This window comes from Mytilus californianus, unplaced genomic scaffold (assembly GCF_021869535.1).
Source record: "Mytilus californianus isolate M0D057914Y unplaced genomic scaffold, xbMytCali1.0.p SCAF_6, whole genome shotgun sequence".
Taxonomy (NCBI): domain Eukaryota; kingdom Metazoa; phylum Mollusca; class Bivalvia; order Mytilida; family Mytilidae; genus Mytilus; species Mytilus californianus.
This window is the reverse complement of record NW_026262712.1, coordinates 50,104,422-50,225,124: the sequence shown is the minus strand read 5'-3', so window position 1 is coordinate 50,225,124 and position 120,703 is coordinate 50,104,422. Positions and strand designations below refer to the sequence as shown.

The window sequence follows — 120,703 nt, the reverse complement described above, 5'->3', positions numbered from 1 at the left end:
GAAATGACGTAGAAATTAATTATACTTCATTCAAAAAAAGACATGACTGTGTTAATTTTATCTTATCGATTTTATGTACTATGAAAACTTTTAGTGTGTCTCTCAATCTAGGGATTAAAAATTATTAGTTACGCACGTTATTTCTTTTATATTGCTGGGGCTTAAAGAAAAGCAAATAATCTATACTCAATAACCCTTTCAGTTATGATTTGTCTTTGTCTCCTACGTCGTTCGGGTCAAGTAGGTTCACCCGAGCCGTGCACATTAAATCATATATACCGATTTGCTTGTTCAATAACTATAAAAAAAAAAGTACCCATTGGTTGTCCAATAATCATTTTTACCAAGATCATATTACAGTTTTTAATACAAGTTGCCCAGTTATTGATTTTTTTACAATTTGCTACTAATTCGATGTAGCACGACTTCACAATACAATTTTCACTACCATGAATTTTAAACCATAATTTGAGCATCCTAAAATTTCGCTTATATAACAATGGAAGACTTGGAACACCCCATACTTCACAACCATACATTAAAGTACTACATACATACGTCTCAAATAAACTAATAGAAGTAACAGCTAGTATTCAGGTATAAGAATGACGGCTTTTTCTTCATACTAACTTTCCTGCCTTGTTTAGCACAGTGTTTTTGAGTAAAACAAAATTTACAATTATAATGAAATAACGCACCAAGATAACAAAAATGATCAAAACTATGTAAAGTTTTACCATTATGAATCCATGTCTCATTAGCTCTGATTTTCCCACCTTTACGGAAAACTACCATGATCTTGATTTTCTTTGTGTTAACGGAAATACCCCCATTTCTCAGTATAAACAGATAAAGTATTTAACATATTTTGCAAGCCTTGGATTGATTCTGACATCAATATCATAGCATCAGCATACATTAATTAAAAAAAGTTTTATGTCCTGAAATTCAAGTGTACAGTCTCCATTAATTATGAATTAATTCTCGAGGTCAATCACATTAAATGAAAATACTATAGGTTATAGGACTTATCCTTTCATTAAGCCAAGATTATTTGAAAAATATTTAGAATTAAATCCATTGAATCTTATACAAGATCTTACATTGCTATACATAGATTTTAAAATTTTAAGCAATTTTCCTCCGATTCCTAATTTAGAAATGTGTGCCCAAACATAGACGATCAATTGAATCATTTTTTTTTTAATATGAGCAAAGCAACAATATAATATATTACCTTTACAGAAAGTATTGTGTATGACAGAATATATACTTAACAAAGCATCTACTGTACTGTAACCATTACGGAAACCAAATTGTTCATCAGATAAAATATCGTTCATTGATGAATTATCTACAAATTACTATTCAATATAGCAGTGAGTAGTCTACCTAAATTGCTGATAAGACTTATACCACGGTAATTTGATGGGTCGTTTACTTCCCCGGACTTAAATAAAGGCAATAGAATCGCATCAGACCAAGTGGTCGGAAGATATCCGGAGTTCAGAACAACATTGAAAATAGTACATATATAAGGCAGTACGACGTCCTGAAACTCAATGAAAAATTCATATAACAAACCATCAGGACCATGACTTTTCCCGTATTTTAATTCGTGAATAACTTTTTAAAGTGCCAGTCTTTTTAAGAATCAGGCAATTTAGAAAAATTTAAAAACATGGCCAAAAAACCCACCGACCTAACCATCCTATTTTGAAGTTACCCTCATCCTGAGTTAAACATGGTAGGTTTTTCGTTTCTACGTGTCTGGTAATTCGAGAAATCTCTAGATAACTTTTGGTTAGAATGATAGCAAACTTTAATTATGGAGTTAGCTCCCCTTAATTTTTATTTTTTAATGCATTTCAACCCAATTATAGCTTTAATTACCAGAACAGGAAAAGGAAACGAATGTTATTTTCGTGCTCCATTGTACATTTTACTATAAATTAATGTAAACTTGAGTGGGTTTTTATTTGTCATGTTTTCACCACTGCCTGATTCTTAGGCAGATTGGCACTTAATAAGCTCATCAATATTACACGTGCAGTTATGTAAAGCATATAGATGCAATTGTTGTTACAATTACTAATATTCTGATTAATTGTTATTTGCTTCACATCCAGTCGCAAATGTTTTATGTTTATTCAGAACGAAATTACAAAAAGAATTGAACCATTCGATCGGAATCGTCAGCAGAGAATGACAACAAATAATATCAATATTATATAATGAAATATGATACATGTAATTGAATTATGAATTGCGAATATAATCAGCTATATATACTTGAGGATGTTCGCTACTCTTGTTTTTTGACTTTTTGTCAGATTTTCGGATTCATTTATAGTTTTTGAAAGAAAAAAGGTGCCGAAACATTAGTGTTAAATTTATGAAAAAGCTAGAGAGAATCATTTCCCGCCAAATTTTCAATTGATTATACATAAAAAGAGGACACGGACCTTTCATCCTTGATTGTTTTTGCTGTTATGTTCCGTTATTTAAATACTATAAATGTATAACAGTCTTTAAAAAAACTTGTCATTTTGAAATAAAGGAGAGAAAATCCTTGAGTAATGGTCTTTGATGCTACAGATGTATAAACAGGAAATAATTGTACAAATACACAACAAAAAGTTATCCAATAAAGGTATTTGTCACATTTCAAAATAAAATGGTATTCATCTTTAGTTATATGCTTTATACACTGTGTCTATTAAAACTACCCCGGCAAAAATGTTTGGACTCAATGGAATCTAATACCCGGTACGGTGACGGACCATCAACAGACATAGAAAAGGTAGGATTTCTGTTTATTCATTTGTTGTTTTAATAATATTGAAGAATATACATACACATATAACTATTTTCGATTGTGAGATGTAATATTTTCTACTTCCGTTCTAGATGAATGGAGAAATAAGTAAAAAGGCACATCAAAATGGTGAATTGAGTGAACCTTACCTCGAATTTGTTTAATTTCTCTTTAAATTGTGCACATTGTACGGAAAGAAAGGTATGGAAAGAATGATATTAACACGGAGATTGCAAGACTATTCACTATGAGGACCTCAATATTTGTATTTCTATGCATGGAACGAAAGAAATGGGTCATGTCAAAATTGAAGGACCCGGTTTTGGCAATGTGTACGACCCGGTTTCGTTCTAAAATTTCACAAAACAGACCCGGTTTTGTCATAGAAAATAATGCATAATCGCATGACGTAGATTAAAATCTGGCGCTGAACAGGAGTTTGAAGGTTCGTTGGAAAACAATTTTTTTTCAGAGGAAACTTATAATCTATTTCAATCCGTAAACACCTAAATTCCTGATTTATTGGAACAAAAATAATTTTAATACTGCTTTGTATAATACCAATACTTAACGGGTAAATACAAAGAAATGAAGGTTTTGTAACGCAATTGATTATTTTTTTTTATCAATTATGTAAATTTAAGTGTTCAAACTTGGATAGTGTGCGGCCTTGGAAATTGAAGGACGCACATATGATATGTGATTTTGTGGGACAACAGGGTGGTTATCTTATAAATATTCTACTCTACCTAGAAGGGGGCAGTATGGTCGTTTGAAAATAAATATTCTGACCACTAAATGTTCATTATATAGCAAGAGAATAAGACAAATATATATGCATGCAGAATCGCCTTAGAAAATGAATTTCCATGTTGCGCAAAGGATCACAATAATAATGCGTTGAATATCTGTTTACACCTCCTTGTAACTATAATACCAAGTATAAATTAGTATGATAGTCTCAGGCCATCCAGAAATTGCAATAAATAAATGATTATTAAATTAATAATTTTATAAATGAACGGTTCTTTTTTGTCTGCATTGTGTCATGATTATCGTACATTGACCAATGTTCTACATTTTAGTGACGTTGGTCAAGTTTATAATTTTCAATATGGGCGGACCGAAGATTTTTGAAAGGGGCGTAATTCCATAAAACGGATTATATACCGCCGAGCGTAGCGATGGAAATTTGTTTTGGACGGTTTTATGCTGAAAAAATCATATACAATATTTGTGTTTGTATTTAGGAGCAATTAAATTAATAAATTTTGGATTTTATACTAATAAAATATCTTATCTTATCTTATCTTATATAAATCGTGAAAAAAAAACATGATATGATAATTATTTCTAGCCATCAAAAAAGGGGGAATACTCTACAACCCCTGATCCGCCACTGATATAATATAACTATATCGTATGCCATCATAAAATTTAATAAAAAAAAAACAGAGACATCCTCCAACTTTGAGTGCCAACCGCTGATTTACTATACAGGCTTTGAAATCAAATGAGTGAAGCCTTTTTCGGCTGATTTTTATAGTTTGTTCTTATGTTGTGCTGTTATACCACTTTTTTTAAGGGGGTGTTGGCGCTAACACGTTGACAAATATAATGCATATCCATATTAAAATGATCATAGAGCATGGCATGATAGAATAATTTTGATTCTAATAGGAAAGTACTTCGAAGCGGACCTAAAATACACGTTTTAAAGGCAACCATTTTGTTTGAGGTAGCCAAAACGTTCTAGAAAATCAACCGTTTCACGATAAAAAAATAATAAACAGATATATGTAAATTTACTTTCAGAATGATTTCATTTAATTTCATAACGAGCAACACCAACACGAATGTTCATTTCGATCTCCTGCGTAGTTAAAAATACAACTGGCGTTGCAATTTCAATTGTGACGTTAATCACGTGCATCCCATATTCTATTGGAATTAAAACATGGCTTTGGAAAGGAATAGAACATGGCTTTGTTTCCAAAGCGAAAGAATAACGTCATATTAGAATCACATTGAAAATACATAGTTGTGATATACATTTATTTCAAACGTTAGCTTGCAGTTTCCTTGGAATTTGAACTGTGAATTTGATATGAAAAACATGCTTTAAAAAGCCTACACAATTAAATATGCTTACCTGAAAATAGAGGGAAAATTGAAAATCCCACAGCTATGTTATGTGCGTGCTCAAGTGTTAAAAAAGCGCATTAGTACGAGTAAGACAGTATATACAAAGTACCAGAAAATTTAGCTGGGTTGTATGCATGATTAATTCGTGCAGAATAGTAAAGATTAAAGTCTTTTTCTGACTGTCCGTCAATGAATGAATGAATGAGTAAATGATAGTAAATATATTGTAAACATAACGTATAATAGAGTAAAACATACTAGCTTTTCTCTTTTGATAAATTGATATGGTAACACAATCATAACACATTTTCTTATTTTTACATCATTACATTACATACTAGTATAAAAAAACAAACAAACATCATAAGGAATAAATGTAAGTGCATGCTATAAAGTATGTATTTCAATTTAAACTTAGTTCGAAGATAAGTGCAATAAGGTATATATGTATAGTATTCGAAAAATGTCTACGCCCTATTTCGAAAAGTTCTCGTTTAAAATAAATTTTAACACGACAGGTTTGTATTACAATAACATCTATATGACTCATATATTGAATTTCTTCCGGCGGACAACATTCAGAGCCGTGTTAACGTTGCTTTTCATAAATTTGTGGTTTAAAAACTAATCAAAACCGGGTACTATACTGAGACAAAACCGGGTCTTTATGTAGTAAACAACATTGACAAAACCGGGGTCCTCCCATTTTGACATGACCCATTTCTTTCGTTCCATGCACAGAAATTCAAATATTGAGGTACTCATTGTGACTAGCCTTGCAATCTCCGTGTTAATATCTTTCTTTCCATACCTTTCTTTCCGTACAATGTGCACAATTTAAAGAGAAATTAAACAAATTCGCGACAAGGCTAATTCAATTCACAATTTTGATGTGTCTTTTTACTTTTTTCTCCATTAATCTAGAAGGGTTGTAGAAAATATTACATCTCACAATCGAAAAAAGTTATATGTGTATGTATATTCTTCGATATCATTAAAACAACAAATAAATAAACAGAAATCCTACCTTTTCTATGTCTGTTGATGGTCCGTCACCGTACTGGATATTAGATACTATTGAGTCCAAACATTTTTTGCCGGGGTAGTTTAGAGTGTTATAATAATTCGTAATTTTGATTGGTATACAACAATCGAGAGGCATTCCAATATTATATAGTATTTCCAAATAGGATGCAACATTTACGATTGCACGTGCTTCCCATGACAACGCACATATATATATATATATATATATAAGAACAAACGAAAAGATTGATATAACTCATAATTTTATGGTTGTGGCATCAAAATGTAATTAAAAGAACTGAATGCGTCTTTTTATAATCTTATAGGGTTGTAAACGCGTTGATTTTGAGCACATTCTTTTTGCATGAAGCGAATGTGCTTCCGTCAACGTTTTTACACCCCATTAAAATTAACAGACTGCTTAGTATCTGTCATCAACACATAATTCCTCAAAAGAAAAGAAACCAGAACAACCAAAGCCGAGGTTCCCAACATGGGACATGATCATTAAAAAGATACTAATCAAGCAGTCTATTCAATTTATTGCGAAATTGAACTTCTATAACATATTACATATGATTTTACTGTGTTGTCTGTATGTTTCCGCGTTAACGTTTGATTTTATTTTGTTGTTTGGATTGTTGTCTCATTAATGTCTACCTTACCTATTCCTTCACTGGTCTAATTTATTCTTTGTGGCATATTAAATGGATAGAGCACAGGGGTGACACAATTTTTCTGTACGAAGTTATATATAATCCATTTCATTTCAATTCAATTCAATTCAACACTTTATTGTCATATAGAACAACTTATATGCTATGTGACAAAATAAACAAAACATGGTACAACAAACATGTTTAAAAGAAGAAAGCATTATGAATATATAATTAAACAAACTTATTATTTTACATAGTACAAAAAAAAATTCAATGTTTTCTATAATAATATGGTTTATAATTCAATTATGATCACCCTACACCTGAGGCTACTAATATGACACTATGCTTTCTACCTAATATTGACATTGTTTTTCGTAATTAATGTTTAAAACCTCCCTTATTGTGTGGGGGCTATTACAGGAATACAAAAAGGACGTTAGATTTGGTTATTTGTAAAAATGAACTATACAAACTTATTCTTTGTTCACCCTGTGCTATAATCTGAAAAATGCACGTCTAATATTTGCATTAAGTGGGCGCACTCTTCGTCCCCCTGAATCCGCCACTGACCTTGCAATTAATACATAGTTGATCAACTATGTAGAAACTTCGTCGTTTAAAAATATGAAATAGAATGGGTTTCTCATGCCTTAATCTGTGAACATTTTATGATATTTTGTGTACAGTGTAAATCTTAAATCAGTGTTTCAAAGTCAAACAAGATTATTATTTTTTGTTAGTAATTTCTGCCAAAAAATAATTGTAATTTAGAATATCTAAATAATCGAAATCTGATTTTGATCACTTGTGTGGTCAATGGAATTTATTACGAATATTTAAATATTTATTCCTTTTTAGTGACTATTTTAAGATCGAATTTAATGAGGCTCATATTTAAGTATGGATTGTGCCAAAACAGAATTGAAAACTTTTTTTTCTGTTTACTTTGAACTAACAATTGCAATATAGGCAGATCTCTCTTCGATTAATCTTCATATGAGAATAGTCTAACTCTAGAAAATGTAAATTGATTTAAAAAGAAACAATCAAAGATTTTCAATTCATTTTTAGTGACTATTTGCGGATCGAATTTAATGAGGTTCATACATAAGTATGTGCTAAAACAGGAAAATAATAAAAGTTGCAGATCAATCAGACTTCCTTTACATGCGATGCGACATGCCTTAAAAATTAGTACAGTTGGTAAAAATTGTGGGAAAAGGGGGGGGTGGGGGGGTTTAAGATTGAAAAGTGAAACTTTTCTTTTCTGTTTCCTTTGCACTATGAATTTAGACACATCTCTCCTCGATTAATCTTCCTCTAGGCATATTTTTGAGGGAAAGAAAAGCAAATAATCTATACTCAATAACCCTTTCATTTATGATTCGTCATAAACCGATTTAAAAGTACCGTGGCATCAAAAATTTGGAAAGGTGGGTTATATGTCGATAAGACAGCAATCAAACGACAAAACAACCTAAGGACATCTAGAGGGCAACATATATCCTGTTTTCAACAATAGATAGGTGTCTACACAATATTCAAGTCGTCACGAATTTATATAAAAAATTTTAACAAATTTAACTGGACAATAAAAAAAAATCTGCCATTAAAACGCAATTCTCCAAAACATGTTACAATTTAGGAGGAAGCGTGCATATCAGAAAAGTTAATAATTCAAAAGTTATCAACCTTTTTATACTTAAAGGCGTATTTTCCCCTCTCTCTTCCCTGCAAAAGATCTTTCCCCGGATCCGTGGATTGAATATCGTGCGCATAGTTCCAAAATACGAGGCGGATTCCGGGGGACGAAGAGGACGCCCGCCCTTTGATTGGAAAATTTATCATATTTTAGCATTAAATCGTCAATGTTTTTTAGTCTCGCTACACTCGGTGGCATTTCTTCAAATTTATGGAATTACGCCCCTTTGAAAAATCCTGGATTCGCCCCTAAAGGTAAGTGTATTTTATGAGGTACTTAATGCACATCTTAGAAGTGCATTTTTCATATTATAGCACAGGGTGAACACAGAGATTTTGCTTATGTCATGTGTTAAGTTTGTATAGTTCAATTTTACAATTAACCAAACAACGGTTACATGTATATGACCAAGCTAAGCAATAGTTACATTTTACGCTTGAAACATCACGAAAGTGTAGAATCTATAAGTATTTTGTGTCAAAAGTAAAAAGTAAAGTAACAATTTTATTGACGAAAATGCATTCCTCTAATTTCTGGTAATTGGGTAGCGAAAATTCGTGAGTCTTCACACAATCTCTGTATTGAAACAGGTCGTTTTCATGGAATTAGTACATATAGTAGAATGTGCATTATGTATGATCTAAATGTTGTAGAGGATGAATTTCATTTTATTTTACTATGTCAAAAATATTCTGATAAGTTTATCAAGAAATATTATTGGTCTTTACCTTCAACTTATAAGTTAGTACAATTACTTTCTGTTGAAAACACGAGGAACTTTGTAATTTTGGAAAGTACTTGTTTTCTGCGTTTAAGTGCAGAAACAATATTTAAGACATATTTATATTATATGTATTTTGAAAATCACAAACTGTTTAACGTGTGACGGATATTTCTGACATTAATTATCTATGTTTTTGTTTTGTGAACGCTATACAACTTGCAAATTGTATATTAAAGCATGATACTATACTGACGAACTTTAATGTTCAAAGTAATAAAGATCAGTATAGAATTGAATTGACATTTAATATTTGTAAAGACCAAAAGTCCAATTAATTAGATATCGCTTTTTGGATAGAAAACAAACCGTTATACACATTGTCATTTCTAAATTGTAAACGATTTAACAGACGAAAACCCAGGAATACTTATTAATACCTTAAATGAATAGTTATAATAAACACAGCTTGTTGTGTGCTGTCATACAACTGTAATAAACAGTGGCAAAACAATCAAAGAATCAATCATAAAAAGTGTTAATTAAATGTAACAACAGTTCTCAGTATTATAAAACAATAACCAATAGATATATAGATATGATTTGACAACTAAATCTTGTATCGAAAATGTTAACTCCTATATAGACGTATGTCAAGTTATATCTTAAAACCCAAATGCAAATTGTAGGATATATGGATACTATATCTATGGTAAATACATCATGCCCTCACAATCAAAACTTGACAAATGGATCTGTTGGTTGTATGAGTGATTCGTTGTATGAAGATTACACAACTTATGATGAACATATTGCTGGTATTTATCTATGGAAAATCGTAGCACCGATCATGATTATCTTGGGAAATTTAGGAAGCATCTTGTGCATTATTGTTTTAAACCGAAAATCTATTCGACAGTATACTATTTCGGTATTTCTAACGGCGATGGCTGTTTCTGACACATTGGCACTGAACACTGGTCTTCTCAGAAATTGGATACTATATACATTTGATACAGATATACGACTATCATCAGATATACTTTGTCGATTCCATACGTGGCTATTATATTTAGCTCTTGCCTTTTCTGCTTGGATGTTAGTAGCCGTTACTATAGTACGTGCTGGATTGGTTTGTTTTCCTAACAGAATGAAGTTTTTATGCACCAAACAAAAAGCGCTGGTGACAATTATTATTGTGGCAGTCGTTCCTCAACTTCACAAACAATACATGATGGTCTTGAAGTATAGATTCTGCATACTGACGTTGTTTATCATCTTAACAACGTGTAATATTGTTCTTTCATTTGTCTTTGTTCTATTATTAATATTACTTTTACTGTTTGGTTTGTTTTCTGTGATATCCATTTGACGTGGCTAGGTACTTATACATCCCGTCAATGTGTTTGTATTATCTTTAATTTTTACTGGTGTGTTTTGTATATGCGACTTTTTGTGTTTCTGTGGTTCTTATAACGTGACTCTGTACTTTAAAAGATCCCGTCATTATGTTATTGTTCTATTATATGTCATTATGTTATTGTTCTATTATAAATTTGAAAATACTTTGAACGACAAACGACAAATTTATTTTACTCGCGTAGTGGTATTTACCATATGTGGATTCTTAAGGGTTCTGAAGAACTTCTGGACAATTATAAATCTCGGTCTATTTCTGAAATTAATTCTAACATAACTTTTGATTTTTTAACCCTGTATACCAACATTCCCCATGTGAAATTATAAAATTGTTTTGAATAGACATTGAATGACAAACTTTTTTCTTATGTGACGTTTACATTTTCTGACGTCAGACACGCGAAGCAATGAATGTGGGTCTTAATTTGATAGATGCTTTTGTGCTTTTTTTGTAAATAATTGTTTGTTTTGATATTGTAACACAGTGATGACTGCTGTACCCATATTTTGACTATTTTATTTATAATGTCTGTTTTGTTCACACATCGTTGTAAATATAACGAAATTTGATAAGACTGTCGTACAAGTGAGAGGTTTAGCGCTATAAAACCAGGTTCAATCCACCATTTTCTACATTTGAAAATGCCTGTACCAAGTCAGGAATATGACAGTTGTTGTCCATTCGTTTGATGTGTTTTGTCATTTGATTTTGCCATGTGATTAGGGACTTTTCGATTGAATTTTCCTCGGAGTTCAGTATTTTTGTGATTTTACTTTTGTCTTGTTCAAAACTTCCGATATTGTTTGGAATAGGTGATATAATTGAATACAACAATGGCGCAATGACAATTAAGCATTGTGTTTATTTGTCAAAGAAATATAAATTATTTATCAACAACATTGGATCTTGGCTGGATTTGGTCACATTTTGCGTCATACCTTCTGTTTTACTCCTTGTTGGCAATACAATTATCATATATAAAGTCATCAAGTCAAGGCAAAGGATTGGAGCAGCAAGACAATCGGTAAATGACTATCGACAACGAAACCTCGGAACGAAAATATCATCCATGACAACCATGCTTGTAGGGCTTAACATGGTATTCCTATTGTCATCAATACCTATCAGTGTGTATGTAATCGGATATAACCAATGGTACGAGGAAGGTGATACACGTGACCTAGCAATACTCAGTTTAATGTGGCCTATCACAAATATTCTCATGTATTCAAATAATACTTTTAACTTCGCTCTGTATGTTCTAAGTGGGAAACTTATCAGAAAAGAAACATTAAAACTATTGTGTTGTTCTAAGACAAATAATTGCGCAGACACAGAATTGGCGATTTGCCAACAAGAAACAAATGGTGTTCATATGACTCGACAGCATGGGATTCCAGCTAGCGAGATTGTACGACATCGTAGGATACAGAATGATAATATGACTCGACAAAATGTTACACGGATAAGTAGTATTACAATACGAAATTTGAGAAATTTGATACAGATAGGCGAAATAGTTCGACAACAACGGATTCAGATGATTGCAGAAATGTCTTGACAAAAAGTAAAACAGAATGTTTAAATGATCCGACAAGGGATACAGAGTAGCGAAGTGGGAAGACGACGTGGGAAACAGAAAAGCGAGATGATCTAGAAATAATGGACACAGTCTGGCGAAAATTGTATTTGATTATGAAATAGCAAACATTTTATGATATTAGTTCCAGGAAGTTTTAATTCGGCGCATTACGTTTAGGTGAAACATCGTAGAACTTTTATATAAATATTATGAATTCTGAAATATAAACCAAATAAATTCAAGTTTATTTTTTTAGCTGAAATGACAATGTGAAAATCGCTATTGAAGATGGAGATAAAATTCTCTGAAACAAAATTCTTTGATATTTGATGGATATACTTTCCGTGTGGATTTAGAGTAGAAAATGGCGACAATTCCTGGAAAAATACCAGTTTTTTGCGCAAACGTAATACCTGTCAAAATTCAAATTCGCGCAAACATAGGTCGCCCGTTTAATCCAGGTCCCTCAATCTTTCACAAGCTAATGGAAATTTACAATTTGATATGTATGTCACTTGATGATCACTTAGTCTATATTACTTCTCTAATATTATGCGATTCCTTCAAAACTACAGGGTATGATATACTGGCATCTTATTACAACTGGAAGCAATATGTATGGTATTGATGGAAACTTTACAAATTATGGTTAAAATAGAAAACAAAGTGTGTTTGTTTTAAATTTTAAAATTCGAATTCGAATAGACTATTTTCATATTACCGACTTTTGACTCCGGAGGTTATATTTTTTCGACAGGTTACCTTCTCTCTAGTAGGACATCCTGTACTCGGTCAACCAAGAGCAACGTAAAGAAGTAAAATCAAGCTTTTAATCGGTACATTTTTTGTAGGAAATAAACTGTTTTATGTTTTCATTATACGACAAAATAATCGGAAAACAGTAAACTTTCCGCCCAAAGTGCACAGATTTTATGTTTGATTTTACTTCTTTTGGTTGCTCTTATTTGACCGAGTACCAGGATGTCCAACCACAGATTAGGTAACCTGTCGAAAAATTATATAATCCGGAGTCAAAAGTAAAATCCTAATTATGGAGTTCATCAAGGCTCTATATTAGGTCCCCTCCTGTTCCTGGTGTGTTTATTGATATAACCGATGATTTAATAAGTCTAGCTAGATTGTTTTCTGTTGTAACGTCCCTTTCGTATTGCTGTAATAGCCCCTACACAATTAAGGATGTTTTAAACATTAATTTCGAAAAAAATGTCAACACGGTCCGAATATTGGTTAACAAATTTTAACCCTAATAAACCAAAGCTGTGATATTGATTTCTCTCACAAACACTAAGGAATTACTTTTGATATTGGTGGTAAATGCCATTTACAAATAGAAAAAAAAATCTCTGTGCAAGTACAAGACTAAATGTCCTAACAAAAATTAACATACGCGTTAAATTATTTAGTTTCGTATTCAATGGTGGAAGTTGGTTTTGGAGCTCTGTAAAAAAAAGTCAAAGTTTATTGTGGTGAAAGAGGACTTTATCGTCCAATAAGTAGTGGTTAAAAGCACTAGAACACTGTCCTTGTTTTATTTGCAAAAATTACCTCCACACAAAACTCTAATTAGTGTATTCAGCGATCGTCAACAGATTGACCACCGAGACGGTCCGCCGCCATCTTGGAAAAAAGGCCAATCCAAGTAAATATTTCTTTTCTACTGGAACCGACAACATATAGAATATTACAATATCTTTAAAACTTATAAAGAACATTTATCGTCATCCCCCAACCCCAGCCCCAACGTAATTAACAACTATTGTGTACATGTCTGAAAAGAAAATACGAGATTATTTGCAAACCCCAAGATCTGTAACAGTAGGGAAAAGGTACTTGAGACCTGTCATACTATCCGACAGCAAAGGGGTCTACCTAAAAGACCAAGTCCGTCATCCAGAGGACCGTCAAATTATCTGGTGGAACAAAAGAGGAACCAATATACAAAACTCCCTACACTGGCTGGAGAAAAACATCAAAAGCAAAATAAACGAATTAGGAAATATTCATCTCTATATTTGGCTCTGAACCTGTGACCTTACAACCAAGAATAAAGACCGCACAATATCCTTAGCCAGTCAACACCCAGATACTTCAAAAAATTTATTTGAAAATTTAAAGAAATTCAAACTACTGCTACAGCCATATCCTAATTCTAAAATAACTTTTATCGAAATTCCTCACTATTCTATAACTAAATGGAACAATCATAACAAGAAGTCACCATCCGAAGACCGAATCAACCAGGACCAAGAGCTACACCAACAAATTATAAATTTAAATTCACAAATACAGGAATTAAACTCTTCTCTTCATGAACGATCTCCCTTGCTCAACCTACATCTCAAAGCAAGCAAACAAGTAAAAAGGGGAAAGAACAAACCACGTAAACAGTATATCAATTACCAGCTCTACTTAGACGGTATACACCCTAAACCAATTTTGGCCAAAGCTTGGTTAGCAGAACTATCAACTCAAATCCGGGTAGACTGTTGGCACTAAACAACCAGAGAAAATTTGGTGTGGATCAGAAGGCATGGGATGACCAAGCCACGCTGTTGAAACACTAAATCTATCTGAACATTGTCAACAGACAGAAGTGAACCTAACAGTAACATTTATAGCCATGTCTTCCCTAGTACCAACAAATAAATCCCGTGCGAGATCTAGAACCGAGGTCAATGAAGAGACCCATGTGAAAAACTATACACTGAATATCACAAAAGCATTATACAAAAAGCTTGAAGCGACTAAAAGAAATCTTAGTGTAGAATATAAACATACAAAGGGTGGAATTGTATTAACAGCAGATGCAGTAACATTTGAATTACTTCGACTGGCAACTCTAAACTACTTTGAAACCTTCCTGAGATCAAAGGACAAGCAAATATAAGGAAGATAACTGATAAATCGCAAACTACAATAGTGCAGCATATAATCAAAGTTGCCCTGAACAGCAATAGCTACACAATTAACATATATAACACAACTAGTCGTCTTCTAATAAATGGAACTGATGCTAACCAATTTTTAGCCAACGATATCAACAACATACATGAGATTGTCCTCAAGGGCCTGCAAGAACAAGGTGTTAAAGGATTGAACACTGAAGAGTTAAACAGGCAACTAGGCAACCAACTACAAAATCTCCTGGGCAACAACGACCTTGCCAAAGGAAGTAGGATGAATGAACAACTAAATACAGATGGCAATGAAACTTGTACCAAATGTAACAAAAAGTGCAGAACTAGAAGCACTTACTGTGATACTGGAAATCACTGGGTATACTATAAATGCCAGAAACTAACACAACAAGAGATACAAGTAGCAGAAAACTCAAACGGCGAGGAGTACTATGAATGCAAGCTATGCTGTGAAGCAAAATCTAGCCTCCTAGCATTGAAGAGGTGCGCACTGAGTAACACCCATGCCCAGCAACTACTTGAAGAAGAAACCGAATTATTGAAAGTTTGCAACAAAGATGAAACATCAACAACCAGCCAACCAAAGGCGAATTGCGCAATATGTGACACTATGCTTACAGATCCAGCCTGGGACATATGCGAAGATTGCAACAACAAATGCCACATCAAATGTATGACCGAAATAAACGAAACATACATATGCATACCCTGTATTATACTTCAAGAAGAACTCAAGCTACAAGAAAACATCAACAAAGATCTAGCTATTGTAACCCCTCACATGAATATTGGGAGGGAAAGCCAAGAAACAACTGTGCTCAATGAAGAGTCAACACCACTAGCTGCCACAAAGCCAATACCTAAACCCAGAAAACCCAAAGTGAAACAACAAAACCTGGATGATCCAACACTACCTAAACTAAGTGAACTAAGAGCAAGAGAAATTAAAGTTAAAAAAGTAGAAGAGCAACTTAAAATTAAGGAAAAATCACTAAATGAGATACGAAATGAGAAAATATTGCTAGAATCAAGATGTCAACAGCTAGAAGCCAGGAATTTCGAATTAGAACAAACTGTTAAACTACTCAAAAGAAGAATTGAATCTGACAGCCACCTAGCTATGCCTGCTTCACCCAACACATGTGAAGCCCCAACCAGTAGTCAGGACGTCTATCATAAGATGAAACAAGAGCTTGATCAACAACTAGCAAATCTCCATACAAAATTATCAAACATTGTACTAGACGAAATGGATAGACAGCTCGACAAGATTAAGCTCTTTGATGGCAATCAGCAAGCAGCTACAGAATCACCAAAGACAGACAGTAGTAGGCAAACTGAAAAAAACTGTAAATCATACGCAGAAAGAAAATATAGCTCCAATAACACAAACCACAGTACAACACCTTACTGGGCAACCACTGAGCTACAAAAAATCAGCAGACCAGAATTTGCCAAAACAGAGAGATATGCATTACAATATCCCACCGCCAATGCAAATACCGACATATGCAGACAACAAGCCAAATATAGACTATCATACTGCTCACCATCAACATCTGTGGCCAAAGAATGCGTCATACCCTGCAACGCAAAATAAACAAGAGCTTAGTGGCAACAGAAATATTATACCAACTTCAGCACAACAGTCTTTTTTAGCACTACAAAGCCTCAACCTGAACCGTGTGTAACAGAAGAAACAGGCGTCGAAAAATCAGAGAGTTCTCAACTACAACTTGTCTCATTCAACTGTAAAAACATAAAAACGTGTGGACCAATAGTACATAAACTTTTACAAAGTAATGATATAATTCTCATTCAGGAGCATTGGCTGTTCCAAACACAGCTACATCTACTCGGTGAACTTAATGAACATATAAACTATATAGGCAAGGGGGTTGATATGAATGAGCCGCTATTACCAATATGTATGCCTCGAGGATACGGAGGAGTAGCCATACTATGGAAGAAAAAAGTTGATCACATGATAAAACCAATAGACCTAGGTTCAGAAAGAATACAGTGTATAGAAATCAAGGAAAACTCCAACTCCAATATACTCTTAACATCAGTATACCTACCAGCAAAAGGGAGTAAAAACCATCTATCAGAATACCAAGACGTAATTGATCAATTATATGAGCTCTACCAAAAATACAATGAAACCCATAAAATTATCATAGGAGGAGATACAAATGAGGATCTGAATGAACAAACAGGCACAAAACGTAATCTATATCTGCGAGACTTTATAAATGAATGCGGTTTAAAATGTGACAACAAGGCAAAAACTTTTGTTAATTCCATAGGACAAGAATCCTCAGAAATTGATTACTTTTTGCATAACCTAGCAGATCAAGACTTTCAAGCAAAACAAGTCCTGAACGAACTGATAGAAAATACGTCAGACCACCATCCTATCCGTATGAGCATCAAATTCAAGTACAAAAATGCAGAAGTTAATCATAAGCAAAACAACAGCAGGATAAAAAAGAAGGTCAACTGGGATAAGGTTGACAAAGAATGGTACTCTGCCCACATTGATACACATATTGACAGTCTCCAAATAAACGAAAATATGGAAGAAACAGCAGTAGAGGAAGCCATACTAAAATTGTGTGAACTACTTAGGGAAACAGCCGACCTCACCTCATCTTTAAAGGCAATATTCAATGCCAAACCAAAACTGAAAGTGTGGACACCAGAAATCCAAGTAGCACTAAAAACAGCGAGGAAAAAATATAAAGTATGGAAAAATCACGGGAAACCCAACAACAAAAATAATAAAATGCTTATGGAGAAGAAGCAATCTAAAAAGGACTTCAGACGTGCAGTACGAATTGAACTAGCTAAACAAAAAAACAAGGAGAAGGAAACTATCCTCGAAACAAGAACAAAAGATGCAAAAATGTTTCATAAATTGGTCCGTAACAACAGGAAAAAAGGAAATGATGCGATCATGGAACTAGAAGTCAATGGTGAAAAATATGTTGAGAACGATAATATTATCAATGGATTTCAAGAACATTTTAGCAGTCTGGCAACATTCAATGAGAAAACACGCATAGACAGCCTTTATCATAATTTAGTTGAACACGATATTCAATCAATAAACAAGCTTGTACAACAAAATAACATCAAAAACGTAACATCTGAAGAGATAACAAAAGCTATCCGTTCTATAAACAAAGGAAAATCGGCAGACTACCATGGTATAACAATAGAGCATATCATCCACGCAGGATCTGATACAGAGAAACTTCTTGTTCTGCTGGTACAATGCATATTCAAACATGGGATCATATCAGAAACACTCAAGATGGGCCTTTTAACACCAGTATTTAAAAACAAGGGAACAAGGCAGCAAGCTATCAACTACAGAGGGATTACTGTGTTGCCAGTCATAGGAAAGATTATCGAAACTATCATCAAAGAACGTACAAATGACCGTGTCCTAGAAACACAAAACAAAAAGCAAAGAGGTTTTACAGCAGGGTCATCGCCACTAAATTCAGCCTTACCAATAGAAGAAAGCTACAGAGAATCAAAAGACAACAATATAACTCTCTACCTTGTACTCCTAGATGCAAAAGCAGCGTTTGACACAGTAATACATAGCCACATGCTTCGAAGGGTATTCTTGGCAGGAATTGATGATGGACATTGGGGACTGATTAAAGACCTGCACGAAAACGCAAAAAGTGTAGTCAAATGGGAAGGAAATATCTCTCAACCATTTAAAGTTAACCAAGGAGTCAGACAAGGAGGTATACTCAGCACTAACCTGTATAAACTCTACATCAATCAACTTCTTAATATGTACGAAACAACTGGAGCTGGCTATAAAATAGGAAATATTAGTGTAAATAGTACAGCATGTGCAGACGATATCGCGCTTATCAGTCAAGACCCTGATCAAGCACAAATACTCATTAATATGGCTTATGACTATGCATATATGGAAGGCTACGAACTGCAACCAACAAAAAGTGTAGTCCTGAACATCTCCCATAAACAGCGAAAATAGGAGTCTAACAACCAGACCTTTAAAATGGGACCAAACGATATGCCATCAATTGAGAAAGCCACACATCTAGGAATCATTAGAACTATATCACTCAAGGGCAACATGATAGCAAATGTGGAAGAAAATATTAAAAAAGCAAGACGAAGTGCTTATAGCCTGCTTGGGGGAGGATTCCATGGCCACAACGGTCTTGACGTAGAGACAATGGTGCACCTGTACAAAATTTACATCTCTCCAGTACTACTATATGGATTAGAGCTAATACTACCAACAACAAGCTCACTAACTCTTCTTGAAAACTTCCAGAAGAAACTCCTAAAGCAAATACTTTCTCTACCAACCTGTGTAGCAGACATAACCGTTAACATCCTTACAGGAATACTACCTATTGAGGCACAAGTACACATCCGAGCATTAGGCCTATTTAACAACATCTGCAACCAGCCTGACGACAGTGTAGAAAAATAACTTGCAAAACGCCAACTTCTTATAAAAAACGATGGAAGTTCTAGCTGGTTCATTGCTATTAAGCATATGCTACGAAAGTATGACCTGCAGGAGGCAAGCTGGTATTTGAACAACCCAGTTAAGAAGACCATATGGACCTCAACTGTCAAGAAGACAATATACAATCACTGGAATAGATCAATAGTTCAGTTACAGCCATTATATAAAGGGCTCAATTTCTTAACAACTGAACATTTGAGAACCGGAAATATACACCCTCTACTCAAAATCAACTGCCACTCTACTATTGATACAGCAAGATTGCCAGTAGAATTAAAGCTGCTTACAGGCTCGTATATCCTTCAGAGCAAAAGGATCAGAATGTACAAAGATGAGACTGATCCGAAATGTCTGTTATGTGCAAAGGAAGAAGAAAATATAGAACACTTTATTTTGAAATGTGAAAGCTTGAGAATAGTGAGGAACACCATACTTCACGAAATAACTACAACGCTGAACGCAATGGGAATTCAATTTGATGAACTATCAACGAACGAAAAACTACAACATATTCTGGATTTAACGCCGGTAGCGAAAGCAAAGAAACTCTCTCCAGTCAGTGTAGTACAAATAGAAGGCCTTACTCGACGCCTGCTATATCAACTTCATATAGCCCGTTACAAGATGGTATGCGGATAGTAATAAATTTAGTGCGAGGTGACAATAAAATAAGCGATTCCGTTATCTCAACATCTATAAGGGCGTGGTTGGGGGAACCACATAAATTTCTGGAATCAAGTGAACTAAACTGTAAAATAAAGGATTTTACGCAAATTGTGTGGGGGTAGGACTTCAATGTAAATATGCGCACATCAGATATCGAATGGTGGAGGGAGTAACAGCACTGTATATAGATTGCACCCGAGCTGAGCATGTACATATAGTTAGATGTCCAATGGTGGAAGGAGAAGCAGCACTGTATATAAAGAGAGCACCTGTTCTACATATGAAAATATGGTTCCTCTACAAAGGGGGTTTAAAGATAAGTTAGATTACATTAGTTAAATAGAAATTATCTTGTTCGAATGAACTCGACATGTATTCGAATAAACATGGAATATGCATGTGAGTTATTGGATGGTTGTACTTGGCAAGATTCTGATCAACTAGAACAAATACTATTGGAAGCAGGAAGAATAATAGCTGGGTACCCAAGTATGCTAGTCGCGAAGGTATTTACTTCTAAAATGACCGGAAATAGTTGGCAGATAGATGACGGTATAGAAAGCTTTATATGTTCTTTATTTTATAGAATGTGACTGCCCCAGATTACCTTTGTGATTTAATGTCACCAATCGTTGGTCAGATATCTGATTATGATTTGCGAAATAGTAATCAATTATAGTTGATAATCATTAAGTATGTAGTACCCCACTATACATCATATAATAACAAAAAATAATTTTCCCTTTCTACAATGGAATCGCTTAAAACCCTGACATACGGATTTTCGAAATATAAATATATTAAAACGAAAGATGAAAACCAACACAGCCACCCTCCTATTTCATTTGGGGTGCAGTGGGAAATCTAGTAACAAAATATTACCTCCTCCTATAACTTGACACTGAAAACTAGATCTTTTAGCAAGGACGCTATCAATTATAAATTCACGGGAAAACGTTCTGGTAAATAATAAAAATAGATATAAGGGAGCTACCATTTGATTTTTATGGGGGGGCTTGGATGAAATTTGAAAAAAAATAGGCATGACAGGAGTTTTGAGTAAAAAAAAAGGCAGGATGAGACACTTGCAAAAAAAAAGTCAGGATGACAATTTAGGTAAAAAAAAGTCAGGATAAACTTTTAAAAAAAAATGCAGGACCGAAAAGAGTGAAAAATAAAAAGGCAGGACAGAGATTACAACTAAAAAAAAAATGCAGGACAAAATTTTTCATCCCAACCCCCCCCCCCCCAATAAAAATCAAATGGTAGCTCCCTAAGTTGAAATAAAAACAAAACTTCCATTTAATGTTATCATTACCCTCCTTAAATAGAAAACGGCGTGTACAGCAGACTAAATGAGCTTGGTGTAAAATTGGTTAAAAATGTTGCTATATGAATAAAACCTGCAGTACCATTTTCAATTTATTTTTCTACTAGCTGTATACCTCTCTAGAAAATGCTAATTATCAGTGTATATATGCAGCTTGATTAGAGATAGTCAGGGAAAAAATTCCAAAGGAATCGATTGATATGCAGCAAATAATGGCACTTTTGAAATTAAGTTAATAAGCAAATTCAAACGGACCTTATCCCGATGTAATCATTGAATGTGAATAGATCGAGAAGAACACAAATAAATGTACAAAAATTGAGACGACCTTTTCTTAAAATTGTAAAAGAAATAGTAAAAAGATGCCTACTTTATAGGAATGTTTATCTTTAATTTTTTAACCTGCGCAGACAGACTTTTATATTGTTATATTCATGAAAAGACAATATTTCTATATTGAATTTTCATGTGGCAAGATCAGACCAGTGTACTCGAAAGCGTAGAATGTGAAAAATTAGTATATTTTGGGAAATTGTAACATATGCTAAGGACTTTATGGAACACTCCAAAAATTGGTGACCGGCCCTTTGTACGAAGTGAGCTAATAATATTTGTAAAATGTTCTTGTTCTTGTATTCATCATTGGTCATTTGATTTGAGTTATGTACTTTTTCTGTAAAAGTAAGGTAAATGTTCTTTGGTTCGTTTGGAATTTCAACCAAAGATGAAGAACTGGATCTTCCATCACTGTATTGGATACCTAAACTACATAAATGTCCGTACAAACAACGTTATACTGCTGGGTCTTCCAAGTGCTCCACGAAACCTCTTTCTAAATTATTAACATCAATTTTATCAGCAATCAAAGCCGTGCTTCAAAGTTATTGTGAAACTATCTATTCTAGAGGTGGCGTGAATCAGATGTGGATACTAAAAAATTCCAAAGATCTTTTAGAGTACATACAATCTAAAACTCTTTCATCTTGCAATAGTATTAAAACATTTGACTTTTCTACACTTACACAAGTATTCCCAATTCCAAACTAAAAGACAAATTGAAAGAGTTGGTCCTGCTTTGTTTCATAAAAAAAAGGATGGCCAACGTAGATACAAGTATCCTGTCTTAGGGAGGGATAAATCCTACTTTGTAAAAAATCACTCTGATTCAAACAAAAAATTCTCTGAAACTGACGTTATCAAGATGCTTGATTTCTTGATTGACAACATATTTGTTACGTTTGGAGGACGTGTTTTTCAACAAACAATCGGCATTCCCATGGGAACCAACTGTGCCCCTCTTCTTGCTGACGTGTTTCTTTATTCATATGAGGCTGACTTCATACAGGAACTTCTTAGGAAGAAAGAAAAGAAGTTAGCAGTATCCTTTAATTTTACTTTCCGCTATATAGATGATGTTCTCTCACTAAATAATTCAAAATTTGGTGACTATGTTTAACGCATAAATCCCATCGAACTTGAGATAAAGGATACAACAGATACAGTTGGGTCTGCCTCATATCTTGACTTACATCTAGAGATTGACAGTGAGGGTCGGTTGAAAACAAAACTTTACGACAAAAGAGATGATTTCAGCTTCCCAATTGTGAACTTACCATTTCTATGTAGCAACATTCCAGCAGCGCCTGCATACGGAGTACATATCTCCCAGTTAATACGATATTCCAGGGCTTGTATTTCCCATCATTATTTCCTTGATAGACGGTTGCTGCTCACAAGGAAGCTATTAGACCAAGAGTTCCAGGTGAAGTTGAAATCATCCCTTCGTAAATTTTACTGACGCCATCACAAGTTTGTTGAGTGTTATGGAATATCCATTTCACAGATGATAGCGGGTATGTTCCAAATGTAGTAACTGCAATCCCGTCCCCTTTTCCCCGAAAGTGACCTACCGAATTAGACTTATTACTGGGTTTGTACTAACATGAGAAACACGACAGGTGCCACATGATCTGCTTACCCTTAGATCACCCCCAGTTTTTGGTGGCGTTCATGTTGCTCAGTCTAGTTTTCTATGTTGTGTTTTGTGTACTATTGTTTGTCTGTTGGTCTTTTCTTTTTTAGCCATGGCGTTGTCAGTTTATTTTCGACTTATGAGTTTGAATGTCCCTCTGGTATCTTCCGCCTCTCTTTTTCCTTGGTAGGCATCCATATAAAAATAAAAATAAGGAGATGTGGTATGATTGCCAATAAGACAACTATCCATCAAAGTTCAAATGAAGTGGATGTAAGCAAGTATAGGCAACCGTACTGCTTTTTACAATGAGAAAAACCCATACCCTATGGATACTATAAAAGGCCCGACATGAAAAATATGAAACAATTCAATTGAGATACCTAACAACCTAATTTATAACAAAACAATTTACGAAAAAACAAATATGACAGACATGAACCAACGACAACCACTGAACTACAGGCTCCTGACTTGGGACAGGCACATAAAGAATGAGGCGGGTTAAACTAGTTTGCCCCCCCTAACCTGGGACAGTGGTGTAACAGTACAACATAAGAACAAACTATAATTAACTGTTGACACAGAGATATGTCTCGCCTGTCGGCATAAAATTCAGAAAAAGACAATTCAATGAACATTAACATTGCTAATTAATTCAAAGTCGCCGGACCACAAACTAGTGGGCAGGGCCTCGAAATGGTCAACAAACTGAGATGTGAGGACAGTAATGTAACTTTATAGATAGTCATAATTTTCAATTGTAAGTAGTTTCTATCAAACTAACTAAAGCAGAAAACTAAACATTGAAAATTGCTAATTAATTCAAAGTCACTGGACCATGATTTAGGGGGGTAGGGCCTCAAAATAGTAATCTAACTGATATGTACTGATAGTAATGCAACTTCATACAAAATATCATTGATCTATCACAAGTAGTTCCTATCAAACTAACTTTAGCAGAAAACTTAACAACTGTTGACGCCATCGTCATCATCTCAGGAAAAGCAATCCCTATGTCTCGCTTACGGCGACTCTGGTCGCAGGCGAGACAAAAATCAGTTAAAAAAAGCTTAACTCATCAGACCAAATGTTTATTGGAGGTGTTTTTCCTTTTTAACATAAAATCAGAATAATTAGAATTATAATAAATTGCCAATTCTTCTTTATTTGCATTTATCATAGAAAATAAATGATATTTTTTATATTCAAGTTTCAAAAATGTCAAACATATAACTCATTAATCCATTAACTTATATTTATTTTCTGGATTGTTGTGGTTAATTGATACTAAGATCCAACTATATAGATGTTGCAACTGGTGCATAAAGTGCAATGTTTGAAATCGAAATTATGAATGGAAAAAACTTAGAAAAGAGTTCTGCCCACATGACAGTCAACACACGTATCTTGTTTTTTTCATATTTTTGCTAACATAAACATTGCTTCAAAACAATCCAAAGGAATTTTCAAATTGTACCTATTACAGCAGACATACTATGTACAGAAAAATTATGTAGAGGGCTTATTACATACCTTCTTTATTCATAACATACATACAACAGGTATTCAAAGGAAAATATCATTTAGCATACAAAATTAACATTTAAACATCAGATCATATTTAAACTTTATTTTTTAATATTGAAACAAACTATGAAAATTTCTTAAATGATCTTACATAAAAAATAGTTCCACCATAGATAATAGGTAGAAACAAAATAAATCTTTACACATTAAATATGGATACTATATAAGTTGAAATTCCTCAAGTACTGTGTATTTTTTGCACAGTTAGAATCTCCCAAGATTGTTCTGTTGACTCGAGAGGAAATAATGAATTTTCAAATTTTCATAAAAAATACCGTAAACTGTCTTATTCATAATTGGAAGATCACCTCAAAAGCACTTATTTATCATAAAAACTTCAGATTAATTACAGCAAAAACAATAATGAAAAACATTTAAACAGAAAATACTTTGTTAGCCTCTTTCTGACTTTTTACTCTTTGATCATAATGTATCATTTGTTTACAAAACAGGAAATGAGGCTGCTCCTTTATGAAGTTGTTTACTGACATTCAATATGATTCCAATAATCTAAACCATACATTATGCTGCCATTAAATCCAATACTCGTAAACTCAGATCAGACTATCAAATACATCAACTCGCTTTCGAGTCTCTATCTTTCATTGTTTTCCTCGCCATTTCCATTGCACCTTCATAAGTTTTATTTCCTCCAATAAATCCTGAAGCATGAACAAATATACAGCCTGGAATTCCACTCAGTTTTGAGAGGGCATCATCTCTTACACCTTGCCATTCTGATAAGAGTGATAACCTGAAATTTATAACAAAGATATTAAAAATTATTTGAATAATTTAATACTTACTAAAACAACTATTTCCATATTCAAATGCTGTGAGTTCATAATTATTGTTGAAATACTTCTTTTCATGGATTAAGTAGGTGTGAATGAACCATAACAATGCACAACGAGATACCAATTTTCTACAGACTGACAAAAAGGCAACGTCAGAATTTTTGATATAAAGGTCATCTAACGAAATCCAAACAATACCCTTTCTATTTTATTTTAATCAAATTTTGTTAGTAGGAATTAAGTTTTTGGTGGCTCACATCAGGATGAGAACATGCTGAAGTGATATGAACCCTATTTTGTACTAGACTGACATGCTGGGATAGTTCACAAAGTAACAGTTGGTAGGATGACATTTAACCCTATCCAGACACATTTTTCGAACACTTATGACCAGGACAATTGTTCTTAAAAACAAGAGTGGACACGCTGAAATGTCTCGCCTTCTTTACTAACCATTGATATTATGTTGATAGTCCTAAATGAAAGCTTTACTACAACTGTTACATAAACTTAACATGATCCAAGAAAATGAAGTCAAGGTCATATAAACCAAACGAGAAATACACATACACCTTACAATCATTCAATACACTAAATATAGTTGACCTATTGCTTATAGTTTCTAAGAAACAGACTTAACCAAGAAAACTAAACATTGACCAATGAATCTTGAAAATGAGGTCAAAGTCAGATGAACCATGCCAGGCAGACATGAACAGCTTACAATCCTTCCATACAACAAATATAGCTGACCTATTGCTTATAGTTTAAGAAAAACAGACTGAAACACATAAACTTAACACTGAGCAATGAACCGTGAAAATGAGGTCAAGGTCAAATAAAACCTGCGAGACTGACATGTACATCATAAAATATTTCCATACACCAAATATAGTTGACTTATTGCATATAGTATAAGAAAAAAGACCAAAACTCAAAAACTTAACTTTGACCACTGAACCATGAAAATGAGGTCAAAGTCAGATGACACCTGCCAGTTTGACATGTACACCTTACAATCATTCCATAAACCAAATATAGTAGACCTATTGCATAAAGTATAAGAAAAACGGACCAAAACACAAAAACTTAACTATAACCACTGAACCATGAAAATGAGGTCAAGGTCAGATGACACCTGCCAGCTAAACATGTACACCTTACAATCATTCCATACACCAAATATAGTAGACCTATTGCATACAGTATAAGAAAAACAGACCAAAACACAAAAACTTAACTATAACCACTGAACCATGAAAATGAGGTCAAGGTCAGATGACACCTGCCAGTTACACCTTACAGTCCTTCCATACACCGAATATACTAGACCTATTGCTTATAGTATCTGAGATATGGACTTGACCACCAAAACTTAACCTTGTTCACTGATCCATGAAATGAGGTCGAGGTCAAGTGAAAACTGTCTGACAGACATGAGGACCTTGCAAGGTACGCACATACTAAATATAGTTATGCTATTACTTATAATAAGAGCGAATTTAACATTACAAAAAATCTGAACTTTTTTTTCAAGTAGTCACTGAACCATGAAAATGAGGTCAAGGACATTGGACATGTGACTGACAGAAACTTCGTAACATGAGGCATCCATATACAAAGTATGAAGCATCCAGGTCTTCCACCTTCTAAAATATAAAGCTTTTAAGAAGTTAGCTAGTGCCGCCGCCGCCGTGTTAAAATTTCTCAAAAATTGTCTTTCAAGGGCATTAACTCCCTTATTAGATTTTCTGGATCCATTACAGTTTTCAAGATATTACACAATAACCAGTTGCATTTTACTCTTATGTTCTATTTTTAGCCTTGATTGTGAACGAGATATCTATCAACCAGAGGCCAAATGATAAGGATCTAACAACTGAAGGGCACTGTTAAGCCTTTCACAATGAACAAAACCCATACCATATAATAAGGTATAAAAGGCCCAAACATAACAAAATGTGAAACAATTCAAGAGAAGAGAAAGACCTGATTTAGACTAAAACAATAAACGAAAAAAAAAATAAGGCAGGAAGCAACAAACAACAACTACTGAATAACACAAGGCACCAGTCTAAGAGTACTTGTAGTTACTGAAATATAACATAACATTACTCTGACTAAACAATCTAATCTTTTTTAGGTTTAATCAATGTGACTGACAAAATATGTTTTGTTTATTAAAAATAAGATGTTTTGCAAACCTATTTTCAAACGAGCCAATCCTAACAGGAACACATTGAACTCTCCAGTTTCCATTACTATCTGCGTAAATGACAAATTTGATTGGCGGTGATATATTTTGTTCTTGTTCAATATCAAATAAGTGATCTCTCCAAGGACAGCCGCCTGATGACAACACCATAATCTCACCACTGGGATCTGTCTGAAATGCATAAAACATTATCAACAGCTGAAAGAAAGTTGGTTATCTCAAGTTTTTAAAATCATTTAAAAAAGTTCAAGATGATAAATAGTGTTAACCACATTGAAAAAAATTATAACCATATAAACATAGAAAACTTTATTTTGATTTGGCAAAGCATAAAACATACAAACATAAGCTCTGGTGAGCTTTTAAATATATATAAAAATGTATACAAAATAAATTAAAATAAAATGCTCTGCAGGGCGCAGCTTGATACGACCGCAGAGGTCGAACCCTGAGCAGTTGGGGCAAGTATGGACACAACATTCAAGCTTGATACAGCTCTGAATTTGGATTGTGATTAAATATTTGACACTGCATAGGTTTCTGACACAGAATGAATGTGGTCTAAGAACTTAAAAATTTTAAATTGGACATTCACCTATTATGGTCAATATCCAAAATCTAAATACATGGTTAGATTCAACATATCAAAGAACCCCAAGAATTCAATTTTTGATGAAATCAAACAAAGATTAATTTTGGACCCTTTTGACCTCAATGTGGACAAAGTTGATAACAGGGCCCAAAAATCAAAATCTAAATACATGGTTAGATTCAGCATATCAAAGAACCCCATTATTTTCAATTTTTGTTGAAATCAAACAAAGTTTAATTTTGGACCCCGATTTGGACCAACTTGAAAACTGGGCCCATAATCAAAAATCTAAATACATGTTTAGATTCAGAATATCAAAGAACCCTAAGAATTCAATTTTTGTTAAAATCAAACTAAGTTTAATTTTGGACCCTTTGGACCTTAATGTAGACCAATTTGAACACGGAACCAAAAATTAAGAATCTAAATACACGGTTAGATTCGGCATATCAAAGAACCCCAATAATTCAATTTTTGATGAAATCAAACAAAGTTTTATTTTGGACCCTTTGGACCTCAATGTGGACCAATTTAAAAACGGGGCCCAAAATCCAAAAACTTAATACACGGTTAGATTCAGCATATTAAAGAACCCCAAGAATTCAAGAATAAAACCCCATTGAAATTGGTCAAGAAATAAGCAATTTATACGAAGTATCTTCTTCTGCACAATACTGTGCAATTAAATATTTCTTGCTATTGCGCAATACTGTACAATTGACAATTTCTTGCTATTGCGCAATATTGTGCTATTGGATATTTCTTGCTATTGCGCAATACTGTGCAATTGAAGATTTCTTGCTATTGCGCAATACTGTGCAATTGAAGATTTCATGCTATTGTGCAATACTGTGCAATTGAAAATTTCTTGCTGTTGCACAATACTTATTATATAATAATTTAAACATCCTGTTAGGTGTGTATCTCCTACCATATCATTATTATTTGCTTTTAAATATAAATCAGAAATAACCAACTTAAAATGGAAAATTTTAAATGAAAAAAAAAAATGAAAAAAAGAAAAAAAATGAAAAAAAAAAAAAATCCCCCCCCAAAATTTTTTGAACCCCCTTATGATTCATCACCCCCAAACTCAATCCCAGCTTTCCCTTTGTGGTATGGTAACTTGCAGTACAATTTCAGAGAGATCCATACACTTGAACACAAGTTATTGTCTGGAAACTAGAAAAATGTGTTTTTTGGCCCCTTTTTGGCCCCAAATTCCTAAACATTTAGGGCAATTACCCCCAAACTGAAACCCAGCTTTCCCTTTGTGATATGGAACCTTGTAGTACAATTTCAGAAAGATCCATACACTTACACACAAGTTATTGTCCTGAAACTAGAAAAATGCTTGTTTTTTGCCCCTTTTTGGCCCCAAATTCCTAATATATTGAGGCAATTACCCCCATCATCAATCCCAGCCTTCCCTTTGTGGTATGGTACCTTGCAGTACAATTTCAGAGAGATCCATACACTTGAACACAAGTTATTGTCTGGAAACTAGAAAAAATGCTTATTTTTGGCCCCTTTTTGGCCCCTAATTCCTAACCATTTCGGGCAATTACCCCCAAACTCAATTCCAGCTTTCCCTTTGTGATATGGAACCTTGTAGTACAATTTCAGAAATATCCAAACACTTACACACAAGTTATTGTCATGAAACTAGAAAAATGCTTGTTTTTTGCCCCTTTTTTGGCCCCTAATTTCTAAAATTTTGAGACAATTACCCCCAAAATCAATTCCAGCCTTCCCTTTGTGATATGGAACCTTGTGGTACAATGTCAGAGAGATCCATACACTTACACACAAGTTATTGTCTGGAAGTTACAAAAATGCTTATTTTTGGCCCCTTTTTGGCCCCTAATTCCTTAACTGTTGGTACCATAACCCTAAAAATCAATCCCAACCTTCCTTTTGTGGTATTGAACCTCAGAGATCCATTCACTTAAACTAAAGTTATAGTGCGAAAACTAATGTGTCTTCGGACAACGACGCCGGACGATGACGCCAACGTCATACCAATATACGACCGCAAAAATTTTGCGGTTGTATAAAAAACATTATGCATCAGTGCACATACAGGGATCTCCCTGGCATTTTAGCTTGAATGGCTAAAAATGGATTTGTGGATTTTAGAGAAGCTAGAGACGCAATTTCCTGGGAGTTTTTTTATTATCTCAATACTTTTTAACAGTTAATTTTGTTTTTGAGGTTCATAAGTGTTTCTCGTTTTTTATATAGATTAGACCGTTGGTTTTCCTGTTTGAATAGTTTTACACTAGTAATTTTTGGGGCCCTTTATATCTTGCTGTTTGGTGTGAGCCAAGGCTCCATGTTGAAGGCCGTACTTTGACCTATAATGGTTTACTTTTACAAATTGTGACTTGGATGGAGAGTTGTCTCATTGGCACTCATACCACATCTTCCTATATCTATTTGCATATCCATTTATAAGTTTGAGTATTCACTATAATAATTATAGCTGACGTATTTTTTTAGATTATAAAACAAGTATTATATCTTTAATTTTGATGCTTCAGTAATTGTTCTGTAAATATTTTTTTCAAACACTCGTGACTGTATTCTGTCAAAAAGAAATTCAAGATTTCCTTAGATAAGAGTTTGTGGAAGAAGATAATTTCTTCTTATTGATTTGTTAGTTTCTTATAGCTCAAGGAGAAAAAATCAAAAAGTTAAGATGTAGAGGATAAATTAAATATCATAACAGTGTTAGCATGTTGTTTTGACATGATTTTAACACATTGATGGTCAAATGACATTCAAATCAAACGCTGCATTGATTTTGTCAAAATATTGTTCAGGATTCTTGTATTTCATTGTATTGCTGAAGAAAATCAAAGATATTACAAGTGACAAAATATACTGGAATGGCCAACAGAGACGTGTTTCGCTTCCCTACATGACAATAATCCCAAACATGACGACCATGTCGTAGTTTGTTTTGCTTAGACTGGGCACTCATTGTTACATAAGTAAGAGGCAAGTTTTAATTGATTGTGTCATTTCAACTCCTTTGGAAAATCAGAATGGGACATTTTAATAAATTTTGAGCCAATGGCGCAGGGCCCGGTCCCAAAGGGTTCTCTGACATATAAAACATACAACTGAATAAAACCAAGCAACAACCAAAAATTCAGATTTCTAGCAATCTTGTATAAAATTTTTTAAATTTATTAAAAAATCTAAATAGACAATTGACAATAAAATGCACCGCAGGGCGCAGCTTGATACGACCACAGAGGTCGAACCCTGAACAGTTGGGGCAAGTATGGACACAACCAATACACGGTCATATGTTCCGGACATTTGTATAATGTCCAGTAAAAGTCCGGCTGGGCAAAGCATGAAACGGTCATCTACTTTTTAGTTTATAAGGCTTTCTTAAAAGACGGTCATTTTAACATAATTCGCGATCTTTTTGACCCAACCTTTTGCCTTTAACAGCCACACATTTCCAGTCATAAAAGTGACATGATCATTAAGTACTATCAAAACAACCCCTACTTTAATACCTTCTCATTTTAATCAACTTAATTAGTTGTCGAACAGCTGAAATTTACCTGTTCAAGTGACAGGTAAACTATTTTGAACCGGACATTGATCGGTCTATTCAAAGTTATTTTCTTACATTTCAGCAGTTTGCATCTAATTAATTTAGTCAAAAAGATTTAAATTATCAGAAATACGTTCACAAATATGATTTGAAAAAAAAATTAAAAATGTGAAAATAAAAAATCGTCATAACCACATTGTTTGAACTAGTACACGTGTGCGCATGTGCGCAGGTGTGAAATTTAATTATGCATCCTAATTTCTTCAAAAAGTGCTTAAATTGTCATTGATACCTTTATCTCACATTTATTTCGAATATTTTCTTGAAGAAATAACGTAGAAAGAGCTACTCACACTCATTCATGCTTTGCAAATGTACACAGAATTTACGTCTCCGTCTCTGGTCCATGTTATACCATTGTCAAGATAACATCCGGAATAAGTTAAAAAAACGAAAGTAAAGTTTTTGACAATGTTATTTTGCACAAATAAAGAGTCTAAGGCAGATATAAGTACGCTGATGTTGCACACTTCGAATGATGCACTGCCAATTTAACAGTTTACGTCAGAACTTCGAATTTGAATCAAAGAAAGTTTAATATCGTTTTTTTTTAATGTCAATCATTGGGATGGCCAACTGTGCAACTGATTACCATAATTGCCTTTTGTTTATTTAGTCTTAAGGGATTAAAATCGGGATAATATATATAAAATGTCCGGCTGGCTAAAAATAATTTTGGAAGCCCTGGACACAACATTCAAGCTTGATACAGCTCTGAATTTGGATTGTGATTAAATATTTGACACAGCATAGGTTTCTGACACAGAATGAATGTGGTCTAAGAACTTAAAAATTTTAAATTGGACATTCACCTATTATGGTCCAATATCCAAAATCTAAATACATGGTTAGATTCAGCATATCAAAGAACCCCAAGAATTCAATTTTTGATGAAATCAAACAAAGTTTTATTTTGGACCCTTTTGACCTCAATGTGGACAAAGTTGATAACGGGGCCCAAAAATCAAAAATCTAAATACATGGTTAGATTCAGCATATCAAAGAACCCCATATATTCAATTTTTGTTGAAATCAAACAAAGTTTAATTTTGGACCCCGATTTGGACCAACTTGAAAACTGGGCCCATAATCAAAAATCTAAATACATGTTTAGATTCAGCATATCAAAGAACCCTAAGAATTCAATTTTTGTTAAAATCAAACTAAGTTTAATTTTGGACCCTTTGGACCTTAATGTAGACCAATTTGAAAACGGAACCAAAAATTAAGAATCTAAATACACGGTTAGATTCAGCATATCAAAGAACCCCAATAATTCAATTTTTGATGAAATCAAAAAAAGTTTAATTTTGGACCCTTTGGACCTCAATGTGGACCAATTTAAAAACGGGGCCCAAAATCCAAAAACTTAATACACGGTTAGATTCAGCATATTAAAGAACCCCAAGAATTCAAGAATAAAACCCCATTGAAATTGGTCAAGAAATAAGCAATTTATACGAAGTATCTTCTTTTGCACAATACTGTGCAGTTGAATATTTCTTGCTATTGCGCAATACTGCACAATTGACAATTTCTTGCTATTGCGCAATATTGTGCTATTGGATATTTCTTGCTATTGCGCAATACTGTGCTATTGGATATTTCTTGCTATTGCGCAATACTGTGCAATTGAAGATTTCTTGCTATTGTGCAATACCGTGCAATTGAAAATTTCTTGCTATTGCACAATACTTATTATATAATAATTTACACATCCTGTTTGGTGTGTATCTCCTACCATATCATTATTATTTGCTTTTAAATATAAATCAGAAATAACCAACTTAAAATGGAAAATTTTAAAAGAAAAAAAAAAGGAAAAAAAGAAAAAAAATGAAAAAAAAAAAAAAATCCCCCCCCCCCAAATTTTTTGAACCCCCTTATGATTCATCACCCCCAAACTCAATCCCAGCCTTCCCTTTGTGGTATGGTACCTTGCAGTACAATTTCAGAGAGATCCATACACTTGAACACAAGTTATTGTCTGGAAACTAGAAAAATGTGTTTTTTTGGCCCCTTTTTGGCCCCCAATTCCTAAACGTTTCTGGCAATTACCCCCAAACTCAATTCCAGCTTTCCCTTTGTGATATGGAACCTTGTAGTACAATTTCAGAAAGATCCATACACTTTCACACAAGTTATTGTCATGAAACTAGAAAAATGCTTGTTTTTTGCCCCTTTTTTTGGCCCCTAATTCCTAAAAGTTTGAGACAATTACCCCCAAAATCAATCCCAGCATTCACTGTGTGATATGGAACCTTGTGGTACAATTTCAGAGAGATCCATACACTTGAACACAAGTTATTGTCTGGAAACTAGAAAAATGCTTATTTTTGGCCCCTTATTCCTAAACGTTTCGGGCAATTACCCCCAAACTCAATTCCAGCTTTCCCTTTGTGATATGGAACCTTGTAGTACAATTTCAGAAAGATCCATACACTTTCACACAAGTTATTGTCATGAAACTAGAAAAATGCTTGTTTTTTGCCCCTTTTTTGGCCCCTAATTCCTAATATTTTGAGGCAATTACCCCAAAATCAATCCCAGCATTCCCTTTGTGATATGGAACCTTGTGGTACAATGTCAGAGAGATCCATACACTAACACAAAAGTTATGTCTGGAAGTTACAAAAATGCTTATTTTTGGCCCCTAATTCCTTAACTGTTGGTACCATAACCCCCAAAATCAATCCCAACCTTCCGTTTGTGGTATCGAACCTTATGGTAAAATTTCATAGAGATCCATTCACTTAAACTAAAGTTAGAGTGCGAAAACCAATGTGTCTTCGGACGACATAGGACGACGACGACAACGACGACGACCACGCCAACGTCATACCAATATTCGACTGCAAAAATTTTTGCGGTCGTATAAAAAACCATCAGCAGATCATGTGGCAAACGTCTCTATGGGTCACCTGACAGCATGTCACCAGTGGTAAAATATTATGTCTCCACCATACAACAGAGGGAAAATAATTTGCACAAAGCCCCTAATTTCAACAAAAATTCGTAAGGGTTCCGCGGAACCCAGTGTCTCGCCTACTTTTGCTGTTAGTCGCAGGCTCAACAAAAATGGGGGAAAAATTATTAAAAATTTTCCTCTAGATACTATCTTTTGATTGTAAGAAGTTCTGTTCAAGTTTGGTAAAAATCCAAGAAGGTTTATGAATCTAATAAATGTTTTAAAAACTTTAACTGCAGACTGTACATGCTGTACGTAATGTTAACTGGAATAAAACTAAGTCCATTTATTAGTAATATACGGAAAAACAGGAAATAAATTTTTACAAAATTTCCTTCTAGATACTAGCATTTGATCATAAACAAGCTTCTATCTAAGTGTGGTACAAATCCAGGATAGTTTAAGAAAGTTATTAAAATTTGAAAAACTTTAACCACAGAGTGAATGTTATGTTAACTGGCAGAAAAACTAAGTCCATATATGAGTAAAATACAGATAAACAGGATTTTCTTTTTTACAAAATTTTCTTCTGGATACTATCTTATGATTATAAACAAGCTTCTGTCTAAGTGTGGTACAAATCCAGGATAGTTTAAGAAAGTTATTAAAATTTGAAAAACTTTAACCACAGAGTGAATGTAATGTTAACTGGCAGAAAAACTAAGTCCATTTATGAGTAAAATACGGATAAATAGGATTTTTTTTTTTTACAAAATTTACTTCTAGATACTATCTGATGATCATAAACAAGCTTCTGTCCAAGTTTGGTTGAAATGCAGGATAGTTTTAAAAAGTTATTAAAATTTCAAAAACTTTAACCAGAGAGTGAATATTTGTGGACGCTGATGCCGACGGAATGTAGGATCACTATGTCTTGATTTTGCAACAAGAGTCGCCGGCTCGACAAAAATCAGCAGAGTGGAACCAAATGTATATTGATCTGTAACTGATCTCAGTAGAATCACATACTCAAAATCAGCACAATTTGTGAATGAATTTAGAAAAAAGTCTGTATAACTGTTTGTTGCTGAATGACGGAATGGTGGAATGACGGACAAGGGTGAAACTATATGGCCCGGACCTAAGTCAGTGGGGCCATAAACATTGACATTGAATTAAAGCTATCTGCATTTATTTTTCAAACATCAAATTTATGTTCTATGTCATAAATGTACGGTTGTTTGTTCAAAATGTTAGCTTTGCTTCTAGCATTTCTAACTATTCCTAAGTGTTTGGTACTATCATATTTAATGCATTTGTATTCCCAGCAACATCTTAATGGCTCCATATTTTTCAAAAACTTGCTTTTTTATTCTTTTAAAAATTAAAAAAAATCTATGGACATCACGTTCCTTCAAAATATTCATGTTACTCAAATGTTTTTAAATAATAAAATAAAAGAATTGACTAATCTTACTTTTCAATTGTGACCTAAATGTTGTTTTAATAATGAGTCAGTGGCAAACATCCTTGAATTGTGCTGACAAATATTTCATTAAGTACTTTAAAAAAATAATCACATGTGTTGAATATGAACTTACACTACAGTCAACCAGATATCTTGAATAATCTGATGATATCACTTTTAGTAGAAATAACTAATATTACAGATATAGTTTTTATATCAAAATTGTGCCAAATATATGGTATGAAATAATGCTCAAATGACTTTATGTAAAATCCGCTTTTTCCTTTTTTGGTTTTCTATTCATAGTTGAAGAACATATTTCCTAAACACTCAAAATAAAATATCAATGTTCTTTGTTATGAGTTTTCAAAGCCAAGTTAAAACATTGCTTCTAAATCAAATTACTGGTACCTCTTTTCTTTTCTCTATTGCATCAACAACCAACTGTCTAGCTGGTAACCAGGCTTTCTTGTAGTACATAACTCTGTCCATGAACTCATCTCCTACCACTCTCATTGCCTTCAGAAAACACACCTTAAGAAAGAAATTGTAAATAAATAAAAACACATAATATATGCACACATTGTTTTAAATCTTTAAGGTTGTAAGGGTCACTAGAACCTTTTGATGCTGCATTTTGGGAGTCAAATCTATTTTTAGGATTCACATTATTTTTAATGTTTTAACCTGTCCTATATCATGTATATTTAGGTTTTCTAGGCACAATGATATATATCTGTATAGTTTTTTTTTTTACAAATGTTGCATAGTTCCAAGATAAATGAAAACAATAATTTGATTTTCTTTGTATCATGTCTTTATGATAGTTGTTTTTGTGCCTTGTACCGATCTTTTGAGTTAAGCCAATTGCTACTGATTTTATAGTTTGTGCTGTTACAACACTGTCCTAGGTTAGAGGGAGGGTTAAGGGCTCACAAACATGTTAAAATTCACCACATTCTTTATGTGCCTGTCCCAAGTCAGGAGCCTGTAGTCCAGTGGTTGTTGTTGGTTCATGTTTCAATTTTTTTTTCCATAAATTGCTTTGTTATAAATGATGCCTCTGGTTGTCTCGTTGAATCGTTTCACATTTTCATGTTGGGGCCTTTTATAGCTGACTACACGGTATGGGTTTTTCTCATTGTTGCAGGCCGTACGGTTGCCTATAATTGCTAACTTCCACTTTATTTGAACTCTGGTGGATAGTTGTCTCATTGGCAATCATACCACATCTCATTTTTATATTCAAACTCAATACATGTGCATCTGGCTAAATATGCTGATCTGTCACCTTGTGAAAATTTCATTGTGTATATTTGTGTTTCTTTCATTGGTACAGTCGAACCTCGTTGTGTTGAACTCGGTTGCATCGAAAACTCGGATGAGTAGAAGTAATTTCCTGGTCCCAATAAACTTCCCTTTTGATCAATGCATTTCAACCTCTGATGAGTGGAACTTGGTTGATTCAAATTCTTGGTTAATTCGAATAAGTTGTATAGTCCAGTCAATGTAAAATCAATGTTAATTGACCCCAATGTCTCTAAGTTAGAAATTTTGAAAAATGCAGACAAAGATTAAAATTCAAAAATTGTTTTTCTTATCATTTTTATAAGTAGTTAAAGCTGTGTAAATATACTTGTTTGTTAAACAGTTAAAATGACATGTTTATGGTGACATGTAATTGATTCCTTTTTTGATTGTCCAAGCGGAACTTTAAGTGTACTGAACATATTGCAAATATATAAATTTTAAATGACCCGAGATTAAATAAAATTGTAATTTTGTAAATTTGTGAATGTTTTGTATCTGTACTTTTGTGTTTCATTATTATGATGGACCAAAACAAGAATGTGTCCATAGTACACGGATGCTCCACTCGCACTATCATTTTCTATGTTCAGTGGACAGTGAAATTGGGGTCAAAACTCTAATATGGCATTAAAATTAGAAAGATCATATCATAGGGAACATGTGTACTAAGTTTCAAGTTGATTGGACTTTAACTTCATCAAAAACTACCTTGACCAAAAACTTTAACCTGAAGTGACCAAAAACTTTAACCTGAAGCAGGACAGACGGACAAATGGATGGACGAACGGATGCACAGACCTAAAAACATAATGCCCCTAGGTGGGACATAAAAAATGGATCTTGAAAACATGGCAATCATAAATTGTCTTATCGAAAAAAGGCACACTGTTTAAAATATCTAGTATACACAAATCTCATACTGTATTTCAAACATTCTAAATTTCTGACGACACACTCGACCTAGGGAGAGTCTAACCTTAGATAAGTCAAATACTTTCATCTGGTCCTTTGGATTTTGACTTAACGAGGTTCGACTGTTTAAGATTTTTGTTTCTGAATCTTTATTAAAAAAAAAATTTGAAATGGTAAAATTTGCACTTAATACTTTTGCTCACGTTGTCCAAGATAAATCAGCTTTATTCGCTTTGCCATGCACAGTGAATGATATTTTTACAGCTGTCATTATTTTCATTGGTTTATGATTGCCTGTGACAACAGTTTTACTGAATTGGCCTTTTTGTTGGGTTATGTAGATTTCTGCTAGTAATCTTGTAATTATGTATGAGATCTTTCAAGTAAAGATTATGAACTGATTCAGTTCAGTAAAGAGTTTGTCTGGAAAATTGCACAAGAATTTTATTTGATTATGAATATGGTAACAGGGATCTCTGCTAAGAATATTCTTTTCTCATCAAAATGTATTACTACAGTGTCATGATGACCTTTTGGGATATATTTAAGGGGCAACAAGTATTTTTTATGTGTAACATATGCATAGAATTGTGTTTATGGAAATGTTGAAAAAAAAAATGAAACAAAACCTGTTTCATATGCATGGATAATATTAAAAGAGTGTCTTAACAAAATCTTTTGTCTGAAATTTATCCTAAAACAGGAATGAATTTCGTGAATCTGGCATAATATTTTTCAGTACAAAATGGCAATGTTATTGTAATTTTAACATATTTATTAGCATATTGAAGATGACCATATAAAGGATTACAATAGTCCATCTGTTTAAAAAATTCTTGCAATAACTCAAGTATGCATAAATGAAACCATACCGATATATTTTTTTATTAAAAAGACTACTTGTACCAAGTCAGGCTATATGAACCATGTTCAGTGCTGTCTTTGTTCAAATATAATTTTTGTCAGAGTCAAGTGATGGTGGTTGTTATGGCATGTTGTACTGTCTAATACTGTTGGTATATTGTTATCATTTATGTATTACTAAACCTAATGTTTGATGGCTTTGAATGATGCTGTATGAACAATTTAGTTCTTGACTTTATTGTAATCTGTTTTTTGATTGCTGAACTTTTGCCGTTGATACAATTACCTGATAAAGCTCAATCTAGTTAAGAAACATTTAAAGTTAAAATGTGTTCACATAAAATCTGTGATTTTTTAAACTACACCACTAAATAATGTATTTATTGTAATGTTATAAGTTTACCATTTCATCTGCATTTTCTTCATTCCAATTAGGATTGAGATTCCTTACTCTGTTGCTTAGTGTTGTTGTGATCTGATATCTAAAAGTATAACAACATATTAAATTAAAACCATACAGGTTAACCTGTTAAAGCTAAGAAGTGGGAGATCTCCTCTTTCCTAAAACCATACAGGTCAACCTGTTAAAGCTAAGAAGTGGGAGATCTCCTCTTTCCTAAAACCATACAGGTCAACCTGTTAAAGCTAAGAAGTGGGAAATCTCCTCTTTCCTAAAACCATACAGGTCAACCTGTTAAAGCTAAGAAGTGGGAGATCTCCTCTTTTCTAAAACCATACAGGTCAACTTTTTGAAACTAAGAAGTGTGAGATCTCCTCTTTTCTAAAACCATACAGGTTAACCTTTTGAAGCTAAGAAGTGTGAGATCTCCTCTTTTCTAAAACCATACAGGTCAACCTGTTAAAGCTAACAAGTGTGAGATCTCCTTTTTTCTAAAACCATACAGGTCAACCTGTTAAAGCTAAGAAGTGGGTGATCTCCTCTTTTCTAAAACCATACAGGTCAACCTTTTGAAGCTAAGAAGTGTGAGATCTCCTTTTTTCTGAAACCATACAGGTCAACCTTTTGAAACTTACAAGTGGCAGATCTCTTCTTTTCCAGCTTCACTAAAGGGGGGGGGGGGGTTTAAGTGTTGTGACCTTTTTGCATTACAAATTTTGTATTTAGATACAAAGTATTCAATCATTTCAATACAGACAGATATAAATTTATTATCTATACATGACCTTATTTAGTTAAAACAACATTATTAATGACCAGGGATTTCTTTTCACTCAAATATGCATTGTGTTTAACATAAAGTGAAAATAAGGCAATCAGAAATCTATCAAAACAACTCAAATGCTAAAAAGGTACAAAAATAGGTTGATTTTTGTTTTTTATCAAAGAGAAATATTTGACCTCCATTCCAGGTGTCAGGGTCAAAGGATTGGATGAGGGGTTTCACATTTTTAAAGGAAAAGGAGGGAGTCTCCCTCCTAGAACTGGTGGGTTGGCAGGTATGTTGAATCTTAAAAAAGTAACATCTTGAGCATGTTAAGCATACTTGCAATCCAAAACACCTCATAGCTCTCAGTGAAATCAGGTGCTCCGGAAAAGCTAGAATGAAAAGGTCTTTAGTCCTCCTTACCTAGGTTCACCATCAAACTGATTTACCCCATTGTCAATGGCATCAATTTCTTCAACAAAATGTTCATAAACTTTGTCAAAGATGGTCTCTGTTATTGGATCAGTCAGTCCCTTTTCTAAGATACTGGCTACAATGTCTTTCCCAAAGTGACAATACACAAGTCCAGCACTGCTCAACTTAGTTGTCCATTTCTTTGTTGGTAACAATGATTTCATAGTTTCTGTGAAAGTTCTGTAAAAAAGATAGGAAAATTTGTTTCTGGATCGAAGAAAACCCTTCGTACTTGAAATTCAAAGTCAGCAGTACCTGGTATATACAATTCTAATGCAGTTTGCTTGTAATCTCGATTTTGATAGGAAGATATCATATATTTTGAGGGAATAAAAGCCACAGTTTACCAATGTACATAACTAATGACTAACATGACTAAGGGAAGAGGCCATTCTTAATTCCAGAATTTATTGGTATGTGATTTCTTCAATACTAAACAAAATAATCAGATGACTCACCTGAAATTCTCATTTTTATCAAAATTTATTTTATTCTGAGTGAACAAAGCCTATAAAGGTCTAGGGTTTAAATTTGATGCAAGAAGCATATCTATGAGGTAATACCGATAACATTATAAGGTTCTAAAGACTTTCTGCAGAATTTTTGATTTATGAAATTGTTACACAAAAGTGGTGACCAAACTGAAGTCTTAATGGAATATATAATGCTTGAATTATTTTACATTAAAATGTAGTTTTCAAAGTTGTGCTGAACTAGAGGCTCCAAGGAGCCTGTGTCGCTCACCTGATATTTTTATTTACTATTGATGCATGAAATAATGCAACCGTTATACATTTGCTTTAGTTTCAGAGATATAAGTCAAAAACTGCATTTTCCCCCTAAGTTCTATTTTTAGCCATGTCTGACATGTTGGTTGGCAGGCAGGGTCATTGGAGACATTTTTTAAACTAGATGCCCTAGTGATGATTGTGGCCATGCAAGTATGGTTAAATTTGTCTCAGTTGTTTCAGGAGAGAAGATTTTTGTAAAAGATTACAAAAATTTACGATTAATTGTTAAATTTGACTTTAAAGGGCAATAACTCCTTATGGGGTCAATTGACCATATTGGTTATGTTGACTTATTTGTAGATCTTACTTTGCTGAACATTATTGCTGTTTACAGTTTATCTCTATCTATAATAATATTCAAGATAATAACACAAGAGTGCACACGCTGAAATGTCTCGCCTTCTTTACTAATCATTGATATTATGTTGATAGTCCTAAATATAAAGCTTTCTTACAACTGTCACATAAACTTAACATTAACCAAGAAAAATAAACATTGACCAATGAACCATGGAAATGAGGTCAAGGTCAGATGAACCATGCCAGGCAGGCATGTACAGCTAACAATTCTTCTATACAACAAATATAGTTGACCTATTGCTTATAGTTTAAGAAAAACAGACCAACACACAAAAACTTAACACTGAGCAATGAACTGTGAAAATGAGGTCAAGGTCAAATAAAAACTGTGCGACTGACATAAAGATTATAAAATATTTCCATACACCAAATATAGTTGATCTATTGCATATGGTATTAGAAAAAAAGACCAAAACTCAAAATCTAAACTTTTAACACTGAACCATGAAAATGAGGTCAAGGTCAAATGACACCTGCCAGCTAGACTTGTACACCTTACAATCATTCCATACACCAAATATAGTTGACCTATTGCTTAAAGTGTAAGAAAAACAGACCAAAACACAAAAACGTAACATTTAGCAATGAACCTTGAAAATGAGGTCAAGGTCAAATAAAACATGCCAGACTGACATGTACATCGTAAAATATTTCCATACACCAAATATAGTTGACCTACTGCATACAGTATAAGAAAAACAGACCAAAACACAAAAACTTTACATTGAGCAATGAAACAAGAAAATGAGGTCAAGGTCAAATAAAACATGCCAGACTCACATGTACATCGTAAAATATTTCCATACACCAAATATAGTTGACCTACTGCATACAGTATTAGAAAAACAGACCAAAACACAAAAACTTAACATTGAGCAATGAACCGTGAAAATGAGGTCAAGGTCAAATAAAACTTGCCAGACTGACATGTACATCGTACAATATTTCCATACACCAAATACAGTTGACCTATTACATACAGTATAAGAAAAACAGACCAAAACACAAAAACTAAACTATGTCCACTGAACCATGAAAGCAGTTCAAGGTCAGATGACACCTGCCAGTTGGACATGTACGGTACCCCTTACTATCATTACATACACCAAATATAGTAGACCTATTGCTTATAGTATCTCAGATATGGACTTGACCACGAAAACTTAACCTTGTTCACTGATCCATGAAATGAGGTTGAGGTCAAGTGAAAACTATCTGACGGGCATGAGGACCTTGCAAGGTACGCACATACCAAATATAGTTATCCTATTACTTATAATAAGAGAGAATTTAACATTCCAAAAAATCTGAACTTTTTTTTCAAGTAGTCGCTGAACCATGAAAATGAGGTCAAGGACATTGGACATGTGACTGACGGAAACTTCGTAACATTAGGCATCTATATACAAAGTATGAAGCATCCAGGTCTTCCACCTTCTAAAATATAAAGCTTTTAAGAAGTTAGCTAACGCCGCCGCCGCCGTAGCCGCCACCGGATCACTATCCCTATGTTGAGCTTTCTGCGACAATAGTCGCAGGCTCGACAAAAAAACTGCAAAATTTCCTTAAAATTACTAATTCAGGGGCAGCAACCCAACAACAGCTAGTCTGATTCGTCTGAAAATTTCAGGACAGATAGATCTTTAACTGATGAACATTTGTACCAACTGTCAAATTTGCTCTAAATGCTTTAGTTTCAGAGATATAAGCCAAAAACTGCATTTTACCCCTATGTACTACTTTAGCCATGTCGGCCATCTTGATTGGTGGGCGGGGTCATCAGACAAATTTTTTGAACTAGATACCCTAGTGATGATTGTGGCCAAGTTTGGTTAAATTTGGCAGAGTAGTTTCAGGAGAGAAGATTTTTGTAAAAGATTACAAAAAATTATGAAAAATTGTTAAAAATTGACTATAAAGGGCAATAACTCCTTAAGGTGTCAATTGACCATTTTGGTCATGTTGACTTATTTGTAGATCTTACTTTGCTGAACATTATTGCTGTTTACAGTTTATCTCTATCTATAATAATATTCAAGATAATAACCAAAAACTGCAAAATTTCCTTAAAATTACTAATTCAGGGGCAGCAACCCAACAACGGGTTGTCTGATTCATCTGTAAATTTCAGGGCAGATAGATATTAACCTGATGAACATTTTTACCCCCATGTCAGATTTGCTCTAAATGCTTTAGTTTCAGAGATATAAGCCAAAAATTGCATTTTACCCCTATGTTCTATTTATAGCCATGTCGGCCATCTTGGTTGGCAGGCGGGGTCATCGGACACATTTTAATAAAATGCTCCGCAGGGCGCAGCTTGATACGACCGCAGAGGTCGAACCCTGAACAGTTGGGGCAAGTATGGACACAACATTCAAGCTTGATACAGCTTTGCATTTGGATTGTGATTAAATATTTGGCACAGCATAGGTTTCTGGCACAGAATGAATGTGGTCTAAGAACTTAAAAATTTTAAATTGGACATTCACCTATTATGGTCCAATATCCAAAATCTAAATACATGGTTAGATTCAGCATATCAAAGAACCCCAAGAATTCAATTTTTGATGAAATCAAACAAAGTTTTATTTTGGACCCTTTTGACCTCAATGTGGACAAAGTTGATAACAGGGCCCAAAAATCAAAAATCTAAATACATGGTTAGATTCAGCATATCAAAGAACCCCATATATTCAATTTTTGTTGAAATCAAACAAAGTTTAATTTTGGACCCCGATTTGGACTAACTTGAAAACTGGGCCCATAATCAAAAATCTAAATACATGTTTAGATTCAGCATATCAAAGAACCCTAAGAATTCAATTTTTGTTAAAATCAAACTTAGTTTAATTTTGGACCCTTTGGACCTTAATGTAGACCAATTTGAAAACGGAACCAAAAATTAAGAATCTAAATACATGGTTAGATTCGGCATATCAAAGAACCCCAATAATTCAATTTTTGATGAAATCAAACAAAGTTTAATTTTGGACCATTTGGACCTCAATGTGGACCAATTTAAAAACGGGGCCCAAAAATCCAAAAACTAAATACACGGTTAGATTCAGCATATTAAAGAAACCCAAGAATTCAAGAATAAAACCCCATTGAAATTGGTCAAGAAATAAGCAATTTATACGAAGTATCTTCTTTTGCACAATACTGTGCAATTAAATATTTCTTGCTATTGCGCAATACTGTACAATTGACAATTTCTTGCTGTTGTGCAATATTGTGCTATTGGATATTTCTTGCTATTGCGCAATACTGTGCAATTGAAGATTTCTTGCTATTGCGCAATACTGTGCAATTGAAGATTTCTTGCTATTGTGCAATACTGCGCAATTGAAAATTTCTTGCTATTGCACAATACTTATTATATAATAATTTACACATCCTGTTTAGTGTGTATCTCCTACCATATCATTATTATTTGCTTTCAAATATAAATCAGAAATAACCAACTTAAAATGGAAAATTTTAAAAGAAAAAAAAAAGGAAAAAAAAAAATCCCCCCCCCCCCCCAAATTTTTTGAACCCCCTTATGATTCATCACCCCCAAACTCAATCCCAGCCTTCCCTTTGTGGAATGGTACCTTGCAGTACAATTTCAGAGAGATCCATACACTTGAACACAAGTTATTGTCTGGAAACTAGAAAAATGTGTTTTTTGGCCCCTTTTTGGCCCCAAATTCCTAAACATTTAGGGCAATTACCCCCAAACTCAAACCCAGCTTTCCCTTTGTGATATGGAACCTTGTAGTACAATTTCAGAAAGATCCATACACTTACACACAAGTTATTGTCCTGAAACTAGAAAAATGCTTGTTTTTTGCCCCTTTTTTGCCCCTAATTCCTAAAATATTGAGGCAATTACCCCCATCATCAATCCCAGCCTTCCCTTTGTGGTATGGTACCTTGCAGTACAATTTCAGAGAGATCCATACACTTGAACACAAGTTATTGTCTGGAAACTAGAAAAATGCTTATTTTTGGCCCCTTTTTGGCCCCCAATTCCTAAACGTTTCGTCAATTACCCCCAAACTCAATTCCAGCTTTCCCTTTGTGATATGGAACCTTGTAGTACAATTTCAGAAAGATCCATACACTTACACACAAGTTATTGTTATGAAACTAGAAAAATGCTTGTTTTTTGCCCCTTTTTTGGCCCCTAATTCCTAAAATTTTGAGGCAATTACCCCCAAAATCAATCCCAGCATTCCTTTTGTGATATGGAACCTTGTGGTACAATGTCAGAGAGATCCATACACTAACACACAAGTTATGTCTGGAAGTTACAAAAATGCTTATTTTTGACCCCTAATTCCTTTACTGTTGGTACCATAACCCCCAAAAACAATCCCAACCTGCCTTTTGTGGTATTGAACCTTGTGGTAAAATTTCATAGAGATCCATTCACTTAAACTAAAGTTAGAGTGCGAAAACCAATGTGTCTTCGGACGACGCCAGACGACGACGAGCACGACGACGACGCCAACGTCATACCAATATACGACCACAAAAAATTTTTTGCGGTCGTATAAAAACTAAATACCCTAGTGATGATTGTGGCCAAGTTTGGTTAAATTTCGCCCAGTAGTTTCAGAGGAGAAGATTTTTGTAAAAGTTAACGGACGACGACGATGGACGACAGACGCCAAGTGATGAGAAAAGCTCACTTGGCCCTTTGGGCCAGGTGAGCTAAAAATACAATTACTTTATATTCTGTTGGGCATATACAAATAAAAGTAGATGTGTCTGAGGACACGAATGCCCCCACTCAATCATTCCAATTTTCGAAATTAAAAAGGTACATAACTCTATAACGGTAAATGACTCACTGCCCAAATTCAAACTCTGTCTGCAAGTTTTGATTCTAAGCATTGTGTGTAAGTTTCATTAGATTTGGGTGAGTAAAACTTAAGTTAGAGTGCAGAAACAAAAATTGGACGGACGGAAAGTCAAGGGTAACACCTAATGCACCCTTGGCCTAGCGGTGGGGGCATAAAAATAATTTGATACCAAGGGACAAGGCAAAAGACAAACGTGATTAAACAAATCACAACAAAAATTCAGCCCATGAATCTATAAATAAACAGCTGCGCCATGAGCGCATGATACGCCCGTCATGTTTTCTAAGAATAAAATTAAATAACTTCTCAATGTCATATCAGAAATTTATGAAAAACTAAAGGGAGGTTATCTTAATAGATATAATCCAGGCACCAAAGTTTAATGAAAACTGCTCAAAGCACTTTAAAGGTATTGTCCGAAAACTGGAAAATCCCCCTTTTTTTAATGAATAAAACCCCATAACTCGGAAACGTAAAATCTAAAATTTCTAAAAATCTAAAGGAAGCTTACATCAATAGATATAAACAATTCACCAAAGTTTCAGGAGAACTGCTGAAAGCATTTTTGAGTTATTGTCCGAAAACTGGAAAATCCCCCTTTTTTTAATGATTAAAACCCCATAACTCGGAAACGTAAAATCTTAAATTTATAAAAATCGAAAGGGAGCTCATATCAATAGATAAAAACAATTGACCAAAGTTTCATGCAAATTGGGTAAAGCGTTTTTGAGTTAATGTCTGACATGCTGACGACGGACGGACAGACAGACAGACAGACAACAGTATACCATAATAAGTCACGTAAACGGGCATATAAAAACAATGGTGAATTAGAAAAGTATGACGAAAATATTTGTTTCCATTCAACAGGATGAAAAATTTAATAAAGATGATGACCAAATATGTAGTCATTGTGTCATGAAGTACTTGAGATATGTGTAATAAAAACGTTTTTTAAAGTTCATTCAACATATTGAAATATTTAAGGTATAAACATACAAGAAGTAAGTGTTGTACAGATCATTAAAGTGCTCACATGTTAGAACTCATAAATGTTAAGCTGCTGACCAAACATGAAGTCATTCTGTTTAGAGTTCCTGAGAAAAGTTTGACAAAAATATTTGTAGGACTATCAGACGGTCAACAGCTGGATAGACAAATGGACAGATGATTGCAATATAGCCCCACTTTAAGAGATGGGGTATAATTAAACAAAACAAATCTTGTGCTTTTTTCACTAGAATCTTATTTACTACTTTCTCAATGTTCATATCATCAAGATGTTGTATATTGCAAAAACTCATAAAAATGCCATGTTTAGTCTTCGTTTGTTTTAATTAAATTGTCCCTATGTCATGTATGTAAAGTATTCATACAAGTTACTTTTTTTGTTCTGTTTAACCATAAAAAGTGGAAGCACTGTCCTCTGGAATACAGATAACCATAAATTCACTTAATACAAAAATGTCAAATTCCTATGGAAGTACAAACAAATATGAACCACAATTGACAATAATTTTTACTTTTAAAATGTCGCTACTCTTGTTTTTCACCTTTTGTCACTCTGAATCCTCTAGCCCTGTAGTGCTAACAAAAATTTTGCCTGTTAACCCCTACTTTCTTTACATAATTTTTAAACATATAGTTTAAAAAGACATTTTTGAAATTCTTATAAAATGCTTGTTATTTTTTCATAGTTTTTGAAAGTAAAAAAGGTGCCAATGTTAAATGTATGAAAAATCTAGAGAAAATCATTTCCCGCCAAATTTTCAATGGATTATATCTAAAGAACAAAGGCATGAAACTATTTGCTTTTTATGTCCCTTTATCTATATACCATTAATTTATTATAATCTTTTAAAAATCTTGTTATTTTGAAACAGAGGATCCAACATCCTTAACACACTACATGCATGCATACTTATACATGTTATTATACAATTATAGCCTTTGTATGAGGTAGATACAAGATTATATCGACCTAAGAGAAGCATATGGACTGAGGACGAAGTCCGAGGTCTATATGCTTCTCTAGGTCGATATAACATCATATTGATCTCAACCAAAGGCTACAATTGTTATATTATTAATCAACAACTATTGCATGAAGAATGTAAAATTGGGGATTTCTAGAATGTATTTTTAGTAACATGCTGTATGCCCTGTGCAATAAGCTGTTTTTGACCTACAAAAAGCTAAACAAAACAGTCATGTCAGTATTGGCGTGCAACATACCTGTCAACTGACCCGTATCCTGCGGGTGACACCCGTAAATTTCACCCCCACCTGGGATTTTTTAAATACCCACAGGGTCCTTAAATAACCTGGCAATTCGGAAAATGACCTGTTTTCACCCGGATTCTTGAGCCTTTAGACTGATTTCATATGTGAGTTTCCTTTGAAATACCGGCAAATTTGTAATTTTCTTCCAGGACAGGAAGTTCAACTAGCTGTGTTAACTGTCAAATTAAGTGACCCATTAAGTGCATGGCTTCACTTGGAAGCTTTGGTGTCAAACACACTGTTAATCATAATTACCTTAGCTTAAGGTCATAAATAATTTGTGTATTTTTAAGTTGTTTGACAAAAAAATTTGAGTAACTTCTCCTATTTTGTCACTTTTCACAACATACTCCTTAAATTTATGATTTTTTGGGGGGTACACAGATTAAATCTAAAGCAAATTGAATGCAAATACATATCAGAATATTACTTTCTATTATTTTTCTACCTTAGGACAATTAAAAAATTAATATTTGAAAATATTTTTTTTCATCTCTACTTCCATGAAATGCTTAACTTTTATATTCAAATATCAACGACTCTCATGGAATACTAACTGCAGCTAAACCTTTAGTTCCATACTGTGAAACATGTTGCTTGTGAAATGATTTAATACTAAGAATGAAACATTAAAAGGGGTTATGGCCTCTATTTGATATAGTATAATACAGTATTAAATATGTCAATGGCTTATCAATGCTATGTAAAAATAAAATTAAAGTTTTCAATTATTTTCAGTTAATACTTAACCATGTGAACATGTTTTGGAAACTGTTCGATTTAAAATATAAAAAAATGTCCCCCAATTACTTAAATTCAGCTGAAAAAAAAGTTTGTAGGCGTTATGACCTTAGATTTTCTTCTTCAATGCAGGTCATGACCTGCATTTTCATTTTCATAAGTTGACAGGTATGGTGCAAATTGAGTAAATACAAATGTACATGTGATCAAGTTTTAACGAATCACAAATCCTTAAAAATATTCGATTAATGATATATATTAAATATGGTTTGATTTTTCTTGTTTCTCATAGGTTTATTTGGTTACGTGTTTTGTATTTTTTCATTATTGTGACATATTGACTCGATGTTACTATTTTTAGAAATGATATTGACACCATGTTACTAAAAATAGTAACATCGAGTCAATATCATTTCCAAAAATATTAACATCGAGTCAATATCATTTTCAAACTTACACTATTTACATATGTAATATAAAAATTAAGGACTTTCACTCAGTCAATATATATGGACCTATTAGATTATATTGAACCTCGGACTTCGTCCTCGGTCAATTTAATCTGAGCAGGTCCATATATAACGTATTGACCTCGTTATAAGTCTATAATTGATAAATATCTACATTAGACAGGCAAAGTGATATACATGATGTACAGACAGTAGCTTACTTCTGGTGATGATCATATCTGTTTTTACTTGGATCAAAAACTCCACCTACATCTACCACAATATCACAGGTATCCAGTACCTTCTGGTCCCTTGTTCTGAAAAATAGCATAAGTGTTAAAATATCAGCTGTCATGGCTGTGTCAGATAGAAATCGATCTTATGCAAACTAATATCTGACAATACATCTGTCATTCTGTTAACATACATGTATTTCGAGTTGAAAAAAAATATGTATGCAAAGTCTGTAACTGTTTGAAAATTGAGCTGAAATAAATACCCTACAAAACAGAATCATCTAAGGCCTTAAACAATGAGCAAAAACCATATTATACAGTAAGCTATATGAGGCCCTGACATGATGAAATGTGTTTAATTTATTTACCTATTCAGAATATTTCAATCTCACTAACAGTAAATATTTGGTTTGAGACAATTTGATAATTAATTAATGCCATGTCAGCCAGGGGTAATGCTTATAATACAAGTCATCAAAACAGGTAAATTTGCGAAATTTTAATTTTCTTTTCAAGATTTTAATAACTCCCCTATTAAACATGTTAAAACCTTCTCCAAAAATTTACTTATAAAGTATTTTTTATACAACCACTTTATTCTCAAGAACTAAACAAAGAAATCTACTAAGCACAGATGTTAAGTTACTGTGCAAGGCCTTCAAAAATTCCACTCCGAAGGCTTGTAAAAATAAATGAACAGTATTTTGAAGATAACCATGATAACTGACAAATGAGATTTTGTTTGTCTGTGAAATTATGTTTTGCTAATTTATAGTAAAGACAATAATCATGATAATGACAGTCAACAAAATACTCCATTGCACCTCAAATTGAAGAACTCAAATATAGTATGTAAACAAAAAATCTCTGTGCTGTGAGATTGCACATGTTCAATTTTTAACAAGTGACTAAGCTTAACCATTCGTGCTGATTTGGAAAGCAGAGGACCATAGAATAAAGGTGTAAAAACTATACAGTTATTAAAGGTATGCAAAGAACTAAATTTTTAAAGAACTTATTGTGAGAAAAAATGGATTTTTGACCTCAAGAGGCGGCATCACCATAAAGGGCTCTTCAGGTATACTAAATTATTGAAAAATTAATTTTACTTCACACCCCGATAATTTAACCACATTTGTGAAAATGTCTCAGCTTGATCGAAACGAGCTATCATACATATCCATGATTAGGATATGGGAAGAGGAATTGAGAAAAATGCTACCTTTACCGCCTACCTGAAATAAATTGCGCATATTGATCTAGTTACAGCAGTGTAGGCAAAAGAAATTCATGGAAAAAAGAAAATATGACTTATCTACTTATATTTATAAGAAGAGTTGTCTTTGTTAACATTTAAACACCATATAGCATTTACTATACCTGATTATTTCAGCATCTTTGTAAGTTGGCAGGTGTTTAAGTAAGAAACAAGCTAAAACTTCATCACAATGGAATGACCCATTGTGAGTTCCAATCTTCATTTCTATACAAGCTTTTTTAGCTGGAGGACTGGAAGTCATGTGTTTTGATACTGGTAGCCAGATACTCGTAAAAAGCAGTATCCTAAAAAAGAAAAAAAATAATAGGGCTGTCAATGCTGTGAGCAAACCAACCTGACTTGATCACCAAAAGCAGCATAACCAAATATGATGGACGGTAATGTTACTTTGGCCCCTACTTACAATGTGCATAATTCCCATGGCTATTAAATTATGAGCACTTTTGGTCCCTCATGTTGTTGATGCTTATATTTTGACATTGCCCAAGATCATGCTTTTCTCAGACTGTATTGTTTATGATGTCTATACTCAAAATCCATTGGATGTGTACTGATTGATATTTTAGTCTGGGAAAACATGGTATATTTATTTGTTGGAATTGGTTTTGAAATACCTTCAGTAACTACAAATACCCTTTGATTGGTACCTTGTGTTTTTTATAGTTTGTTTGAACTCTTGTATTGTGCTGTTATACCACTGTCCAAGATTATGGGGACAGTTGAGCGATCACAAACAATCTTTAAGCGTCTGTTCCAAGTAAGAATTGGTAAATCAGGGGTTGTTGTAGGTTGCTGTCTGCAAAAAATATTTGTCATTTTTGATTTCGGCATAAATCAGCTGGCCAATGGTTTTCTTTTTTGAATTGTTTTACATTTGTCATGTAGGTATCAATGATTTCTTTACAAATGATTTTTTAGACAGAATTGTTGGAAGCTTTCTTTTAAGTATTGAAAGGGATATTCATGCCAGTAGATTAAAAAGCCTCTTACGCAGTTAGGGCAACTTAACATAAACACATAGATGAATGCTTACATGAAAAACTTCTACTTCCAATTACAGTTAAAATGAAATTATGTTGCAGTGTTCTAGCTAGAAACTAAGACTACATTTATATAACAAACTTGGCCTATAACAAAATCAGCCTCACAATCTTGGCCTATAACATACCTTGGACATGTTGGACTAATACAGATTTAAAAGTTAAGTAAGATAAACCATGATATTTACTTTGTTTACAATTAATTGTCAATTAAACTGATACAATTGTTTATCTTTTGACAGATTATAAGAAAGAAATATAAACAGTCAGGGGACTTATTGAAATAAGTGATTTTTAAATCGCTTATCTAAGAAGCAAATTCGAACTTTTGTCACAAATTGTGATTTTGTAGTTTTACCAAAATTTTTAAAACACATACATGTAGGTTTAGATAACATCTTTTCATTAGTAAAATTGAAAAAAATGGAACTTTTTACTTCTTTTAAGCAGCAAGGTTTATGCCTTTGATGGAATCATTTAGCTGCAAATTCTATTTTAGTTGAAAAAATGAAATAAAAATGGCTTTACATAATGAACTGATACTTTCTTAACAGATTTTTCCCAGCAGTGGGAGTATTTTTCCTGTAAAATTCAAGGTTTCATCTTATAGATTATGTAATAAATTTCTACTGTTCGCCATCAAAATTTCACTGTTCCTGGGTGTTGAAATTAGTGGGGGTTATTAAAATAATGATACTTAAAGAAGGAAATTGAAGTATAATACTTAAGTGATTTTTATGTCATTATCCTAAATTTAGTACAAGGTTATCACCTGACATGACCTGGTCATCCTATCAACACAGATGTTGGTTCTGATAATATTAGCGACATAATTAGTCCCTGGATCATTAGTATTCTATATTTAAAGCTACAATAAAATTAAATCACTTAGTCTAGTGATTAATTTGTACTACTTAAATAGGTGATTATTAAAGAAAGACAACTCTTACTTCCAACCTTTATGGACATAATGTTACTTGAATCAGTGATTTAGAAAATCACTCATTTAAGTAAGTCCCCTGACTGATAAATGTGGTTAACAAGACAAAAAGAAAATTAAGACTTTGATCTCTTTTCTAGTTATTATTCAAAAGTTACTACTTATTTTCCTGTTCTGTTTCAATCTAACTAATCTAAAAGCCAGAACTTTTTTGCAGCCACATTTATGAAACGAAATATTCCAATGTTAAAAAATATAAAAAAAAAATATATGAAGTAAACTTAGATGCACAAAATTAAATATTGTTATACATGTGTTTATATTGAATAAAGGGAAAGTGTAATAGGAGAACACAGCATATTTAATATGAAACCTTAAGCATGTTAAATAACAATGAATAAGGGATAATGACTGCTATTGGATATCCTACTGTGAATATCTCTTATTTACTTTTATGCATGTTATATGGCTTTTTTTGGTAAACTGGTGTTTTAATGATTGGCGTGTGTATATATGCTTTTATGACATTGCATCAAAGCAAATTGTGAACATGTAGAAAAAGATAAAGTTCCTTGCATTTTCTGCTTTATTTCAACTAACATGACTAAGCACATGTACACTACCTAACAGGATTGATGGAGATGTGTCACTAACCTATATACAAACCACCACCAAGGACAAATCCCCAACACAACACCATGGGAGTATTAGGACCCAGGGAAGTCTGTTATTATCATGATTATGGTGGAGGAAGATGAAGTACTCAGAAAAAAACACCAGGTAACTTAGCAGGGAACAGAGGAACTGAAGCGATATCTGAAGATTGAACTAGTAAAAGTTGGGGGCCACTTTGACCAACCTAGCACAGGTACTTGTTTTCTATCCATGACAAGATCTATTATCCCTATATATTAAGTATATAGGGATAGAAGATCTTGCCATGGATAGAAAACAAGTGCCAGTGATATAGGGACAGTACATTATGTAGATCTTGCCATGGATAGAAAACAAGTGCATGTGATATAGGGACAGTAGATCTTGCCATGGATAGAAAACAAGTGCATGTGCACCGAGGCCATGAGGCTCCCAAAGTACCCATTCTACTTCTATTTTAAACTCATGTCTCCCCTGTCTACCCGGTCATTATGTTATCATAACCATGTTTCTGCAGACATTGAAAGCATAGATATAATAGCCATAGATAAAGTACTGAACCCACATCAAAAGCAGATGATATTTGCCGAAATTTTATCACCCTCTTATTATATACATGTCACGCTTGGTGTTAATTAGCCTTCATTGGCAATTGCCGTCTATCTATATCTAATAAATTGTGAATCGGGAGAGTAATATGTCATTCTTCGGACAAGTTCGGTAGTTATCGTTATCTTCCGGTACATCATTTTTTTGGAATGTTTATATACGTGCTTAAAATACAAGTCAAGAAGGTAATCGATGTATAATTACATTGTTCTTATAAGTCCTGAATATTCATCAAATATTTTCCACCGAACGTTGTGAAATCAACGATCATATAATAAATCACAGTAATAGAAAATACACAACTAGTTTCATACCAAACCAAAGAAGTTATAAAAATAAAGTACACAAAAAGTACGTTGACAACTAAACGGGCAGACTTACGGAGGGTTAAATAGCCGTATTTATAGTACGAATAACACCCCTAACACAATTCTAAGAAGGATATATATTGTTTACTTCAAAAATGAAATCTACAATCAGATTAAACCATCCGCTATTTAATTGCAAAACAACTGAGCAACGAAAAGTATTATATATATAAAAGAAAAAAAATCTGAGACATGATAATTGTGCTATTTCCCAATTATTTAATGTATTCAGTGTGTCCACCACTTACGTTTTCTTCACCAAACGGCGTTTTAAAATTTATAATGTATTCATTTTTTTTCTCTTTATTTTTCAAAAACTTCGTGTTACCGTTACGACAGAAAGTTTCAACACTTTTTTTGTGTTCTAAAATATAATAATTTCGTTTTTCTGGTCTAAAATGTGATTATACTGTTTTGGATCTCGATAAAAAAGAATTGTCTTTAACTCGCCATAGAAAAATTCGACCAGGTTCGACCTCTTAACCACGTATACCATCAGTAGTTGATATGTCTCCTCTTGTCAATCATACAGGTCTTATTTCCCGAGTGCAACCGATGCAAGTGCTATGGCAATTTAATTTTACGTGCCTGTTAATTCCATTTTCCATAATTTCTCTATTTTATTATTTCAACAACAGCATAACCTTTTTATTTGTTGACCGATTTTCTCCAAATAAATTACAATCCGAACAATTTTTACAACCAGACGCTTTTCATTGCTACCGCCTCACGGCATATTTTTACTTGAGACAGGTAACGCATATTAATTATCAGCTGATAAGACGCGTGCCCGATAATTTAAATATAATTATGATAAGAAATTAGTCTATTGGGAGGATGTCGGCAGATATCATCTACATCACAGGCCACTTCGCGCCGTGCCGTGTGTTTGATATTTCAAAGGAAACTACATGGGGCTCAGTGTGATATATTCTGAGTACTTTATCTATGGCTATTATATCTATGTTGAAAGTAACTTCAGTCTTCACATGAAAATTATGTGGTTTATAAATTTTGGCACAAACGAAACATAAAGACCTGTTTAATTATATAGCCTTATGTCTAAAAGTAACTAATTGATGTGGTTATTCGCTGAATTAAGTAACACAAATAAAATATACATAAAAAAAACAAAAGACCCACGCTTTCTTGCAACTGTGCATGGAGTAAAGTAAATACCAGATAGATATCGAATGGAGTAGATCCGAAAAAATTTGGATGTGCTAATCACATTCAACCTAATTCAGACACACATCAAATATGGGTTACACTAAAGACCTGAATAGACCTGAAGCTACTAAATATATTTACATGTACACTGTGATGTTTATTGTTGTAATTATCAATTATGTCAATCAATTGTATCTGATTTTATGCCCTTAATGGGCCCTGTAATTTGGGAAATAAAAATATTCAGAATTTCTATTCTATTCTATACGACACAAATTATTCAAATTCAATAACTCCTTTTTTTTTAATGGATTTTCTTCAAGTTAGAATTTTATGAAATGTAAAGATCAACATTTTATCAAAAATTTAAAGTTTTAAATAAAAAACAAATTGTTGATGCCAAAACTTGGACCTCAACGGAGAATTGAAAAGACCTGAACGGACCTGAAAATCTATGGTCGGACTTATTCAAACTTCAATAACTTTTTAAAAATTCAATGGATTTCCTTCAACTTGAGATTTGTAAAATAAAAAATACAACATTTTATTGAAATTAAAAATTAAATAATGAAAAATATGTTAAGGGTGCCAAAACTCGGACCTGCACGTAGAACTAAAAATCTGAATGGACCTGAAATTCCACTAATATATTTTTTTTCAAAGAATTTCCTTGAAATCTAGATTTTGTTAAAGTATGAATTTACTATTTTATCAAAACGAAAAAAAAAAAAAAAACATTAACGAAAAATATTATTTTGGTGTCGGGTGACAAGTCTTGGACCTGAATAAACCTGAAAATAGATTTTTAAAGGCCGTACGGTGACCTGTAGTTGTTAACTTCTAAAAGGTTCTATGTCATTTGGTCTCTTGTGGAGATTTGTCTCATTGGGATCAAACCACATCTTTTTTTCTAATATTTTATCAAAAGAAAAACAAATATCAAAACTGACGGGAGATACCAACAGGATACTCAAAACTGATACAAGTCTAAAAGACGGGAGATACCAATAGATAATCAAAACTCACATGTCAAAACGTATAAGTCAAAGAGACAGGAGATACCAAAGGATACCATAGACATGAATAAACCTGAAAAAAACTGTAATTCCAAATAAAAACAAATTGAACAATTAAGTTCTGTAAGTTTAAATACATCTACCCGTATGATGACTATTCAGGTCTTGTTCTTATTCAGAATTTGTGTTTTAAAACAACAAATAGTCCAAATGGTGTTAGTGACTGTCACAATATTATTTCTACAGTTGTGAAAGGGAATTTACCTGCACAAAAATGCAGGGACGTAACATATAGAAGTTACAAAACTTTTGATATTGACAAATTTACAAATGATTTACAGAAAATAAAGATTTCAGAAAACTGTACTGAGAAAGATTTAAATAGTATTTATGATGATTATGAAAAAGATTTTAAAAATATATTAAATAAACATGCACCTGTCAAATCTAGGTGTCAAAGAAGAAAACCACTGCCATGTATGAATAAAGAACTGAGAGGGGCCATATATAGAAAACAAATGCTTTATTCACAATATACTAAAAACCGGAGTGACAAAAATTGGGAGAAATTTAGAAAACAAAGAAATTTGGTAACTAAGATAAAGAGAAAATCAATAAAAGTATACTTTTTAGAACGTTGCTCTGGTGGGTCAAAATCATGCGAGTTTTGGAAAACAGTCAAACCATTTTTCTCAAAAAAGGGGAACTGTGGAGAACAAAAAATCTTATTGTGTGAAAATGACAAAATTGTAAATAGTCCAAATGAAGTTTCAAATGTTTTTAATAATTTTTTCTCCACAGTAGCAGACAAAATTGGAGCAGATGTGGTATATGACCCCTCAAATCACCCAAGTATAAAAGAAATTTTGAGTAACAGAAAGCATGTTTCTGACTTTGAATTTAAGAAAGTATCTAACGAAAATGTCAATAAAATCTTGAATAAAATAAACATAAAGAAGGCTACAGGAGCTGATGGTATTCCAGCAAAAATAGTAAAAAATTGTAAATCTTATATTGCACCACAGCTGACAACTCTTGTAAATTTATCAATTGAAAATAACTGTTTCCCTGACAAACTTAAAGAAGCCCAAGTGACCCCCCTTCATAAAAAGAGTGACCCATTATTAAAAACAAACTATAGACCAGTTAGTGTCTTACCCATATTTTCTAAAATCTTTGAAAAAATATATGAAATTCAACTAACTGAATACTTTGATAAAATATTTAATCCTTTTTTGTGTGCTTTTAGACGTGGACATGGATGTCAGACCACACTTCTCAGAGTGTTAGAAGATTGGCGTGAAGCTCTCGATAAAAACCAGTACATTGCAGCGGTATTAATGGATCTTTCTAAGGCTTTTGACTGCCTGCCTCACAATATCTTGCTAGATAAATTATCAGCATATGGTGTATCCCCCCATGCAGTTGCTCTTCTAAAGTCCTATTTATCTAATCGTAAACAACAAATTAAAGTCAACAATGTTCTGAGTGATTTGGCTGACATCCATAAAGGCGTACCACAGGGTTCTATACTAGGGCCATTGTTGTTTAACATATTTATAAATGATATTTTTCTTTTTGTTAAAAATGGTAGTTTATATAACTATGCAGATGACAATACTTTGTCTTTCTGTACTCCAGATTTTGATTTATTAATTTCAACTTTGGAATCTGAGTCAAAAATACTTATTGAGTGGTTCCGGGTGAATAAAATGCAAGCAAATCCCGATAAGTTTCAAGTTTTGGCTGTTGGCAAAAAGACCTTTGAACAAAACCCATCTATACGTATTCAAAACTCGAACCTTACATGTGAAAAAACAGTTAAATTATTAGGCATTGAAATTGACTATCAGTTAAATTTTGATGTTCATATCAGCTCAATCTGTAGGAGGGCATCACAGCAATTAAATGTTTTAAAACGTTTGGGCTCAGTTTCGGATAGACTTAGTAAACTTACTATTTTTCATACCTTTATTCTTAGTAATTTTAATTTTTGTCCTTTGGCATGGCATTTTTGCACTGAGAAAAATTCCAAAAAATTAGAAAAGGTGCAGGAAAGAGCACTCCGTTTTGTATATGAGGATTTTACCAGCCCCTACGAGGACCTCTTACTTAAAGCTAAGGTGCCCTCCTTGCAGATTAGACGGATTAGAACAATGGCTCTAGAAACTTTTAAGATTATAAATAATATAGCTCCTGTGTGCTTACAAAATTTGGTGAGTGTCAAAAAATCTAAGTATTCTTTCCGGTATGTAAATATTCTAGATGTTCCACAGGTAAAGTCAACCCGTTACGGTAAAAAATCTTTCAAATTTGCTGCTGCTACTTTATGGAACAGCCTTCCAAACCATTTCAGGACTGAAAATAGTTTTTCACATTTTAAAAGTCTTGTTCAGTCCTGGAATGGTTTGGAATGTCGATGTTCTGCTTGCAGATAATTCTTGAGATGTTTATTATTTATGTTGCTTTTGTTTGCTCTGGTCTAGCATGTTTTATTTCTTTTTAAATTTGTTGCTAAATTTTTATTGCATGCTATGTAAGTGAGATTTAACTTCGTATAACAGGTTGTTTTATATGTCAAATTAGACTGTTTTTATGTTATGTATATGTTTTTATATTCGGTCAAAAGCTCCTTAGAGCTTGTGTTGTGTCTTTTAACTTATGCCGAATCAAAATAAAGTTTTTTTCTTATCTTGTCCGTGCAGGTTCTTTTTATTTCGCCGACAAGGTCCGATTTTTGGAACTAAACAAATATTTTTTTTTTATAAAATTCTTTGTCATTTCAATGAAATATTATACCTTTTCTATAACAAAATTCAAATTTCAAGGAGATTGATTGAAAACTAAAACAGTTATAGAACTATGAATAAATCTGACCGCTGATTTTCAGGTCAATTCAGCCTGGTAATTTAATTTCCCGTTCAGGCCCGAGTTTTGACACCCCAACAATATTTTTCATAATTTTTTTTTTTTAATATTATTAATGTATTGAATTTTTCGTTTCACAAAATCTAAAGTTGAAGGAAATCCAATGAAAAATAAAACAGTAATTGAAGTTTGAATAACTCTAGGCGTAGAATTTTAGGTCCGTTCAGGTCCAAGTTTGGCATCAAAAATTTGTTTTTTTATTTAAAACATTTTATTTTTGATGAAATGTGGATCTTTACATTTAATAAAATTCTAACTTGAAGAAAATCCTTTGAAAAATAAAAAAGTAATCGTATTTTGAATAAATCGAGTCAGTATATCATCCGGTCTATTCAGTCCACTTTCAGGTCTTTAGTGTAACCCACCAAATATATCTCTTTATTTTGATTATGTTCAATTCTGCTGTTAATTTTTTCCCTTATTATGATAATTTTGATTTATGTGTAAATGAATTATGAAAAATTGTGTTTATGTTTTTTTTTAAAATAAAATGTACGGGCTACTGAATTCATGTTTTAGAATGTTGTTTTGATTTAGTGTAACAGTTAGCTCCCTTATTTTTAGACCAACTACTCTGGTTCCAAGTTAATTTTTGGATTTCAGAATGTGACACTTGATTACGATGCTAAAATATTCATCCTTTCTTATAGTCCTTATATTTCTGACAGTTATTAGCACGTCATTCGGAAAAGGTAAGTGAAACTAGAAGGCTCTTACACTGGATACATTTGATTGTTGGTTGCTTAACGTCCAGTGGCAGTGGCAAATATTTCATGCAATCTCAGGACGATACATTTGACTATCAAAAAATATCAGAAGGACCTAAGGGTTCCATGAAAGCTACGGTTCTTGATCGTCTACTGGTTTAGTAAGTTATACCATTTTTGCTACATTATTTTTCAAAATGAATCCCTTTTTGAAATTGTATTTTTTTTTCCCAAAACTGCAAAAGGGGTCTCACTAATTAGCGACAAGAAGCATCAAGAAGCGTCAAGAAGCGACAAGAAGAATAAATTTAGCGACAAGAAGCGACAAGAAGACTATTTTGCGACAAGAAAACTTAAAAAAAAAAATATTAGAATTTTACGAACCAGCTAATTATTTTCTTGTAAGAATTACTTCTTTTCATAGAAGCTTAATGACGCTTAAGGATGAACAAATAGGAATCATGGTTTAAAGGACGTGTGTCCCTTATTGTATTGCTAAAATAACATTCAATTAACACCTATAACTTTGTACACTCGTCAGACTATTCAACTACAAGGCCAGAATATACAATAATTGTATAAATAGTGAGCAACTGTTGAACACTCAACATTGTCTTTAATTACCTTTACTCTTTGATCAATTTTAAACTATGCATAAACATCATACATATCGTTTGATAAGTCAATACCCAAATAAAATATTCACGTTTTAGTAACATTTTCTTTTCTGGACACTGATTCACGTATAATGCATTTTGCATGCAGTCAGTTTATTATATTTTAGACAAAGAGAGTGTTAATAATTATATAAAATAAATATATTATTGTTCTAAAACACAAGAACATGTAAAAATTAATATCATACTATGACAGGGAAATTTCTATATTTATCAATATCTATCAATATATTTAAAAAAAATGAAAATCATTTTACTTTCCGTATATTAAAATAAAAATGTCAATGCATATATTTTTAATATATTTATTTTAATTATATTTTTATTAAGTTTTCTTGTCGCTAAATTTATGCTTCTTGTCGCTTCTTGTCGCTAAAATTCTTCTTGTCACTAATTTGTGAGACCGTGCAAAAGGCATAAAGTACGGACCATTTGATTTTTTGTTTTGTTTTGTTTTTTTATTTTTTTTGGGGGGGGGGGGGGGGGGGGGCTTTGTTTTTTTTTGGGGGGGGGGGGGGAATCTGGCCTCTTATTATCATGATTTATATATGGTAAAGAAAATGCCTTTTCAGTTGTTAATAAAATATTCTGGGGACATCTTCAGCAGGTATGACATGTTAATGGTATAAACAAAATCTCACTTGGTTTAATGCATGGTAAAAAAAATCTTAGACCCCCAGAAAATCAAATGGTCTGTGCCTAAAATAAAACAATGTATTAAAAATTATATACAAAAATGCAGTCTAATTTACCATGTAAAATCAGTGCCAATATTCATGATATTCATCTGATATAAGCCAGGTAAGTCAATAATTTAGGTTATCTGATATCAAATTGAATTTAATAACTGCAATGACTGCAATAAAGTTTTTTTTTATTCTCAACTATACTGCCTTTTTAACCATATACAGTATTTGTACATGCATATTATTTGAGTACAGGAAATGTAAAAGTGCTGAAGTCAAACTCTATTATCTATACACCAAAAATCAATCAATCTGTTACATATACATGATATATGTGAGCCAAAATTTGTTCCTGTGAAAAAAGTTCCAGTGGAACTAATATCACAGGAAATATGTTCTGGGAGAACTTTTTCACAGATGATTTCTATATAATTTGTTCCATCTCTATAAAATAAGTTCCACACTTTACCTGGTGAAATAAGTACGGGGTTGGTGAAATTTGTTCCTTACCTGGTGAAATAAGTTCCAGGTTTATGAGATTTGTTCCTTATCTGGTGAAATAAGTTCTGGGTTTGTGAGATTTGTTCCTCATCTTGTGAAATAAGTTCCTTGTCTGTGAAATATGTTCCACTGGTTAAATAAGTTATCTTATATACTTAGCATTTGTCATCAGTGAGTTTAAAGTTATCATTCAAGTGCATTATAAAAATAAGTATTATATCAATGATAAAAAAGTAAAAAGTGTAAATCATCCAATTCAGATTCTGTGGAGTATAGCAAATGTTTAATTATATACTCCGTAAAATATATCAAAATGACACTTTACAGCCAGAAAAGAGTAGAATAAGCAAAAACAATCATTCAGAAAAAAAGTATAGTTAAAGATGAACATATGTACCTATTTGAAAAGGACAAAGTGACTGATCAGTTATATCAAAAGACGTGTAGAAACAAAAGACACACTCTTTTGAAACTGTGCTATGACCTAAGTACATGTATGACTAGAACACGGGGCCATAACAGTTAACAAAAACCAAGGAGGAATACCACATAAAACATAAATACAAATTTTGATACATTACCATCGCTTTTATTTCTTATCTTCATCCTTTAGTTACAGTCATGCCTTCAATTGCAAATGTGTTCCATGCAAGCACACTCAGTACAGCACTCAGCTTGCATTATAATTTAAATGTAACAAGAAAATGTTTCGCTTGTAAATTGTTGCAAAGGTACTTATTTCCGGTGAAAATAGGTTTTAGCGGAACTTATTCATTGATTTCAATGAAATATGTACAAGTTCGTTTAAAACAAATATCACAGGAACTTATTTAACTTTTTAAAACTCTTAATATTAATTGGAACAAAATTCATGGAGCTATGATTTTTGTTCCGGAACTTATTTCACATTTGGTCATAAAATTAGTTCCGGAACAAATTTTACAGTGCTGGAACATATTTACTATTTACTATACTGTAATAGACACTTACAAACAGTTTTTGACTTCAAAAGTTTACCTACTGGTATATTAATTGAATTATGTTTTAAAGATGGATTATTTTAGGATTTAGGATTACATGGATTAATAAAATGCTTTTTTTAGAAGCATAAATACATTTTATACTGAGTTTTACTGTATGTACGGGTACTGTTGTGCATTTGTTTTTTCTACATTGGCTAGAGGCATACATGGTATAGGGGGAGGGTTGAGATCTCAAAAAACATGTTTAACCCCGTCACATTTTTGCGCCTGTCCCAAGTCAGGAGCCTCTGGCCTTTGTTAGTCTTGTATCATTTTTAATTTTAGTTTCCTGTGTATAGTTTGGAGTTTAGTATGACGTCCATTAACACTGAACTAGTATACATATTTGTTTAGGGCCAGCTGAAGGACGCCTTTGGGTGCGGGAGTTTCTCGCTACATTGAAGACCCATTGGTGGCCTTCAGCTGTTGTCTGCTCTATGGTCGTGTTGTTGTCTCTTTGACACATTCCCCATTTCCATTCTCAATTTTATGATAAAAAAAGACGTATCATGTGTATGAAAAAGGGTCAATTTACTCTTAAAATTTAAAATTTTAGTGTCATCATCTGATATAAGTCAATAATTTAGGTTTTAAAAGTTAAAAAACAAAATTACCTACTCTAACCTGAGCATTTTTTGCAATAAAATTTATCGGTTTGTTTCCCATTATATTAAATGCTATTTAACACTTATTAGATATATTTGTACATGTTGTACATCATGTATATATATTTGAAAAAAGAAAAATTCTCTCATCGAAGAATGATCACCAATTGTAAAAGAAAATACATGTATAGTTACTTAATATTTTGCTGTTGTCTGAAAATTAAAGTGCATTTTCAATACCCTTTTCTGGAAATTATAAATTCATTCTTTAAACAAAATTTTACTACACTTTCCTTTGAAAATTTTTCCTTCCATTCATCATGTTCATATCAAAATCATTCAATTAAAAATATTTATAAAAAAATGTTAAAAGATCAGTGCATCTTCTAAAATCCATTTAAGAATTTGCATAATATATAAAATTAAGATTATGGACAAATGGAAATGAATGTAATCCTTTAAACCATTCATCCTCACTGTCATTATTCATATAATTTTTATTAAAATGACCGAAAGATGAGTTAGAAAAATTGTATGCTTATATTTGAACATCATAATGACATCGTCACATGAACATAAAAATACTTGAGCTCTCAAAAGCAAAGTAAATTTACGGATACAAGCTTGTCATAATGCTTCTATCATCACCTAAAAAAATGTTGTCTTTCTTAATTTAATCCAATAGTGATATATATATATCAAGTTTTTTTGTTTGTTCACCACAATACCTTACATGCCTTAGAATTTGACTTCAAATTACACACACAACTTTTCCAATCATTCCATCTGTGATTTTGATCAATTGATTGTCAGAAGTATCTAAGAAGTCATCACTTGGCGTCTGTCATCGTCCGTAGTCGTCTGTCGTCGTTCGTTGTTAACTTTTACAATAATCTTCTCCTCTGAAACTTCTTGGCCAAATATAACCAAACTTGGCCACAATCATCATTGGGGAATCTAGTTTAAAACATGTTTCCGATGACCCCACTTGCCAACCAAGATGGCTGACATGACTAAAAATAAAACATAGGGAAAAAATGCAAGTTTTGTCTTTTACTTTGTAAACCGTTATAGATAGAGATAATCTGACTGAGGCAAAATGTTCAGAATGTTGAGCTCTACCAATTGTTCAATTATGTCAAAACTGTTAGACTACTTTTTATAGGAGTTATTGCACTTAAATGACAAATTTTACTCTTTTTTTTTTTCATTTTTGCATATTATTTTGAAAACTTATAATAGATAGGAAAAAACTTCAAATTGCAAAAAAGATCAGCAAAACCAGTTCTACAAATAAGTCTACATGGTTGAAATCGTCAGTCAACCCCTTATTAGAGTTATTGCCCTTTGATGACGATTTTTACAATTTTTTTGCGTTTTTGCCTTATAGTTAAAAAAAATATAATAGATAGTAGAAACTTAAATAAGCAAAAATGATCAGCAAGACAAGATTTACAATTTAGGCCAGTGGAGGAAAGTGGCAAACGACTCCTGATTGGAGTTATTGCCCTTTAATGATGATTTTTACTATTTTTTTGTGTTCTGCCTATATGATAAAAACTATATTAGATAAATTGACACTTTGAATCACAAAAATGATCAGTAAGGCAAGAACTACCATCAAGTCAAATTTTGCTGATATAGTTAGTAGACATGGTAGATTGTCACTCTTTATAGGAGTGATTGCCTTTAAATGAGGATTTTTTTACCCTCTTTTGAGCAAAAAGTAAAGAAGATAGAGAGAAACAAAACAGGCAAAATGATCAGCAATACAAGAGCAACAAAACAGAGATTTTTGTCATGAATTCTATTCTTGTCTACAATTTTGGAGAGTGTCCTTTGTTAAATATGCACATAGACCAAGGTCATGAAGGTGTAAGCGACACAGGCTCTTTAGAGCCTCTAGTTTAATGTTGTTTAAGTGTCTTACAATAGTTGATATAAAGAAGAATAACATTCAAAATGAGATCTGAAAAAATGTCTTTATTAGTTAAAAAAATAATGAAGTTTATTTTATTTATTTATTTCTGATGTTTTTTTCATGACAATACCAAGAAGTAAGTGGGTTTTGGGGTCTCCTATAAAAGAATATAGAACAAGGAGTTGTGAGATCTTTGTCAGATATTTTTTGGCATAGTGTGGATACTAAGGGTCTGTATTTAAAACAGATTGTGTAAAAAATCACTAATAATCTTTATCATGATTATAGTGATTTTTTTATAGAACCACCTGGTGTGTACATATGTATCATTAGTATGATTAGCATATTTATTTATTTCCAGCACTGCAACCATGGGTGCCAGATATTGTTAACCTGGAACCTAACAATCAGACAGTTTTATCAGTGTCACAAATTAGTAAAAATGCCAATTATGCTGTTTTCCAAGCTCACACTCAGTATAAAGATGTCACTCTGTCATTACATCCAAATATCACCATGGAAACCTCAGAGACAGGAAGTAGTATTGGAATATTGGTGGTTATAAACGGACAAACATCTCTAAATGTTTATTTGACATCACACCTAAATGTTACAACAAATGTCCTGGTTTTCATCAGTATCAGTGCTGATGGCAAGTATTTTTCACATATACATGTATAATAGAAAAACAAAGGATATCGGGTATCCATCCATGACACAAAATCAGTAAATGCACAACAAAAAAACATACAAAAAGCAAAGGAACAGCACTTATATTGCTGTTCTTCATCTCAAAGTCACAGTGAGAAATCAACACAGATAATATACATGTATTTTAAGCAAAGGAGTATACCGTTATTTCACAACCTTATTCTAAAAATTGAAATCAGGCTCAAATTTACTATTGAACATCTTTCAGACAACTCACTTTTACGATCATGAAGGCATACATGTATAAGTCTATCATGTCTGTGGGAAAAAATTCAAGTTAGTCTGTTGTAGATTGCATAAAAAAATTGCTTTCAAGCATTAGCAATGATCATGATGATTTATTGAAGTGTTTTTGAAAATAACATGTTGCCATAAGTTTTTTTAATTTTATTTAATTGAATTTTTTTTAAGAAGAAAGTTTTTTCACTATGAACATTTCCAAAAAATTCTATGTTTAGGATTTACAGCTGACATGTTAGCCATGTTATTAAACAGTTAACGGCGCATGGTAAACACATTGTAAAGGAAAATTACACTATTAATTTTATGCATCCGAAGCACTTCTCTGGATTAACCTTCATCAGGAATGCTCAAACCGAAATGTTTGAAAGCCAGAGATAAATAAATTTTATGTAGAAATATGACTACAAAGGACCCAAAAGTTTAGCCAAACTATTCTAAGGTTAACTTTTCCTGAGGGAGTAACTTGTAGTGTTTTTGCATGGATGGCTGTCTCATTGATGGTTTTATCCAATATCATCTTTAATTAATATTATCATTCCTCCCTCTATTCATAATAAAACTTTCCTGAACACTCAAGATGGTCAAAAAGTTGACATTGTATACAATTTAAAGTGTGAAAGATTTTACATTTGTATAATTGGGTGCTTGTAATTTGTTCTATTTTTAGCTTCCACTCCAGTGCCAGGAGGATGTAATTTAGAATTCAACATGGAAAATGACCCAAATATTCACATTGCTTTTAGGAATGAAATAAATAATGTCATGTTTCAATGGGCTAAAAATTCGACGAAAGATTCAAGTTGTGAAAAATCACCAGTTTTGAACCAGTTATCTTATCAGTTATACGTATATTACATTGGTGACAGTGATTGGACAGAAGAAGCTTTTTTTAATGGCATGAAAAAGATGTTAACTCATAGATATGTTATGAAACATGGAAAAAAGGTTTGTTTATACATAAGAACTTTTCATTCTGTAAGCCTTAAGAGACAAGAATGTCTAATGTATATTGTCAAAAGTTAAAGATTATGTTTTGTTTTTCGTTTAAGGTAGTACCAAACACCTTGACTAAAATTAATTTGACTCGTTTAATTTACATAAAATTTTGACAAAATATTAACTTCGTTTGACCCTTTGACAAAAATATAAAAATTTCAAAAAACTTGAACCACACTCTTTATCGGAAAAATTTCATTGGATATATAGCAGTTTGACAAACACTAATTTTGATCATTGAGAAGCTATATATTTCCTTAATAGAACTTGATTAAAACGTTCATGTGATTTTTGCAGAGTTATCTCCCTGTAGTGTTATATAGCACCTTAATTGGAAAAACAAATATCAAGTTAACTAACAAGTGAAAAAGTAGGAATAATGAAGGAACTGTAACTCATGCTTAATACATAATATACAATGTAGGTAAATAAGCCATGTAAAATTAACTTTCTGGTTCTCAGAAACTGCCACTTCAGCCAAAAATCTTGCTGCTGTCTTGTATTTATTGCCAAACCAAAACAAATAAATTGCGTAAAAAATCTGTGTCGTTCAAATTTTACCACCCTCAAACTAGTCAGAGAGCACTTTTATTGCTGTTCTTCATCTTAAAGTCACAGTGAGGCCTTTAACACCTAGCAAAAAATCTCTACTCACTGCAAGTTTCAGACATCCCCTAGAACGGGTTTGACAGGAATTCTTTGCAAACTGAAGATCACACCACAACTGTGAATTGAAGAATAAAGCCATCTAGTTATATCAATAAAATAAACATGATAAATCTGGCAAAGAAATCAAACATTAGAATACAGTTTTTAATGAGTTTTCTCCCTTTCTAGTTTTTTTGCATATATATTACAATATATTTAATATAAATTTTCATGAGTCATTCAGTAGCAGCACTAAGTAGAATAAGAAATAAAACAAAAGTGGTGTTTTTATAAATAAGAAGATGTGGTATGAGCATGATGAGTACCAATGAGACAACTCTCCATCCAAGTCACAATGTATAAAAATGTAAATCTGATGTAACAGGCACTATTTTATTACCTTTTCATCATCTTAGTTGCTTATATAGACAACTGTTACTCATGTACAAAATGCTGTAGAAGGAAGCGGTCCAATTGATAATCGGGCAGTCATGGGTACTACTTGAACAAGTAATTTTTATTTATTTGAAGAAGTAAATATTAATATACTTATATAAGTAAATTTGCAAGATACTTATACAAGTGTATTTTATTTACTTGTTTAGGTAAAGTATTTTATTGGCTAAGTTATGTCCCTTAGACATTCAGATTTTTTTACTTATACAAGTAAAAAAGTCATATTAGCTTCTTTTCTTGAATTTCTCATGGACTTCTTTGCTCTAATTAATAGAATTTTTAATTGTCTGTCCTTTGCAGATGTCTTTACTAATCATGTAAGTGTAATTTCATGGACAATGAAAATCTCATTTGTCTGTTATCTTCAGAATACTGCTCATTTACAAGCCCCCAAGGGGCAGTTTTTGATGGCTTTGCGCAATTACTTAAGATCTTTGCGCAATTAGTTTCTTTGTTGAATCAATGAGATGAAACATTGTACTCTAATAAAAATTATGAACTAACCAGAGAAAAATCATTAAAGGCATGTTTTTACATCTCAAAACTAGAGAATTTTATGGATTGTAAAAAAGAATTACTTGTACAAGTAAATTTTTTGAGAAAATTAAGGGGAGTGCCCAAGAGAAAATAAATCTGGGATCCCAATGGAATTCCAATCCCACCTCATTCCACCGGGATAAAATTTTGGGATTCCCGCAAAAGAAGCTGAATCCCGATGTAAATCCCATTGGAAATATACTGGGATCCCACTGGGATATTGTGGGATTTTGATTGGAATATACTGGGATTCCCGGAAAAAATTGGGATCCTGAAATAAATCCCAGTGTAAATATACTGGGATATTGTGGGATTTTGATTGGGATATACTGGGATTCCCGGGAAAAAAGGGGGATCCCGAAATAAATCTCAGCAGGATATACTGTATTTATCATGTTAAAAACATTAAATGTCCAACCATGGTCAGCCATGATTCCTACCATATTCAACCATGCATGTTTCCTACAATCTTTAATTATCTTGAACAGATTGTCTACTTGTTAAGGAGCCTTGTATACTTCTCTTCCTATCTGTATCAGGACTACCAACAAATGCTCAATTACATCCATAAAATTAAAAGCAGTTTCCTACTGCAAGAACATAAAATTTTCCACAAAGAATCAATAGCTCACGATATTTTGTAAAAGGATCAATAAATTTTATTTTCATTAATCAATGTTGTTTTTATTCTATTTTGCAAATTTACGATAAAAAACAACATTATGAACACATTTTTTTGGTCAAATAGTTGTAAGTTGTAGCCCCCCGCCCTCTTTTACCTTTCAAACAAAAGAAGATTGATTGATGTATAATTAATTATTTTAACATGGGAATTAAAAATATTCACACTTTTTATCTTGTACAATTTTATCAGTTATACCTGGAATTCAAAACAATATTCATTTATCACAGTTTTTTTATGCTGACATCGAGATGCTGACAGACAAAGACCACTTTCTGATGTGTGCAATTAATGAAAGCCATATCAAATACCGTAATAATTTTCATATCTTATAAACAAAATATCAAACAGATTTCCTGTAACTATACTTATCTGATAACAAATCTGCTTTACATGACAATCCTGGACATCAATCTCTTCACTTTTTAAAAGCGCGAAATAACATTTGGTCACGTCACGTGGCTTTTGTTCCAAGTCATTGAAATGTTTCACTTTGAGTGAATCCTAGTTAACGGTTGGTGATAATAATTGACCATGACATCGCATGTGTTCCGGTGACAGAACAACAACACGATCATTATCTAAATCTGAAATGTTTTCAAGTTCTTAAAATATGCCGTATAATGATAAAGAAAGGCAGATTTATGAACTTGGAGAGAGAGTCAGAAATTACATCTTTGGAAGAAATGAATAAAAGTTTGACAGTGTACCACTGATAAAAAACGAGTAGAAATAGAAATTGAAAACTGAAAGTAAGCTCCAACTTCCAGTTTGTAAAAGTCCGAAATTTCACCTGACTGTCACTATCTTTCTCTGCTACTGTAGCTTAACTGCTCAGTTTATATTTATTTTCTAAAGACAAGAGAATATATTTTTATTGAACATAAACATGAAAGGTCAGAGAGCCAGAATTTACATCTTTGGAAGAAAGAAATTAAAAACTGATAAGTTGATAAGAGCATGTTTAGTGAAAAAAGATGACATTTGTAATAATTATTTACTATGATGTTTTGATGTTTGAAATATGTTAATTGTCATTCAAAAGAGGATAAATTATTACAACACGGCATTTAAAATAAAGACATGAAATAAACAAATATTTATATCATGCATTATTTTTATTGCTTTGTGTACTCCAGGATTATTTTTTTTTAAATTCCACACAAAATTCTGGTTTATGTTTTCCCGTTTCAACTAGAATGGGATCCCGGCTTCAGACAGTTATCCCAAATGGGATCCCAGTTTCAGATATTTATCCCGAATGGGATCCAGACTTCAGATGCTTATCCCGGCTTATCCCACCAATTTCACCGGGATTTCATTGGGATCCCGATGGATCCCGTTTTCATTTTCTCTTGGGAGCTAGCTAGATTATTCAAACATTATAAGAATAATGAACATAACAAAATTTACTTATATAAGTATATTATTATTTACTTCTTCAAGAAAACAAAAATTACTTGTACAAGTAGAACCCCTGACTGTCGGGTAAAACCTATATCCATTTTACTTGTTTACAATTGAACATATCCTAAAAAGCTGTCAAAACATTTAAAACATATATCAATCATTTTCTGTTATATAAAATAAGTGTTTATACATGTTAATTTATTTTTTTTATGTTTTAACTTTTTATTTTTATAATTCTGTACATTTATTAACACAAGTTAACAAAGTCATTTCATTTTTGTTTACAGCTGAAAGAAATAAAATATTCATCATCAAAAAAGCCGATCTTTAAATTGCCATCTTACACAGGTCAAGGAACCATTTACAATGTAATTGTAACACATGGAAACCAGATTGCTTCTTATGTTCCCATGACAACATATTCTTGTGATCTTAATGAACAAGATGAACAGTGTCACTATGCATGTAAGTAATGTATTCTTAAAGATTTTAGTGGTTCTCATTGTAGATTCCAATTGCAAGCATATTTAAAAACACTTACTTTACAAATACCAGTTTAAAATGGATACGGGGAGGGTCTAAATTTTCGTCTTCTTAAATTGTTTGGGTCATTTTTCTGTTTTCCTTATTTTTTTCATCCATTTTTTCTCTATTCTTTATATTTTAGTATCCCATAATATTCTCTTTTTTTTTTTTCAAATTCCAGGTCATTTTTATTTTTCATTTTTTTTGGCTCATTATTCTCCATCCAGACCCTCATATATATATCACAAAATAAACTGCTCTTTTGAAAATCTGTCAATCAGTGGCAGAAAATAAACACTCTCTCAGTCTTGCTCACCTATAAATTTGCTATGTTTTGAAAGTTATTTTGACATCAAAATGAAAATAGGTTAATCATAATATATTTAATTTTTCAGCATCTCTGAACATGCCGAAGAGACATTTATTGTTGATATGGTTATCTGGTGCAGAAAAATTGGTACCGTTAATGTTATTGGCATATAACAATACTAGTTGAGCAGACCTGTGATTTAGCAAAAAGAATAACATATTTATATTAAAGTTGACTACTGTTATAACTGTAGTAACAACATTAACGGTACCAATTTTACTCCACCAGATGCTCAATTTCGACAATAACTGTCTCTTCAGTGATGCTCAGCGCCAAAATAAGTGAAAATCCGAAGATTATTATAAAAATGAAGAGCTTATAAACCAAAAAGGACAAAAAGTTTAGTCAAAGTGTGGCAGACATTTTTTCCCTCATCTTTGTTCAAGGACATTAACTGTTGTCATTTATTTTAAAATGGGATGTAAGAAGTATTTAAAAGATGGAAATTCTTGTATGACAGAAAAGTATGGTTTCACTCTCATTCCTGTCACATGGGGAAAAACAGGGAAGAAAGGTTCATTATAACAGCATTTGATGATATGTTTATTAAGAAATTTTGTTTTTTAAACATACTTTTATTTTTAATTTTTCAGCCACAACCAGTAAAGTATTGATTAGTGTAGCTGGGATACTTGGGTTGTTTCTTTGTTTTTTGGGACACAGATATTTCAAAACAGGTACTTTTATAAATAATCATAATTCTAGATTTAAACCACTTTCTGACCCTCAAATTGAAAGTCTTCTATAATTACAAGTTTCACCTTTAATATAGGTTTGTGTTTGGTCTGAAAGTATGTATTTTGTAATCTTTACACTCGTGCTGAATTATAGAAACTAACATTAACTGAAAGGTTAATTTGAAATAAAAAGATGTGTTTTTCAAAGATGTTAATATGAGCACAACATCTTTAGTTGAATCTTGTTATGTTATGCAAATTTAATTGAATATGTATTTATAAAGAGAAGAGTTGCGGAATTAATGTCAATAAGACAGCAAGCAAACAACACCAGCAGACAAAAAACTTCTAGGGGTCTGCATATCATTTTCATGAAATGAAATGACAGAAACTTCATTCATTACCATGTATCATGCTCTAAATCATCGTAATTGTATACAATCATGTAAGAAGTAAATATACATTATATTCCAAATACTGTTGAATACAGTTTCATCATGTTCATTCCCAAGCGACGGGCGTATCATGTGCTCATGGCGCAGCTCTTTATTAGTGTTTCATGGGACTTTAGTCAACCCAATTGACTTTCTTTGACAATAGATTGGAATTAAAAAAGGATTATGTAAAACCAATGATAGTATACAACATATACAGATATATATATGAAATGACCTTTGTATTCAATTTTTAATTTGATTACATGAAGTTTAAATTTCAATGAATGCACTGGAATTAAACAAGTAAGGGGAAGTAATAATCTCAGCCATCAACTTGGGGTTAGAGTGATGATGTTGTATTCTGTAGATATCTTTTGATTTTTGTGTTATTGTGTTGCTGTCTTCTTTATGTATACCCCACATCTACTTTTATTGTCCCCCACGCAACGACATAGAAATACTGGGCGTCCGTCTGTCCGGTCTTGTTAGCGCTGTTACATGTACAATTCTTGCCAGATTTATATAAAACTTATATCAAAGGTTCATATCAGCAATGTCACAAACGAGTTTGAAAATCAGTGCAGATCAACTATTTTTAAAAAAGTTGCCCCTTAGAAACTTTAATTATATGGAAAATTGCCAAGTTAGTGCTCTCATGTGTACAATTCCTGCCAGATTTTTATGAAACTTATATTATAGTTTTATATCAGCATTGTCTCGAACTTGTTTGGAAATCAGTGCAGATCAACTATCTTTAAAAGAGTTATGCCCCTTGAAAACATTAATATATATGGAAAATTGCATCGTCAGCGCTCTCATGTGTACAATTTTTGTCAGATTTTTATAAAACTTATATTGTAGGTTTATATCAGCAATGTCTCGGACGAGTTCGAAAATCAGTACTGATCAATAATTTTTATAAGAGTAATGGCCATTAGAAATATCAATAATATGGAAAATTGCATTGTTAGCGCTCTGATGTGTACAATTCTTGCCAGATTTTTATGAAACTGAAATTGTAGGTTTATATCAGCAATGTCTTTGACGAGTTTGAAAATCAGTGCCGATCAAATATTTTTAAAAAGTTCTGCCTCTTAGAAATATTAAATATATGGAAAATTGCAATGTTAGTGCTCTCATGTGAACAATTTTTGCCAGATTTTTATCAAATTCATATCAAAGGTTATTATCAGCAATGTCACTGACAATTTCGAAAATATTTGCTGATTAAATGTTTTTAATGAGTTATGTCCCTTGGAAATTTTAATAATATCAGAAATTGCTCTTAAGTCTCCAACTCTCTAATATAATTTTAAAAAGTTTAAAAAGTTTTAAAAAACAAAACAAAAATATTTTTTTAGTTATTGATTTTGGACAGATAAAATATGTGCAACAGGGGGGACATTGAAACTCTGTTTATTTATATTGGTTACAACATTCAACATGTTCAATTTACTGTCTTTTATCAACATGGTTACCAATCACATAAACGACCTATCATATTTAACCCAGGACAAAGCAAGAATTAACATACTGTGGATTCATTTATTCTCATGGGTACCAATTTTTGTGGATTGATGAAAACTTGTATCTTTATGGATATTTAATGTCGTGGTTTTGCCAAAGTCTGCATACAACCTTATGGAAAATTTGTAATCGTTGAACATTTAAATACGTGGTTCACTTATACCCACGAAATCCACGAAAATCGGTATCCAACGAATAATAATAAATCCATAGTACTTCATTTAAGGACTTTCTGACCATTACTTATAATAGTCACATTGCCTGCTGAGCATTCAACCAGTTTTAAATGTTCACTACACATGCTCTAGTAGATTGATTACAGTTTTCAATGACTTTCTAAAAAATATTTTTACCATGTTTTGAGTGTTTTTATTGCAGCCTTTCATGTAGACAACAACTTAAAAGTAAATAGTACATGTTCTAAACTCAGAAGCGGCAAGCACCAACACATAAACAGGAAGGCCTAATTAATCTTTATGCTGTAAAACATTCAGATTTTGCTTTTGTCATGGTTATTGAAAAATCTTTAAAAAAGGTACACTAAAAAGTATTGATAATGGAATGCAAAGCATAACTTCATTAAATTCTGAAAATAAATACATGCATTGAGGAATTAAACTAAATCCCCCTTAGATACCATCATTACTGAGCCATTATCTTGAATTGTTTGTCATCAGTAATTGTTTTCTTTTTTAGGAAATTTTCTGATGGCCTTTTGTGGATTTTGTGTTATTTTCTACTTAGTGTTGAACATCTCCACATCACAGTCATTAACTGGTAATTATAACTAAACAAAAGTATATATGTATGGATACATACACCTTATTGTTATTTGCTCACCATTACTTGACATCACAGATGTTCCCAGTAAAATTTTGATGTCACAAGGAAAAATGTCTGAGGCCACAAGAAGAGAAAAGTGATTGTTGTAAGATGTCAATAGTTCAAGTGTCTCAAATTCTCATGCCAAGTGTCACAAATTTCTAAATAGTGATAAGATCTATCATTGTTTATTGTATACTACACAAAATTAAAATCCATATATATATATGAAATAACTCTTATTGTTCAAATTCGTTAGCTATGACATATTGATGATGCAACATTGACATCACAAATGACATTTCTGCACTTTAGTTAACAAAATGTATCATTATAATAAATTTTTCAATAATTTTGAATTAAAATAATTTAAAAATGATTTAAGAATTTTACCATGTTTGCAATGTGAGCAAACATTGTAACCTCTCATTATACCTTCTTCACCTTTTCTGAAATTTTACACGATGCTTTTTTTTATTACACAGTTCAAATAATACAAAGCTAGGATGGATTTTTAAACTATTGAAAACTTTTTTATGTACATAATAACTGATTTTAATACATTTATATAATATATATAAAATTCTTTTCAGTTATATTTGTTCTGTCATGTATTTTGGCAACAGTAGCTGGTATCCTGTGGCTAATGCTTTGGTGGTGCATTGGAGTACCAGTCCTGTCTGTTCTGGTTCCTAGTTTAACTGCTGGTTACCTGTTTGCATGTGTACTCTTCTACACTGATTTTGGTAAAAAAAGATAAATTTTGCTATTTATTTAAGTTTAAATAGGAAAAGAAAAAAACTTATCGGTATATTAAATTACTACATTTGTACTAGAATGATATAATTATGTACAAATACCTGTCAACCTTTGAAAAGGAAAAGGCAGGTTATGACCTGCATTGAGTAAAAAATATCTAGTCATAACAAGTACAAGAATTAGGATTTCCATAAATCACATAAATTTATGCCCTGTAAAATATTACATATGTTACCAATATGCTGAAATTCCTTCATTTTATTTTATTTTCCAGTCTAAACTACAATATTATTATTTCTTAATAATTAAGTAATAATTTTAATAAGTATTTAGTGATAACAAAAATTCCTGAGCCATTTACAGGATCATGCATAAGTGAACTACTTTGAGGGATGTCCCAATTAACACTTTTATTGCTGATTATTTTTCCGTTGTGTTTTGATGAAAATTATTTAACATCTTTTCCATGAAAATATCATAGGCATAAACATTTCAGATCAAGGGATATTTTTTGAAAATGAGAAGACTTAAATTAGGGGGATTGAAATCCCTGGTTATTTAATGACCAGACAGATGGTTAAAAAAAATTTGTAAGCTGGAAATTTCCAATGTGTGACCTGCAAAAATCTTGTCAGTTGGCAGGTATTATGAACAAGTTAATGTATCAATCATATTGCATCCATTTGAACAGTCACATTTATGACGCTTTTTAAGAATAATAAAAATGAATCATAAAAAACAACAGTTTGAATGACCAAAAAAATGTAATTGAAAAGCTGTCAAATTAAAATGTACAAGAATTAACATTTTCTGCAATAGTTTTTTTTTATGCGAAAGGTGTATGGATAATTTTTTTTGAATTAATACAATTCCTAGAAATAAATATGCATCAGATAACAGTAGTATGTTAAATCAAACATTTTTTATGTCCCACTTAGGGGCATTATGTTTTTTGGTCTGTGCGTCCTTTTGTCCGTCCGTCCATCCGTCCATCCATCCGTCTGTCCCGCTTCAGGTTAAAGTTTTTGGTAAAGGTAGTTTTTGATGAAGTTGAAGTCCAATCAACTTGAAACGTAGTACACATGTTCCCTATGATATGATCTTTCTAATTTTAATGCCAAATTAGAGTTTTGACCCCAATTTCACGGTCCACTGAACATAGAAAATGATAGTGCGAGTGAGGCATCCGTGTACTATGGACACAGTGAGGCATCCGTGTACTATGGACACAGTGAGGCATCCGTGTACTATGGACACATTCTTGTTTTGTATGAATTTCTTCCACAAAGAGGAATCCCTAGATATCCATGTTATTCTAAAGTAAAGAGTTATAGATCATATATGGTTTGAAAATGATAGGCCGTTTCTCGTCTACAATCTCATTTAATGTGCCTTATGATAATAATGTCTTTTGAGTCACTTTCAAACACCATGTTTTTAAGCAATTTAAATGTCTATTATTTTATACAAAAAATTATGTAAGAAAATTAAAATAAAATGTTACAATATTGTTTTACTTTAGGTAATTTACTGTATTGGACAACAAGATATAATTATGGCATGTCATTTACTGTTGGAGTTTTGATATTACCAGTTCTGATTTTATATTGGACCAGAGTGGTATGTTATCCTAGAAGATGATAAAATATTTAACAAAAAATGCATAGCTTTTAGGTCTATATAGCAGTGATGGTCGATTTTATCCTCTCCAAAAAAATAAATGAACTGAACTGAAGCTGAGTCCAATATGTGAGATGACCAAATGGTCCATAGTAATGATAAACTGTCATTTGGTCTGAAGTTACGTGAATTATTTGTTATATTATACTGAGACTAATAAAAGTGATCAAGCAAAACATTGAAAACAGCTTATTTTTACTCTGATACAAAATATACTTTTAAGCCCTTTTAATTTACAAGTGTAATATTCAAATGACACAGGATGTTTGATACATAAAATTAAATGCAATTGTTTTATTCTGGAAAACTAGTAGAATATCATGATTAATTATAAAAATAAGAAGATGTGGTATGATTGCCAATGTGACAACTTTCTACAAGTGACCAAATGACATGAAAGTTAAGAACTATAGGTCACTGTACGGCCTTCAGCAATGAGCAAAAACCATACCGCATAGTCAGGCCCAGAAATGATAAATGCAAAACAATTCAAACGAGAAAACTAACAGACTGATTTTTGTACAAAATAATGAACGAAAAACAAATATGATATACAGCAACAAATGGCAACCACTGAATTACAGGCTCCTGACTTGGGACAGGCACATACAGAATGTGTTGGTGTTAAACTAGTTTGAAAGTGCCAACCCTCCCCTTACCTGAGTCAAGGGTAAAACAGTACAACATATGAACAAACTATAATTCACTTGGCTGAAAGGGCTGGTGTGAACTAATGCTATCATATGCACTTCTGTAAATATAGACAATGCAATTTCCCGTAGGAACTTCTTATATGGCTAAAATTGTGCTCCTTTTACTATGAAGTTTGGTAAAAAATTATATCCTACAATAGCAAGTTCATATGCACTACTATTTTTTTCAAAGGTCAAAACATACGGTTGTGCAACACTTAAATGCCCCGAACTTCTAAGAGAATAAACTTAATACTAAAATTCTGTTCTACCCCTCCCTTCACTTTGGGTCTTCCTCAGAATTCAATTTGGTAGCTATCCATGTATACTTATACTGGTAACATTCAAAAGTTATGTCTCTATGAGATGAAACATAGAGATGATATCTGGGAACCAGTATGTAAACAAAGCAAAATATCTATGAATGTTATATAATTCCCCAAAAGAGGCATGGTTCTGTGAAACAGCTGTATTTACAAAGTGCAACCTATTAAAATCTTCTACTCTGAAACTAATGGATCAATAAGAACCAAACAATCATCCTTGGGGTATCTATTTTAATAATGTTACTGTTGACTCAGCCTGCCAACTACTAGAACTGCCAATGCTTAAAATAGAAAAATAGGGGTTAATTGTGAGGTGTCAGTTATATCTTAAAAACTTGTGAAGAAATGGAAAATCAGACAGGAGCAAACTTTTTTAAAATGGATAGAGTTCATTCATTCTCTGCCTGGGATATAATTTCTGTCACAGCTTTAACAAATAAAGTATTAAATACAGCTATTCCACTTTTGCGACCAAGTAAATACTTGAGGCTTATTATTACTCAATTATGGACAGTTCAACATCATATTTATCAGTTTTCAGATAAGTTGCTAAGTATTAAAAATAATATAAAGATACATTGTATCACCTAAATCATAAACTCTAATTATGAATTTAATTAAATGAGGTATGGGTTATCTGCCATTAACACAAGTACTAAATTTTCCAAATCACAAAATCATTAAGATTTGAAAAAAGACATTCAGAAAGTTTTTAAATTTTTTTATTGTGGTGTAGTTTGCTTTCTCATTCACAAATAACCTTAATATCCTCTAATTGTCTCCCCTCATGTCGCACCTTGGGAGATGGTTGTGGTCTCGGTCCTTTCCTTTGGATACACTTCAATTCACAGAGACAGTTTGACACAAATCTTTCAAACTTGGTATGATTATTTGATGACATATTCTTTTGACTGTGCTGTAATGTCATTTTGATTTGACAATTTTTACAGGAGAAATATTAATGGGACTATGACCTTTTTTTTTTTTCAGTATTCTAACCATGACATCTTGTGATGGCAAATTCTCTGGGTCCCATTTACACAAAGCTTTTGTGACAATAACACCTTGTTAGCCCAACTTCTTTTAGACCCTTTGACAGAAAGCTCTTATACATTGTACTTGGTTCTATTGTTACCCAGTATGTTCAGTGGACCACATTATACCATCATTTTGATTTGACCATTTTAATGAGAGTTATGGGACTTAACCATATTTTGACTATTGTATCAAAATGACACATTGTGAAACAAATTTTAATTCCTCATTTATAAAGCACAGGGGACATTTTGCCATGGTATTGCAATCTTGTTTACATTTTTGATACCATTTTCAGTTGAATATTTTGTGCTGTGCCTTCATTGGAAGTTTTCTGATCACTTTAACAATAGATGTATGGATAGAAGCTGGTCTGAAATTTATTATTGTCAACACTTTTAGACATGCTTACATAGATGGTTACTTGGATGTCATAGTAACAGGGCCTTTTCAAATTAAAGGTAAGTATATTGATGTAATTTGCGTAATACTACAATCTTCTTGATTGTTTTAATTAGAACATGGAGGAGATATAGATAAGTGATGCTTCGTTTGTTATATAGAGGCAAAGATATAACTGTTCAAACAGTGTAATTGAAATTTCATTAGTGAACCAACACCTGAAATGGTGATTGTGTGTTTGGGTAAAAACAGTCTAATTGTTAAACCATCTATATTTTCATCAATGAAAATGCAAAATATATAAATACACAACCACGCCAAGTCAGAAAGGGGATGTTAAATCTAATGCCATACGTAGGGAAAGTGCCAGCTATGCTGCATTTTAATTAACATAAAACCTTTCGCAAGAACAATTTAAGGAATCAATAAGTGGCATGTTCCAAAGCAAAATATCTGCCAATTTCAAACGTCACATTTTTTGGTGGCAATCTTAATTCTATGTCCTCCATCTGGTTATTCTCATCTTACATGATTATATATTTGCCACTTAACGTTAGGCAAGAAACCATCCATCATCAGTGAATCAAACATGTCATAGTTTTAGCTATTTATGACAATTTTGGCATCATCAGTGAATCAAACATGTGATAGTTTCAGCTATTTATGACAATTTTAGCAACATCAGTGAATCAAACATGTCATATTTTTAGCCACATTGTATTTATGATATCTTGGTATCATCAGTGAATCAAACATATCATAGTTTTAGCTATGTATGACAATTTTGGCAACATCAGTGAATCAAACATATGAGCCATTTCTTTTCTTTGACATCAAAATATTTCACTGAAATAACCTTTTTAAATTTTTCCTTTTATTTTCTTAGTGTTTTTTTTTTTTAGAAAATAATAAGATGGTATCAACAAACATGACACATATTTTATAAAGCCTTTTGCAGCATAATAGTTAAGGACTATCTCTTTTTATTTTATTACATTTTTAAAAACCATTTCACCATTACACTGAAACTGATAGAATTTGAGTTTGAGTTATTCCTCTTGGTCGCTATTTTGGACGGATGAACGGTTGATTTTCTTGTTTGTGGAACCCAATTAAGGCATGCCATACACACAAGTCTGATGAGAGATCCTTACTTAAATGAAGTAATGGATCAAGCAAGGCTAAAATAAATTAAAATTGTTCTGAAAGCAACTTTTTCTGAAGTATAGCCATCAGTATAACAAGTTGAATTTGGCTGATTTATGAAGGAATTTGTTTACTTAGACCTCCAACATGAAGACAAAAGGGAAACAAAACTCTTGCTTAAATTGTGTCTATCAAAACATATATATATCAGGGCTTCCAAAAAATATTTGAGCCAGCCGGACATTTTATATCTTATCCCGATTTTAATCCCTTAAGACTAAGTCACAAAAGGCAATTATGGTAATCAGATGGCCATCCCAATGATTGACATTAGATTAAAAAAAAAACGATATTAAACTTTACTTTGATGTGAATTTGATGTTCGGACGTAAACTGTTAAATTGGCAGTGCATAATTCGAAGTGTGCACATCAGCGTGCTCATAACTGCCTTAGACTCTTTATTTGTGCAAAATTATGGTGTCAAAAACTTTACTTTCGTTTTTAAAATCACATTTTCCTAATACCGGATGTTGACCTGACAATGGTAAAACATGGACCAGAAACGGATACGTAAAATCCGTGTACGTTTACAAAGCACGACTGAGTGAAGAAGCTCTTTCCACGTTATTTCTTCAACAAAATACTTGAAATGAACGTTAGATACAGGTATCAATGATAATTTTTATCATTTTTTAAGAAATGTAGGATGCATAATTAAATTTCCCTACTGTGCACATGCGCACACGTGTTCTAGTTCATACAACGTAGTTCTTACGATTTTTCATTTAAAACCTTTTAAAATTTTTCATCAAATCATGTTTATAAACGTATTTCTTATAATTTCAATCTTTTGGACTAAATCAATTAGATAGAAACCGCTGATATGTAAGAAATTAACTTTGACTGACCGATCAATTTATACGATGTCCGGTACTGGAAATAGTTTACCTGTCACCTGAACAGGTAGATTTCAGCTGTCCAACAACTAATTAGCCTTGATTAAAAATAGAAAGTATTGAAGTAGGGGTTGTTTTGATAGTAATTAATCATCATGTCACTTTTATGACCGGAAATGTGTGGCTGTTAAAGGCAAAAGGTTGGGTCAAAAAGATCGTGAATTATGCTAAAATGACCGTCTCTTAAGAAAGCCTTGACAACTAAAAAGTAGATGACCGTTTCATGCTTTGCCCAGCTGGGCTTTTACCGGACATTATACAATTGTCCGGAATATATGACCGTTTTGGAAGCCTTGATATATATATATATATATATATATATATGGCCTTAGATGGATTTGGTTTTTGTCTCGCCTTGACAGAGTCAAAAAGCGAGACATAGGTATGCTGTTTCCGGCGTCGGCGGCGGCGTAATCGTCAGCAATGTATTAGTTTGTGATTAGGTCTAGTTGATGGTGAACCACTAGTGGTAGGTCAATGATATTTTGTATGCAGTTGTATTAGCATTGGCACATCTTATTACCATGAAGATTATTTGGCCCCGTCCCCTGAGTCATGGTTTATTGACTTTGAAACTTTGCTTAGTTTACATGTATTAGTTTGTGATTAGGTCAGTTTATGGGGAACCACTAGTGGTAGGTCAATGATATTTGGTATGCAATTGTATAAGCATTGGCATATCTCATTTCCATGAATATTTGCATAACTTACATGTTGAAGTATTGTTATTTTAACGTCAACATTTGCATTATCAAAATAACAAATAGACAAGACATATCTCTGTGTTAACAGTTTATTCTTTTAAGATGAATTTTTTGTCATAGTTCCTCATGTATTCACAGACACAATAATAAATTCTTTGGTTTCAAAGTTTTAGTTGTCAGCATTCCTGATAAAGATAAATCTAGAAAAGCTTTCCAGAAGCACCAAATATAAACTTTGGTTTTCATTTAATTTTTCTTTATGTGATATGATTAATAAACATACTCATGTGGGATTTTTTTATCCTTTAGATATTATCCTTACTTGTGTGTGGATAGTACTGTTTGTCACTGGAGCAGGATTACAATTTTACAGAGAACGGGGCAAACCAGAATTCCCATCCTGTCCTAGGAAGTTACGTAGATTACGTCAACAACATGCACCTAATACCTCAGATCAAGATCACATAGATAGAGATGAGCGTTCACCTTTATTGAGAAATGTCACTGATCCTTATTATTCAACCAGAGAAAGAGATCAATCAGAAACAACCTGATATTGATATGGATTTTAACCATGTGTAAATATTTTACTGATCATGTACTAAGGAAAACAAAGGTTTTGGAGAATAACAAAAATACTGTAATAAACTATTTAAATCTTCTATGTCTGTTGAATGTCTAACTTTATTTATAAAAATGATAATTTATTTAATATATATCTCATTATACAAATGTAATAACTAATTTTTGTGCAATTTTTGTAGAATATCTAAAATATCATAATCATGGTATACTTATTACGCTTATATTTATGTATTTATGTATATTATGTACATATGTTTTCATATTTTTTTTTTATTTTTTTTCTCTTCAACACCTTAAGAAGAACTTTTCAATGATGCATATGCGTTTCTTAAGCTAATGTACTTCACTTACATGTATATATAATATATACAGTACTATGTTATGATTGTCAAGAAATTTGTCTGCGGAATGGTGCTTGTAAAGAACAATATTTTTATTTTATATATAAATAATCTATTATTTGACTAAAATATGGTTATAAGTGACATAACATTTCAAAAGTTATCTGGAATCTGATTTTTAGCTCACCTGACCTGAAATGTCAAGTGAGCTTTTCTCATCACTTTGCGTCCGTCGTCCGTAAACTTTTACAAAAATCTTCTCCTCTGAAACTACAGGGCCAAATTTGACCAAACTTGGCCACAATCATCATTGGGGTATCTAGTTTAAAAAATGTGTCCGATGACCGAGCCAACCAACCAAGATGGCTGCCATGGCTAAAAATAGAACATAGGGGTAAAATGTAGATTTTGGCTTATATCTCTGAAACCAAAGCATTTAGAGCAAATCTGACAAAAAGAATTGTTTATCAGGTCAAGATCTATCTGCCCTGAAATTTTCAGATGAATCGGACAACCCGTTGTTGGGTTGCTGCCCCTGAATTGGTAATTTTAAGGAAATTTTGCCGTTTATGGTTATTATCTGGAATATTATTATAGATAGAGATAAACTGTAAACAGCAATAATGTTCAGCAAAGTATGATCTACAAATAAGTCAACTTGACCAAAATGGTCAGTTGACCCCTTAAGGAGTTATTGCCCTTTATAGTCAATTTTTAACCATTTTTCGTAAATTTTTGTAATCTTTTACAAAAATCTTCTCCTCTGAAACTACTAAGACAAATTTAACCAAAATTGTCCACAATCATCATTAGGGTATCTTGTTTAAAAAATGTGTCCGATGACCCTGCCCGCAAACCAAGATGGCCGACATGGCAAAAAAATAATACATAGGGTAAAATGCAGTTTTTGGCTCATATCTCTGAAACCAAAGCATTTAGAGCAAATCTGATGGTATAAAATTGTTCATTAGGTCAAGATCTATCTGCCCTGAAATTTTCAGACCAATCAGGCAATATGTTGTTGGGTTGCTGCCCCTGAATTGGTAATTTTAAGAAAATTTTGCAGCTTTTGGTTATTATCTTGAATATTATTATAGATAGAGATAAACTGTAAACAGCAATAATGTACAGCAAAGTTAGATCTACAAATAAGTCAACATGACCAAAATTGTCAATTGACCCCTTAAGGAGTTATTGCCCTTTATAGTCAATTTTTTACAATTTTCATAAATTTTGTAAATTTTTGTAAATTTTTACAAAATATTTTCCACTGTAACTACTGGGCCAAGTTCATTATAGATAGAGATAATAGTAAGGAGCAAGAATGTTCAGTAAAGTAAGATCTACAAACACATCACCATCACCAAAACACAATTTTGTCATGAATCCATCTGTGTCCATTGTTTAATATGCACATAGACCAAGGTGAGCGACACAGGCTCTTTAGAGCCTCTAGTTTTTTGTTGCCTTTTGTGTAAACATGCTTGGCCTCAGAGTGTGATTCAACATTTCAGAATCTACAAGTAGGGATAGTTTCTGTCATTTCTTTTATCTGTTGGCCATAATCATTTTATTAACTTTGGAACTTCCACTTAGAAATAAATCACAAACATCCTGCAGGAGAGTTTTTTTGGATTGTTCTTAAAGACATTATGCTCATATAATTTCTGTTTACAGTTAAACTTAAATCTGTTAAAATTTTGAAAACTATTATAAATTCTAATGCAATTATGTTGTATCAATGGTTCTGATTGGATGATAATAATGTAAAATTCTCTATCTTTCTGTCTGTAACTAAGGAAGCCAACATTTTGAATTCTGGAATGTATTGACATGTATTTTCTCCAATAATAAGCAAAAAACTCACATTTTTCACCTAGAAATCTTCTTTTTATCAAATTAAATTACATTTTGAAGCGGACAATAAGCCATAAAAACGACAGGTGTTTACGTTTGATGCCTGAAGCATACATATGACGTCACCTAGCTATAGAGCCAAAGAAGATAACATCATTTCGCAGAATTTTCTTTTAATGAAAATTTTACACTGAAATAACGACTAAAACTGAATGATTTGTTTATTTTGCATTAGAATAGAGATAACTGTATTGTATTTGAAGCTTTGCGGACGTCCATCGGTAGTTTTACTGTCGCAAATATCCGTTTATCTGTCTACGCGTCGCCAGGTAAACTAAATTTGCGACAGTAAAACTACAGATGGACGTCCGCAAAGCTTCAAATACACTACAGTTATCTCTTAATTTAGGTTAATCGTGGTTAAAAGTTATGTTTGTTTAAAGCTTTATAATAATTTGTCAAAAATTCAACTTTTGAAGTTTTGGATTCTATTAATAAAGATATGAAATTCAATGTAGTTATTTTGGGCATTAAAAATGTTCATATTCATTAGTCAATACTTATTGATAACCAGAACTAAGGGACATAACTACTCTAAATAAAATCACTGGTACATTTTGTTTTACCATTTCAATGAAAATAGTCTAAGCTTTTATATAATACAGCTTATTTCAAATCTTTATCACATGAATGTCTGCCACAAACAAATTATTGTCTCAATGAATTATTTCCATTGAAATGGTTCTATCCCTTTTAAAGTGCAAAAAAAAAAAAAATAATATAAAAACATTTCAAAGTGTATGGAGACATACAGAACTTTTTTCCTAGAAATATTGATTCACAGTTTATAATTTATTTGTGATTATAGACTTTTCTATTTGTTTGTAAGTGAATTCGTCCCCTTTTTACAACAATAAATTCCTTTAAAAAGGTGTTCAATCCTTATAATTCTTTAAAATTGGAGATAAGAAAATAATTTCCTAACTCCTCACCTCAATCACAAGTAAATTGTATATTTGTGGCATTGAATTGGCCTGGTGCATGCATATATTTTTTGTTTAACGCAACTTGAAAAATGTTCTCCATGAAATATGCTACTTGATAAAAAAAAATACTACAAAAATATCTAATTATTCATTAAAATGAATGTTTTATGTTTATTATTTAATTTAACAATGCACACGAAGTGAAAATAAATATATTTAACGTCGGGCCGGTTTGTGTCATTATCGCCGCCATCTTTTTTACCTTGGTTACAAAAAAGGAGTTCCGTCGACGTCCTCTATCGAAAAACAAATAACTTCAAGAGCCACTACCGTAAGCCCTCTTGACCCATCATATAAACATATTCCCAAATATGCAAATCATATAAGAATTATATATATGTAAACAACATTACGTTTTAAATTAAAGAAAAAATGTATTGGCAGAGATGTTGCTTTAAGTTTATTGATGTCTTTAGCAATCTACATGATCTAATCATGTGTTTAAATGTGGTGAATGTAAAATGTGTTGAGATTCTCTTTGTGTATTATTTAACATTTTTTACTTATCTTCTTTTAAACTATATGATATCATGATTTTAAAAAATGGTAAAATAACAAAAAACCTCTCCACACTTCGAATATCCACATGCTTAAAAACAGTTGGATGTAGGATGTGTAATGATTGATAATTTAGTCTTACATACATGATTTTTGTTGAGCCTGAGACTCCTGTCGCAGAAACCTTGACATAGGGATATTGATCTAATGGCAGCAACGGCACGGCGATTGGGATGACGTCGTTTACTTACTATTTAAATCCTTCATATTGCAGAAGGTAGAAGACCTGGATGCTTCATACTTTGTATATAGATGCCTTATGTTATGAAGTTTCCATCTGTTATATGTCCTTTGTCCTTGACCTCATTTTCATGGTTCAGTTACTACTTGATAAAAAAGATTTTAAAGATTTTTTGTAATGTCAATTTCTCTCTTATTATGAGTAATAGGATAACTATTATTTAGTATGTGCGTACCTTGCAAGATCCCCATGCCTGTCAGCTAGTTTTCATCTGACCTCAACCTCATTTCATGGATCAGTGAACAAGATTAAGTTTTCATGGTCAAGTCCAAATATCAGATACTTTAAGCAATAGGTCTACTATATTTGTTGTATGAAATGATTTTAAGGTGTCCAACTGGCAGGTGTCATCTGACCTTGACCTCATTTTCATTGTTTAGTGGTTAAAATTATGTTTTTGTGTTTTGGTCTGTTTTTCTGGTCAACTATATTTGGTGTATGGAAATAATTTACGATGTACATTTCAGACTGACAGGTTTTATATGACCTTGACCTTATTTTCATATTTCATTGCTCACTGTTAAGTTTTTGTATTTTGTTCGATTTTGCTTATACTATAAGAAATAGGTAAACTATGTTTGGTGTATGGAATGATTGAAAGGTGTATATGTCTGTCTGGCAGGTATCATCTGACCTTTACCTCATTTTCATGATACATTGTTCAATGTAAAGTTTTCATGGTTAAGTTTGTTTCTTAGAAACTATAAGCAATAGGTAAACTGTATTAAATGCATAGATTGCCTGTAAGGTCTACATGTCTGTCAGGCATGGTTCATCTGACCTTGACCTCATTTTCATGGTTCATTGGTCAATTTTAAATTTTTCCTGGTTAAGTTTGTTTCTTAGAAACTATAAGCAATAGGTCAACTATATTTGGTGTATGGAATGATTGTAAGGTGTACATGTATTTCCAGTTTGGTTTATCTGACCTTGACCTAATTTTCTTTGATAATGTTAAGTTTATGTGATACTTGTAGTAAAGCTTTATATTTAGGACTATCAACATAAAATCAATAGTCAGTAAAGCAGGCAAGACATTTCAGCGTGTACACTCTTGTTTTTATTAGTTGTAATTGGCTTTGAACAAGCTGTTAGTAAGCTGCGAGTACTCTTAATCTGTACTTAATGTCTTTTTTGTTGTTAGGGATGAGGGATGGATAAAAACCCTGCCAAGTCTGGGCTGTGGTTTTTGTCTCGCCTTGACGGAGTCAAAAAGCGAGACTTAGGTATGCTGTTTCCCTTGTCGGCGTCGGTGTTAACAATGTATTAGTTTGTGATTAGGTCAGTTTAGGGGGAACCACTAGTGGTAGGTCAATGATATTTGGTATGTAGTTGTATAATCATTGGCATATCTCATTTCCATGGAGATTATTTGGCCACGCTCCTTAGTCATGGTCTATTGACTTTGAAACTTTTGCTTAGTTTACATGTATTAGTTTGTGATTAGGTCAGTTTAAGGGGAATCATTAGTGGTAAGTCAATGATATTTGGTATGCAGTTGTGTAAGCATTAGCACATCTCATTTCCATGGAGACCCATGGAGAAAATTTGGCTCCGCCCCCTTAGTCATGGTCTATTGACTTTGAAAATTTTGCTTAGTTTACATATTAGTTTGTGATTAGGTCATTTCAAGGGGAACCATTAGTGGTAGGCCAATGTTAATTGGTATTCAGTTGTATAAGCATTAGCACATCTCATTTCCATGGAGAACAATGTATTAGTTTGTGATTAGGTCAGTTTAGGGGGAACCACTAGTGGTAGGTCAATGATATTTGGTATGTAGTTGTATAATCATTGGCATATCTCATTTCAATGGAGATTATTTGGCCACGCTCCTTAGTCATGGTCTATTGACTTTGAAACTTTTGCTTAGTTTACATGTATTAGTTTGTGATTAGGTCAGTTTAAGGGGAATCATTAGTGGTAAGTTAATGATATTTGGTATGCAGTTGTGTAAGCATTAGCACATCTCATTTCCATGGAGACCCATGGAGAAAATTTGGCTCCGCCCCCTTAGTCATGGTCTATTGACTTTGAAAATTTTGCTTAGTTTACATGTGTTAGTTTGTGATTAGATCAGTTTAAGATGAACTGCTATTGTTAAGTCAATGATATTTGGTATGCAAATTTATTGGCATTTGCAAGTATCGTTTCCATGGAGATTATATAGCACCACACCCTCATCATGGTTCATTGACTTTGAAACATTTACATAGTTTACAAGTTAATGTATGTGTTTAGGCTTGTTTAAAGGGCTTGACTTAATTAGTCAATGGTATTTGGTATGCAGTTGTATTAGCATTGGCACATCTCATTTCAATGGAGATTGTTTAGTCATGTACCTTCAATCATGGTTCATTGACTTTGAATATTTGCATAACTTACATGTTAAAGTATTGCTATTTTAATTTCAACATTTGCACTATCAAAATTACAAAAAGGCGAGACATATCTCTGTGATAACAGTTTTGTTAAATATTTTTCTGCTTTGTATCAAGCCATTTTCAACCGATTTTTAAGGTTTTTTCTTATGTTGTGCTGTAAAACCACTGTCTTAGGTTAGGGGGAGGGTTGATCGCTCACAAACATGTTTAACCCCACCACATTCTTTATGTGCCTGTCCCAAGTCAGGAGCCTGTAGTTCAGTGGTTTTCTCAATTGAATTGTTTCAAATCTTTCATGTGGGGCCTTTTATAACCATCTATACAGTATAGGTTTTTCTCATTGTTGAAGGCCGTACAGTTGCCTATTATTGCTTACATCCATTTCATTTGAACTTTGGTGGATAGTTGTCTCATTGGCAATCATACCACATCTCATTGTTTTTTATAATATTAGTAATCAGTTTTTCTTTTGTAAAATTGCAACACTTTGACATTTTCTATGTTGACTGAAGGTTCCAATCTTGTATTACAACTCCAGTTTCCCCTGCATGTCAAAACATGGAGTGAAATAAAAATAATAAAATAGTCCATTTTTTTTCAGAACTCAATTTTTCCTGTTTGATTAAAAGTTTATGCTGAATTATGTACGAAATACCTAAGGTGACTGTGTAACATATTTAAATTTTCTGTTTGACTGTAATATATTGTCTCGCCTTGACGGAGTCAAAAAGCGAGACATAGGTATGCTGTTTCCGGCGACAGCGGCGTCAACAATGTATTAGTTTTTGATTAGGTCTAGTTCATGGTGAACCACTAGTGGTAGGTCAATGATATTTGGTATGCAGTTGTATTAGCATTTGCACATCTCATTACCATGGAGATTATTTGGCCCTGCCCCCTCAGTCAAGGTCTATTGACTTTGAAACTTTTTATAGTTTACATGTATTAGTTTGTGATTAGGTCAATTTATGGGGAACCACTAGTGGTAGGTCAATGATATTTGGTATGCAGTTGTATAAGCATTGACATATCTCATTTCCATGGAGATTATTTGGCTAACCCCCTTAGTCATGGTCTATAGACTTTGAAAATTTTGCTAAGTTAACATGTATAAGTTTGTGATTAGGTCAGTTCAAGGGGAACCATTAGTGGTAGGCCAATCTTAATTGGTGGTCAGTTGTATAAGCATTAGCACATCTCATTTCCATGGAGAATGTTTGGCCCCGCCCCCTCAGTCATGGTCTATTTACTTTGAAACTTTTGCTTAGTTTACATGTATTAGTTTGTGATTAGATCAGTTTAAGATGAACTGCTAATGTTAAGTTAATGATATTTGGTATGCAAATTTATTGGCATTTACAAGTATCGTTTCCATGGAGATTATATAGCCCCACCCCTGATCATGGTTCATTGACTTTGAAACTTTTACATAGTTTACAAGTTAATGTTTGTGTTTAGGTTTGTTTAAAGGGAACGACTTATAATAAGTCAATAGTATTTTGTATGCAGTTGTATTAGCATTGTCACATCTCATTCCATGGAGATTGTTTAGCCATGTACCTTCAGTCATGGTTCATCGACTTTGAATATTTGCATAACTTACATGTTAAAGTATTGCTATTTTAATTTCAACATTTGCATTATCAAAATTACAAAAAGGCGAGACATATCTCTGTAATAACAGTTTATGTTGAATATGTCTTTGGGGATTGTTGAATGTGTCGAAATTTTCGTTTCGACTGTTCTATATTTCTATATGTTGAATATGTCTTTGGTGACTGTTCAACATGTTGTGATTCTCTTTGGTGACTCTGTACTGTGATTATCTGTGCCTACTAGTATTGTTCAAATAGTTTTGATTCTATTGGGTGACAGAAGTAATTTTGTATACTATGTGAATGAAATTATACATTCATCTGCATTCAAGGCTGTGTGCTTCACAGAGAGTCAAATAGTAAATAATAATGTCAGTACCGCAGCTGACATTTAGCATGTTAAGGGCTCTTCTAAAAATTTAAAAGTACCTGCTATGTATTAGCTTACTAAACTACATAAAATCCCGTTCAAATTTCGTTTTATCTCATTTTAAAGTAAGTAAGCCTTATCTTTCTGAAGTGTAAACTAGTTCTCTTACAGTAACTTCGATTAAGGAACTAGTTATTTGTTTTATAATATTTGTAATAATATATATGAAAATGATGGAATTAGCTATTTTGGGGGTATCTTTGGATGTTTTGGATAAATTACTTGCTTTTGGTTGTCCTTTCAATTCAATTGACAGTTATATTTTTTTACGCCGGTACATTACACTACCACACAATGTTATCAAACAGAAATTCTCTTATTTAATTAAATTATCCTTTGAAAAATCTGGTTTCAGATTTATTTGCTGCAAACCACAAAAGGACTACTTCTGTGATGAAAAAGGGAAACATGCTAGATATACGTAATGGAACTGTGATGAGATGATTAAAGCTTTAAATTTTCTTCTTGGCAACACCTTTGTAAGTTTCTGCAATAAAGTTTACTGACAGGTTGTAGGTATTCATATAGACACAAACTGCCCCTTTATTATCGGACTTTTTCATGTATTGTTATAAATCACAGTTTATGGCCAAAGTAAAGATCCGTCTGAATTACATTAAATTGATAAAATTTTAAAACATTTACCGTACGCGCGCGCGCGTTACCTTGATGATATTTTGCTTTATATACTAGTAATTTAATATATCTTAAGTTTACTGCAGAAATTTACCACCAGGAACTTACTTTGAATAAATCTTATTCTGTAATACTTGTCCTTTTCTAGATTTGGATATATCAGTTTCACACGGGAAACTTAGCCTGGCATCCAGGCCCGATCTAGCTGCGCGTCGCAAGGGGCTATACTGACAAGATTAGCCAGGACCCCAGGCTAACGGGAAACTATAAACAAGCATTTACGACAAAAGAAGTGATTTTTCGTTCCTGATTGTTAATTTTCCCCTTTTCGACAGTGATGTGCTCTTTAAATACGTTCTACTTCTACTTCTACCATTTTGCGGCCACCATCAATAAACTGATTATTTTGCCACTTTTTGATGCGCATGTAAATGTTTTAGATAAAAATATGTGAAAATTTTTGTGCTGTACATTTTATATACAGTGAGGTTAAAAACATCCTGGACGGTGGTCTAAATCGTCTCATGTAGGTGAGTCTTGAAACTTTCAAGACTACCTGCACTGGTGGTGGTGAGTGGTAGTGCGTTCCAGTCCCTTATTGTTCTTGGATAGAACGATTCTTTCCTCACTTCTGTTCTACGTATTGGTATTGTGAAACCATTGCTGTTTAAGTTACGGGATATTCTGTCTGGTGGAATGAGCGTGTCTTCTGTATTTACATTTACCATCCCGTTTGCAAAGCACAAAAATGTCAGTATTCGCCTCAAAAGCTAACAAAACCTTTAAACAGACTTATTAAAAAAGGGATACAGTTACAATACTGTTGTCAGGTCATTATAGATTGCATATTTTGGCTTTAATATTGATTCACTTATAGGGTCTTTGCATCGGAATTAAATACATTTATTCTAAAACCAGTTGTTGGCATGACACGGGTTATGTTCTTCTCATATATTTTATGACGGTATAATACTAAACCCCTAACAGGAGGGATTGTGCCTGATATTCATATGATGAAGACATAATCTTTCAATCAGTTTAATTGAGGTCTGGAGCTGGCATGTCATTAACTGCTAGTAGTCTGTTGTTATTTATGTATTATTGTCATTTTGTTTATTTTCTTTTGTTTCCCATTCTGACATCGGACTCGGACTTCTCTTAAACTGAGTTTTACTGTGCGTACTGTTGTGCGTTTGTTTTTTCTACATTGGCTAGAGGTATAGGGGGAGGGTTGAGATCTCAAAAAACATGTTTAACCCCGCCGCATTTTTGCGCCTGTCCCAAGTCAGGAGCCTCTGGCTTTTGTTAGTCTTGTATCATTTTTAATTTTAGTTTCCTGTGTATAATTTGGCCGGAGTTTAGTATGACGTCCATTATCACTGAACTAGTATACATATTTGTTTAGGGGCCAGCTGAAGGACGCCTCCGGGTGCGGGAGTTTCTCGCTGCATTGAAGACCCATTGGTGGCCTTCGGCTGTTGTCTGCTCTATGGTCGGGTTGTTGTCTCTTTGACACATTCCCCATTTCCATTCTCAATTTTTTTTATACGGGAAGGTCTAAAAACAGGACAGATAAAACCAGGACAGTTATTTTCGATACGTTTTTATCTGTAACTTTTGTTTTACTCAACATATTGTTTAAATTTAAATTGTATAATAAAGAACAGGCAGATTTTTTTTGTGTTAATGAAATAAAAGTCCACATTTTTTTATATTTTCTTAAAGCTTATATTTTAAACTTTCCAATGAGCCAAAATTTGCTTACCAGACATTCATTTTGAAGAAGATATTTAACTTTATATTTTGATTTTGAGCTAATTTCAACAAAATTTCTAACGTAATAGGCTACTGTCCTGGCAGATTTTTTTACCTTTTAAAGACGAAATAAATATTGAATTATAGATTTTTGGAATGATTATTCCTTAAACTTTATAACCGCACAAAAATATTATGCCAGACAGTTGTTTTGGAGAAATTATTTCAATTATCAGTAAATTTTTCTCGGCAATTTCAGCCATTTTTTTCTTAAAATTTAACTGTCCTTACTAAGTAAATACCCTGTTCTTTATTTTACAATTTATAAATGTTAACAATATGGTGGTTAAAACAAAAGTTACAGATGAAAATGTATCAAAAATAACTGTCCTGGTTTTATCTGTCCTGTTAATAGACCTTCCCAGTTTATACATCATTGCGAGTCTTGCTGCTTTTCTCCGGTCTTCAAGGGTTTTCCATTCTTCACAAGTTGGATGTGTACTGATTAATGTTTAAGTCTGGGAGACCATGATATTTTTATTAATTGTAATTTGCTTTGTACTAGCTTTCAGCAACTGCGAGTACTCTTTATTTCGGTGCTTTGGGTCTGGTATATTTTAATGTTAGTTGTTTTTGTGTCTCGTGCCGATCTTTTTAGTAATGTCAATTGCTACTGATTTTAACAATTTGTTCTTAGTTTGTCCTGTCACACGACTGTCCCAGGTAGGAAGGGTTGAGTGCTCATAAACATGGTTAAACCCGCTACATCTTTTTATGGGTATCGGGTCCGTTCGCCCTGATTACATCTTCGCCCTGGGTCCGTTCGCCCTGAGTCCGTTCGCCCATATAGTCCGTTCGCCCTGGGTTCGTTCGCCCTACTTTAAAAAAAGATAATATAGTGGTATTTTAAGATTTGATAAACATATTCAGATATTTATATGATCAGAATTAGAAAAAAATATATTCTCGAAATTATGAAAAAACATGGCAATATTAAAAAACTTATGGTTTTTTTTTTTTTAGCATTAATGGACTTCATTCTTACGTTAATTTTGTTTTATTTAGAATCATTTTTAATGGCTGTTGATTGTAATTTAGAATGCTGATTAGGTATAATTATGATGTCTTTGAGCTCATTTATTTTTGTATTAATTGTCTTTGTTGAATTAATAATGAAAGTAACATATTTGTTTTTAAAATAAAAATACAAATACAAATATTTTATTGGCACAAACTTATTAACAATAAATGGTTAAGACCTATTGCATATATATAATTATATTAATTGACACGATAGAATGAAAAGTTACATGTTAATATATCATGATAGAATGAAAAGTTACATATTGATGTATCATATTAGTTCACTATTCCTAATATTTAGACACTCTGATATGAAAGAGGAAGACAGTCTAAGTAATAATGCTGAGCTATTGTTTACCAATAGAGATATTTTTTCATCAGTGTTAATGTTACGCTGTATTTTAAATATATAGCATTTATTTTATTTTCTAATATTTCTCGTTTTGATGTAAATCTATTACATTGTAATAAGAAATGTTGTTCTTCTTTAATTTCCTCATTATTACAGACAGGACAGTATCTTTCCTCTCTAGGAATGTTAAGATGTCTTCCCCTTTCATTTAATTTTTTTAATTTAAAATTTAACAAAGTTCTTTAAAATGAACTAGTCATCTTGGAATGAGTAAAAACAACGATGTACGAATTGTAAGACATACAAGGGATTTTTGTTTCGCACACAGCTTGGGTTCTTTGATCTCAAGTTCGTTTTGACACATTTCCTATATATGCATGTGCTCTTTAAAATAATAGTGTAAAAAATAATTGGTGTGTGATGCGAATTTCGAATTGGATCTTGTAATAAATAGATCATCGATTTTGTAATCAACAAATCAAAACATAAATAAATTTGTATTCTTTTCGAATGGTTTTTTTGGGGATGTATATGTTGTGTACAAGTTATCATTTTGTACAAATTATAATTTGAAAATTATCAGAACTTGCTGTGGGGGATCATGAATTCCTCAGTATGATCGTGCCCCAACTGATCCTCGAATTTCTTAGGTGTAATTATTTAATATGGAGAATTTGGGTACTGCATAGTTGAATATTGAAAATCGAATGTTGAAAACAAATGTTGAATGTTGAAAACGAATGTTGAATGTTGAAAACGAATGTTGAAAGTTGAAAATCGAATGTTGAAAATGAATGTTGAATGTTGAATGTTGAAAACGAATGTTGAATGTTGAAAACGAATGTTGAATATTGAAAATCGAATGTTGAAAACGAATGTTGAATGTTGAAAACGAATGTTGAAAGTTGAAAATCGAATGTTGAAAACGAATGTTGAATGTTAAAAACGAATGTTGAATGTTGAAAATCGAAAGTTGAAAAAAAAAAAAAAAAAAAAATGAAAAAAAATTTGAAAAAAGTTTAACAAAAAAAAAAAATTTGAATGTTGAATGTTGAAATCGAATGTTGAATGTTGAAAATGAATGAAACACTCCCCCCCCCCCCCCCCCCCAAAAAAAAAAAAAAAAAAAAAAAATTGAATGTTGAATGTTGAATGTTGAATATTGAACCAACTTGACATCCCTATAAATTAATAAATTATTGTTCAAGTTATAAGTGAATATTAGTCAAATTTTGTACAAGTTGTAATTTGTACAAGCGCTTTTTGTACAAATTATAATTTATACAAAGTCAAAATACAAATTATAATTTGTACAATTTTTTTGTACAAATTATAATTTGTACAAAATGATAACTTGTACACAACATATATATACATATTCACGTTTATTTTCTATCAGAGCGAATGGACCCAGGGCAAACAGGTATAAGGGCGAACGGACCCAGGGCAAACAGGTATAAGGGCGAACGGACCCAGTGTGAACAGGTATTAGGGCGAACAGACCCGGATTCTCCTTTATGTGCCTGTCCCAAGTCAGGTGCCAGTAGTTCAGTGATTTTCGTTTGGTTCATGTCTGTCATATTTGTTTTTTCGTAAATTGTTTTGTTATAAACTAGGCCGTAAGCTTTCTCGTTTGAATTGTTTCACATTTTTTATGTCGGGGCCTTTTATGGCCGACTACATCGTATTGGTTTTTCTCATGGTTGAATGTTGCCTTTACTTGCTTACATCCACTTCGTTTGAACTCTGGTTGATATATGTCTCAGTGGCAATCATACCACATCTCCTTTTTTTCTATTGGAAGCATGATTCATATTAAGTTTTAATTAAATTGAACCGTAATTTGGCAATTCTTTTATAGACAAAATGATTGTCAATCAATCAACATTGAATTTGTGACGATATGCCTATTTCTTCATCGCTAAAAACTTCACGGTATAAATAGAATAAAGTATTAACGTATCAACAATATACTAATGTTGATTATGTTGCAGGATAAGTCCTATTTAGACTATTTCCTACAGGACGTTTGTCTTTTCTTTCTTTGATAATTTTTTTTTATGGGAGTATTTAATGGTTTAAGTACAGATATAATTCATTTAGGGATTTTCTTCGCTGCTTTTAAGAACGTTTTGTAATAGTTCGTATCTTATACTGGCGTCTTTTTATCCTTGACACCGCTTGTTGTTCGAGGTTTATCCAGTGCGTTGCCTAGATTATATAAAGGGTAAGTGGACTGATATCAAAATGTAAAACATAATTTTCATGTGGATCGACTTATTGAAAACAGAATAGCATGACTAATTTTGAAATACATTTATTTTTGCATATTTACACGCCCAGTCTCTTTCTTACTATAACTACATGAATATGTGTGTAATAATTGTATATTTTCTCATGAAAAGCTATATATTTTATTTGAATGTTCTCAAAATTGATTGCTACAGTATCATATTAAGGAACAAATTGTCAATGGAACACTATGAAATAACACCACAGTGACTATTCAATAGCAAATATCAATAAAAAGTAACAGCATACATGTACATAAAAATGGACTAAAAGCTAAAAAAAAATAGCGAAAAAGTAGAATGTATGTTTGAGTAGAGCTGATATTGATGGAACTTGGCCCATATATCCATTTTTATCAAAGGGAGGCAAAAGATACCAAAGGGACATTCAAACTCACAAGTCGGAAATAAACTGACAACGCCATAGCAAAAACGAAAAAAGACTAAAAGACAAACAATAGTATGCAAAACACAACATATAAAACTAGACTCAGGAAACGAACATCAGTTCGTACATTCAACATGTTCAAATAATTTTTTGGGACCTGTTTTTGGCTAAAAAAATAAAATAAGTGTAAAATGCACTTTTTTAACGGTTCCTGACGTAAGGCATGTATATTTTATAGTTAAAGTGTAAGGGTTGGACATTTTTGATGCCGTATTCTCCCCATTAATTGTCTATTATAAAATGATTGGATGGATCCAAAGCTATGTACTAATATATTTGATGTGGGACTTGTCAGTAAAAAATTGACATGGAAAATTCTCGTTTGTTGTATGTTTAGTTAGCATAACGTCACGGATTTCTTCTTGTAAACAAGATATACGCCGAGCTATTCAATGAAATTTACAATACGACCGACACGAGTTAAGAAAGACAAACAAGCAATTTTTATCCAAATGTTTGGTTGAAATGTTTCACCCAACAAGGGAAGTGAGGGGTTTCAAATCAACCAAAGGCTACGAATGAGTCTGAAATGACAACGAATATATGAATGACGGTCGACAAATGGAGACATAAAGGCAACACCCAGCAGGCAGGTTGCAGTCGGGCCTTGAAAAAGTGTTCATTTTATCAGTTCGACAAAACAGACATTCCGGTCAGATATGGGATTTACATGCAAACTCCCGGCCCCAAAAAAATTACGCCTGTTTTTTTATTCATCATGTTCATTTAATGCTAAATAATTCTGTTTGAAATTTTTGTTTCTAATAGTAAAAAATGTGGACAAGATTATTGTTTTCAATCCAGATACGGCCAGAATTTTTGTTTAAGGCAAAAATCAGGGTCAGAATTTTTTCTCTCAAACATCTCAGACTGCCCCCTCAAATCAAATGGTCCGTACCTTAGACCTTAAATTGACCTAGAGCTTATCGACTGCGGATCATTATTCAGCTATGTTATTAATAGGCTGGGGCGTGTTGGGTTAAACATGTTTTCGTAGGTAAATAATATTGCTGTGGAACTTTTTTTCATGAAAGTGTAATAGAGTATTACTTTCTGTTCGGCGGAATTGTGAAATAGAAGTCAATAAATACGTTCTTGCTCAATCCTTTGTCGCTTTGAAGGTCCCATGCTTGTCATCCTCAGCCTAAGCAATGTGTTACTGTAATTTGAATTTCAAAATGACTGAGTGACGTTTTATCGACGCACTGGTCAACTCCAGCGTAGCGAATCTCATGACTTTGACATAATCAATAATATATTACAGTAAATAGTTATACGAGCGAACATATCTTTATAAGTAAAGAATTGCCGCATAAAAATTAAATACGCGGAAAATGGCAAAGTTCACGAAGTCTAGTCTGATTAATCATTTTACAAAAAAAAAAGTGCAAGCAAAAGTACGCCCTCCACGCCCCCCTCTGGATCCGCCACTGACTTTTGCTCAAATCACGACAATTAATACCCATGAATAAAAATTCTTTCACAGTATGCAAAAATAAACAAAATTGTCAAATTCGCCATTCAAAGGCTTTAACTCTTGTAAGAAGTCGTCTGACATTTCTTAAATAATGGACTGTAGGTACAATGATCTCAACATTTTGAACATTGTTCAGTGATTTATCAGAATTTGTCTTTTTATAACGGTTTTCAAGATAAAAGACAAAACTTGCGCAGACGACGGACACCAAGTGATGAGAAAAATTCACTTGGCCCTTTGAGTTCGATGAGCTAAAAAGAAGCGAAGAAAAAGTTCCTGTAATAATAATCCCTGTGCATGCGTGTTTCGTCATTTGAAGCGTAATACATGTTAATACATCTTTCATGGTTGAATGGGTATAACTACTCAGTTTACAAGTTATATATTATCTACATTTTTGTATAACAGCCCTGAAGAGTAGCAATATCAATACTGGTGACATCTGTTTGTTCTATCTGATTTGCAAGATCTGCATAAATGTCATCAGAACGTAAAGCATTTAGAAATTCCATAAAACATTTCTCTCCACAATGCAATAGTCGGTCCATCAACTTCCTGTTCTTTTCAGTCTGTGCTGGACAAGCCTCTATAATTTGCTGGTCATCTATTGTTAATAATTCACACGATATCAAATGGTCTACTATGGCCTCGTGTTTGATGGTAGATATGATATCTACGTAATTCTTCTGCAGACGTACCTTATGTAATGGAACAGTCCATGCTGACAATCCTGAAAAAAGTCAAAAGAAAAATATTTTCTCAGCTTTAAAATTTTGAAAATGTACAGAAATTAACATGAAAACTGACATGGCAGCAAGGGCCCCGCTTGCCCATTTTGGTGTGATGAACACTAATTAGTTCTGATGCTAAAAATAAACTTTTGATTGAATTCAAGCACCATGCATTTTGGCAGCAATTACGTAAATAGGTGGTATCCGATATTTCTTTAAACAAGGAATATAACTTTTGTCCAAATTGAACGAATATATATATATATATACAAGTCTAAATTGAAAACAACCTTCAAACCTATGATTGCGTTGGATAAAAACCGCAATTTTTATACGTGTGCATGCAAAACAAATTTCTTGTTAGAGGGGTCTAAATACAGCACAAACAACATTTTCCAAAAGACCAAAAAAGTGAAATGGTATATTTCAACAAAACGCATTTGACTAATAGGTCGAACAACAAATGTTCTTAAACCCTGCTGACTGCCATTGGCGATTGCCAAATAAACGGATCACCGATGTAATAAATGGATCTTAATTATAAATTAAATACTAAACAGAAAACAATAAACTTGCGGAAAAGATGGTATACCGCAAACAAAATGTGCAAAGGTTTTTGTACACCATATCCGGATTTCGACAATTAATGTCTCTTCAGTGATGTTAGGAATCGAAACGGTATTTGGAAAGCCATACAATTTACCTCAATTTGGGATAGACTCTTGAATTTTGAGGAGTCAAAATAGGATGAACGGATCATATAAACCCGAAGGCAAATATAATACAAGCCCAAACGAAAAAATATAAACAAGTCTAAATTGAAAACAACGTTCAAACCTATGATTGCGTTGGATAAAAACCGCAATTTTTATACGTGTGCATGCAAAACAAATTTCTTGTTAGAGGGGTCTAAATACAGCACAAACAACATTTTCCAAAAGACCAAAAAAGTGAAATGGTATATTTCAACAAAACGCATTTGACTAACAGGTCGAACAACAAATGTTCTTAAACCCTGCTGACTGCCATTGGCGATTGCCAAATAAACGGATCACCGATGTAATAAATGGATCTTAATTATAAATTAAATATATATATATATATATATTAAATATATAAAAGTCTAAATTGAAAACAACGTTCAAACCTATGATTGCGTTGGATAAAAACCGCAATTTTTATACGTGTGCATGTAAAACAAATTTCTTGGTAGAGGGGTCTAAATACAGCACAAACAACAATTTCCAAAAGACCAAAAAAAGTGAAAAAGTCTATTTTAACAAAACGCATTTGACTAACAGGTCGAACAACGGATGTTCTTAAACTCTGCTGACTGCCATTGGCGATTGCCAAATAAATTGATCACCAGATCTAACAAAATGGATCTTAATATTAATTAAATACCAAACAGAAAACAATAAACTTGTGGAAAAGATGGTATACCACAAACATGAGGTGCAAAAATTTGTACACCATATCCGGATTTCGACAATTAATGTCTCTTCAGTGATGTTAGGGATCGAAATATATATATATAAACAAGTCTAAATTGAAAACAACGTTCAAACCCATGATTGCGTTGGATAAAAACATATATATATATATATATATATATATATATATATATAAAACGTCTAGATAATAGTCAACGATCTTTCTTACGAGGGCGCTGGATCGATACGAGTAACGATACATGTACACAATAAATAAATTATATAAACGCCTAAAAAGTGTACAAAACAACACCAATATTAAAAAAAGGAAACAATAAATGTAAGTATCTATAAATATTTCGGATAACAGATATTCTTCATCAGTATGATTATGATGTAAAATGAATCATGTCAATCTATTCTGATTTAACTATAACAGTCTTGAAATTTATACAATTAAAACCGAACACAAAAACGCTTGTACAATTCTAAAATTTAAAAATTTGACATAGGTTATATAGGTATTTACAACAGACTGTATAGATATGCTTCTAATAAAAATAGTAATGTGCGATATGAACAGGTACATTTCTAAAATTTCATATCAAATTTCATATAAAATATATATATATATATATATACGAGCAGGATATTCTACATACAGGTTATAACAATGAACATAGAAAAAAAAGGAAATCGTTAGAGGCAATCTTAGCGTTAACATAATCATTGTACGACAATAAATCAAATAAGTAGTTAAATAGACCAAAAAATATGTAAATAGATATGCATTTATGATATATAAACAAGCAAAAACAATTTTATTTACAAAAAAGACAAATTCAGGTATGGGATCGTTACAGAAAGTTTATCATTTATGTATTTAGTTCTAATTTCGACCATTGAAGGACAACCATGGATTGAGTTACCTGTCTATGTACACCATGATTTTCTACCTTTTTAACCTCTGATTTTATCTCCAACTGTTACAATCTTAAAATTCATTTTCCTCCATTGAGTAATACAATTGAGTTGAAGGAGAATGGGTACAACAGACTAGTTGCCATGTGACAACTATTTTTCTTGTCATCAAAATATAATTTCAGGGTCCCTTCATCAATTTTAAATATGTCGAAAAGAGCAATATGTTAATGTAACTACATGTATATATATAATTTTTTTGTCGATTAAGAAAATATTACAAATACCACATAGCCAGATTTATCGATGATAGGAAATCGTTATAAACTGTATGTTTGATTTATTCTGTGATCGATTAATTTTGGGTAAATTGTATCATTTAAGAAACTGTGCTATATTGGCTGCAATTTATATTCGACTTCCTTAAATCAACAAGGCACGAAGTGTTGTTAAAAGTTAAAAAAAATGCTTCAGTGTCAAATATAGAGACTTAAATCGTTAAAAAAATACGCTTCATATATTGCAAGTAAAAAAAAGTACCTTTAAGTCTTCATCCATTGTAGCATTATCTTTTGATGGAAAACGAACAATTTTCGAATAAAATACATTAAATTTGTCGAATCCATAAATGAATATGTTAAATTACGTTCATGCCTCCAAGCCCAAGCATTGTCATGTATATATGTTTAAATATACTAAAGTAAGAATTGTAGATGAATGTACCTATTTGGACAGTTCTAAATTAGATACCACACAAATCATAAACAATTTCAATACCTTCCATTTGTGCTGTTCTAGTATCTACTGTGATATCTTCTAGATCGCAGCTGAGTAGTTCGGCTATATCATCGTATCCGCTTTCCCGCAAAGCATCAATAAATATATTAAACGTGGAACGATTCCTATCAATGATTATATCTAGCAACGCTTTATTTTGTTCAGTCTGTTTGACATGGTGTTCAATATGGCGTCTGTCTTCAATTGATAACCTACAGTGGGTCATCATTTGGTCCAATACTTTGCTTACAGATATTTCCTGCATAATCATCTGGTAATGGCGTCTGATGTTGATTTCGAATGTTTCGGGGATAATTTCTGTAATTTTAGAAATAAAACATGTTAAAAAATTCGATGATTGATCGATTAAATGGAAAATATTTCGTGCATGTTCAGGCAGAGAACAAATTAACAATAAATTCAATAGTTAGGTCCTGTAATAGAGGCCGTCTGGAATGAAGGTAGAGGAAATTTAGACAGCCACTGGAAAATGAGGTTGAATTAGATAGGGACAGACATTTTGCCTTCCAACAGGCCACCTACGGACCCCTCAAAGAGTTGTTGCAATGGTGATTCCCCTTATTTAATATTTTCTGTTGAAAGTGAAACGGTTTGAAACAATCCGAAAACTGTTGTTTCTTTTATTCAAATAGATATATTCTTAATGTAAAAGAACATGTAAGAATTGAAGTGAACCGCTCAATTTTAGTAGTTGATCTAAAGCTAAAGTTTAATATATACTAACCATGTTTTACCTTCTGCAGATAGAAATCATAATCGTTTGCTTCAAATGTTCCAGTCATTATCTTTTGATATTTGCTAACAAACGAGTAACTTTCGAAAAGTTTCTCAGATCTGATAAACACATTTGCCAAGACCTTTTCAAGAGCTACGAATGATTCTTCGCTGATTTTTGAATGATTCTTGAGTTCAGTGAGGATAAAACGCCAACGTTTAACATCATCACCTACACCTATCTCAGTGTCTTCATTCGGGCACATTGGACTTGCCCACTCTCCGGTAGTTGGTTTATGTTTGTTTTGCAGTTGGAAAGATGTAAATAGAGATCGAAATGTCAACCTGGTATTTTCTGTGAGGTCGAATGCATCAGATTTTAATTGTTCTACCATTACTTCCGGCATCAAGTCTGTAACTGTTTTCGCTAGTCGTACATAGTTCAGCATTTTAGCATTCAATTCTTCCTACAAAACACAAAAGAAAAAAATTAAAACACACGAAATTAACTTAAATGAAAACAAATCTCTATTTTTTCAAGCTTTATTTTCTAATTCTAATATATGAACTTGCGTCTTGATGTCAATTTTCGTCATCGATGTTCGACATTTCAAATCTTGGTTAGTGTGGCTGCTTGTGGAATAACGACAACCGAAGAACCGTCCTTTCAGCAGTCATTGCTACAGTGCTTGAATGAGTAACTGCAATTTTTGGAAAAATAAAATAAATGTTTACGACTTTAAAGTGCGATGGTCAAATTTAGTGTGATGGTCAAATTAAGTGTGATGGCATGAGCTAATTAAGTACGATTTTGACGTTGTTCATTTTTGTTTGTGGGGACTGGAGAACAGAGATTATCGCAAAAATTGAAGTAGATGGTATCAGTTGTAGCAAGGGTAAGTGTATAATGTTGACGACTTCGTGATCAAGAAATTACGTCAGTTATGAAAACGTTCGATCCGCACTAATTGTACTTAAGATCACATTTTTAAATATGAGATTTGTATCACTTGACTCTCAATAAATAAAGTCCAATCGCTATGGCTCTTTGTTGAATTAATTGAAAACACAAATTACTTGTTTGGTTTGCCAGTGTTGTTTAAATTAAAGGAGATGTAGGAGTATATGGACATGAGACAGCAACAAAGCGGCAAAATTCACACGAAGTCATCTGGATTTCAACATACAGTCTTCAGCAACAGACACGTGTCTATAAAATGTGCCAATCTATGGAAACAATTAATTTCATTTCAATAGGTCAGATGTTTTGGACAGCGATTAAAATAAATTACACATTTACATGGTAGGTATTCATTTTTTGGCCATTAGTAGGTAATAATTTTAATCTTTTAAACGTTACTTTTATATAATCACGTAGGAATGTTTGACAAAATACCAGTACTTTCACCTCGTAAAATAGCTATAACAAGCCTACACTTAAGCAAACCTTAGCTGAATCATGACCAACACAGTTTCTCGTGTTATGCAATTGCTTTTAAGTATACCATCTACTGCGGCTACTGCAGAAACATCGACGAATTTAGGTGGGTCACACCATCACACTTCGTTCTTTAGCAAATCAGATACCAAAACATAACATTGATTACCATCGCATTATAATGGGTCACACCATCACACTTCGTTCTTTAGATCAGATACCAAAACATAACCCTGATAATCATCGCACTATAGTGGTCACACCATCATACTTTAGCAATAACCATCGTACTTTAGCAAATCGGATATCAAATATATAATCATCGTACTTTGGCGAGTCACATCAATTCACATTTAATTTAGCGGAAACCATTATCTATACACCCATTTTTTTTAAAGTATTTAATGTTTGTTGTAAAACTCTCAACATAATGTGCATTTATGTATCAACATTATCTTAGTTTAAACGGAATTTGTGCGACTCCTCACAAGTAAAACATTATTTCGTGTAAGATAATGTTTACACAAGAATGTGATTTGTCATGATGTAAGAATGTTAAGCTCTGAAGATATTTAGCATAACCTAATGGAACTTGAAATGAAAAAAAAGAATTTTCCTTTACATAGATCTTGTTAAATTAAAAAATATAGATATAAGAAGATGTGGTATGAGTGCCAATGAGACAACTCTCCATCCAAGTCACAATTTGTAAAAGGTAAACCATTATAAATTGTCGACATAGAGTTAACGCTGAGCTCATTTACGTTACACATTTATATAAGTGAGCGCGAAGAATGAATTCAAAACATTTATAATTTATAATTGATTAGCAACAGATTAACTAAGTTTATTCCTACATGCGGGAAAACATAGAGGAAATACAAATTAATTAATGGCTCATAAAAAAAGAGGTAAAGCCTTACAGGAATGATGGTAAAACTTGAAGTTTGCAGAATGCATTCGTTTCATTTAGTTTGGGTCATTAATCGTTAAAATTTTGATGCATGGGCCTTGTTTAGAAAGTGTTCCTAACACTGTAACAGAAAATATGACTGACTGTAACTGAAACTATTCCATACGACTGCAGTATCATTTGAATATGAAATATCACTAAAATGGAATATTTCATTTTCCAAAGGTAGACATTAGCACAATACCATATCCATGACAACAAAATTGTTAAATGTAAGAACATCCTTCATTTTCAAAGCTCCTATTTAGACCTACGAGTTGTAAAGATTTGCGTAAGTACAGTGAACATGGTACTACATCACTTTTCGCTTTTGGTGCCAATACAGACAGTGTCGTTCCTTTGCTTCGAGTTTTACTAGTACGTGTACAGGATTTGTGTCATGAATGTATAGTGGAATTAACTACTTTTGGAGTGTCAAAAACTCGTTGGAAGTACTTGATAAATTGCATGCATATATTGGTGATTTTGAATCTGTTCAAAGTTTTGATTTTTCTACCCTATATACCACTTTGCCTCATATTCTTATTAAGAAAAAATTCACACACCTAATTAAATGGGCATTTAAAAAGTCGGAATGCGAATACATATGTTCAAACTCTTTTAGGTCATTTTTTAGTAGCAACAAACAAAAGAGCTATGTCAATTGGACATGCTTTGATACTATATCTGCCCTTGAATTTTTACTTGATAACTTTTGTGTTCGCTTTGGAGATTCCGTATATCGTCAAGTTATCGGAATTCCAATGGGGACTAACTGTGCTTCACTTATTGCGGACCTGTTTTTGTATTGTTATGAATTACAATTTATGACTAAAATCAGCAAAGACCCATCGAAACAACATCTGATACAAAAATTTAACAATACTTTTAGACATTTGGATGATATATTGGCTCTCAATAATGACAACTTCAGTATGTATACTAAAGAAATTTATCCTGTTGAACTTACTTTAATTAAAGTTAATACTAACAATGACCACTGTCCTTTCCTCGATCTTGATATCTATATCATTAACGGGAAGCTTAATACAAAAATTTATGATAAAAGAGATGATTTTTCATTTCCTATCGTTAATTATCCATTTTTAGATGGCGACGTTCCCTTGTCACCTTCTTATGGTGTTTATATATCTCAACTTGTACGATTCGCTCGTTTATGTAACAACGTATTAGATTTTAGCGAGAGAAATTTATATACTACTGAAAAATTGTTACACCAGGGTTTTCGATATCATAAACTAGTCAAAACATTTACTAAATTTTATCATCGGTATAAGGACATCATTCGTAAATATAACTCAACATGTAGACATCTTATACGTTCGGGTATTTCACATCCAATCTTTTATGGTAATATTCTTTACAAAGCACAAAAATGCCAGTATTCACCCCAAAAGCTAACAAAACCTTTAAACAGACTTATTAAGAAGGGATATAGTTACGATACTGTTGTCAGGTCATTAAAGATTGCATATTTTGGCTTTAATATTGATTCACTTATAGGGTCTTTGCATCGGAATTAAACATATTTATTCTAAAACCAGTTGTTGGCATGACACGGGTTGTGTTCTTCTCATATATTTTATGACGGTATAATACTAAACCCCTAACAGGAGGGATTGTGCCTGATATTCATATGATGAAGACATAATCTTTCAATCAGTTTAATTGAGGTCTGGAGCTGGCATGTCAGTAACTGCTAGTAGTCTGTTGTTATTTATGTATTATTGTCATTTTGTTTATTTTCTTTTGTTTCCTATTCTGACATCGGACTCGGACTTCTCTTAAACTGAGTTTTACTGTGCGTACTGTTGTACGTTTGTTTTTTCTACATTAGCTAGAGGTATAGGGGGAGGGTTGAGATCTCAAAAAACATGTTTAACCCCGCCACATTTTTGCGCCTGTCCCAAGTCAGGAGCCTCTGGCCTTTGTTAGTCTTGTATCATTTTTAATTTTAGTTTCTTGTGTATAATTTGGAGTTTAGTATGACGTCCATTATCACTGAACTAGTATACATATTTGTTTAGGGGCCAGCTGAAGGACGCCTCCGGGTGCGGGAGTTTCTTGCTGCATTGAAGACCCATTGGTGGCCTTCGGCTGTTGTCTGCTCTATGGTCGGGTTGTTGTCTCTTTGACACATTCCCCATTTCCATTCTCAATTTTATATACAACAAATACCTTCATTATTTTTTTTCAAATTTTCATTCAATGTTTAATCCATTATTAGTGTTTAAGAAACGCAAATAAAATTGATTAAATAATATACATGTAACGAGTTTTGTGGAAGGGTAGAAGCTTTGAAATAACTAATTGAACAACTAAACATTTTTTAAATTGTTGTTCCGTTATATACTTTATATAAATTTTACCCAACATTTAAACATCCAATGCATGTTAACATGTTTCATATGTAAATATATTATATATTTATACCTTAAACCAGGAGTCTAACAGGTCCTTTGAGTTATGTAATACTGCGTGCTCATCACAAAAATATTCGTCGTCAGACTCCAACTTTGTCATTTCCACCATTCCATCTGGATTGTCATAGCTTCCATTACAGCACTTGATTTTCATCGTGTACGATACATTCATCTTGTACCTCCCTTTTATTCCAGTAATGGTGGCTTCTGCATGTTCCCAGATACATTTGAATGACCGCTTGGAATTTTTACCCCATTTCCAGATCTGAAAGAGAATCACGTGTTTGCTAACACAAACTCCCAGCTTTGTTCGACCCGATGAATCAAGATTGAAGACTCCCATTCCGCGGTAAAGTGCTAATTTGCATCCATGTTTTGATGGTTCTCGACTTATCTGATAACGGCGTATATAATTTACAAGGACATGGTTAAAGAAAGCAGGAGGTAGAAAATCAAAATTCATACAAATCCAAGATGTCCTGTTAAAATCCTGTCCATCTACTTTGAAACTGTCGACTATATTGCTAATGGCCTTTGATTTAATCAAACATGGCACATAATAATGAACAGTTGGTATTTTTGATTTTTTAATTTCATCATTTTCTTCTTTTTCTTCTGGTGATGATACAGATTCTTCCTCAGCTATGTCTGGTTTGACAATTATATCAAACTTTTCCATGATTTGGAGAATGTGATGTCGGTATTTAATAAAATCTGTCCCGTCTCCCTCTCCTGTAAATGCCTGTGTGATCAAATCTTCTGTCAGTCTACCTGTTGTTTCTAACTCTTTCCAGTCGGAGTTGTAAACAATGTTTCTTTGGATCTGGAACCTCCTCGCTGACACAAGACATTTCAACACATCAACTAACCACTGTGGTTGCAAAATTACTAGCTCTGGAATGTCTTCAAAGTAAATGAGATTTCCTATATCATGTTGATATTTAAGAAACAAATTCATCTCATTCCTGTCTTCGATGTATAGGCCAACTGATTCCCTTAATGTTTTCATGTCTTAATATGCCATGACTCTATCTTGGTTTTCTCTGTGTTGATCCAGGACTTGTTCATACTTAATCCAACGAGTAGGCAGTTGTTGTCCCCATGTTTCAACTTTTGAAGCTAGTTGTACAATGCGGTTTCGCAAGACGTCAAAATCGGATTCAGTGGAAGTGGTGTTTGAAAGCATGATAAAATCTTTTATGTGCTTTCGTTTAGGATGGTCCCCTAGTATTTGGTCAAACTGTTTCTGGATTTCCCATTTTCTTGTTTCCTTATCAATCTACAAATAGTGTGTTTAAGACATAACCAGCTTAAGGAATAGCATGCATAATGTTTAATTTATTTACTTTTGATATACACGACTACACATTTATAGAGTAATTTATAACAAAGTTAACAACACAAAAGGCATATTAATTTTTTGATTGCTTATATCTAACACTTGATTGCGAATAGTCTTGGATGAAATTCAGAGGCAAAACCGAGATTTTATCTTTTCTATGATAATCACTGCATAAAACACATGATATCTCGAAAAATGATAATCGTTACTTTCTTCTACTAATGTATTTCAAACGTGGTATATTTTATGATTAACCAGCGAAAATCAATGGACAACTCATAAAGTCTTAAATAAACAGTTCACACAGAGATATGTCTCGCGTTATGTTATTTTTAAAGTAAAATTCAAATGTTGATATTGAAATGGCAATACTTTATAATGTTAAAGCATTCAAAGTGATAATCTCTGCGGAATTGAGATATGCAAATGTTAGTACAACTACATACCCTGTATCAATGACTAATTATAAGTGGTTCCCCTCAAACTGAATGTATTATAAATAATAATCTAGTTTTATCATTTATGTTATTTTTAACATATAGCAACCACCTTCAATATCAATATGGTCTAACAATGTCATATTTTATTTATTTGTTTAAGGATGTTCGCTCCTCTTGTTTATGAATTTTTGCCAGATTTTCGGAATCCTCTGGTTTTATCCATGTTTGGCAATTAAATAATTTTGTCCACTAACCCATACTTTTCTTTTCATAATTTTATTACATATAGTTTAAAAAGCCATATTTGAAAATCTTATAGAATCCTTGTTATTTTTTCATTGTTTTTGAAAGAAAAAAGGTGCCAATGTTAAATGTATGAAAAATCTAGAGAGAATCATTTCCTGCCAAATTTTCAATGGCTTATATCTCGAAAACAAGCACACGGACCCTTCATTTTTTTCTGCTTTTTTAGTTCCTTTATTTATATACTATCATTATAGAACAGTCTTTTTAAAATCTTGTTATTTTAAAAACAGAGTAGCGAACATCCTTAAAATTATATATGAGACCATAGAAGACACCTGTAGTTTGTCACAACATGTCCCAACGACAATAATAGAGGGAAGTGCTTCGTTCGTGTTGTCACCTTCTTTTTCGTCATCACCATAACAATGGATAGCATCCATCCAAAAGTTTATGTATTCTGAAAAAGCATCAAGGCAGATATTAACAGTTTGCAAAAATCAAGCTTACGATACAAAAGTGACTAATACATAATTAGTTTTTATAAGTTCAAAATAAACACTTATCTGAATTTAGTATGGAACAGAAATGACACTTTCCTTTAAAATGTGATCAAACTAAAACATAGTACAACTCTGTAAGCCGCAGTAATATTCCCTTTGGACATTACTTATAAGGACATAATTTATAACGAACTTAATCATAATTAGCCTTTGAAGGTTTAAAATAAAAACTTAATATCTGATTTAATATGGAACAGAAATGATACTTTCTTTAATACGATACTCAAACTTACAAATAGTACTCGCAGCCGCGGAAATATTCCCTATGGACGTTACTTACAACGTTAGCCGTGGAAATATTCCAAAATGATATGAATGAAATTTATTAGAAAGACCTCACTATCAGACATAGAAATCAATATGATATCCTACATACTAAGTATACACTATAAATTTAAATACACTTCTTCAAATTATGTTTGACATTTTATTAAAAAAGATAACAGCGAAGGAAACTCCACGCCATAAAAAAGTTTTATTGCAAAACAAAAATCAATTTATATTTTTCTCCATGGTAACTGAATTGGCTTTTGTAAGTAAGCATGTGGTCAAACATTTTTATGATTATGCACAAAAATCATTCAAGCCAACTGCCGTTTTCGATTGATGAAGAAAAACAAATAATGAAAACCACAGATCGTCTTCAAAAGAAAACTATAACAAAAGATATTGCCCATTAATCACATTCCCGTAAATATACAGAAAGTATGACTAAGAGATATTTGACAAACATTTCATATATATGTTCCAGACCATATGAGTATTTGGACCGTAGGCGTATGGTCATGACCATATGAGTATATACTCGTTTGGTTATTAACGGGCCGGACCATATGAGTATGCAGACCATATAGGTATTTTTCTAATAAACTTCCTAAATAGAGACAGCTTGTTCTCTGAACCAAAATAGGCACAGTTATTAGATTGAATCCTTTATATTTGATACATAACGATTATCTTAATCTTGGTATATTTGTTGTCTTGCCTTAGCTATCTAGAGTCAATTTTAAGCACATCGATCCTGTTGATAGTTTTGTCCGTACGTGAAACCACAAGCATTTGGGGCATGGACATTTTTCTTTTCTTTTTCCCCAGCGTGAAGATTCGCTTTGTTTTAATTTCTTCTAATTTCCAATTATTTTCACCTAACTTGTGTGTTCATACTGATATTCATACGATCTAACAATAACAGTGATTTCTACATAAGAATAAACGTATAAACTAGTGTAATGGTAAATCGTATAAAAGGGAGTATGAAATGATTTAATAACTAAAAATAATTTGAAATGATAATAAAATGATCATGAAATTTTAATTTACCAAAAAACAAATTGAAATACCAAAATAAAGTAAGAGTTGACTTCTTGCTTTACAATGCATTTACAATGTAATTATGTTTGAATTCGACATAATGTGTTTCGTAAAGAGACATTATAAATGATCATGCAGCAATGCTTCTACTATAATTTGAACTTGTGAGTAAAATTCATTTTATTTCATTAATCAAGTTACAATGAAAACATAATTATTATTCAAGTCAAAATTTCATTTTTAGAAAATTTTATTTTTTTGACACCTTGAAGGGTAATGCTTTACGCAATTACTGTTCAACGTTCGTAGTATTAATTACCCGGACCATATGAGTATATACGCATATGGTCATGACCATATCCGTATGGTCCAAATACTCATATGGTCCGGAACATATATATGGATGACATGATAAAGATATCAGTTTTAAGCAAAAAGGAAGTACAATACTGTATATTATAACCAGATGAAGCTTAATGTCAGAAATCAAGAAGGTAGGACATGTAAAGTTGATGAAACGAAAGCGACAGAAATGTGTTACACATCGACGGGCAGAGGTAAAACAATATACCAACCCCATATAAAGAGACTAGTCATAATTATAGGTGTACATGGATTTTATCAAATGCTGATAAATATTTACCTCCAATGTCTTCAAATGGAATCTCGGACAAATCAAGAAAGTTCTCATCTACATCTTCAGATGTCATTAATCCTTTTATGTTCTTACTAACATCAAGAACCAACAAATAAATTGCATGTTTATTTAAGAATGTTTGGTGAGTTGCGTAAAATTCGTATTGACCAGCAAAATCCAAAAGTGCCACCTCAGCAAAGTCGTCTAATGACGCTTCAGATTCGGACCAACCTTTCAGGTCAGCAAATAAATCCCCATTTTTTACCTCAGCAGGGGCTAAAATATTATCTTGCAGTTTAGAGTTCCTCTTTTCTGTGTTTTCATAATTTTCGTTAACAGCAGTGATAGTCGGAAGATTTGTTTTGCTTTTTTCGTCCTCAGTAATCTCTACATCTGGAGATATTTTAGAAATTTGATGTCTTTGATCATTTGCATTGGTGATGGCAGCCTTATCGTCTTTTACTGATACATAACGGTCAGGTATATGTGTCGCCTCTGCTGTTTTATTTGACTGTTTCTTTCCTTTCAAAGGAGGGACCAATAGGTTCTTTATTAATCTTGATTTTCTTTCTTGGTTTGCATCAAAGTGAATATCTATAAAAGGTTATCAGCTTTATTTAGCTTATAAGAGAGTTGGGAAAAAATTAATACAACTGTTGATTTACAAATGATATTCAGTTTGTTCATATCAGAACAATTATGGAAAAGCTCATTAAATATAACAGGTTTGAAACTAAATATGAAGACGCTCGAATCGAAACAGTTTCAAGATAATTTCAATTTTTAAAAATTGTAGATCATTGCAAACAAATATCCTTAAATGATGTGAAAAATCGGGCTGAGGCTATTAATGACTAGGATAAATGATCTTTTATTTGTTTTTGATAATTTAAATGTTTTATTAACAGAACATTTACCGAAAAATACCTTATCAATGATATTTCATGCTAGCACAATAGCACTAACTACTAGGCTGAATATCCCCACATGGACGCAATCGCTGTTTTGGCCCGTCGGAGATAGCAGATTTACAATTCAATATAAGAGACGCGCTTGTCGTCCACGATTGTGCACTTGCAAATCAGATTTCGAAATTGAGTATCTTGATACCAATATGAAAATTCATATAAAAGAATAAACGTATTGTTTACAAATAAAACTGAATATAAAAATAAAAAAAGACATATTCTGACAACCAAATTCCTTAAGCCAATTCGGATATTATTATATCCGTTGTTAGATATAGACATTGTAGTTTAGAGTATAGCCTAAATAACATACTGTGAAGTGTAATGAACAATTACATCAGGTAAATTGCTTACCTTGGGAGAAAATCCAAGTATCATCTGTTAAACATACTTTACATTTTTGAGTCATGATTTCTATACCATTTGTGCTCGTTACATCTGATATTTGTTTTCTCAACAATTTTCTGGTAAGGCACGTTTTCCCCACACCAAAAGGTCCTACGACCGGTAAACGTATCATTTATATCTATTTTCAACACCACTTTGGAGAACTTCTCTGTACTGTTTTTCTGCTGCTATTCCCATCTTCCAAATAGTCAATGGTATTTGATCTGTGATAAATACACAGCATTAGCAGTTGCATATGTGAACTTATTCCAAAATTGCTCGTAAATGTCAAAAAAGGATACGGTAACGACATAACTATTGATGGAAGCTAAGTACAAATATCGGAATGGTTAACTTTATTCATTAGCAGTAAGATTCTTAAAAGGTTTATGATATTCTGATTAAAATTGATAGGCACAGACTATCATAAGATTGATTTTCATAGAAGCGAGTTTAAATGTGAGATTAAATATATATTTATCCATGGTATTATTCTCTTTGCTATAAAGGAGCACGTAGTCAATTAAGAAAATGAATTGATTTAAGAAATTCTTGTACATAGAACATATACAATAATGAAATAAATGTTTGGCAAAGCAAAGTAATCTACATGAGTGCATTTATCTACGAGAAATGTCTCACTGTATCTATGATTTACACTCTATCTATATCTATATATCTATTATAATGGATGCAATCTTTTTTTTGGCAAATAATAGACAACCATAAAGATAGAACTGAACTCGTTTTTGGAAAAATGATCTCATTTTCCAAAACCACAAATTTAGATATTCTCAAAACAATTGGCTGTACTTTTTTATTTTGTCTATTGTTGAAGACTGAATGTAGCTCTCTAGATGTCGTTTTGTATTCTTTGTCGTTGAGTTGTTTTCTCATTGATGGATACGCACGCACATGTCATTTATTTATATGAATATGACTAACATACGACAACGTAGGTTGATTGGATTGACTTCTATCAATATGGATATTAATATGGATGTATATGTTAAATGATGTCGGTGGTTGTCTTGTTGTCATTTATCGATGTTAGACCTTTTATTTCCTTTTAGTTGATTCTTTGGAAAGAGATGTAACTTACTTTGTTGTTCCTTCTCATACGTCTACTAAGTCATTACGGTTTGTAATGTATAAATATCATTAGTTTCTTAAAACATCTTTACATAAAGATTTAACGATACCGATAATATAAGAAAAGATCAATCTAATAACAATAATGGTGCGTCGGATAGAAATTGACCTTATGCAAATTAATTTCACTACTTTGTTTACCTATTTCGGATTGCAATCTGTATGGAAAGTCTGTAAATATTTAAAAATTGAGTTGCTATTAGAACATGAAGTAAAGAACTCGACAAAACAGGCCAAAATTCATCTTTTATTACGTATTTGATTGTTCCAATATCAATGAAAGTGCAGTAATTTATTATTCACTGGATCGATCGGACGTCGTTTTGGCAATACATGACGTCACATTGGATTCAATAACAGGGTCAAAATATTGGACACTGATTTGAGAATGTGAATTCAGATTCTGACGTTGATACGAGGAACGGACGTGGATAAGAGACCGGACGTCGATTTGAGTCTAACATATATAATTCAGTACACCTGTAATTGATTTAGTATCAAGACGTCATGACCGGATTTTGACAAGCATACCCTTGCGCAATATCAGTATCGACGACAGGATGTAGAATCATACATGTACTAAGCAACTTTCTTGTTTTCAAGATGTATTAAACTACATGTATGATTCCTATTATCAAAGTTGGCTATGATTAATTTTTTCGAGTACAGAATTGAACTCACATAAAAATACATTTAAACAAATTCACACCTTTGGATTACCTTTGGATTAAAGTTCAAAAGAGTAGGATCGGGAAGGGTCCTATTTAGTCCTGAACATTAAGTCCATTGTTTGAAGGTAAAAATGTTTCAAGTGGATGAAAAGACAAGTTAAAAAGTAAATTAAAACTTTTTTCGTGTATCTTTTCTGAAAAAGTCTTTATATTTCCATCAAAAAATAGACCATAAGTAGAGATTATGATGAAAATTGACTACATCATCTAGGTTTCTGTCATATTTAGGCACAGAAACATACAGCGCAGGATTCTATTACTAAATATTCACACCAGATATGTAAAATGTTAAAATAAACACTTTGTAAAAAAAAGTCTTATCGACGCATGCGCTCTATGTATCCAGTTAAAAATACCAATGGAAATTACCTCTTTTCTTAATTTTCCGTGGAAAATCATTATGTGTGCTAATTGGGACGCCATGAAAGAAGGTTAATACGTAAATTTTCTAAAAATGGTATAGTTCCTACTTAGTCGAGGTTTTGTGTATGACTAATTGTAATGTTAATCAATAATTTGAAATTTAGCTAGAAATTGATGACAATAGGGGCCATTAAGGGCCTGATCGAACCTTCTTCTTTGTTACAGAACTTTATAATGTTTTTGTCTTACCATCTTCTGCAAATTGGAACTTTGTAAGATTTAATCTAAATTGTTCAAAATCGATAATCTCGTTATCCTTTAAATGTTCCTTTATTTCTACAAAAGAATAAAACAAAATATGTAATGTTAATGGATACTTTTAACTATATGAAATAATGTGAAACACATTTTATGTACATATATGTTAAACATTTCAGTGACGCTTTAAACAAAATATTAATTGAAGGAAAATGTATAATTGATGAAGTAATTATTCTGTAACTATTTACAACACATATTATTTTAATAAATAATACGATTTTAACAAATAGTATCATTAATTAATGTTATGAAAAGGTCAAAATATTGCAAATCTTACAACCCTATGTTATTGAAATTTAAAAAATTCGTTGACAAAAAAGCTACCATCAACACAGATTGAACTTTTATTTTTAGGACTAAAACGAGAGCCCAAAAAACGGAAAATGTTTGTTTTCGAATGAAAATGTATAAACAGAAAGCCATATTTCGATTTTGTTGGTAGTCACCAGCAAATGAGAAGATGAGTCACTCCAATTTTTTCTTCCAAAAGCTGGAAGTTTGGAAGAGGGCGAAGTTTATTGTGTTCGATGCATCAAATATTCAACGTTTAATTTTACAATATTGGAAGGGTTCTGTATTCGAATCATATATAATTTTTCAAATAATCTGTCAAAATATTTTTGTGCTTTTGTGACTACTTCAGCATTGAAAAATTAACAGCGAAATATGACACCAGGGTTTCTGCTGGCGGTTGCCATTTTCG

At 32.6% G+C, this 120,703-nt stretch overlaps 3 protein-coding genes and 1 pseudogene across 4 annotated transcripts; 1 reads left to right on the top strand and 3 right to left on the bottom strand.

The window, feature by feature from the left end:
* Positions 1–24,595: 24,595 nt before the first annotated feature.
* LOC127706788 (MYG1 exonuclease-like) lies at positions 24,596–57,321 on the bottom strand. Of its 2 annotated transcripts, none has more exons than XM_052211478.1 (8): positions 57,237–57,321; positions 52,548–52,730; positions 51,153–51,248; positions 41,401–41,631; positions 40,215–40,293; positions 37,136–37,258; positions 28,109–28,290; positions 24,596–25,861 (listed from the first exon to the last, which is right to left on the bottom strand). In XM_052211478.1, the coding sequence occupies exons 2-8, from the start codon at positions 52,685–52,687 to the stop codon at positions 25,684–25,686; spliced, it is 1,029 nt and encodes a 342-aa protein (XP_052067438.1). In that variant the 5' UTR covers positions 52,688–52,730; positions 57,237–57,321; the 3' UTR covers positions 24,596–25,683. The 2 variants fall into 2 exon arrangements, with proteins under 2 accessions (XP_052067438.1, XP_052067437.1); XM_052211477.1 differs by having other exon boundaries at positions 57,201–57,303.
* A 4,392-nt stretch (positions 57,322–61,713) lies between these two features.
* LOC127706778 (transmembrane 7 superfamily member 3-like) lies at positions 61,714–89,246 on the top strand. The gene is made up of 10 exons (XM_052211463.1): positions 61,714–61,863; positions 67,652–67,942; positions 68,912–69,189; positions 73,261–73,438; positions 74,462–74,545; positions 77,206–77,286; positions 77,925–78,077; positions 79,613–79,710; positions 82,122–82,284; positions 85,342–89,246. Exons 1-10 carry the CDS (start codon positions 61,794–61,796, stop codon positions 85,584–85,586), a joined length of 1,641 nt encoding a protein of 546 aa, XP_052067423.1. The 5' UTR covers positions 61,714–61,793; the 3' UTR covers positions 85,587–89,246.
* Positions 89,247–100,724: 11,478 nt separating this feature from the next.
* LOC127706786 (uncharacterized) lies at positions 100,725–107,169 on the bottom strand. Its single transcript, XM_052211476.1, has 3 exons — positions 106,719–107,169; positions 105,974–106,291; positions 100,725–102,841 (listed from the first exon to the last, which is right to left on the bottom strand). The coding sequence occupies exons 1-3, from the start codon at positions 107,155–107,157 to the stop codon at positions 102,501–102,503; spliced, it is 1,098 nt and encodes a 365-aa protein (XP_052067436.1). The 5' UTR covers positions 107,158–107,169; the 3' UTR covers positions 100,725–102,500.
* A 4,377-nt stretch (positions 107,170–111,546) lies between these two features.
* LOC127705793 (uncharacterized) lies at positions 111,547–116,665 on the bottom strand (annotated as a pseudogene).
* Positions 116,666–120,703: the final 4,038 nt, after the last annotated feature.

Bases quoted from the DNA above. Each gene is read 5' to 3' on its own strand.
- LOC127706788 (XM_052211477.1), bottom strand. From the start codon at position 57,220: ATGCACAGTTGCAAGAAAGC. The intron at 52,731-57,200 runs GTGGGTCTTTTG...TTTCTTTTTTAG, and splicing joins ATGCACAGTTGCAAGAAAGC to GATACTGCTTTTTACGAGTA. The intron at 28,291-37,135 runs GTACCAGTAATT...TATGCATTTCAG, and splicing joins CAATAGAGAAAAGAAAAGAG to ACAGATCCCAGTGGTGAGAT.
- LOC127706778 (XM_052211463.1), top strand. From the start codon at position 61,794: ATGCTAAAATATTCATCCTTTCTTATAGTCCTTATATTTCTGACAGTT. The intron at 77,287-77,924 runs GTAATTATAACT...AATTCTTTTCAG, and splicing joins CACATCACAGTCATTAACTG to TTATATTTGTTCTGTCATGT. The intron at 79,711-82,121 runs GTATGTTATCCT...TACCATTTTCAG, and splicing joins TTTTATATTGGACCAGAGTG to TTGAATATTTTGTGCTGTGC.
- LOC127706786 (XM_052211476.1), bottom strand. From the start codon at position 107,157: ATGCTGAACTATGTACGACTAGCGAAAACAGTTACAGACTTGATGCCG. The intron at 106,292-106,718 runs GTTAGTATATAT...CTAAAATTACAG, and splicing joins TCTGCAGAAGGTAAAACATG to AAATTATCCCCGAAACATTC. The intron at 102,842-105,973 runs GTATTGAAATTG...GACTTTTTTCAG, and splicing joins TAGAACAGCACAAATGGAAG to GATTGTCAGCATGGACTGTT.